Genomic DNA, 122,486 nt, shown 5'->3' on the forward strand with positions numbered 1-122,486 from the left:
GCATGAAAGACTAGCAGGCAGCTAATCCTTTAAAGACTTACGAGCAGCTACTACTTCAGTCCAAGTAAATATTTCAAAATAAAATTAATTAGTGGTGACTAGTGGATTTTTTTCTTCGTTTTAACAGCCCAGGCTGAAGTGGCGATTCCTCCACAGAACTTACGCTTTCAGTGCCGAAACTGCTATTTCACAGGAGCAGAGAGAGTCCTCTCAAAGAAGATTCATCGCAATTTTGTTCCTTACTGTAATTGCAGCAGGACTGGAAAAGCATTATATGAGTCTCATAGGTCTGCGTTACTGTCAGAGAGGCAAGCTCCAAGAGCAGCCTTTGTGCTGCTCCAGAGATGGAGGACAGCGTCATGGCTCAGTATCCAACAGAAGTACAGTGTAGAGGAAGGAAATGTTCGCTTCCTGATTCTCGTCGTAAGTGAGATCTGTCCATGCAGGCCACAAAAAAGACCTACTAATAATTGCCTTACTTCCAATTAAAAGAAGTTTCTTAACACCTTCCTAGACACGGGTGAAGGCACGGAAGGAAAGGCCTTAAGGTAACAAGTACCTAACCAGCAGAAACCAAAGTCTGCCTGAGTCTGGAGAAGCAAAACAGTCAATGAAATAATTTGGAAACAATCATTTCTAATCCACAATTAAGCTTTTTTTCCCCCTTTGACCCTTGGCTCCATCTCAGAACAAAGCTAATTCTCTTGGGAGGGAGGAATCTGTCATGGCCCACTGAACTATCTGAGCTATTTTTAGTGAAATCCAACATTCCTAAAAACCTCAAGCTGCTTGTGTATTAAGGAAGGAGAAAGGAAACGCTGTGAACGTGCACATCCACATTTCACACGGGGAGCGCAGAACACAGCATGCCAGCTGCCTTGCAGCATGAAAGCACAGCTGGGCTGAACGCAGAGCTCTAGGAAAAAGGCAAAGAACATTTCTTTTCACCAGGTAGAGAAGGCAGAAAATGAAGGCAGGATTGCTGACTTCCTTGAGCTGGAAGAGGCAAACCAAAGGTCTCTGCTAGCAGTTGGGAGGCCAGAGAGATCTGAGGGCCAGGCAATTTGCACTTACCTGCTAAACTGATGAGCTGCAGCTCCAGAGTACAGCAACGAGGAGAGTGCCAAGTGGAAAGGCAGGATCAGCCAAGGAGTCCCGGAGGTGCTTTGCAGGTAGAGATCTTGCTGGGAAGAGCAGGATAAACACCCCAAGGGAAGGGCTGGGAGAAAGCTTAAGGAACAGTTTAGGGAGAGGCTGAAGATGCGAGGGATGGTTGTATGAATGGGCTGATGCTTGGGACTTTTAAGGACTAGGCATGAGGGGGAGGAGTACGGAGAGAGCATGGAGAAACTTGTTTAGACCAGGGCGTAAGTGGAGCGTAGCACAAATCTGATTAGAAGGGACAGAACTGTTGTGCCAAGTCATTTCTTCCTGCCCTGCAGGGTTTTTACGTCGTCTTTTACGCTAAGCAAAATCCATATTGCTGTAAGAGTAGCAGTATAGCACTGAGCCTCTCAGTGGCAAATGTTGCTGAATTTGGCTAATTGCAGTTGACAGAAAGAAAGCAAACCCCGACCGCAGGGGCTGGTCTAAGTGTTCCTGCATGATGGGTACCAGAAAAGCACTAGAGATGCTGTTGCAGATTGTGCTGTTTGTTCAAACAAAGCATTTGTTTTATGGCTATATTTATAGCACAGGGGGTCATACCCAGCGTGCTCCAAGTGAGTCATCACATTCTGTCTCCCTCATCACTGCAGATGTTTCACACAACTTCTGCTAAAATATTTTCAGGACTAAGATCAGTAACCTGCTGGCCAGCCCAGCCTCCTTACAACCACCCCGCTCTGCGGACAGTCAAACAGTAAGTACAACATCCAGCCAGGCCTCAAGGATGAGGTTATCAAAAGAGTAAGAGGAAATACAAATCACTGCTGAGAAAAGATGAACAAGGAGTTAGAAACTCAAGTTTCCTCTTGCTGCACAACCACGGGACCAGCGATGGGCCTTGCTCTTCTCACCCATCCCATGAACCTCCCTCAGCACAAGCACATGGAGAACCTCAGAGAGAAGGATCAACAGTGATGCCAAAAAACATATATAGCCCAACTAAAGTTGCTGCCTGGAGTACTTACACCCCCTTTTCCAGGGTCAGACTGCAGGGCCTGCAGCTGCTTCGCTGTAGAGGGAATGATGTCTCTTTATAAGGTTCTTTGTATGGACAGATGCAAAATCATGAGCCTGTAAGGAACACAGCATTGCTGCCTCCACAAACCTTAAAAACAAAGAACTGAGAGACCAGGATAGGGTGATAAGCCCTTCAGGGCTGCGGCTTCATTTGGACCCGAGGCTCACACAGTCTCCAGGCTGGTGAAACTCCTCACCACTGCATCGCATCAAGCAACCTACAGCAGCACAATTTCTGCCTCTTTAAGGGTTTAGTAGAACCATTTGCACAACGCTTTGGATAATTCTGCCCTTTCCTATTGCTCCTTTCCACTGCCGAGTTTATCTCCATCCCTTCTATTTTTGCCATGTGATACAGAAAGCCCCTTTCAGGCAGGCATCCTCCTACAGGATCTCCCTTGTAGACCTTAGAGATGCAGCACTGGATACGACGCTTGCTATAAACCCTTGCTGTCCCCAGCCTTATCCAATGCCTGAGTTGGCAGAGACCATTGCATTGCTTTTAGCAGCATCTTTGCGTGCGAAACCTCTCCTGGAAGCCCACTGAGGTCCCTCAGCCAGTGCGTGGGCAGCAGATTGACTCCTTAGCTCTACACTTGAATGTCACCACTTGGTACAAGTCTGCTGCCTGATTTCCCTTCTCAAGGGAAACTGGCTGTGGGAAGTGTTAGAAAATTAGTTACACGTGGCATCTTTGAGCCAGGAGGCACTGGTGGCCATCTCTCTCTCTGCTGGTGGCATTTGCACCACCAACAGTGGTAACGAGCCTCCTGGAGAGGAGAGGAACAGGCCCCATTCTGCCTTGGGGAGCACAATATGCTATTAACGATGAGCCATTGCAAATGAGGAGCAGAGAAAAAGCCATTTTGGATCTAGCATCAGTTTCCAGGGCTTGTAGTTAATGTCTGAAGCTACCCAAGACTGTCTCCACTGCTACCTTGTTTGTTCCCCACAGTTTATTCACCTAGATGTTTCAAAGAGCTTGTCTACGTAAGGGAAGTTTCCTCTGTTGTGAGGATACTTGGGAACCTTCGTTAGCTTTGCTCACTCCAGACAGTCAAAAAAAAAATCAAGAGATTTACTTAAAATGAGTCTTCACTTCTATGAATAATACATTGGGGGGAATTTCCCTGGGACTGCTGGTAGCTCAGGCCAGAAGACTCTAGAATCACATTTCCAAAAGTCTTTCCAGAAACTTTATGGTATTAAATTAAGTACGTGATCGTATAAATACAGCATACAACAGCAATAGAAGAACATCACTGAGGATACCTGAATCCAAGCACTCAAACTAGAGAAAAGCCAAAAATCTGGGTGCCTGTTCTTTCTCCAGAGCTTCTGTGCATAATACTACCCCATCAAGCTATATAAATGCTGACTATTTTTTTTTCCTCTGAGACAGCTGCCTTGCCCAGTGCCCAGAATGGATGATGCTCAATAAAGGAAATAGCTATTCAGTATTATCCTCATTCATCGGTGTTCAGCCAGTGCCTTATCTGTCATTCAAGCCCTGCTCTAGAACCAGAAACTTCTTCACAGGCGTTTTCCTATTACCCTCACCACTGTAGCGAGCCAGCCAGTCCTCCCCAAACCCACAACACCCATGATTTTACAGAAGGGGAACTGAGGAGCAGAGCCATTAACTGTGGGGTTTGGCAGCAGCATCTGGCACCCGGGGTCAAGGGAAGGATACAGCTACGCAGTCAGGGAGTTCAGGGAAGGCAGCAAAGGAGCCAAGCCAGCCGTGCAAATCACACACGCAGGTCCACAGTGCGGCAGGAGTGGGATGAAAATTAAAAAGATCCTATTGTAATGCATCCGCACAGAGGCACCGAAACAACAGCGCATGGGCAACAGCCCCATTTGGGAGGAAAGCTTCATCCTTATGTAACGTTTTAACAAATAAAAGAGCTGACAGCACCGATTACACTCAGAGCTACACCAGAGCAGCACCACTGCTACGGTATGGACCAGGCTCTGAGAAACAAAATATCTGCAGTGAAATTTTCCAATCTCTTGAAATAAATGTAAACTCATGCTATTTTGCAAGATTAAATTGAACACTTGCTATTAGCTACGCTACAGCTAGACAATTAATAGACATTTGAACATCTAGAGACTCATACTCTGGAGGAAAACCATGCTTAGAATGCAATACATCAACTCAAAGAATGAAGTCGTCTGGATCTACATTTTGCCAGCTGTCAACATAACTTTTTTCTTTCCCAGAAGCGTCTCCTGTTTTCCAAATTAGATATAAAACAGTATCTGTAGAGGAAAATTTCCCTGTGGCCTTCCCCTGTACAGACAGCCCTGAGAGCATTAGGGCAGGGACTGTTCTTATTTATACACTGTGCTGCCTGAGGACTTTGCTTCTGTCAAATAAAAAATAATTAATTGCCTTTCCTCCAGAAATGTCAGCGTGTTCTTCTCCTGTCCCCTACGTTTACTTATCCCTCTTAGTCAACCCAGGCTTCCTAACTTTCTGCATCCTATCAGCCCCACTTGAAAGCATCTTCTCCCCACCCCTTTTCTTTTTCCATCTAAACTTCCCTTCCACTTCCTCTCCCCTTTCCCAAAAACCAACCCAACCCACATTCTTGTCCCTTAATAGAGGCTGATTCATGGTTTTGCGTCAGCAGCCACTCTCCTGGCCAGACCCAGCTTTAATGGACGCATTTCAGCTGCTGCCAAGCAGTACGTGACAACATCTGGGAAGCAGGACTGCCATCGGCCCAGAGGCCAGCAGCGTCAGGAATGTGAGACAGGTGAGGGCCGGCGTGACGCAACAGAGCATGAGAGGACACGCACAGTTGTTGCCCTTCAGAGATGGAAAGGGAGATCCTGAGTTCAATCAGCTATTCCTCAGAGTGCGATACTGGGGCACACGCAAGCCAATTAAGTCAAACAAGGGAAGAGATGTAGGTTAAAAAAAGTGATCTCGGCTCAGGCTTTGGGTTTAATCTAGAACACTGGAGGAGGAAAAAAGGCAATTTTAAGAGTACTTTCAGAACAAGGCATTCATCCAGCACCGTTCCCATCTCAACATCTCCATGGACCTGCTCTGCACTAACAGTGATACCTGTCCCTCTTCCTTTCAAAAACTTCCAGTCCACACGAGGCACACTTGACAATTCTGGAGTATCAGTACCAGCCCGCAAGCCATATTCAAACAGACGCTGCTCCTGTTACATTGCACAACAAAAGGAACTGGATATTTGGACCCCGAAACAAAGCAATTGGAAGTCTGGGGTCTTTGCATATTTAATAAGGACTGCATGCGAGGTTCAAAAAGCCAATCCTGACCTTCTGAAGAAGCACGTTTTCCTGCCGCACCCAGGGCACTCTGGATTGCTGCACTATGGAGGGTAATCCCAGGTCCCCAGCTCTACCCCAAAGCCAGCCAAGGGTCCTGGAGAGCAGATGGAGCTGTTCCAAAGCTGCAGGCTCAGCAAAGCCTAATGCTGATTGGACTGACTACATTAGCAATTGGAAGCAGTAGGCAACAGCAGATTCGGCTAAAGCCTTAATCTGGTTGCCCAGAACAGTTTTTAGAGCACACCGAGATCTGTGAATGTGAAAAAGACAAGCTTAAGATTTGTAGACAGAATATAGTGAAGTTTATTCATATTAAATACATCTGCTTGCATCACTACTTGTCACGTACGTGTTCTCCAGGACACTGAGTTCATTCCCACTTCAGGAGACAGACAGTTTTTACTTTACATAAAGTAGAGCTACCAATCTGTTTTCCCTGAATAATATATCACTGAAGCTAGCAAAACAATACAAACGGGATCCATTCAGTACAAACTACACAGAGATTTTCTTTTTACTGGTCTAGGGAGTTGTGCACAAGAACAAAATTATTCCAAATACACAGACAGACAGCTGGAATTCAAGTGTCTCCAATATACACCAGTCAAAACCAAGTTTTTTGGCATTTAGACACTTGAGTCCCAGTCCAGATTCCAATTCTTCTCCCCATATCCATTCAGTTTGTTTGAAATAATAAGCAAAACCCAAAGACAGTCCTTTTAAAGGATAAACAGATTTTGCCAAAAGTAACAGTGGCGTGGGAAACAGCTTGCTTCTGAAGAATGTGTTTGCTGAGTAAATAAGCTTGGTCGGTCTTACCAGGGAGTTGTGTGGCAAATGCACTATGTGTAAATTATTTCATGCAAGTGCAGTTTACCCCTCATCTGACTTTTGTTACTCCAGACAAGCACAGGACAAGTAGATTGGAAGTATTTCTGATGGACAGAGAGCAAAAGGAGAATTTAACTATGGTGTTTGTCTGCAAAGGCAAACTCAATGATAACCACAATCTCACTGAGGACTAAAATAAACTCTATAAAACAGTTAGAAAAAACAAGTATCTTTGCTGCTGAAACTGGCTCATCTATTTTTGGAAAACTGCTAGAATTGCCTTGGTCAAGAAGAACTTCTTATAAGCACCCAGCATTATGTAACCAAAAGAGGAAAAATAACAATAAATCACATGTTCTTCCCACCTAATGTTGCAATCCTTTTGGTCAATTCTGTGTTCAAGCCCCCACCCCCCCAGCTGAAAAACCTGCAGCGCCTCAAAACCAGGAACTGACATCTTGTGACTGATATACTTCATCTACAATCTCACAGGCCCCCTCTGATATCCAGGGCAGTTACCAGCTCTTACCGCCAACCTAATTATAATGTGATTAAATACATTGTTCAATCATCGAAATCCGGGATATCGTCGTAGGAATAGCCCCGGTAGCCTTTGGAAGCGTAGTATGCAATGCGCAGGTGGTAGAAGCCTGGGAGAAACACAAGGATCCCAATGATGAGCACGGGGATAGCACGGTCCGTTCCCTGCAGAGAAGAGATATGCAAGTGCGCTAAGAAGAGATCTGTATGGGGGGGGGGGAATAGCTTTCCTTTTTCTTAAGTCCTGCCTCAACTATTCATCCCTAAGGCCTGGCTAGCTGACAAAAAATAAAAATTCATCTTAAATCAGAAATACCTTAGTTTTCTTCAGGCTGCGCTCTACGTCCTCTCCCTGGCATCTCCTCCTCGCTACAGGAAACCCCCAACTGAACTTCTCCTTCAGGTAGGAGGGTTGGCTCCTCCTAACGCTTAACCACATTACAAAACTGCCAGCTACAGGCCAAGTGCTGCATGTTTGGCGGGGAGCGAGCTCTCCTATCTGTGCCTGGTCTGCTTCCGATACAGCAAAAATGCTGCCGTTTCCAAAACGATAAGCAGCAGCTGCCAACCGTAAAGCAATTCCATGCAGCACAAGGTAAAAGGAGAAGTGTGCCATAGGGGAAAGTCAACTACGAACAACCGATCCCCTTTCAACAGATCACAAATGCAGGGAGATGAGAAAAGTGGTGCTGTGTCCCATATAGCAGCGGTCTGTTATCTCCTACAGAAGTTACCAGATGATCTTCACTAGAAGAGTGATGATCCCAGCATGAAGTTTTTCCAGGACAGCAAGCTGACCACTGCAGGGATGTAGCATTAAAATGAAACTGTACCCCAAGGAGGACAGAGAAACTCAGCCCTCCCTGGCAGGTCTCCAGTCCAGCTACGAACCTGCTCCAGACCGGCTCACTGAAGACATCAGAGGGCTCTGCTGCCAGAGAAATAGGGCTGTCAGCAAACACCAGCCAGGCAGTGGACGGGATTACTTTCCTGCTTACAGGCCTTTCGCTCTGAATTTCTACGCTGAACACGAGAGTTCACGGCAGGCTTTGAGGAATGGGTAAGCAATGCAAAACTCGTAACAGAAGTGTAATCAAACCACTTACGCCTTTGCTAATGTATCCTGCCAAGAGGAGGGCTCCTATGATAATGAGGAAAGTCCCGATCATGAAGAGCACAATAGCCAGTGCAATTGCCTTGTAGGGGATTTTTGGTGGGCTCTTCTTGAACTGGATGGAAAAAAAAACCCAAATATTAAACAGCTTAACTCAGCAGAGTTCCCCCTCCCACCATGGCAGAGATGCGAATCCCACAGCTAGCAGTGATGACATGGGACAAACTGTCGCGGCAGCTCTGCTGCAGGGCTCTGTAATGGCACTTCTGCAAGGAATCCTGCTCGTGGAGACCCTGCTGTCCGAGCCAGCGTTTACACCCCTTGCTTCCAGATCTGCTCTGATTTTCACCTCCCTCCAAAGAAATGCATCTGACCCTATGGAACACGCAATCTTGTTTCCAGTCAAGCTCTACTGGCTTTCTGGAGGAGAAGGGCTGAAGCGGTGGCTTGCAGCTAGCTTTGTACCTTTCTGAGCTGAGGCTGCTCAGCAGCAGAACAAAAAAGCAGCCTCCCGTGCACATGCAAAGCTATAGCAGCCTTTCCCAGTAGTTCACAGTCAGAGGAGCAGCAAAAAGAGGTTTTCTCCCCCACTTTTTACCTGCAGGTCAATATATCCATCATCAGTGCTGGAGAGCTTGGAATATTTGACTTTGCTACTGGGAATCCCAGCAGTCAGATTTGTACGTGACGGCATCATTACAAGGAAGCCTGGGCATCAGCTAGAACCTGGAAAACAAAGAGAATAGCAAAAAAAACCAATCACAGCAAACTGGATGACAGAGTCTGAGAGGCATGGATCAAGTTACTTAAGAGAAGCAAGAGTGTCAAGCCTGTACTAACCAAAAGGCAACTTTGTTCTTCATAAATTAAATCTTTTCAAACAAAGCTTTGTATTGAAGCCTAAAATACAAAAGCATGAATATAGCTGCAACAGGGTTTGCCAATATTTGAAAGCAAAGTCAAACTGAGGTAGAACTTGTGTTTAAAACCGGATAGAAATTCCAGAACAATATACAATGTGTAAACCAGCTCTCATTTCGCAAGATCACACTTCCAGCAGGGTGATGTCTGAGGTCCAGCTATTCCTAAACAGGGACAGTAGCAAATAAACCCAAACCAGAACTAAACAAAGCAGCTTTTCAACCAGCCGGATATTTTGCAATAGATCCATTTCGCAAAAAAACCCCAAAATAACCAACCCACTAGAAACTAGAATGAAACGGAGCTGTCATTCCCGAGACAGCTCGAGTCATGACTCAGGGGGAGCGTGACAAGGGGATGGAGTGGTTAGTGGATGAGGTAACCAAAAAAAACAGCGAGGAGCTAAAAAGCATAGGTCACTTGTCTGTCTAGCTGTGAGGGAGGCAGCGTTCAGGGCAGAGCTTTATTTAGTTACGCCAGAGCCGTACCCTGCAATTTCACCACGCCATGAAGCCAAACCCTGCGGTTTTGCTGCCAGCAGCGACAGTCCCAGGGCGAGGGGCAGAGCCAGCCGCCTTCTGTGCCTTGGAGCCCTACTTCTCAGGAGCTGAAGCCCAGATCCGGCCTGCCAACACATCCCTGACTCACTGCAGAGCCATTTAACAGGGCCTGACAACTCCTCCCAGCAGGACCTATGCATTGGGTGCCAGCTCACCCGCAGCCTTGAACCTGCACTGCAACCCAGCGCGACGATACCCAGAAGTGAGGCAGAAAATAGGCTTCCCACACTTTCCAACTTCAAGAGCTTTTTTTATTTTCTGAGAAAGTACGGAATAAAGGAAACAAAAGTGCGTATCCCAACTGTTCCAACAGGAAGGGACAAAGATGCTTTTTCCATAACACTATTTGGCATCTAAGGTAATAGCAGCTCCTCAAAATATTTAGTCTCCACTTGAACTGAAATCCTTTGCCTCCCTCTCGCTAATTGCTGGCACGTTCTCCTGCCATCAGGTTTGTTTCTCCCACAGTAAGTTTGACATGTATAAAAAAGTCAACACCCTCTCACCTTAAACCTCCACAGCTGTACCTTTAACTTGAACTTCTTGCTTTTTTTTTTTTGTAGCAAAACCCAAGCACAGACAAAACATTTCTAGCCCTATCGATAATGGAAATACCACCCACCTCCGGAGTGGTAACACTCATCCTCAGCTCTTACACATCCATGTTTTTCAGGTCACAGTACTCAAATACCCCTGAGGCCTCCCACGTGCCCCGGGGGTAGATGTGCAGTAGGGGAAGAAGTCAAAAGCAATCAGCACATCTGAAATGTGTCAGATTTCCTGACTCTGCCCCATTTTACTCTCAAGTACCACGGGACTTCTTACTGACTGTGCCATTGTTTACCAGGCTCGTGGTAAATAATGACCTAGTGGCTTCCTAGGAATTATTTCCAATTTACACTTGCATAAATTGTCCTGCCCTTCCCATTACCTTGCTTACCAACAAGAAAGACGCTACTAAGGACAAATGCAAAAAAAATACTCTCTCAGCCTTCATGTTTAAGGGCCAGGTTCAAGTCCACTAAGCTTCACCCTCCTTGTGCTCTACGTTGCTTCAAGACCAGAAACAAGCTCAGCACTGTGCTCTTTAAGAGGCAAATAAATGGTGAATCAAGCTTGTAATCCAGATTTTCTAATACGATGTGCTACGGTCATGTTTTAAACACAGTCAGAACCCGCACTGCCTGGGGGAAGGCTTCCAGGGTAGAGCGCAGGCTCACAAGGGGAGCTTGCCAGTAAAGGCAAACACGGCACTTCCAGCCAAAATCCTGTTTATCCCCTAAATAAAAACAGTATGTTTTTCTACCGTCTCTGCCCAGGACTAAGGAAGGAAGGGGAGCGTCATTTCTTGCCCTTTCAGGAGCTCATACCTCACACCGAACGTGATAAACGCACCCGACCCCCCCTTCCTCCAGACCCGAAATGGTTTCTCTGCTGCTAAACAGGAAGTTCACAACATGTCTGGGAACTCCCCCAAAAACTGCAGGCTGCGCACCCTGCCTCACGCAGCTTCAAAACATTACTAAAACCACGCAAAGACTGTTACCTACTATTCGCGCTGCTGGTCAAACCCATCTCTCCCGCTGCCGCTTCTCTCCCGCACTGCCCCGGCCGCAGAACAACCCAGGAAGTTTATTCCTGATGACAGTAATTTCCTTCCAGGTTATGGCAGCAGCCTCTCGCTGACTCAGCTCCGCTGGGTTATTTTCAGCCTCACACTCCCCATTAGCAGCTGGAATTACAGTGTCCTTGGGCAGGGTGGCATGGACCATGTCCTGGTCACCCAGGCCCACGTCACGCGAGACCCACCGGAGCTAATCTGTCATTTCAGGGCTGCATTTGTAGATGGTTTATGAAAGCGCCTGTTCATACACATCACTCCTGCACGTACTTTTTTAAAGTTGATTTTCTAAAGGAAGATCTGGACATCATTAAACCGTCAAGACACAGCACAGCCCTCCATTAGGGCTAAGTATGTGACAGACAAGCTACAGCCAGCAAATTATTTCCAGCACCTGGAACAATATTAACACATCAGATGAAACACAGCTGGGGATCTACTTCCTCCAACTGCTCCAAGCAAGGAAACTGCAGGAATTGCCACAGTTCCAGTTCCTGTAAGTTAATAAAATACATGCTGGATTTAGAGCCTGAAAAGCCTGATCTCCTTAAGTTTCAGAGAATTCTCCCTCCGCCTTTCTTCTTTCTGTTCTCCTTGGTAAGAAAGTCTGAATATGTAAAGATACAAACTTCAAAAGGCTTACTCTCTCAAACATGGAGAAACACACAGCATTTACTGAGTCCCCCCAGTTTGGTGTTTTTTTTTTTAAAAAAAAGGCAACATCTTAAGTTTGATTGTTTGGGTATGGCAATAGCAAAGTAAACATTCAGCTTTTTAAGGATTTATCCAGGAAGCAGACAGTACGCAAGCCAAAACACAAGTGCAGAGATACTTATGTTAAAGGATGTTTCTTACAACGTGAGGCTACTCAATTTGGTCATTACAGCTGTAAAAGTAAGCAATTAAACCATTTGGCTTATTTTTGTAATGTGTTTATGAGTAGCACAAATAAGAGCATGGCAATCCCTGCTACAGCAGGAGGTCGCACCAAAAAGAATCTGCTTCAATCACCAGCCCAGCTTTACACGTATCATTGAAAACCAGGATCTTTCCCTATTTCATCATGAATCGTCATTTCTTCGCTGAAGCATGTATTTACTTGCAGTACTTGTGGGTACCACAATGGCAATCCAATCTGAGAAGCATCACATTTGGAGTGAAAGCAGCCTCCTGGTTATCGAAGGTATCCACTGCTACTGTCCCGGGCAATAACTCAGCAATTGCTGAAAAAACTTTAGGGCACCTAAAGATCTTGCTTTCAAGATGTTTTCTTAAAGGTACTAAATTAACCAGCAAGCTAAGGCACTTCAAGAGAATAAACAGGGTATGCTCTGGAGACACGAGACAAAGCTCAACATGGGAGCTGAAAACCATGCAGGGAGCCATCTGCATCACAGCAGAAGAAAACCACAGTCTAAACCATCCCTACTAACAAAGCAGCGCTGCTACCAATGAAGAATCAAGGGCAGGGGCATCAAGAAATCCTGTCCCCCAGCTTTGAGCAGGGACAAGTTCCTATCACAATGGTAGCCCTATCACAATGGTAGCCCTATCACAATGGTAGCCCTATCACAATGGTAGCCCTATCACAATGGTAGCCCTATCACAATGGTAGCCCTATCACAATGGTAGCCCTATCACAATGGTAGCCCTATCACAATGGTAGCCCTATCACAATGGTAGCCCTATCACAATGGTAGCCCTATCACAATGGTAGCCCTATCACAATGGTAGCCCTATCACAATGGTAGCCCTATCACAATGGTAGCCCTATCACAATGGTAGCCCTATCACAATGGTAGCCCTATCACAATGGTAGCCCTATCACAATGGTAGCCCTATCACAATGGTAGCCCTATCACAATGGTAGCCCTATCACAATGGTAGCCCTATCACAATGGTAGCCCTATCACAATGGTAGCCCTATCACAATGGTAGCCCTATCACAATGGTAGCCCTATCACAATGGTAGCCCTATCACAATGGTAGCCCTATCACAATGGTAGCCCTATCACAATGGTAGCCCTATCACAATGGTAGCCCTATCACAATGGTAGCCCTATCACAATGGTAGCCCTATCACAATGGTAGCCCTATCACAATGGTAGCCCTATCACAATGGTAGCCCTATCACAATGGTAGCCCTATCACAATGGTAGCCCTATCACAATGGTAGCCCTATCACAATGGTAGCCCTATCACAATGGTAGCCCTATCACAATGGTAGCCCTATCACAATGGTAGCCCTATCACAATGGTAGCCCTATCACAATGGTAGCCCTATCACAATGGTAGCCCTATCACAATGGTAGCCCTATCACAATGGTAGCCCTATCACAATGGTAGCCCTATCACAATGGTAGCCCTATCACAATGGTAGCCCTATCACAATGGTAGCCCTATCACAATGGTAGCCCTATCACAATGGTAGCCCTATCACAATGGTAGCCCTATCACAATGGTAGCCCTATCACAATGGTAGCCCTATCACAATGGTAGCCCTATCACAATGGTAGCCCTATCACAATGGTAGCCCTATCACAATGGTAGCCCTATCACAATGGTAGCCCTATCACAATGGTAGCCCTATCACAATGGTAGCCCTATCACAATGGTAGCCCTATCACAATGGTAGCCCTATCACAATGGTAGCCCTATCACAATGGTAGCCCTATCACAATGGTAGCCCTATCACAATGGTAGCCCTATCACAATGGTAGCCCTATCACAATGGTAGCCCTATCACAATGGTAGCCCTATCACTCTGACACAGCAGAATTTGTTCCTTAATCAGCACTGCCACCTTGTGAATTTCTTCTGCTAAATCAGTTGGGTTTTCCAGCTGTCCAGTTTTCAGGCAGTTTATGCTCAAGATACTTTTGTATTGCTGACTGGTGGGAAGTACACAGCCCCCTAAAAAAATATCTGCATACCCACAGCACTTAAGAACCTGTAAGTAGTGCTTACCACATAGCACTGATCAAGCCAGCTGAATTGCTTTTCAGTGTTTCTTCATTTGTGACAAAGTGGAGTCACTCAGGTTCCAGACAGAGGGTAAGGATTTATGGCTAGCTGGTAGCAATACAGCAAGCTAAGAAAAAACCACAGTAGCTGCCTGAAACTGTTTTCAAACCCTATTTTTCACGATCAAACCTTCAGGGTGAAACATGCTGTAAATCTTATTTTTATATCTTCATCAACAATATGAAGATGATCACAAATACCCTCAATTAAGGGAGGAATTGCTGGTGGCACAGGTGAGTGCACCACACTTAACAGAAGCATGTAAGGTGTGGGACAAAGGCACCCAATGAATGCAACATGCACAGCCCTGTTGAGGAGTAGCTTAACATCAATAAGCCCGAAAACAGTAGAGCCAAAACCAAGAAGGGTTCACACAGCTCGCCGTCAGACCAAGGAACTTTCAGTCCCTGCTACACCACAGCATGTGTCGACACACTCTCAGACTTCACCGAGAGCCAGTGACAGCCACAGGAACCATCCCTGCTAGAGGCAGCTCTGGCATCAGCCAAAGCAAATGCATGTCAAGCAAAACCTGTTTCACAAACCTTCTCTGCTTAAAGGAAACAGCATGATGGAGCCATGAGTTATTCACACTGTAATCACCCCCCTCCATTTCAACACATCTGAACGATCAAAGCAGAAGCTTGCCTGTTGCAGTTCCTTTGAAAAAGCATCTAGGGTACATCAGCACAGTTTGACAAAGCATTGATTCATCCATCCACATTTAAACAGGATAAAAACCATGAAGTTATATTCTTTATTTCCATTTTCCAAGTTTCAGTTAGAATACCAGCTTAAAATAAACGGATGAAGTAAGGTCAAATAAACTCATGGCATAACTGAACAGCAACCCTAGTCAACTACAGTTCCACAGGTGAAACTCCAGGAAACATCACCTTTACTCAAGTTAAATATTGCACCCCTTCTCTAACACAAGTTGAAAGGAGTAAGATGTTTCACCTTAAAACAGCATCTAAGATTATTGGAAGTACAGGAATAGACTAGAAAAAACAAAAGTTTCCTATTTCCAATGACACCAGTATAGCAAAATAGTGAGTTGAAAAATATTTACAAACATATCTACACAACATGCCTAACAGTGCTCATACGATGCTCCAATGCACTGAAATTGCTAACACCACCGTTTCCTTCTCAAAGCCAGTTGTCCCCTCCGAAGAGCTGACCAGATCCGCCCCTCAGTTCTACTCCAATTAAGAGCCTTCTTGTTGGTCTTCAATCTTTGGAGCCAGGTAGTATTTTAAGTGTCCCATATCAGCAATCTTGTACTCCACAACTGGGAAAGAAAAAAAAGAGCATTCAGAAGGGTTCTTCAGAAAAGCCATTAGAATCATCGAATAGTTTGGGTGGGAAGGGACCTCTGAAGGTCATCTAGTCCAACCCCCCTGCCATGGGCAGGGACATCTTCAACTAGATCAGAACTTGATCATTCAATCGAGAGTTCTTAATGCAGTTCTATGGTGGCAGCATTCTACAAGGGTATTTTCAAGGAGAGCTGCTTGTACTTACCAAGAGGAACATCTGCAGACATGCTGAGTGTTACCGTAGGTGACAGGGGAGTGGCTTTGGTAAAAAAGTTCAAGTACCTCAGAGCAAAGGTCAATTGGACTGGCTCATTCATCTCTATTGTAACCTAGAAAACCATCAGCCAGGTTAGACCTCAATAAATGCGACAAGTTCCCTCAAGTCTCTCAAGTAATTCAGAGACCTCGTGCAAAGGCAGTCAGTGCTACCCCCCGCCCCGTTCTGCTGAGCACTGCTTGCAGGCCCCAGGGTAAGGGCCTAAAGTTGGCAATTGATTTGTTGACTCTAACCTATGAACCAGAGAAATACACGAGCCAATCACCCAGCTTTAGCACCCAGTAGGTCAGAGAATTAATCGTATTAGTAGAAGCCTCAACACTGAGGACACCACAGTGACCACGAATGCTTAACTTACAGCTTCTTCCTCTTTATCCACGTTACTGGTCTGTGACAGCTTGATGTTTCCATTTCCCAGCTCTCCATTAGCTGAAAACTTCACACCATCTTTTGCGCAGGAGATGACAACTGCATCGCCAATGTGGCTGAGATCTCTACAGATGCGGGCAAATTCAGCAGAAGGCATTTTCACTACACAACTATATTCTTGTTCCTGCGAAGGAAGCGTCACAATTAAACTTCTACCAAGAAGCTTGGTGTAGTCACTACACCTGGGTTTGTGTACTCTTTCCAAAGGAAGTTACATTACAAGCTCAAATTAAGTCTGATGGGAACATGGGAAAACACCCATTTCTAAGAGTCTACTCAGTCATTCAAGCCACTACTTACTGGAATCCCAAGCTGCTCCACATCGAGATCCATTAGCTTCATCTCATAATCAGAAACCTTCTCCTGATCTAAAGAAACAAAACATAACAAAACACAACACTTGACCAAGTGTTTCCAAGAAGTTATCATCCTGAATTTAAGTTTTGCCCCCTTCCCCCTCCCCCCAAGTAAAAATACCTCAGTTATGACAATGAGATCCACCTTGTTTAATTAGAGCTAGAAATCTGAAAGCAACCCAAACAGCCTTTTGTAGGCTCTAAGAGGACAGGAACCTGCCAAGGGCACCTGTACGTGGCCTAAAGAAGAGTCTCTCTTACAAAGAAAGCATCAGTCAAGTTGACTAAGCTTACATCTCCAGGCTGTTTCAAGAGTTTAAGTATCAGGTGACCCTTCCCATTTCTTAAGTATTTCTTCTTGCTTCCCCCCATCCTGGCATCTGCTTGGTCTATGGATACTACCAAAAAATATCACAGTAGCAAGTTAGTTCCCAAATACGACACTCACTTGGTGCTTCAAACACTAGGGCCAATGTATCCGCGTTGTCTTCTGCTCGGAGAGTTATGATGTCTTCGTTTCCAGCACATTTCAGTATTTTGGACATGCTAGAGGTGGACAAGAGGTGGGTCACTCACTGCATTACGAGCAGACAGAGCAGGAACACCAGCCCGCCGCCTGCCACAGAGCGCGAAAACAAGGCTAACAAGAAGCAGTCGGCGCCCTCAGAGGCGGCAGACGGCGCTGCGCGGGAGGAGCGGAGCCGGGGCTCGTCCCCCCGCCACGTCCCCCCTCCCAGGGCGGCCGAGCGAGGGCCGGGGCGGCCGGCGAGGGGCCACGACGGGCAGCGCCCGGCGCGCCCCCTCCCCCCCCGCCAGGCTTTCCCGCCACGGCACGGCGCGCCGCGCGCTCGGCAGTGACGTCACCGCCGCCAGGCCCCGCGCGCGCGCCGCGCAAAAACGGCGCGAGGGCTCCGAGGAGAATGGGGGAAGGGCTGCCAAGGGCTCTGAACGGCCCCCGCCCGCCGCCGGAGCCGCTCCCCAGGGACGGCGAGGGCGATGGCGCCTCCTCGCCCCACACCTTCCCCTCACGCACCCCCTTCCCCAGGGCCCGGCGGCCCCCGCTCCCCTCGGCGCCCCGGGCCCGCTCCTCCCACCCCCGTCCCAGCGCCCGGCGAGGCCCCGCCGCCGCCGCCGCCGCCACCTGGAAAGGTTGACGCCCATGGCGATGTTGCGGTCGCAGCGGTAGGTGTCGAAACCCTCGGAGCGCAGCGTGAGCTGCACCAGGGAGACGTGCGAGGAATCCATGCTCTGCAGGCTGATGCCGCCCGAGCCCAGGTCCCAGCAGGCCTCGGTGATGAGGTCCTTGAGGGCCTCCAGCACCCGCTTGAGCACCGAGCCCTGCACCAGCCGCGCCTCGAACATCCTCACAGCGGCGGCGGCGGCAGCAACGCGGAAACGACGCGGGAGCGCGACTGGCCGCCAGCAGCCCCGGCCCGCCAAGCGCCCTTTTATACCCTCCTCCGCCCCGCCCACCGCCGCGCCGCAGCCAATCGCCAGCGGCCCTCCCTTCCCTCAGCGAAAGCCTATCCACGCTCACGGGACAGCCGCCCCCCCCCCCCCCGCTCTCCGGCCAATCCTGGCGCCGCTCCTCCGTTTAATCCTGCCCCCTCGCCCGGCGGGAGCCAATCACCGCCCCCCATGGCGCGAGCCCGCGTTCCGCCTCGCCGTTCGGCGGTGGCCGTGGGGCCTAGCGGGGACGGCGGCTCCGGGAGGCCGCGCTCGGCCCGCTCCCCGGCTGAGGGGGGAAGGCTGCCTGATCCCTGCAGCCCGTCCTCCGCCTGCACCGCAGCGCCGGTGCTACACGCAGGGGCCGTCCGCAGGGGCAGCTCGGCGCGCCTCTCCTCAGACGCCAGTTCCTGACAGGAACTCCAGGCCTGAGTGAAAACCAGCGGCAATCTCCTCTTTAAGACAAGTCTGTCACGATTCTTCCGGCGCCCGTGAACTTCCCGCGCGCGGGGCTTTCCCGATCGCGATGCCTCGCGGCCGCCCTCCCTCCCCCCGGCGGCAGCTGCGCAGTTGCGCTCACCCATCATGGCGCCGGCGGGCGCACATCCGGGTACACCTGGGCGGAGCCAGAGGTGGGCGAACCCCGCCCCCGCGTCCGTCCTGCGCCGCCGATTGGGCGGCGGCGGCGCGCTGCCCTCGCCCGCCCCCTGGTGGCCGTGGACGGGAGGGGGGGGGGACGGGGACGCGCAGCGGCATCGGTGGCGGAGCGGCGGCGGGCGCGGGGCCGGCATGAGCGAGCTGCGGCAGCGGCTCGGCCGGGAGCCCGGCGGGGCCCGGGAGCCCGAAGAGAAGGTGGGGTGCGGGCCGGGTGAGCGGAGGGGGGGGAGGCCGGGGAGCGGGGCCGGCGGCGCTGCGCGGGGAATCGGCGAGGGGGCGCGGGGCCTGCGGCGGGCATGCTGCGCGGCCTGCAGACCGCGGGGGGACCCTCCGCCTCCTCTCGCCGGGGCTGGAGCCGTCGCCGCTGGGACCCCCGTCCTACCCCGCACCGTGCGCGTCTGCCTGTGCTCTTGCAGCGCCTCGGGGGCCCGTCGCTTGGTTTATTTGCCCCCCACCACCCCCCCCGACAGCCCCAAAACCGGCCCCGAACGAGCAGAGCCCGGCCCCGGGGGGAGTTTCTGTCGGTGGCTCGACAACCGGTCCCGGATCCCGCCTTCTGGGTGTAAGCTGGTTTTACGGGGTATCTCAAGTGGGTGTTACAAAACTCCGCAGGTTCCCTTAGGGAGGGCTTCGGTATCTCCTAAGCCATCCCTAAGTAGATACCCTTCCCTACGGTGGGGTGCGTGGTCTCCATCGATAGCTTAATGAGGTTTAACAGTTGCGTTTCTCCAAAGAAGAGCCGTGAAAAGAAAAACCTGACTCTTCCTGTAGCGTCTCATCTGTTCCCAACCCAAGCACAGTTGGATGCGCCGAGCTTGGCTCGCTCCGTGAGTCGTGTTGTCACCCTTGTCGTCTTTACCTCCCCAAAGAGGAAAGGAACAAGGGGAATAAGCAGTCAAGAAGAACTTTGTAAATAATATTTGCAGGGTCACAGAGAGCGAAAACTGGAGGGAAAAGCAGTTCTTCACTGCATTGGTGTTCAACGTGCGTATCTTGCGAGCAACCCCGTACTTGTCCATTTGCCCTTAGTGGCATCATATTGATGTTTCCTCTGTTAATACATGAAGTACGCGATTCAGAGAAGCATGAAATCATCAGGCAAAATTATCTTTTGCAATTTAAATGTCACGTTTAATGCTGTTTTGAATGCCAGTTTAACACCTGCTAGGAGCTGCGCAGTCAGGTTTGAGGAAGCTTTATTGTTGTGATGTGATTGGAGAGGGAACTGGGATGGAAAGCGCTGACAGCGTTGAGAATGGGTTGCCTTGATGTAGATCTGAAGTTTCTGCCTTTTTCGTAGCTTATGTGAAGCCGTGTGACGTCCAGATTTACTGACCTCTATTAAGAGAGCAGTAAGATGGCTCCTATTTCGCTGTTGTTGTTGTGCACAGGGCAAAGCTGTTATCCTCTAGATAAGTACGTTTGTCTCAGTTGGAATTTACTTTGCAGCAGAAAATCTTCAGGGAGTTTTATATTCCAGAACTTTTGTGGGAGTTGGAGGACGTCCCTCAGCAGCCTGGAAGGACTGGCACTGCTTAACCGGTATGCAAACAAACTCCCTTGGCCACGCTGCGATCTTGCTCTAGCTACTTGTGATGCGTTCCTAAAGAAGGTCAGAGGGCCGCTATTTTGAGTGCAATCTTGTTATCTCCGGGCAAGTATGCTTTTTACATATAACGAGCCTTCTGAAGGGCTCCTCGAATAGTACCTTTGAGTCAATGACTTGAAGTGTCCTTACTAGAGAGAGGGAACATTTATGTCGTACCGCTCGTCCTAAAGCAGCTCAAATGAATTGCGAGAGCAAAAAAAAAAAGAAAAAGAAAAGCAAGTGAAGAACAGTGAAGCAGTGAAGAACAGCTCCTCTGAGGTGCTGAACGTGATGTCTCTTAACAATAGAAAGCGGTTACGGGAGGCAGAGAATTTCCCAAAACTGTCAAAATCAAGCCTGGTAGGAGGTTACCTGGTAACAGTAGTCCTGCCACTAGTAAAACCCTACCGCGTCTTGCTTTCCGTGGCAGCAGACCTCAGTGGCAGATTTTTCTCTCCTCCCCCGAGATCAAGCCATTGTGTTTTTAGTGCTCGGGAAGTGCCTGGCAGAGCCTGGGAATAACATCAGTACAAAGCCAACTCAGCAAAGTTGCTCACGCGCGTCCTATTTATCGGTGGTCTTGGCCTGCCCAGTGCGTTGCCTGCAGGTATTGCTGTCGAGAGGGGAGATTCCTGTTTCTGCTTTGTCATTCAGTTAGCCTTGCCAAGAAAAATAATTTAGCAGTGCATATTGTATTCTACAGAAACCTTTGTGTCTTCTGAAAAGAGCTCTCGGCATGTTAAAAGAAACGAGTTGAAATGAGACGTAAACATCAAGGCTGGTTTTAAGATTAGACCTGAAAAGTTGTATTTTGTACTTGTTCCCACTTTGCTGTTTTGATAATGGGAAGAGAGAGGCTGGTTTCACTTTCTGGTCCTCTAACCCTTGCACAGTGTCGCAGCTTTGATGTTTTCCTCCCCACTGGCACAGGGCAACGCTTACAGCTGAAACTGTGCTGCTTCAGTTGAGACCATCGTGCCAGAACATTTTAAAGTTGATTTTTGATAAAACTGTTGTGCAACGCACAATCTTCGTCTCAAAGGGAACAAGGCAACATCTGTTTACTCTGATCAGTGAACTCAGATCAGAGATCCCTCTGATCTCTCCAGCGGTCTGTCCTCACTCCCGACCGCGTCTTGTTATTGTGTACAATAAGGTCAGTATAGCGCAGGGTGATGGAGGGAGGCTGTGGCACATCCACGGCTCCCGACGGATACTCATGCCGTCTTTGACCCCCCCCCATTGCGGGTTGCTCAGTGCTCAGACGAGCTGTTCTGTACGCGAACGGTATCTCCGCTTGCACTTCTGAAGCCGTGTTCTTGCAATGATGCGCTGGGGGTGATTCTTGTGAACGGAGGGATGTTTGGTGCTGAGAAGAGGGAAGTTGTGATGAGACATTTACGTTTCTCTTCCCAGCGGGGAGAAAAACCAAGGATCGACCGATCGTGCTGTCCATCAACCGCATACCACACATTAGGTGGCAAGAAAACCATTTCATCCTCCTGCCTGCTTTAAATGAGCAGTGATGTGTACCAGGGGTAGACTACCCTTGGAGATAAAACCCTTACGTGAAGATGCAGTGTTTCCAAGCAAATCCGTATTTCCTTTCTGAAAGAAAAGAATTCTGCCACTTTTCTTTGTATTGGCCAGGACACATCTGCAGGAATTTGGGACAGAAAATGATTACTGTGCCTGTCAATAGCTCTATTGTTTTCCACCAAAATGTGGTCTGTGTTAGCATGTGTCCCTCCTGGTGATCTGCTTCACTTGAGTTTTCTCTGATTTATGTTTTCCAGGATTATAAAGGACCGTGAAGATTCATAGATTTCTCTTTAGAACAAGTTGTATAATGGTCTGTAGGTTCATGATGATAGCTGTGACTTCAGAAAACTACTGGTTTGGGTTCATCAGGATTACATCTAAACATAGTGGTCCAAGTCCTCCATGGATTAGTCCTCCTTGATTAGTTCAAATAAAGCCAACGGGATTGACTGGTAGAGAAATGTGAACAAGATTGTGGTACCACCTTATAGTCAGCAAATTAAATAGACTGGTATGGTTTTTTCCCGATTAAGTCTTGGAAAAATATGTGTAACTCCAGAGGAATGGAGGGTCAGAAGCCATCGGCCTTGGCGTGATGGAAGCTCTCATTTCGGAGGACAAAAATAGACTTTTCCTGCACTAACCTTCCAATGTGAATAGTGTACCCGTTGCTGCAGAGCTATTTGTTCTCCCTCTTGTTTCTCACAGCTCTTCCAAATAACAACAGATTGAAATGTCTGTGCAGGATCATGCAGACGCAGCTCCAAGCTGGGGCAGCCTCTTTCAGACACCGATTCCAAGAGGCGCTTAGGAGCTTTGCTTTCTTGTTTCTGTACGTGTTTCTCTGTCTCTGCAGGGACAACGAAGTCTGCCGGTTCGGTAAATGCCACGATAGCAGAGGGATGCCAGTTAGATCCAGAACCCGGCACTGAAGCCTATCTCCAAAACATCTCTGTCACGTGTTTCAGAGGGGGAGGCAGGTTCCTTTCTTAGCAGTAGGAAATTCTGGGGGAATGCCAGAACCAGCAACCTATTTTTGTGCTCTTTTGTATACAATAGCTTCTCGACAGGACTCGGAGCCTGATGCATTTACCTTCTTGATTTCCTGGAATAAACAGACCCCGAAGTGGGTGCTGTGTTGGGGGCCAGGCAGAGGATTAGCTTGTACCGAGTGAGTCACATGGATATGCGACTTTGCATGAATCATATTTGCTGACACTGAGATCAGGCTCTTGTATCAGACTGTTGTGCTGCTAAATGCAAACTGTGCATGCCTCCGATCACATCCCACTGGCGAGCTGAGCTTGCTTGTGTTCAAAACAAAGCGGGCGGCTTCAGGAACATGAGATGGCCATGGGAGTTTTCTTAGTTATTTCAGCCGCTATGCACTGAAGCACTATGTTATTTCATCCCATTTATGCTTTTTGGGATGTTATCTGCTTAATGGTCTCCATTTTCAGGCATGCCCTAATTTCTGTGCATGCTTTCAACTGGAATATGTTTTTTTTGGATGGGGAAGGGAGTCCCATGTCAACATAAATGAAACCTGAGCTTCGTTGATTTTTTTTGAGACAACAAATCAAGCAGTCACCACTAGATGCCAGCTTGGTGGGATATCTTGATGGGGGGACTTGAGAACTTGAAGAAACTTCGATTTAATTGCCCTGCAGATAACTTCACAGCCCACGAAGTTCAAGCACTTTCCCCTAGACCAGCAACAGGACACGAGCTACTTTGTGCCCACTTGCAAAAAGCCAGTGCTTTTTTGGGACCTTAGTACAAATCAAGCCTGGACGCTTGTCTGCTTCTTCCTTCTAGTGTTAATGGTCTCCAAACTTCTCTTGTTTCACCCTTCTGAGCTTGTAAACCTCTAAAAGACAATAGCCTATAATTAGGGACTAACGGGACGACTTTTTTGCCTTGATGTCACCTTGGTGGATCTGTCTGAGGTGGGTTTGGCTGTGGCACGGCAGCCGTCAGAGATGGGCAGGTGCTGTGTAGGTAACGCAGTGAAGAAGGGGAGAGGGGAACGGAGCAGACAGTTTTCCCAGACGTGGGAAGTCAAACCACTTTTGAAAAACATTGAGATTTTCATAACTGAGGCCGCTGGGTTTGTATCCATTAGACTAATTATATTGGCCTTGATCCTGCAAATGTGCTCAGAGGTGAGAATAGTGGAGGCTTTAGTACAGTTGGTCCCTGTTGTTCCAGCTGTCAATTTTATTGCCTGAAACAGCAACTATATTTTTCTCTTTAGCAGTGTATTACCATTTTCCGTCACAGCTTTTTGTTAAAATCTGGCAGGAATTCTAAATAAAACAGCGCCTTGCTTCAAGAAAGGTGCACTAATGATGGGATTTCTTGAACTAATTTAATCTACCAGCATTGAATACTTAACTGTATCTCTGTATTGGGCAGAAAATTTTTGGCAGGCAGATAGCTGACTTGTTTCTATGACAACTGAGATCATGTCATGGATACTTGGGCAAAAAAACCGAGCGCTCACAGCTTCTGCTGCGAGAAAGCCATATAAAATGTGACCACAAATTTCTTACCACACGCTTGCAGGAGTTAAGCTGTTTAAAGAAAACTAAGACAACTCATTTCTCCTTGTATCTTTCTTTAGGGTGATAAAATGTTTGTTCACAAATGTTGCTTAGGTCTACTGATTTCAAAAATATGACAAGCAGGTTGGTATCTGGCTTTTTTCCTCCGTCTGCTCTGGTTCATCAGTCAGGAGAAACAGACCTCACAGACTGCGGGTTTTACTTTCTTCTCATCGTGACTTGTGTAGAAATGAATGAGTTGGGATAAAAATGTTGATTTTTATTCCTGCATTACTTATTCCCTTGGTTCTTCAAGAAGCCTTCAATATCGAGATGATAAATTGAAGAAGGAGCACTGGGCTTGCCTGCGGTGCTGGACAGGCAGATTTGCACAAAAAAGAGCCCTTGAATTTAATAACTCCATGTTGGTAACAAAAGCTACTGTATGTGATTGTGTTTTAATAGACTTAATGCTTACCCTGTAAAAGAAATGGAAAAATAAAGCCAGATGCCAAGGTAACTGGCGGGAAAGTTTGCTTTGCTCTTACTGATGGGTTTTGATTGTTTCCTGGCTCTGCATCACGCACGCAGATTTCTAACATCCTGGCACACGTTTGCACTGAGTGCTCTGCCCTCCTTCTGCCTGGGAGGAGAGAGGCAGAGGGAATATCAACGACCGAACTAACAGGAAAAATCGGTGAGGGAGAGGTGTGGTAAGAGAATATGGAATAAGTACAGCTGGAGACAGCTATGTCCCAGTGCAGGAGCACCAGTGGAAAGCGGAGGGATTGCTGAAAGGCGACGGGGCTGCGTTTTCATTTGTCTGGGCAGCATCTGGTTCAGTGAGACTCTGGTGGAAGATTGAAGCTTTTAGGTACCAGCGTCGCGCTGTGTTAGTTGCTACCTCAAAGTCATGGTTGGTTCAGGCGTGATCAGATGTATGTGAGGATCAGCCTGTGGCTAAATAGCTTCGATTTTAGGAAGAACCTAAACAACAACCAAAAAAAGGCAGAAAAAAGGTCCATGGAAGGGTAAAGGAGAGAGTACGGTCCAGTGGCTGGGAAAGGGGACAAGTCACGATTTCTGGGTTAACTTGCTGCAAGTCTGAGTCTCTCCAGGCTTTTGTTTCAAGGGCAGATAGAGGAGAAAACAGCACAAGAGGCATCAGAAACTTGGTGTTTCTTAGGGGAGCAGCAGAATTGGTGACAGAATAGCATCTGTTAGACCCAGCTTCCCTGAAACGCTGTTTGTACTGGCATCGCGGGACACTCTGCAGGCTGTGGCTTAACACAGCCCAAACCTGCCCCTTGCAGTCACAAGCTCTTTGCAGAAGCACTCGCTCTGTAATGAGCTTAAATTTTCACCAGCAATAGCCCTGGGTGAGCATCATTCACTGTCGTCTGTGCCGGTTTGCAGTCTTTGCTTGCTGCTGCAAGCTGCTTTGCAGAAAGCGTTGCTATCTGATGATTATCCTTCGGGGACGGGGATCTGTCTGGCTCGGTTGGAGGACTAGCGAGATAGCGGCGGAGACGTGCGGGAGGGTGTTACCGAGGCAATGCCACAGCTGGATTAAGTAGCCCAGACCAGGGTGCATCACACTCAGGCTTAAACAAGTTATTTAGCACCCCGCTCAGCTGCTTAAACTGGTGATTTGTAGGCTGATGGTTGCAATTTGCATAAAAGGTATAAAAATAGTGTCAATTACTGAGTCCTCTCCATAGCCTATATCTGGCACAATGTCCTATATAATCTCAACATTCCGTTTCAGAGAGAGCTCTAAGTAGGGAGAAGAGCTGATTCCTGACGCTGCTCAGCTGGTTTCAAAATGAAGATGTTAAAATGTATGTTAGCCCTCACTTTGGCGATTTCTTCCATCAGGGAAAATGTTTTCTTCCATCTCCCATCAGGCTTAAACTGAGCAAGCGAGACGTGGCAGGAGTGAGTCCTACATTTAATGTTGAACCCTAACAACATCCCTTTATCTTGACAAACCTCTTGATTGCCTTCTTTGTACTCTCTGGAAATAATGTGGCAATGTTTGTTGGAGCTGTGGGTATTGCGTGTCCGTTGCACAACCTCTCCTATTCCCACTGCTGAAGATGAAGTGGGGAACCGCGGGATGCGTGCGCCGTTGGACTGATCCAGTGAGGCTTTGCTCCTGCTCTTGGACAACAAAACACTTTGCAGCACGAGGTTTGGTTTGGCGTTTGCACTGAAATCGGTGGATCAGGTAACTGGTGATGCGGTTTACATCAATTTAGCTGCAACATCGGTGTCTGGCAAGTAGTGCAAGAAATCATCGGCTGGGCTATGGCAGAGACCGGGACTGCCCATTCCAGCAGCTGTTAGATTAGCTCAGTTGCAACATCAGATTCCTCTGTCTCTTGAGCTATGCAGTTGCTTTCATCCTTCATGTTCTTGGCCAGGAGTGGAAGGGAGGAGGGCATCAGCGCTCTTTCCCTTTCTTTTGGTCTCTGAGCACTTTGCGAAACTTCTGATCCTCTGGGCAAGGAATAATTTTCCTGCTTTGCACTTAGCCTTGCAGCGTTAGTGCTTTGGGGAATAAAATGCAGGGATGCTGGCTTGGATCTGCTTCCTCGTTTCAGTGTCTAGGCCTTTTATCGCATGGCTGGCGAGCCTGGGACTTCCATGAGGTGATGGATACTTGGACTACATTAGGAATCTGCTTGAGGTTTTTGGTTTCAGCCTATACAGATGGTGGTGGTTGCCCTAAGTACCTAGGCACTTCCTTGCCCATTTGATTTGAATCGGTCACATTATTTTTTCTTTTTTAAAAATGTGCAACAAAAGAAGAAAAGTCCCCATTTCCTAAACGTAATCTAGAAGACCAGAAGGAGAAACTGAGTTTGCTCAGGCAGGAGCTGAAGCTTTTCTCTGTTATTTAGATTGCTCACAGGGGAATTCTTCAGAGAATCCTTTTCTTGGAGAAAGCATAGAGAAAGCGTTGCAATGGGAGACATAGACGGTAGCTAAATACAGTGCACTGATTTCCCAAAACCTGCTCAAGGACAGGGCCCCTGACCTGGGCTCTGCTATAGGATGCCAAACTCATGGTCTTCGGGGAGTTTTATCATTTCCAGTCTTTTTGCAGCTGCCTTATGGATTTGATCTTTTGTGTGTTCCCAGCAAAATGGCACTAAATCTCTCTGAAGTCCGAGGGACAAGTGGATTTTACAGGTCACTTAAAAAACAGCTGAAAAGAAAGCCGAGTTGCATTTCTTTGCCAGCTCTCTAAACCCACGTGAGTGCTGGTAGAGGTGTTTAGCTTCGCTTTCCTCTTCCTTCCCAGTCGATGGGAACGGAAAGAAGCGAGCGCGGAGCAAGGCGAGGAAGAGGCGACGCAGGGTGCGACTGCTGCGATGGCCGGTGCTTCGCTCGTCCCTGGAAGTCACCTCTGACAACGCCATTGTATTTTTAGCTGCCTCCACCTTACGGTGTCTAGCTGTCCTTGTCTGTTTTAAGAACCTGGCCTGCAGCCATTGATACATCGCAGCTTGGGGAGCAATTATCTTTTCCTGCCTTAAATGAGGGAGCTACTCAAGCCTTAACTGCTCTAGTGAACTACAAATACCCCTCGATTTGGTTACACCAAACCCGTCCCAGCGGATGCTTGTTTTGGTGGGGGTCCCCTTTCTCCGAGCGTGGGGCAGCGCTGCCTGAGAGCCCAAAGGGATGAAGTCACTTTGTTTGCAGAGCTCTCAGCATTTGTCAGCTTGGCTTCCTCCTTGCTTTTCCTGCAAACATGCTCTCTTTTCCAGGAGTTTTAAAATAGCCCATGGTCTGAGGCCAAATGCCTGGGCTCTGCCTTGCCTGATGCACAAGTGCTCCCCAGGGAGTGGCATTTTCCTTCCTTGCTTCAAGGACTGAGGAGCAGGATGAAGCTCTGCTGCTGAAATGAGGGGCAAAACGTGGAAGTTTGAATTCGTTCTCTATTCAGGAGCTGGACCGGAGGAAAAACTGCTGCTGGGGAGAGGGCATGGGACTACCTGGGAGCCAGGAGGTGGTTTGTAATCCTTTTTCCACCACTGGCCTGTTGAAGAGCCTTCAGTAACCTCCTGCCTCGCCTGTATTTATTTATCCCCTAAATACCGGACTTTGCCCTGAGCTAAGTGCTGGAGCAGTACAAGGGGTGGGGAAGGCACACGTGTTTCTTTCCAGTACATCAGGTTTCTTCTGTGGCCTGAGAGGATGGTTGGGCCTGAGCGATAAGCCATGCTCTTCCTCCTCAGCTATTTGAGGATGGGCTCGGTGTTATTTTTAGTGCCCGCATGTAGAGTCAGCACTTGAAAAGTCTGGAAGCCTTGAACCTGTCCACTTGGAGGCCCTTCTTGCTGTCTAATTTGGGCAGTGTTGCATACTTGGAGATTTGCCTGGGGATTGGGAGACCTTGTAAAAATTCCTGCTAACAAGCCTGTATCCCTTAAGCACTTGCTGCATTTGGAGATACTTATTAGTCGACTGCGAGGAGTCTTTAACTATTCAGGGGGAACAGATCCTTTTCTGTAGCTGCTGCTGAGACTGATGGAGAGTAAACCCCATCACGTATGTCATCTAAAACACTTGATGTTGTTTCTCAAGTGTATAACCCCATGTAATACCCAGAATATTTTCTTCTCCTCTTTCTCTCATTTATGCAGAAGCAGAGTGGCAGTAGGTGTTGCATCCAGTGGGCTGGTCTGAGTGTCTTCAAAGAGTGCCAGCACTGTGTCTAGTAAAGCTCTTTGTGTCTCTTTAACTTGCAGGAGTCGGAGTCTGAGAACAAGCTGGATGGAGAGACAGCATCAGACAGCGAAAGCAAATCCGAATTTGGAGGATCACCTTCCATGCCAACATCGGATGACACTCCAGAGGTCCTGAACAGAGCTCTCTCCAACCTGTCCTCAAGGTAGCACTCACTGAGCATCGTTCCCCTCTGTTGCCAGGGCCCCTGCACCTTCACTGTGGCTTTCCTAGCCCCAGCAGCATGGTGGTGGCTGCTGGAAGCTGAACAAGCAGCTCTCGGAAGCGCTGCGCTCTCCCTCCCTGCATGCAAGCAGGAAGGTGCCTGTTGTGGTTTAACCTCAGTCGGCCACTGAGCACCACGCAGCCGCTCGCTCACTCCCCGCCCCCCGGTGGGATGGGGGAGGGAATCGGAAGAGTAAAGGTGAGAAAAGGCATGGGTTGGGATAAAAACAGTTTAATAATTGAAATAAAATAAAATACTACTACTAATAATAGTAATAATAAGAAGAAGAATATACAAAGCAAGTGATGCACAATGCAATTGCTCACCACCTGCCGACCGATGCCCAGCCAGTCCCCAAGCAGCAGTCCCCACCCCTGGCCAGCTTTCCCCCAGTTTATGTGCTGAGCATGATGTCCCATGGTATGGAATGTCCCTTTGGCCAGTTGGGGTCAGCTGTCCTGGCTGTGCCCCCTCCCAGCTTCTTGTGCCCCTCCAGCCTGCTCAGTCGGTAGAGCATGGGAAGCTGAAAAGCCCTTGACTAGTGTAAGCACTGCTCAGCAACAACTGAAACATTGGTGTGTTATCAACATTATTCTCATACTAAATCCAGAACACAGCACTGTACCAGCTACTAGGAAGGAAACTAACTCTATCCCTGCCGAAAACAGGACAGTGCCCCCGAGGCCACAGGAAACAGAAAATGACGGTGATGCTAGCAGGGAGAGCAGAGTGCGGCGCTTGGGGCTGCTGTGCGTGGGAGAGGACTGGTGGCAGAGCAGTGCTGCCGGAGGGCCGCCTCGCTGCGGGCTTGGTCTTGGCAGGTGAAAAGAGGCCTGGGTGGGGCAGAAGACAGTTGCATTTAGCTTTGACAGCACTCTCAGCAAAGACTTCAACTGCGATGGTTTTTAACCACTAGCGTGACCTACTTCTGCAGGAATGCATGAGAAAAGCATGCTGATAAGGGCAAGATTTAAGAACAAACTGGGAACGTTCTCTACAGACTGCTTTGGGGGAAAAGCATCTTATTCCTATCGTGGGCGAAAGTGTCTCTCCTGGGTGTGCCGTGAGGATGGAAGAGGCTCAAGGCAGGATCTGTTGGAGAGTAGCGAGGGTACAACACGCCAGGGCCCACATCTCCTCTTGAAAAGGAGTGCACAGAGGGGTAATGGTCCCCATTTTATTTGAACTTACTATGCAGCTTGTCCAAGGTGTGGGAAACCTGTAGCAGAACAGGAACAGACGCTCTCCCGTCCCGTTTCAGTGCACTGGGAGATGCTCTGCACCTGGCTAATGCTTTCTGCATTTAGTGAAGTTCATAGCAGGGAAGACTGAGCTGAGCTGAGCTGTAGCCTTGCAGCTGCTGTAACCAGGCCTTCATCAGTGGATCAAGGTCTCTCTGCAGCACTGAAAGGAAACTTCGGGTTTCCAGGGCTCAGTTTCCTTCCTGTGATGTGCAGAGAGCAGAAGTGCTGTCTTGCTTCCTTGCTTTGTTTTGACTTTCTCCAACATCTTTCCTTCTCTATGGCCTAGATGGAAGAATTGGTGGGTAAGAGGCATCCTCACGCTGGCGATGATCACCTTCTTCTTCATCATCATCTACTTGGGACCCATGGTCTTAATGATGATAGTAAGTGCTCCAGAGAGATGCCCTGACGTTCACAGCGATAGGGGGGAAGGTTGCTGGGACCATTGCTGGGGTGGGCAGCTCAGAGCCTCATATTTTAGAGGTCCTTATTCAGCTTGCTGGATTTCTCTCTCCATGGAGGAAACCTGGAAGGAATCTGTGACCGCCTGCCCTGGTGGTCAGCATTTGGTTGCAATTGAAACTAATACAAGAGGTTGTTAGAAACTTCCTGCAGAGGAAAGGGGAGGGAAGAACAACGTGGTGAGCTTCCCATGTTGGATTAAGAGACTCCTGCCAGACTGATAGCGACTGCTAAAGTATCTTTTGCTTTGCACATACATGTTTTTTATCTCCTTGAGGAAAGATGTTCAACCAACATGTGTTACAGCTTCCAGATGTCTTTTTGTGCAGGTGATGTGTGTCCAGATCAAATGCTTCCATGAGATTATCACTATTGGCTATAACGTGTACCACTCGTATGACCTGCCCTGGTTCAGGACGCTCAGCTGGTGAGTAACGGGCCTGCTCCCCTCCCCAGGCTTGCGTGCAGCAGCAACGCTTCATCTCACTGCAGGCAGGCAGCAAGGGGATCATCTGGCTACCTCCAAACCAGACAGAGACCCTGGGATTGCTGTATGTTGACCAGTGTCCTGTGTTAGCAGCTCCTGTAAAGGAAAAGCCCCCACAAATCCTGATAGATCAATATCTTGAAAGAGCCCGTATTGATAAACTTTGTCCTGTTGTTAATGAAGCGCAGAGATTTGAGTCCCATGATCTGTGCAGGGGAGAGCATTGACAGGCGTCACCACTCAGAGAGAGACGTGGTTGCATGGGTGGGATGGGAGTTTTTAGGTGGTTGTGAAACAGGGCTGAACATTGGGACATAAGGGCTGGGGAGAGGGCAGGAGCAATGCTTTCAGGAAGCATAGAGCCTGTGCTTTTAGGATGCATAAGCTCGCAGAGGCCTGTTGAGGAGTGCCACCTAAAGGCAGAAAGTCTTTGTGCATCAGAAGGCCAAAACCAAACCCCAACGGTGTGATCCATCGCAAAGTGGAGCGGAGTGATGCAGCCACTAGTTTAAATGGAGGTGGCATTTCTAAATGGGGGGAAATAAAGTTCTGGCTGTCACTTGAAGAAAGCCTGTTTGCAGTGTACCAGAGCGACGTAAAGACCTTAGGGATCAGTCACTTTCTGTGTTTCTCCAGAAGCCTTTTAGGGTTCCTGCTAATGAGCATCTGCATCCTTCACAGGTACTTCCTGCTCTGCGTAAACTACTTTTTCTATGGTGAGACTGTGACAGATTATTTCTTCACCCTGGTTCAGAGAGAGGAGCCCCTGCGAATTCTCAGCAAATACCACCGCTTCATTTCTTTCACCCTATACTTAACAGGTAGAGACCACATTTTCTGTTGGTTAATCTTGTCTGGGCTGGAGGGAGGAAATCTCCTTGAACTACTCTTTTCCTGAGTATTGTGTCCAATGTGGTATCCAGAGCAAGTTATCTCTGCTCTTCAGTGATGCTGTAACTTGGCTGCGTGGTTAGAGTAGTGGTGGCAAATCTCTTACATGAGGGTCTGTAGAAGAAAACTCCCTAATCTGTACAGGACAGCCAGGCTTGACTGTTCATCTGTCCAAGTGCTACTTGTAGGCAAAGGTATTTTGTGACTTCCAAAGTAGTGCGTCTTCCCACTCCACATTGGTGCTTTACTCAAATAAAGAATCTAAGGAGCTGTGCACCATCATGGAAAAAAAGTATTTCTTAACTGTTGAAGATACATTCCCACCGTTTACTTTTCTTTTGTCTCTCATCAGGTTTCTGCATGTTTGTCTTGAGTCTGGTGAAGAAACACTATCGCCTCCAGTTCTACATGGTAAGGTTAAACACAGGGCCTGGCTGCCCCCAGCTGGAGGCAGAAGAAGGAATACTGTAGGCCGCTTGAAAATGTTGTGTAGAGGAATACATGTCAGTAGATGCTTCTGTGCTGGTTGTGCATTGTAACGCTGCCTGGAAGAAAAGTTACTGTGAGCAGACTGTATTTTTAGGAAGGTGGCTCTGACTGAATTTCCCTGCAAACATGTATTCTCTTGTCTCTGCACTTGTGGATGCTATTAAGAAACTTTCTGCAAGCTGAGAGGATTGCACGAGGCTGTTTGACTCTTGCACTGAGGGTAGATGGCCACCAGGGTTAATCAGCTATGTCCCCCTTTTCCCAAACATCAGTAAGGCATTGCTTGTGTTTTTGACTGTCAATGCAGCTAGTTTTGCTTTCCAATATATTCAGCACACAGGGATATATGGCTTGGATGTCTATCAGTCTTCTGCTCTTCTTATATAGGCAGAAGGCTGAGCGAGATGTATGGGATGGGGTGGGCTAAAGAGCATTTGGTCCAGCAGAAGTCTTCCCAATGAAGGTCACCTCTGGGCTTGAGCTGAAGAACATGCCCATAAATTACGACGGGCAACTGTTCCCTGCTCTTCGTGACTCTTGGTGTTTGTCTTGGTGAAGGTGCATGCTAGGAATGCACATGTGCATGAGCCGTTCTCTGTCTGAGAGGTAGCTAACAGCATCTGATTTCTGCCAGCGATGCGTATGGGCAGGGTCTCTAGGCAGGCTGGACTGCATGCTGTCTTCTCTTCCAGTTTGGATGGACCCATGTGACGTTGCTAATTGTTGTTACCCAGTCGCACCTCATCATTCACAACCTGTTTGAAGGAATGATATGGTGAGTTGCCGTGTGTTCTGAGTTGCTTTGATTTCTGCAGCCTGAAACGAATGACCGTGTTTTCAGTTAAAACTGTTCTTTAAAAAAAACCAAATGGCCAAGGAGAAGGTGCTTCCTGTGAGGGACCAACCTGTTCAGAATACAAAAGCAAAAGATTGAGTGATACCTCAGTGACTTAGGACTTGCTTTGTGTTACTTGAAGCAGTATAGAGAGTTGTTGTAAAGAAGCAGCTGAAAATTGCTGTAGGGTTCAGGGACCTTTCAGGCAGCGTCAGGCCTGTGTAGATGCTTTCTCTTTATACCCACATCTAGCAAATGGATGGGAAGTGCTGCTCAAGTGCTGCTCGGCACTTGATTTGGGGCAATGCTGTCAGCGTAATGGTAAAAGCAGCACTGTGAAAGGAAGGAGCTTGCGACCTGCCACCTTACTCCAGCTGCTGTGCAGAGGGGAAGCCCCTTGGGTGGTCTTCCCAAACCCAGCAGGGCCAGGAACTAATTTTGGCCACTTTAAGATTGCATGTTCCTCTGCGTGCCGCAGCCAGCCCAGAGCGCTTTGGGAGCAGCCTGCTTACAGCTAAAATGCAGCCTCTTTGGAGGGGAGAGGGGGGCAACTGTCTAACAGCATGTCACGTGTGGCAAAAGAAAATGTGCTTAAAGCAGGCCATTCTGGGTACCCTGGGTACCTGCTTTTTAGTCCAGAGCACTAGAGTAATCCCTCAGATTTCCCTAGGAGCTTCGAGTGGTTGCTCCTCGCATTGCATTGGAGGGGGAGACGTTGATGTGATGGCACTGCAAAGCATCCTGTGAAGCAACAGCTCATTTAGTTAAGTCTTGGAGTTGTCTGATCTTGGTACTTTCCAATGGTTTGATTCTTCTCCCATCTAGGTTCATCGTCCCAATTTCTTGTGTGATCTGCAATGACATCATGGCGTACATGTTCGGGTTCTTCTTTGGCCGCACCCCACTCATCAAGGTTTGTAACACTTTGGTGGACAAAACACGCATTTTGGCTTCTTTGGGTCTTAGTCCTGTGTTCCCTCATCTCCACTTTTGTGGGTTTTTGTGGGTCTGAAGCAAGCCTCCAAATTAAACCTGGTGCGCGTCCCAGTCTTTGAGGCTGTGAAGTGAAATGAACCATTTCAGACCGAGATGTTAGTGTCAGGTTCTGACCAAACACTTATTTGTTGGTTGTTGGCACCAGTTTTTATTTGCCTCAGCAATTCACGAGCAAAGAAAGGCTGCATAGGTGTGCAGCGGTGTGCGGAGATGTACAGTTTGTAATTCTCTCTCTCTCTCTTTCTCTGGCAGCTCTCCCCAAAGAAGACCTGGGAGGGTTTCATTGGAGGATTTTTTGCCACCGTTTTGTTTGGATTGCTGGTAAGTGCTTATTTCATTTGTCTTTTCCCTTTGTAGGGTGACAGAGTTTTGTCTAAAAAATGCACTCAAGCTTTAAGCTCTCCCAGCTCTTGTCAGAGACTCCACATGTTCCTTACTGACCAGGATGTGAACTGGTCCATGGCTGTGCTTTGTCCTGCATGCAGATCCTGCAGATGGAGGATGTTTTCAGTCCCTGTTAGACCCTGTGACATGTTCATTACAATAATTGTCTTTGAAACTTTCTCCTGCTGCTGTGGGATGAATGCTGTGCCTCTTTTCAAGGGCTGTGTGGGGAATTCAGTGCTCTTGGAATATTCTTATCTGTTTTTATGATGATCTCTATATCTGGTGGTTTCCTTCCTCTCAGCCAAGTGGTGCAGCCTGTCTCAGCCTGTTTGTACGGGGCTCTGATCACTGCTTGCTGAACAGATGCACTTACTAAATGAAAATGCTTGCTCTGCCTTTAGCCAATTACTGCTTCTCAGGAGAGTAATCTTCTTAATGAAGCTGGGAGTGTGGCTCCCTCCTCGCCGTGTCTCCTTGAGTGGCCTTTTCCCTTGAGACCGGCTCTGCCACATTCCTCAGGAAAATATTAATCCTGCTTTCTCTTGCCGCATCTCTTTTTCTCTCTCCTTGAAGCTGTCCTACGTGATGTCTGGGTACCGGTGCTTCACCTGTCCGGTGGAGTTCAACAACGACACCAACAGCTTCACAGTGGACTGTGAGCCATCTGAGCTGTTCCAGCTACAGGAGTACAACATCCCCTTGGTGCTGCAGTCCGTGGTGGGCTGGGTAGGACTCCCTCTGTTTATTGGATCTTATGTATTGGGATTTGAACACCAAGAAAAGAGATCAGGGCTTTATTTTGATGGTCTTCGAAGGAACATGACAGGGGATGATGGTACATCCAGAAAAAGGGGGAATTTAGTGGTGCTCCATGTTGGTTGAAGGCCCAAAGGAAGTGTCCCAACTCTGGTGGGACATTAACCCACTTGAACACCAACTGGTCTAAAGCCTGGAGAGCACAGAAAGAGGGAAAGCAGTGGACAGTGCTATTCTCGTTGAAAATCATTCTCTGACGTGTTTTTCTTTCTGCAGAAGACAGTCCGGATGTACCCCTTCCAAATCCACAGCATCGCACTGTCTACTTTCGCCTCCCTCATTGGGCCGTTCGGAGGCTTCTTTGCTAGTGGGTTTAAGAGGGCCTTCAAAATCAAGGTGAGGATGGTCAAGGTAATTTACATTTTAGAAAGGAACGACTAAATGGTTGCTACCGCTCTAAACAGTCCCTGTGCGCCAAGGAGTGGCAGGCTGTGAGCTTTGGGAAGGGAGAGAAGGCTTCTTCAGTCACAGATAAAATGCTGGAGCAGGATCTATTTTTTTTGACTGAATGGGGAGAGACGTTAAAATTTCAACTGTGATATTCTAAACCCTGCTTTGGTACAGAATTTGAGGTAGAGGAAGAAAGACCCAGTCAGGAAATTTTGCAATCTGAGGCTTCCCTTGATGTCTTGCAGGCTGGTTTGACATATAAACAGCCTGTGTTCGGTTAAGATGCCTTGAAAGGCAAGACAGCATTGCAAGAGATAAGCATTAGCCTTCCTTGACCTTTGAGTGACAGATCTGAGTTAAGCTTTGATGTCACTGAGGCACTGGTAGTCATCATAAAGGAGAAACTTTTAAAACCAGGGAGAGATGAAACAAAATGTCTTCTTAGTCTGACTTTTGCCTTCTGGGAAGAATTGGAGCAAGGGTATGAGTGTCGTGCAGAGAGGTACATAAGCAAGTACAGGTAATGGGCATTTGAGACTGCTCAGTACAATCCCTTCTGCTTTGCACAGGACTTTGCCAACACAATCCCGGGGCACGGAGGTATCATGGACCGCTTTGACTGTCAGTACCTGATGGCTACCTTTGTTAACGTGTACATCGCAAGCTTTATCAGGTATTTATTGCTTTGCCGTGAAGTTTGGGGGCCCTGTCAAACTCAAGTGACGTACAGGCTTGTAATGAGAGACAGTTGTTATCCCCATTAGATTAACATCTAAAAATACAGGACAAAGAAAGAGAGGAAATGGAGGCTTGAAGAAGGGAAGCGTCTTTTAGCAGGGTCATGCAGAGTGGAAACGCAACCCCCGTTTCCCAACATCTGTTATTCCAGTCCCTCTGAAACTCCTCCGTGTCCCTTCTGCATCCCTGTGAATCTTGAACAGGGTTTCCAGAGTTGAACAAGCAGAAAAAAATCTAAATTTGTACCATTAACAAGCATTCTGTAGCCAAGCATAGAAGAAAGCCTGTAGGTGCATACAAGATGTACTGAAGGAGCTGAGTGGCTGCTTTGATTTTTGAGGGGGAGCATCTGCTGATAAAGGAAGATGCACAACCCTCTTGAAAGAGATTGAGTTTGGGGTGGTTTTTTTGTTTACAGTTCAGCACCCTGTGCCTTTTGAATCCATTTCCACATCTCAAATGGAGTTAAGCTCCCTGGGTAGAACTGGTGAAGGAATGGGCAACATGGCGCTTACTTTAAGCCTATTATTTTGACGAAATTGCACTTGGGTTCTCAGATCATTGAGATTTAGCAGTGCAACTTGTTGATAATGATGCTTTTGTGTTTCAGAGGTCCTAACCCAAGCAAACTGATTCAGCAGTTCTTAACCTTGCGGCCAGACCAGCAGCTCCACATCTTCAACACGCTAAAAGCACACCTTGTTGACAAGGGTATGTTAGGTAGTTTGGAGGACGCATAGACAGCCAGGCGATTGGAACAGGACTGAAAACAGACAAGCCTCCTCGAGGAAATTCCTGGCTTGCCTGATTTAAGACAATAACAAGGCCTCATTTCACTGTAACTTTTCTTCCTTTCTTGGTAAATGTTTGCATTTGTGGTTTTTTTTAAATAATATATTTATATAGCTTTGGTTCAAATGAGCAAATCTTGGGTTTGTAGCTGAAAAGGAGTTAAGGCTTGGAAGGACTGTTGGGTGAAGTAGGAGGGTATGACTGTCCTCGTGGTCTGTTCTTAATCTTCGATGCATGTGGGCAGAGCTGAACTTTTCCTGTGAGCGTGTTTCTGCAGGGAATACACAAAGCGTTGTCCGTACAACCGCCTCTGCGCGTGGGAGCCAGCAGGGAAGGTGAAGCCGTGCGGCTCCCCGGCCGTTGTGCCAGGCTGCGTTCACGATGGCAACTCCGGGGACCATCATTTTCTCCGGTGGTAACTGTGAATGCAATGTTAATTTTCCCAGAAAGCCACGTTTATGCCTGTGTGCAGTCTCCTTGCAGACCGCGCGGTGAGCACAAGGCTCTGGTAATTGGAAGAGGATCTTGTACTAATCCAGCCATATTTCCTCTGCCCAGTCAGGCATGTGCATCTATTTTTCACTTGCTGTTTTTCGCAGTGCCTCTCACATTCCCCCCTTATGGCTGATATTTTGGCAAATAAGATTTTTATAACCAGTTAAACCAGAAGTAGACTAGGGACAAGGAGTCAGGAAACTGGTAGTTGCTTGTGGGAATGTGGGAGGTTCAAATTGCTTCAAAACTGAATCAGGTTTTAAAGAACATCGAAGTTTCATTGAGTAATTCTTGCCAAGTAAGAACAACCCTTTAAATAACTTGGTTCATTTTTGCCCCCATCAAATAACCTTTAAGAAACACTGAACCACACTTTTTCATTTCTCGATGGTTGGAAACCCCGCACTGGGATACTTTAACTAATTTGGAGAGCAGTTTCCAACCTGGGTTTTTTTCTGAAGTTTGCTGGTTGGGGCTCCAGCACCCCGCTGGCGCTCTCAGCTGGATAATTTGTTTTTCTTTCAGGGATCACGTCTATCACCTGTTTGTTACTTGAGTTCTAGATGTCGTGCTGCTGAGTTTCTCACGGTCTATGTTGCATTTCAGTCTGGGTTCATTTACCTGCAGGCTTCTGTCCTGCTTCGCTTACTAAATCTTGTCATAAATAGTTTGTACTTAATAGTTGCAAGTTTTATCTAAGTACTTTCCTTTATTTTGGCATACTTTTTTATTATTTAAAAGTGAGAGCCCGAAAGATTGTAAAACTTTTCTTTTTTTTTTTTTTTTTGTGATCGGATAGTGAAAATCCCCGGTTTACACCTTTATCCCAAACACAAGGTGACTCTGATTTTACTTCTTTCCATAGTTTGTGCGTGGGAGAGAGAAACTACCTTATTTTAACCTGGGGAACGAGTGACAGGGAAAGATAATACAGAAGTACATTGCTATTTTCCAACAGTTGGTGACATAAACCTTCTACACAGACACCCCCCCCCCCCATATGGAGACACGTACACGCTGCAAGCTAGCTAAGCATCGACGGAAAATAAAACACCTGAAAATACTTCGTAGTTCATACTCCATATTCTGATTCTGCCATTGCTTTCGTTTACCCTGAGTGAGCGAGAGAGGGTGTAAATACGTGAACAGATACCAGCCTCTCTCTTAGGTTTCTGTAGGACTCTTTCCGTGTGGTCAGCTCTGCTTCATCTCCCTGAACAGGAACCACGGGGCAGAAGCTTGTGCCCATTGTACTGCAAATACAGGTGTTTGATCGAAAGCACAGGTCGGGGAGAAGAAGGGTCTGTTTCCACAAAGTATTTTCAGCATGGTGCTGGCAAAGTTGCTGGCTTCTGGCAGGAGTCAGGGCTGCTACGACGGAGCCAGTTCAGGGTTGCATTTGGTTAATGCCGGTGGCGTACACAGAGGCTTTCCTGGACTAGTTGTGGAGACTGTTCCCTTCCAGCTTGAATTAGGCAGGGATTTATTTTCTGTCGACTTAGAGGATATTGGTCCAAGCCCCTAATTTGACTATTGGAGGGGAGAATTAAGGTGCTTCCATCTTGCTTTGCCCAGGGAGAATATTTGGTCGGCGTTTCATGACAATTTGGCCGAGTTTAGCTAGGCAAAGCGTGGGCACCTGCAAGGAGTAGCCGGGCTGGGAATAGATGTGGAAGTGACAGGGTTTTGTGTAGTCCCTGGAAAGTAGTTTGCACTGTGGGGTCAGACAAGCTGGTGCTTTTCTAGATTTCTCCCTGCCCGTTGCCAGTATCTGCCAAAATCCCTTGTAGTGCACTGTTGGGTCATCAGAAGAAGCTGTAGTATTGATAAATATTACAAAAGTGTACTGCTCTTTATATTAAGAATTTTTTCATATGGGTCTTTAGTCTCCTGCTCATCTTGCTTTAAGCCTTTTGTACCTCTTTAGTTGTAATTAGTGGGGCAAAAATCGAACGCAAAGCTTTTCTGCGTGCTTTTGATTTGAAGCAGCGTTTGGGCCTTTTTGAAGGGTGTAGTGCTGGATGTGGACGCTGGAGGGCAAAGCAGTTGCATTTAGTGGCTTCCTAGGGCTGGGAGAGAAGCAGCAGCGATAATGCGTGGATGGCTTTCCTGATGAGCTCGCAGCTTTATTCGTGCTTCCTTCCCAGCAGTGCAGTTAAAGGGTGAAGTCCACCCTTTTGAAGTCCAAGCCTGTTTTGATCCTGAAGGGTAAAGCTACATGGAAAGGGTTTAGCATCCTGCACTGAAGTTTAGTAAACTGAATGGGAACAGTGCATCCATTTGAGAAATGGAGGAGGAAGGGAGGGAGATGGCGGTTGTTAAGATTATTTGCAAGCTGCACAGCTGATCTTGCTGAGAAGTACTGGTGAGCGCCGTAGCGTGTCCTCCGTCGGGCTGAGAGCTGTGGCTGGCAAACCCGCTTCGACACTGCTGGTATGAATATACGCGATAGTACTACTCAGCTCTTGGTGACAGCGTGCTGTCTGGGGGAGCGTTCGGTGAGTTTTCCCCATCAGCCCAGCCTGTGAGTGGCTTTAGTTTGCCGTAGATACTCAAGTTAGACTTAGAAAGTTAGAGGAAATGAAAAGCTGACGTTACCAGCTCTGGCTGTCCCTAAAGGAGTTAACTGTGATGCCAAGGGACGTGTAGCAAGACACATTGCACCTCTTTTCCTTGCATTAAGCCTTGCAGGACCTCGGTCACGCTGCAGCTCTCACAGGAATTTAGGTTTGGAGGGAGGCTGACGTAGCTAGCGCTGCTGGAGAGGTCAAACTGCCACCAGGGCTGTCTAGGTGAGGTGATGCGGGGATGCTCACGTGAAGTTTCTCCAGCTGCAGGGCTCGAGCTCAGCATTGCACAATAGTTTTTGTTCACAGCGGGCTCCACGACCGGTGAAATTCCTCCTGCTTGTGCCCAGCAAGAGGGAAATAACACTGAGAGCAGACCAGCAAGGGGGGAGGTACTGTATCAGCCGGCGTGCGTGCTTGGGTCGGAAGGAAGAGAAAAGTAGGACTTGGCCAACGTGAAGCTTAGGAGGGTATTACTGCTGCCTGGCAGGGGACAGGCTGGTGTGGAAACCACCCCTTCATGAACGGTCACTGCTTTTTCAGTTGGAGCGGACAGAGAGGGACGTGAACGTATTTAATGAGCAAAGGGATGGCACGTGGCTAGAAGGCTGCTTTTGCGTAGCGTGAGAAGCTGGCTGTCCTGGTGAGGTGACTCTGAATGTTCGTGACGTTTGTTTGCTGGTGGGTGATTTAGCGATATGGGTCGGACGCTGGTTTGATCCACAGCCTGAGCAGGCACGGCTGGGCTAGGTCTGTGTAGGCAGGCCCTTGGCACGCTCTGATAGGAATTCACTTCTCCAGGTCTGGTTGTAGCCCCAATTAGTTTGCAGATCGGATGCACGGCCAGGCCGTGGGCTGCAGCGCTCAGCGAAACATCAAAACCTAGTTTCTGCGTACAGTGTCGTGTCCTGTGCTGATCAGCATGTATTATTTAGATATTCTTCGGGGCGAGGGGCTCAGAAGTCTGCTGACACTGATCTGAAGGGACAGCCGTTGCCTGGGGTTTATGGTACCCTGTGCAGCTCATGAAGCTGGAAATCCCGTAGCATCAGCTAACACTTGGCACCAGGCTGTGAAATGCCGGTATCTTATATTCCAAGGTTTGTCTCCTGTTCCCAATGCGTGCAGCGAGTTTCCCTGACCATGGTTGCAGTGGGATCCTGGCATCTCTTCCTTCTCCCGCCTCCTCTGATCAGCTTTGTACAAGATGAGGAGGCAAAAGCTGTGTCGAAAGCATCCGTACGGCCCATCCAGACCCTCCTGGGGACAGGCGTTTGCCACAAAAAGCGTCGCGTGAAAGCTCCTGTGGTTCCTGCCCCCTGTAACCAACCCCGGAGTTGCATTTTGTACTACTGTAACCTTTGTGTGCTCCTGTTCTCCAGCCCTGATGCGTTTCTACCATCTGCTTCTTTCTCTGTGCATTGTTCTTTTGATTAATGTTTTAGCTACACATGTAGAGTTGCCTTTCTTTGACCGAATGTCTGAATGTGATATATTGTATATTTTAAAGTATTTACCCTATTTATATACTATATGTTACTGTTAAATAAATATAAGTTCCATTAGCTGCAGTGGAGTTTTATTCAGCGCTGTCGGCAAGTGGGGGAGATGCTGAAAACCTCCTTTCCGTGCTCTGTGAAGCAGATCGGTCTGTTTTAAACCAAGATTCCCCCGTTCCATTCCTTTCCCCGTAGCTCTCCTTCCTCAGGGATCTTCCGAAAGGCAGACCTGGTTGCGGCAAAGCCAACACGTGAAGGCTGCAGATGGGCTGAGCACGCAGGCAGGATTGGCCCATCCGCGTCCTGCACGAGGGACGCAAACGGCTGTGTTTCCAGGGTGGTTTGTGGTGGAAGCGGTGATCAGATCACGCAGGCCCATCTTGATCAAAGATGAGGGAAGTGTTGGCACCGCTGCACCCTGCCGATCCGCTCATTTTGCCCAGAAGATTTCATCGGAATTCCACTTAGCGTAAATTACTGCTTCATTTCAGCCGTTTCTCCTGACTTGCCTGAGGTTAGCAGAGCAGAATCCTTCTGTTGACCCAGCAAAACATACCGGTTTTTGCTCTCGTGTTATTTTGATTGTTTTTGACTTATCAGTTAAGCCAAACCAACCCATCAGCAGCCCTCTTGGCTTCCTGTCACACTGTGTGGGCATTTTCAGACAAACTAATCCTCCGACAACAACAAAACACGATGCCCTCTCTTTCTTTATACCAACCTCGCAAAATTACTCTAAAGCCCCAAATCTCACGTTGCGACACGTTGCCCTTGGAGGAGTTGGCCAGTTAAGCAGAAACTTGCTGAGCAACAACCGCGCAATATTCAGCAGTCCTGTGACGCAATTAGATGCCGTTACCGAGAGGTCTTGAAAGACCCCCTCGGTGTTAAATCTTTTGGAAAACGGGCTATGAAATCTCTCGGCAAGCTGCCGAGCCGGCCGGCAGCAGGGCAGTGTGCGTGCCCGTGCCTTGCAGTGAGTCAGACGCATCATCCGACAGCCTCCGCGGCTGGCCTATCTGCATCGCTGCTTGCATTTCAGCCGTTCAGCTGAAGATCCCTCCTTGTTTCTCCCCACCCTGTGCCCATTCAATTAAATCAAACATCGAAAACTGCAAATTCCCGGCGGGAATCGGGTGCTAGCTGTGCTCCATACCCAGATAGACAGGAAGCCTCAAAGCCTCTGTGCGAGCAGGTCTCATGCAACCCTCTGTCCAGACACATTTTCCATGAGATCCTGATAGAAAAGGGATGTAAAAACAAAACAAGCAACTTTATAGGCTGAGAATTGCCCTTTTTAAGTTCCGCTGGGGCGTTCGGTTCAGGAACAGGCTGCCCGGCTTGATTGCTAAGAAAAAAAAAAAACCACAACCCCAATCTTGTGATGTCCTTTCCCAAACCTGGAGGCAGCCACCAGCTGCCCGATGGGAGCAGGCAGGAGGCAGCCGCAACAGCTCTCTGGGCGCTTGCGAAGGGCTGTTCCGGGGTGCCAGAGAGGGCTGAGCGGCTGCGGTGTAGCCACACGGCGTTGGGCTGAATCGCATCGTTTTAGGCTAAAACACTTGCTGTTTCCTTTCTAGAGGAGGGGAAAGTGCCGCGTGACATCCTGTTCGCACGGGCAGGTGGGGAAAGGCGGCTGTTCACAAGCTGCTGCCAGGCTTTCGTAAAAAAACCAGGTTGAAGAGAGAAAAAGAATCAGAATGCGTGACTCCCTAGAGCTCCTACAGCTTTCTGCAGACATTATTAAGAAGAGGAAAAAAAAAAATGATGCTAAATTCAGGGTTCGTTCAGGGTCCTTTGCTCGGGGTACAGCCGAAACGGAGTTAATTCAGGCAGTTTGGGTCCAAAGCAGGATATTGGGGTTAACCTAGTTCAGGCTTGGGTACGTGCTCCGTTGTGATAGCACCGCTTTCCACGCCATCATGTTCCCTGGGCTTTTGGCAGTGGAATATGTGAGCCGGGGATCTCTGAGCTGGCTCCAGTCACTGCTCAAAGCAACTAATTCATTTTTCAGCTGCGATTAACCCAAATTAGCCCACCGGGGTCCACCCTGGCTGTGCTGCGACCGGGCAGTCAGCGCAGGCTCCAGCTCCTTCCCTGAGAGGCACATCCTCAATTTACGCTTCGGCACAAAAAAAAAAAAAGCCTTTGCAAGCGGCTCGGTGCATCCCAGGCATGACCCTGGGCTGCAGATCAGAACAGGAACCGGTGGCTGTGTCCTCTTTTAGCCGCTTGCACTCTCCACATCGCTGTTTCTGCTTCTGTTCAGGGCAACTTCCCTCTCCGCAGGGCCTGGGCTTTCTCAGTACGGGGGGGGGGGGGGGGGGGGAGGCAACGGGGCTGGAGCCCCCCGTTAGCCCCTTGGGGCACGCTGCCGTGTCTTGCAGCTGCCCTCGCTGGTTTTTTTTGCTCCATTCGGGTGTTTGTGAATGCAACAACCCTTCCCTGCATTTATCCTGTGTCTCGTGAGCTGCGTCTAATTGCATTGCAGTCTGCTTTGTGGATGCACAGCTGTTTCTTTTGAGGGACAAAAGCATTAAATGACATGAAACAGGATATACTCGCTGTTGTGAGCAGGGAAGGGGGCTTTGCTTGATCCGGTGATCCTGGTGGGGTCTGTGCCCACATCCTCTGGCCCTCACTGCTCCGATACCCACAGCCTTTTTTCCAAGCGCAGCCTCATTTCATCCCCATTTTGCTCGTACCGGTTACGAAGCGGGTGTAAAAACCTTAAATCAGCTGTGGGGATTATTCAGCAGTTGCAAGAAAATGCAAAAGACACCCATGTCGTCCGGGCCGTGCACATGGGGATGCATTAGGACATTCAGAGACGCCATCCTGCGGCATTTGGCCGTGGCCACCTGAGCCACAGCCTGCTCTGCCTTGCTCCTGAGCAAAACATTTCCCAAAACTCCATGCGGGGCCGTGTCCTTCAGCGAGCACTTTTCTAGTGCACCAACGGCACCGAGAAGGACACCCACTTCCTCAAATGCAACAAGCAGCGCGCGGAGAGCAACCCCGGGCAGTCACATTCTGGCGGAGGCTGGGGCCGGGCCGCTGCGTCTCCGCATCAGCCAAAGGGGGTAGCAAACGGGAGCAAAAAAAGGCGGCATCACCTCGGCGGCGGTGGGGAAGCAAGACGAGAGCTTTGCAGGAAAGCAGGGCAGGAAAGTACTTTTATGGGGTTGTTCACAGCCGCTCTCAGAGGAGGGAGGAGGAAGTACGTTGGCAAATCAACCCTTGCTGAGCCTTTGCTCTTTGTGGGGGGAATTGCACCCGGGGCGCAGGATCCCCAAGGGACTAGCAGAGCTTCGTTTCAGCCCGTCTCCTAAGCAAGCCCCCCCTTGGAAAAAGAAAAGCCCCTCCTGATCCAAAATGTCCCTCAAGCTGCCACGGAACTGGGATTTCAACCTGAAAATGGATGCTGCAAAAATAGGTACCGTGACTGTTTCTTTATGCCCTTCTGTTTCTTCTTCAGCCTTTCAGGTGCAAGCCAGGTCTGCCGGGGTGCCTGTGGCCAAGCCCAGCTGCGATTTTGGCTACGGCCCAGACCTGAACCCGCTTCTGGCCTCGGTGGGGGGACCTGGCCCCCAGGTACCGCTTTTGAGACAGCAGATGGTTTGCAAATGATTTGCAAGAAGTGATTTGCAAAGTTGTCACCGAGGGATGCTGTGGGAGCACGGCCAGGGCTCTGGCTCTGGGGCTGGAGCAGCAGCTGTCTTGGTAGGGCGGGGAACGGGGGGGGATGTGGCAGCGTGGGGCTGCTGCCCTCCCAGAATCCAGGTTTGGGGGAGATTTAAAGCACATGGGCTCAATCTGCTGGCGCAAGCCTCGCGGGAGGTGAAGTGCAGGCCGACAGATGGCCGGAGCAGCGCAGGCTGGAGGAAGCAATCTCGCTCTTGCTCAGGTTTCTTCGCCCACCCCGACGTCATTGATTTCCTCTCACTGGTGGTAAAGAGCCCTCTGACACCCATGCCGGGCTCTGTGCCATGGGACGGCTTCGCTGGGTGATTTCCCGACTTACCTCCTGCCTCTGCCCGGGCACGGCTCTCCTCCGCCATGGGATCCATCTCCAGCAGGAAAACCACTTCGGAATGCCTTTGGGAAGGAGTGAGGGATCCCTACGGTGGGCTCTGTGGCCAAAATATCACGGCAGAGCCAACGCCTGCTTTTGGGTCAAGCAACCAGGGAGGGGATTAGGGGGCGAGGATGCTGCGGTCAAGGAAGTGGTGCACAAACCCAGCCTTGTGCACGCATTGAGGCAAAGGCCCCCCACGGTCCTGGCACTGGTGCCAAAACATGGTCAAGGCACACGTTGGCAACTTGATTTCTCCCTGCGGCAGAGAGATTTGACCAAGCCGGTCTGTGGTGCTGAGCTCTTCCTCCCCGCACCTTGCGTCAGCTTGCAAGGTCATCCTGGCTGGATTTTTCTTGCAAAGGCAATTTGGACTTCTATATGAAGCTGCTTTCATTGGGGTGGCCAAACCATTCACTTCACACAAGGCCCCACGTGAAGCACCGCTGCTCCCCGGCGGCCACCGCTGTGGCTGGGCTCGGCGATGCACGGCGATGCGCAGGATGAGACCCCGGGTGGTCCAGAAGTTTGCAGGCGGACAGAGGAAGCAGTGCCATCACCTGTGCTCATCAGTTTGCAGGACAGCGGTGGAGAAATCCCCACATAGTTATCATAGATGCATCCTGGATTTCTGCATTGCCCGTTCTTAGGATAATTAATATTTTTTGCCCAGAGGCTGCGGAGAAGTGGGTAAATTCAATCGGTAGCTGAGAAAAAAAGGCCAGGGGACACTGACCCTGCTGGCTGCTGGGAAGCAGAGAGGGTAGAGACGGGGCCCAGGCTTGAACCTGTGTTGTTACCAGGAATTGCTTTTTTTCAAGAAAAATCTGCTTGTGATGAAATTCTGGGTGCTTTTTGCCGGTTGCAGCTGCTGCGAGCCTGTGAGATGAGGGTTGTATGTGTGTGCGCGCGCAGAGACCTGAGCATTGGGGCACAGCTCGGTGCATCGACTCTTCTCATGCTTCGGGGTTTCTGGCTGCGGGGACCAGCCGCTGCCGTCATCAGGGGTGCAGCAGGGATGTGACTTGCTTGTGGAAAGTATTTGCAAATTAGTCACCACTGCCCTCACTGGCTTCTCCCGGCTTCAGGACACTTCCCCCTCCTTATCTCCAGCCATCACCGTGGCACAAGTAGCTTTTGTAAGCCCCAGGACAGCACGCCGGCTCCTGTGTGCTTCCTCACGCTGAGAAAAATGCAAAGCTATTTATTTCAATGAAGGAGAAAATTGCATTTGCAATTTTCATTGCAAAACCTATTGTGGCACTTTTGCTTTTACTCTTTTTTTTATTGCAAGTACCTGACATCCCTCCTGTGGGGCAGGAGCAAAGAGGATGGCAGGGAGGCCTCTTGCCCAAGGCAAGGATTTGGGGCAGGAGCCAGCGTCGATGTGGACACCACGGTGGCACCCAATGCAATTTCTCCTGCAAGTCACACTTTGGCAGGGCTCCTCTTTTCGGGGAGCAGGCAGCAGGACACGGGCACCCTGCTACGGCTGGTCCCCGGGGCTGGAGGAAGAATGAGGGTGTTTTGGAGGAAATATTCAACTTCAGAGGCGGTTACCACAGGAAATGCATTTGCTCTTAATGGCTCTTTCCCGCCCTGTGAGAGTGGCAAGGAGGAGCGGGGCCAAGCGCGGCAAGGATGTGTTGGTGAAGGAGGAGATGATTGGAGGTGCTGGACCACCCTGGTGAGAGCCAGGGAAAAAGCTTTGCCCCAGCCCTGCATAAAATTTTCAGCTGGTCATCGCACGTGAGCTGGGCATCGCTCTGGCCACAAAAGGTAGGAACTTGGAAAAGTGGGAAGGGAAGGAGCCGCAGCCTTGGTAGTTCTGGTTTTGCACATGCAGAAAACTTTCCACTGGGCAAAAATAGCCTCGCTGTCTGCAAAGCCAAGCTCCCCACAGCAGCTCCCTCCCCACGCCTCCGCACAAGCCCTGCGGTGGGGATGGCTGTTGGGGAGTGCTCACTTCGTGGGTAAGAAGGATCCTGCAAACTGTTATTTTGGCCTTAAATGAGCCCAAAGTACAGGGAGAGCTGTCTCGTGCAGAGGGAAAATACATCTGCATGTTCAACACCGGTGCGTACGTATGTGCACGAACGTGGCTAAGCCATCGCTAAGCACAGGCCTCCGGTTGCATCTTGAGTCTGGCGTTTCAGAAGGGCTGATGCTAAAGAAAGGGGACCCAAGTGTACCCCTCTGAATGCACATTCCTTACGCACCTGGGAAAGGCTGCAAAGAGGGAGAGAATAAACCTTATTGCCAGCAAGGACCCGGCAATTTAAGCTCAAGGCTGAGAGCAGGAGGAAACCCCGGGTAGCAGTGCCTGCCGGGTCGCTTCCTTTCCAGGGTGCAGAGCCCTGATGCAGCCGTGATGATCTCAGAGGGAGATTAGTATCTCCAATAAAAGATAGTAAAACATTGCATTTTTCATAAAAGACATGATTTCTCCTTCCAAGACTTGTGCCGCTGGAATATCAGTGCTGCTGGGCTGAGCTGAGCTCTTTGGGGAAGGCTGAACACGGAGCTGATGGATGGAGACGCAGCCCTGATTTCCACCCATTTGGGTGTGAGTATGGACCCTGCGAGCTGCATTGCAACAGCTTCACTTCAGGTTAAGCCCTTGTGGTCATCGGTGCTTGGTACGGAGACCTCACTCTGCAAACATTACTGCTAATTAAACAGAACGAATACCAGCATCTCTGTCTCATCGAGGGGGAGATGAGGTCCTATGATGAGACGGGAGAACACACAGCAAAATTCGGGAAGGCATCAGAGTGCTGGCTCGTGGGAGTGCTGCTTTCTGCAGAACGGGGCTAGTTTGGAGCCAGCCCACTCGGGATTTGCTCTTTGGCAGTGGGCTGTGTGTGGTTTCTGCAGAGCGAAGCGTTCACGGGAGGCAGGCAGCGCCCTGCACCCAGTAGCCTCCATGCTCCCGGTGGCTGCTCCACCCCTGCGGATCATTCCCCAAAAATCCTCACCCCTGAGGAGTCGGCAGCAGCTGCAAGACATCAAGGGACATGATTTATGGAGAGGAGCGATGCTGCTCGTGAGCAGTTTGCTGAGAATCATATTAATATTTATGAGATTTGAGTAATGCAGATGTTTTGGCAAAGAGCAAAGAAGCTGCCCTGAGCCTGAGGTGCAATTTGGAAGCCCCGTTTTGGTTTTTGCATCAGGGTAATCCCCACGACTAGCATTTTTCAGGGGAGCTGGCTGGCAAATCCCTTTCGAAGGTCCTTGCTTACAACCACATCCTCTGCAGGGGGCATCCCACATCAGCATGCATTGAGATACAAGCAGCATCCTCACTTGGCTGATTTTCGGATTCACAATCCTTTTTGATTTTTGGAAGGGGATCTGCAATCCCGTAACAGGTTTGTAGTGGAGAAGTGAGGTCAGAGCGCTCTACCCAAGCCTGGCCCCAAAGGATGAAGGCAAAACGCAACGGGGTTTCTTGCTCCAGGGGATTTCAGAAGGGGAAGCTGCGCACGCTCTTGAACTGCAGCACCCCTGACCTCTGAAGCAACTGCTAACTGCTCGGCACTGAGTGCAAAAGGTTTTGTAGGCTCATGCTCCCTGTGGGTGTCTGTGCAGTGGGACCACCCGCTCAGGCGCGAGATGCCCCCGGTCCCAAACATTACAAGGCAGTGGCCTCGTGAAAATTTTTAATTTTCTACTTTTTTAAGCTTGTCCTTTGCACTCAGGTCCATGCCAGGATTCATCGACACTCGTATCTAATGCAGCTTTTGCAGCTCTCTGCTCCGCTGACCAGCTCGGGGGAAAAGCGGGCAGCTGGGGGCAGAGATACGGCGCCGCCGCAGCTTCCCCCCGTCCCACAGCACTGCACAAGGCCTCCCTCACGGCCCTGGCTTGGCTTGGTGCCCTCTGCCAGCAAACACTGCTGGGCTCAGGGGCCCGAATCCTGCACCACCCTCACGCGCAGGACCCAGCCAGGTGCCATCAGCTCCGTTTTAGCAGGGGAGACATAAGACCTGAGGAAATCACCATGTGCAGAGACCAGTGAAGCTGAATTCCCCTGGCGTCATATAATTCTGCGACCATAAATGCTAACTCTACCCAGGTGGGTTGGCACTGGGGTCCCGCAGTGCCTGGTCCAGAGGCAAAAATCGAAGCGTCCCTTCTGGAAACGATCCCTCCCAAGGCATTTACTATGACAGAAGCATTTAGAGATGCCACAGGACCATGCTGCCGGTCCCTGGCACGGGTCAGTGGCACCAGTGGGATTCGTCTACGCAATGCAAACAGGGGACAGGGGACGCTGCTCTGCCCAGCCAGTAAATCCACGCTGGCACTTTTTCCCCCCCTCGGAGACTTTCCAACCTCATTGTGTGAGAACTGCCCCATCGGAAACACCAGGCAACGCTCTCCCAGAGCAAAACTGCAATTTCCAAAGAGTTTTTTTTCAAGCCAGGCTGGGTCATTCTGCTATCGCTGCTGCAGGCTGTTTGGGGTGGGCATTAAAAAAAACACACACACTCCCATTAAAAAAAAAAAAAAAAAGCTAATGATTTTCTTCTCACTTGCAAGACAATTACTCCCACGCAGGAAGAAGGAAGCACATACTGACAGATACTGCAGCCACTTCCTTTAAAAACTCTAGCCAGTTCGCTCAGCACAGGCAGAGGGGCAGAGAGCTGCTCTTGCTGTTGTAGCTTAAATAGGCCCTGGGGACGTGGGTCTGCTGGCAGCTTGGTCCCCGTGCATCCCCGCCAGCCCACCCCTCTCTTTTCTTGGCAGCCCGCTCCAAGAGCGTGATGAGCGGCGAGCCAGTGGGCGCCCGGCCGGCCTCCCCCAACCCGCTAGAGCGGCCCCTGAAGATTGGCTGGCTGAAAAAGCAGCGCTCCATCGTCAAGAACTGGCAGCAGCGGTACTTCGTGCTTAAGGGCCAGCAGCTTTACTACTACAAGGACGAGGATGATGTCAAACCACAGGTAGGACGAGGCCGCTGGGCTTTGCCAGTCCTCAATCTCCCCCGTTCTTGCAACTTTGCTCGTAGGGAAATGGTTTGGGATGGGTCTGGAGTAGGGTATTAAAGAGGTTTTCTGCCTTTGGGCAGTAATAGAGATGAGATATCCTGATCGGGATCATCTATGCACTTAAATTCTTAAAGTGCCTGCAAGCCCTGGTGGGGGCTTGGTCCCTCTGTGCCCAAGCAACAGGGTGCTGGGGAAAAAAACCCAACAGTTACCAACCAGAAAGTTGCTATCATTCTCCAAGACAACAGAAAGATGCTGGGGAGAAAAAGAGCTCGGCACACCACCATTTTTATGATGGGAGGTGCAGCAATGGGTGCGCAAGATGACGGGAGCTTTGCAAGAGGTTTCAGCCATGCACTTGGCGGGAAAGGCATCTTACAGGATGCTTTTAGGAAAAAAACCAAGCAGGACTTTCAGCATAGGCTGGGTGTGAGGATCTGCCCAAGAGAGACCTCACGGCAGGGCTGTGGGCTGGACAGATGACAGCGAAAGGCAGCTGCTTCCTTAGGACCTCTTCCAGCAAAAAAAGCTGGAAGAAAAGCAAAGCAAGGAAATTAGCGGGTGAAAGGCAGGATTTTTCAATGCTTTGTCCCTGAATATGAGGGAGAGGGCAGCTGGAGGGATAAGGAAAGGAACTCTCTCTCTCCAGCCTCCGGGTTTGTATCCCATCCAGGCCCAGCCCCACCTTTTGCAGAAGGTTCAGTGGTACCTACAGATGCAGTTTGTGTTATTTGGCTGCCGCCCCAGTCCACCCTGCGCGGCCAAAGGAAACCTGCCCTGCTGCCTTTTCCTCTAAGGGAAAAGGCTTGAAATGTGCTGAACGCTCCGGTGCATGTCAGTTCTGATGCTTTTTGAGATCCTCAGGAGAGCACAACGTGCACCCCACCCTTTGCACAAAACAGGAGTGTGATCCCCCACTTGGGCATGATTTAAACGTCTGCACCGATGCCCGATGCCTGCAGCCCTCTGGCAGCATCATCCCACCTTCAGCCCCTCCAGGTTGTAACAAGCCCTCTGTCTCACCCGTACAAACCATTTCTCAGGGTATGCATTGTAGTACACTTGCCAGGAAGAAATCAGGTTGTTTTCCCATTTTATATGGATAACTTTTTAGTTTTTCAACCATTTTCTCCATACCGTAACTGACTTTTTGAATATCCACCATCTTTTCCTTGTTTTGAGAAATTTCAGGGAAAGGTCCTCCCCATTGCCGGAAAAGCCATTCTCTGTACAAATTGTTACTGGTAGCAAAACTAATCTCAAGATAGAAAATGCTGGTAAGAGGAAGACGATCGGTACATCCTCGGGATGAAAGCACAGGGCTGAGCCCGGCGGGATCCAGGTCCTATTTCTGGCTTTGCCCCGTTTCAGGGGTGACTGGGAAGAGCAGTCTCCCTGATTGTAAATGGGATGCAGAAACAGAAAGTGCTGCAAAAAGCTTATTGCTATTCCTGGCGCTTTTGGCAGCTCTCGCCATGACCCCGATGCACCATCCCGAGTCATTCCAAGCCTCTCTGATCCCGTCAATGATTCCGATTGATACAGCTGCAGTTCAGGCTTTTGGAGCGCTGACGGTCCCCACTGCTCGCAGGAGCCCCGTGGCTTTCAGGAGGCTGAAATCGCTGAGAAACTTCATTTCTATGGCGCAGCTTCATTTCCTGCCCCGGGAGGCCTCCGGTGCTGACTCACACGCCTGCTCGGCCCCCACGTGCCTCGGTGGCTCCCCACCCGTCCCCTCCAGCAGGGACCGAGCTGCCCGTGTTTGCCACAACGGTTGGGGAAAGGAAGGTCCAAAACAAATGGCTGTTTTCTCCTTTGCTTTTTTATTTCCCCTCCCTTTTTCTTCTTTTTTTTCTACTCCTCTCCTGCAAACGTTGGGTTTGGTTTTTGGTTTTAAGTGATGCTGTGTTAAAGGAACAGTTTTCCTGCTCTGGTGCAGCAGAAACAGGGTGCTCCGGTGTTTTGCCAAGTCCCTTCTCCTTTGTACTTTCTTCTCCCACTCCCAACAGAGTTTAAAAAAACCATGAGAATGGAGGGAAAAAAAAGGAAAGAGCGAAATAACCAGTTTTCTCATTCTGAGAATCACTTCATCAGAAAAACTGGCATTTAAGAAGTGCCCCTTACTGTTTGAAAAGTCATTTTTAGCATATATATGTGTATATATATAGGCCACCAGCTCCTGCAATCTGTTTGAAAGAAGGACTTCGATCCTCAGTGCTGACACATGGTAGCGTCAGCCTCGCAGCGATGTGACACGGGTATTCACAGCTCCTGCTCTGCTTTGTCCTAGGGTTGCCTGTCTCTCCAGGGAAGCACCATCAAGGAGGTGGCCAGCAACTCAGAGGAAGGAGGGAAATTTATCTTTGAAATCATCCCAGGTGAGGATGCTTCACTCCTCTTCATTGCATGTTTTTGGGCTGGACTGTTCACCCAAAATCATTTGGGCAAGCCATTTTGCCAGCCCTTTTGCTCCCACTTCTTTTCAAGGTCCCCACAGCACTGTGTTGCACATGAAAACTAATGTCTTGCCTTCAATATTCACACGTCAGGGCTGGAGGAAGGCCCTGCGTCAGTGCCCGTGTCCCATGATGAGAAGCCTTGCCAAGCTGCAACGTTAAGCAGTTTCTGTTCCTTTCTTGCAGGCCTTCAGCAAGGGTGAAACGTAAGAGCGCTGCTTCATTTCACAGCTAAATAGACATTAATGGGGCAATTTGGAGCCAAAAGCATTTAGCAAAGAACCAACAAGAATGTGTCTTTTCTCCTCCAATCCTCTCTATAAATGTTGCATAAATGTTTTTTGCAGGGGTCTCCGGAGACCAGAACCGGGCAGGGCAGGACACCTGCGTGCTCATGGCTAATTCCCAGTCTGAGATGGAGGAATGGATTAAATCCATCCGACGAGTGCTGGGGTCTGCGTCCGGAGGTAACGGGGACCAGGGACAGCTCTTGGAGAGGCGATTTCCTACCATCTCGTGCTCTGCAGTACTTTTGTGCAAGGATTTCAAAGCTGGGCTCATAAATCCTTGAAACTGGAAAATGAAGCTGTAATGTGACTGTAACTTGTAATGCCTTAGAAACCTACGCCTAGAGCAGACTCTGCAGTGTTGGGCCTGCTGCAAACATAGGCAGTGTTAAGGAAATGGCAGCCAAGCATGAATGAAGATTTCTGGGCTGGTTTCAACCTCTTTTGCAAGCTTCCTCATTGACCCCAGAAAATGTTCTTGAAAACAACTTGTATTCAGGGACAAAGCATTGAAAAATCCTGCCTTTCACCTGCTAATTTCCTTGCTTTGCTTTGCTTCCAGCTTTTCTTGCTCAGCCCAGCCCTTCTGCCCCTATTTTCTCTGCAGAGCGTGCCCCTGGCCACGCAATCGCCCTCCCCACGCGCAGGCAAGGCTTGCAGCGACAGGATCCTTGCTTCCAACCCCCTCGGGCATGCATTTATGCCATTACAAAATTGTGGTCAGGGAAGTATAAAACATGAATTGATCAGAAAGGAGCACAGCGTAAATTCGCCACCACAGGCGAAGCCCGCAAAGGAAGCAGCAAAGGTCACTCCAGCCACTTTTCCTGTAAGGATGAACTATCCAGACTTTTCCTATAAGGATGAACTCCTATAAGCACGATCCACCCATGAAACAGGGCTGGGAGCCTCTTTAGCTCTCTCCCAAAAGAGCACTAACCTGGATGGTGATCCTGAGCCTCCTTCCCTCTGTGCTTTGCCCTGATTATTTATATAATTTTCTGTAGGGTCCATACCCTTCAGCTCTCTAAGACAAGCAAGATGAAGCTCTGGTCTCCCACAGCTCCTGTGTCAATATAAATCGCAGCAGTTCAGAAGCAAGCAGGCGCTGCCACTTTGAGCTTTTTCACTGTGACCCTGCCATAGGCACAGATAAGTTTCACCTAAATGACGACACAGCTGTTTTTTGTCCGCAACCCTGGTGTTTTCTGCCTCAAAACTGAAACATGCTGTGCCCTGGGGCAGGCAGCATTACTCATCTGAAATTAGGATTGCATGAGCCAGAAATTTTCAGGGCATTGCCCCACCTGGCTCTAATATTTAATAACAACTCCGCATCTGATCCTTGCTTAAACTTAGGAGGCTGCCAGTTTCTTCCAGCTAGATAGAATGACCTTATAGGATAGAAAATGTAAATTTATAGTAGTACAAAGAGCCCTGAGGATAGCAGAGAAACCAGATACTACAGAGCTGCATTTTATGTCAATACACAGGTTAATGGACCCCGAAACTTCACGCTTTAGGGTTTTGGCTGAGGCAACACGTGCTTTTAAAGCAACCCACTGCACGGTGGAGGTCTTGGCAAGAGCCCACCTGGAAGCAGCCCCTTGTGACCCAGCCAGTTGCGAGCTTGTTGCACGCCAAAAAGCAGAGCAGCTGTAAAGTGTGAAGCAACAGCAAAAGCATCTCCAAAATCTTGGAGGGGTTTTGCAGGTCTGGCTGCCCCCCAAGAATGACAGCCACCTGCCGGGTGGGCTGGCATGGGCATCGCATTGGCCCTGGGGAAGTATCCCCAAATTAACAAATCTGCCAGCTTGCAGTTAAATAAGCAATTCATTATCAGCTACCAAAGCAGAGGGTGGTGGTGGGGGGGAAGCTATTTGCCTTTACTATGCACAATGACAGGTTTATATTCATTATTTAAAAGTGTAAGCACGTCATAAATGAAAAACCCCCATGATCAGGCAGGTGCCGACAAGCCTCATGGTTCCAGATGAGAGTGTGTACTTGCATATTCCTGGATCTGGAAGGTACACAGGGATTATTTCAGCCTTCAGAGCACGAGGTGAACACATCGCAGGCACTGCTGGGGCAGAAATATGGTAGAGGACCATAGGACCCTTTGCCATTAATATCCCAGAGCCAGTTCGAGCTGGGATTTGTCTGCCCTTACAATGCCCCAGGCTCCAAGGAGGAAGAGTTGGGATGCAGGCTGCTGCCTTCCCACCTTCGAGCTCTTCTTTTGCTGCGAGTTCAGGAGGAAAAAGCCATTGCTCCGAAGGAAAGGTACCACCCGCTGCAAAATACCGCTCTTTGCACAGGGGAGTTTCTGGAGGGTGAGAGGAGAGGGGAGGGGAAAGAAAAGCAACTAAATCAGTAAGACTTCCAGCCCCAAATCTCTGCAAGGGTGCTTTTCTTGGTGGTCTCCTGTGCTTTCTATATCCTTCAGGTTTGTGTAATGAGCTTGCCTTCTCTCCCTGTGCCCTCGCATCAGCCTTTTTGCTGATCCTGTCTCCCTCTGTATCAGCACCCTGCTCCAAGGCAGGCAAGCAGTGTGGCAAAAAATGAGGCTCACTACTTGGTCTTAATCATTTTGAGAACTGTTAATTATTTGGAGGAGGAACGAGGTTTCATTTTGCTATTATTTCTTTGGAAGAAGTTCTGCTTTCCCCCAGTTTGCAGACTTCTTGTAGCTCCTATGCTATCAGAAAATCAGGCACTGTTACATTTGCATGATGCCCTTTGACAGGTAATGTGCCTTTAGCAAAGCTTTTGGGCTCCTCTAACCTCTCTGTCCTTTCCCTAGCGGTGTTCGGCCAGCGCTTGGCGGAGACCATGGCCTATGAGCAGAAATTCGGGCAGCACCAGGTCCCCATCCTGGTGCAGAAGTGTGCTGAGTTCATCCGGGAGCACGGCATGAGTGAGGAGGGCATCTTCCGCCTCCCCGGCCAGGACAACCTGGTGAAACAGCTCAGGGACGCGTTCGATGCTGGAGAAAGGCCATCATTTGACCGGTAATGCTGGATTCCCCCTCTCCTACTCAACTAGGTCTCATACACCCCAAAATCTGGGGAAAAGCAGCCCCAGAGAGCCCAGCAGTGCCCTGCAGGAAACTTGGAGCCTCCAGAAGGGCTTGGCAAGGAGAGAAGGTTCAGCAGAAACCCCAAATGGAGGCAAAAGCAGAAGCAGAGGGTGCTGAGATGAGATTCATGGAAATAAAGGAAAGCATTTAGGAAAATCCTGGCCCCACGCAGCGATTATCATTTGCAGGAGCAGCCAAGGAAGGAGGCAAAAGGAAGAGCCTACATAGCCCATCAGCTAAGGGTAGAAGTTTAGAGAAAGGAGAGCAAGTAGAGGATCACAAATAAGCTCAGACAACACCCTAATGCACACAGTAGAAGTTATTTCTTTCCCTGCCAGTCCATAGCTATGATATTTTCCTCCTGTTGCTTTTCCCTTCAACGCCATAAAGAGATGAGAGAGATTTTGGCTGCTGCAAGGCTGCGTCCTCCTGACCCCCTTCCTCTGCAGGACTAAGAGGAAATGGCAAACTCCCTAAAGCTGAGGGCGCTACCTGTCCCTGCCTGTAGGTTGCAGAGAGGCTTTGGAGAGAGACATTTGCTACTGCTACCTCCGTCATGCCCTATGCAAAATGAGAGAAGAAAGGTAAACCCCTGGTGCATCCCTTTATAAAGCCCTCCCTTGATGTCTCACAGACCAGCTGCCCCTGCAGATGCCTCATTATCTCTAAAGAGCTTTCGACCTGTCCCCAGCCCCAAGTCAGAGTTTAACCCCTTGCTTTCGGCCCCGGTTGCATAAGGCATTGCCCAGCGTCCCCTGCTCACTCGTGCAGGCTGCTCTGGGGCTTTATCCGACAGTTTGTGCTGGTGAAAGCAATGACCCCTGTGCTGGGATAAAGGAAAAGTGGGTCCTGCCTCTCCGTGGCATCTAAAGTGAGGGTTTTTTGGTTTAATTCCTGCCCTGCCCTGTCTACCATAATGGCGACAAGGAGTGCCCAGGCTGCTGCATGTGTATGAAGGTGCTTGATACCGGCCGTGGTGATGCCCCATCTATGCAGACCCAGGGAGCTGCCCCATGTGGCATCACCTGAGCTCTGAGAGCCACCGGCAAAATCTGGGGTGCGTGTGGGAGGGGAGCACCCAAACCCAGGACCTTCCCTCGACTTCTGTGCAAAACAGTTTGCCTAAGCGGAGTGCAGGGGCCTTGCCTCTGTATTAGCAGGCCTGTCCCTAGCCACAAACCTTTTCCTACTTTACCTATCTTTATGCAGCTTTGTTAGGAAAAACCACAGCACTTTTACCTAAATAATCCCTGTGCTGTGCAAGGTAGAGCCACGGCTGCTCTGGAAGCAGAACCACCCTGGCTGTTGGTTTTGCAGCTGAATATTTCTTGCTTTCTGGGTGCCGGAGTCCTGCTGAGAGCTTTCCTGTTCTAACCTGTATGGGGGTCATAGGAAGGTGAAGCCTTTTTTTTTTCCCCCCGAACCGTGTTTTGCAGCGAGGCATGGCGAGGGAGTTTGGCCCTTTTCCCAGCACCCTGCGATGTTAACCCTGTGCTGCAGGGTTTGGTATGAGCATTGCTGCGGTGATCTCAGGGCGACTGCAACCCCCATGCCCTTCAACCAAAACATTTTCTTAGGGAGGAGGAAGGCAAATAATGGCGTTTCCAGTGACCTGAATGCTGCAAGATGCTGGCTCGACCTTCAGTGCCATCTTCGCAGCCTGTTTGGGTTTGCACAGGCACACTTGTGCGCACAAACACAGCAGGATTGAGTGGGGAGCGTTAGAAAGCTGCTATTGCAGCCCAGGCATCCAGGATGCCTAATGGTGTGTATTTATAGGCCCTACAAAAATACAGCTCTGAAAAAATTCCTCTACGGTTATGTGCGTTTGTTAAAAATAATAGTATTTTAAAAACCCCAACCAATCCTAAAAATAAATGACCTGGGGGATTTTTGCTAGAAGTTTATAACAGTTTAGCGACTTCAAGGTAGGTCAAATTAGAGGCTTACGATCTTGACAGTGTCCTTTTGACATAATGTAAACTATATGGTATGCAAAGCTGCAAACATCTGTCCCGGCAGAACATCTTCAGTAATTGCTGTTAATCTTAAAAACCCCAGGCAAGCTTCGCCAGCTCCGCACAGAGTGGGGAGTGCCTGCCAAACTTGTGAACACCAGACGATATTTGCATGCAAACCCTCATGAGTCAAACGCAGGCTGGGAAGGCTCAGCCCGGGTATGAACACTGGGGACCTGCCAGCCCCACGGTGGGGAAAAATCTCCACCAAGCATTTATTTTCCCACCAGCCGGGGCCGTTCCCTGGCTTGGGGTGCCCTATGGATTTCTCCAGCTTGGTTTGGCCTCCTTGTTTTTCTCTCTCTCTCTCTCCTGCATCTATACCCGGAGCTTAAATACAATCTCATGCTCCCGGAGCAGGGTAGGGTTTGTTCACCAGCTGGGTGCGAGTTTCATGTGAGTGGCTCTTTGCACGTTGCAGGGATACGGATGTGCACACCGTGGCCTCTCTGTTCAAACTGTACCTGCGGGAGCTGCCTGAGCCAGTTGTACCCTGGATGCAGTATGAGGATTTCCTGCTGTGCGGTCAGGCGCTGGACACAGATGAGAGAAAGGTAGAGATGCATTAATTTCTCTCCTTCTGGCCTTAAAATTAGCTGTATTTCAGGGCCAAGGCTTTGTGAGCTTAAGATGCCGCGTGCATATTTAGCTGTGCTTTATAAGCTGTGTAATTACTGAGCTTTGAAATCGGGGGGGGGGGGGGGGGGATTAAAAAGAGAAAATCTCCCAAAGCTAGGGGGGGTTTCCCAACTTGACAACATGGGTTTATCCATTTTAAAGCTTAAATTTCTGGAGCAGATTTAAGAACTGCTCAGCACCTTTTTTCGTTGAGCCCTTGCAGCAAACAGCGAGTATGAAAACCAAGAGAGGAAGGAAACACAACCCCCTGCAGCTTCCATCAGCCTGAGCTGCGAGCAGAGCTGGCCGAGGGCTCTGGGTGAGACCAAGGAAGGAAGTGGGGAATTGGGAGAGGGAGAAGTGCGAAACAGATGGGAACTGTCTTTTCCTAACTATATATTTTGGTGGAAAAGAAGCCCCCCCACTGCAAAAAAACCCACTCACGGATGCTGTTCCTATACACAAAAAAATAAGGCAGATACCCTTGGTAGCATGAGCTCTGTGAACTGCAGTGTTCAGTCCCATATTCCAAGGGCAAATGTTTCTTGTAGGTTGTTTCACTTCAGGATCTTTGGGGTTAAAAATGTCCTAAATGTTTATATACAAGAAACGCAAGGAGATTAGGCATGATCAGGTCTTTCCGAAGAGCTCATCACACAGGTGGTGGGATGGAAGGGACCCTGGTCTTTGCTGCTGTGGCAGCAGCAGTGCCAGGCAATGGGCTGCCTCTTCTTGCCGAGTGCTGTACAAAAACTTGTCCATGTCCATGCTTGGTCTGCCGGAGAAATGTAATTTCCAAGGTGAGCAAATGCCAAGAGGCGAGACCACACAGGGATGGATGGAGTGACCAAGAGCCACTCTTGAGTCCCTATACATCTGTGAATCTTTCTAGAGCTATTTCTTAACTTGCATTTAGGGCCATCAGGAACTCCTGAAGCAACTGTCCTTCCTTCCCAGAGACAGCTACAACCTCCTCAGCTATATCTGCAGGTCAGTGCTCTGCACAAGGTATAAACAGCTCAGATTTGGTGTTGGTGAGGAGAAATATCATCCCAAATGCTGAGGCTGACTCCTCTAGAGAGAGCCCTCTTAAGCCGTGTTTTGGTTTCCCTCGAGGCACCAGATCCTGACTTTTGTAAAGGGAAAATTTCAGCCATGGAGATAAACACCTTGACAATGTCTGAGCATAAATGCCTACCCTAAAACTCACTTATGAATCCCTGAGAACTAAAATCAGATGTAGTTTTTCTAGACAAAGCCTTGTGCAACAAAACTGTCAGGTTTCACCCAGCCTGGGTGATTTTTCTGTGGTTTTTAAATATTAGATGGGGGTTTTCCTTTCCTTTTTGATTTTTTTTTTTTGGGTGAGCAGCTCATCACATGGTGGTTTTTCTACTGAAACCAGTAAGACCCAGCTCCAGTTCGCAGTTTTAAGGCAACTATCTGTTTCTGTCCCTGGGACTTAGAGGAAAAGCTGGATGGATTAATCAGGATTTTATACCAGTGGGTGTGTAAGGCTTTTTGCAGTCTTCCTTCTCTGACTTGAAATATTTGCCCTTGCATTCTGGCAGGTTTCTACACGAAATACAGTTGAACTCTAGTGTCAACAAGATGAGTGTGGATAACCTGGCAACAGTGATTGGCGTGAACCTCATCAGACCCAAGATAGAAGATCCTGCAATTATTATGAGAGGTAAAAGGGACTCCTGGAATAATTGGCATAGGGGCACCTGATGTGCTGAAATCCTCCTTGTCTTCACCCGCATTACTATGTGCATCTCCATTTTGGACACCAGAAGACCAACCAGAAAATGCAAGTGTGGGTGGAAGAAAGCCCATCGCATTGGGTTTGCCGCTGACAGATCTCTAATTTCTTCCAGGCACGCCACAGATCCAGAAAGTCATGACTGTGATGATAAGTGACCATGCAGACCTCTTTCCCCCATCCAAGGATGTGCTGCCCTCCCCACCTGCCCAAAAAAATGACAAGAAGGCCCCCATCCCTCGCAGCTCTGTGGGCTGGGATTCTGCAGAGGACCCTGTGGTGCCCAGGGCGCAGAGCTTGATCCAAAGGCAAATGGTAAGACTAGATCCTCACAGAAATAATAAAACATAAATTTCATAAATGTGTGATTAATTATTATGGGATCTAACAGGTCAGCAAGCCACTGAGAGTGCTTGCTATTAATAGGGTAAAGAGCTGTAACTGTCATTCCTGGAATACCTACATCAGGAAAATGATGTAGATAAATTTTCCAATTTCCTGTGGAAAATCTACTGTTCTGGGAAAAATGAAAACTCCTAAAGTTTTTTAGCTAAAAGGCAGAATAGATGAAATCTTTTCAGTTCATGCTGGTGAAGTGAAAACATTGAGGATTAAAGGCTTTTCTCAGAACGAAAGAATCTCTGCAAAAAGTTCTGTTTAATGGAAAACACAGTGCAAGCCAAAATAATTTTTTATGGAAAACTTGTGGCCATTCCTGTTAGCGTGTTAAAATGTGCCTTTTGTAAATATTGCAGTCCCAGCAGTCTCTGCAACCTGTCTCTGCTCACAAAGCAGGACGAGGCTGTCCTAATGCCACGGCTCTGTTTTACAGAGAGATGACCTGAATTCCAGCAGTGCCCCCGGACCAGCTGCGAGCTCAAGTGCACCCAGAGAAGATAATGGGTCCAAAGATACGCTGGGAATGTGGAAAACGCAGTCAAGGAAAAGAACTCAGACTTTACCTAACAGGAAATCTTCCCTGACAGCTGCTTCTCCGCAGGAGAAAGGCAGCGGTGACAAAAATGACATATTTGCCAGTGACTTTTGGAAAAGCTCCCCCAGGAGCAGCATGCGCTCCGTGGTCCCCGACGGACATAAGAGAACATTGTCTCATGATCTTTTTAAGCTGCTTGACCTTCACCGGGCTTCGACCTACGATAACGTTCCTACCTCCCAGGCAGAAAGTGGGGAAGGCAACGGCTCCAGCCCCAGCCCTTCAAGCAGCAGCTCTGATAAGGAATTTCTACGCTGCCCCAGTCCCAGCCGTCAGCCAAAGGAAACAGCCAGTCCCACCAGCAGCCCTGCCGAGGTCTCCAAGCCTGATCAGGAGAGCAGGGAGTTCCTGCAAAACATGATCCTGAAGCTGGAAAAAGAAATGGAGGTACAGAAAAATGATTACGAGGAACAAATTAAAAGGTAACGCGCTGCACAGTGCTGCTTTCTGGAGAGTATGTAGTCTTCAGCTCATGTTATTACAACACCAGTACTGCACAGATTTATTCACCAGTGATACTATACAGTATATTATAGTAATGACTAATGATAAAATATAGTATTATAGTAGGCTATCTAAAAGTCAATGCTCGTGTGCTGTACTCTCATGACATAGTTGCTAATGTTATATTACTACAACATTAATACTCTATAGTTCTTATTACATCATTGTATGGCACTATAATGTTTCTGCAGTAATTACACTGTCATAATTCTTGTTATTACTACAATATTGTACTATTATACTATCCAGAATTCAGTAGTAGCTTTATTACATTATTAGTTGTATCCATCAGTGTTACTATAGCTTCACATATTGTTATCATATTATTATATTTCACATGTATTGTTTTATTGCATCGTGTTATGTGGCCATTGAGGGTCAGGGGATCAGGACAGAACCTCTGGCTTATTTTATTGCTTAATGACACAGAGGGCAGACTCCTTAGGAGCCAAACGGCACTCTTCCGATCCAATCCTTTCATGCTCCGTTTCTCTTTGCAGTCTCGAGAAGGAAAACTATGAAGTCTGGGCCAAAGTGGTGAGGCTGAATCAGGACATTGAGAGGGAGAAGAAGAAGTCTGAGGAACTGGAGCTGAAGTTGATGAACGTGGAGCGCTTACGGGAAGACATGGAGAAGAAAAACAAGATGCTTGAGGAGGAGATAAAAAACTTAACTAAATCCACAAGCAAAACTGATGCCAAAACCAACTAGGAGAAGGCACCAAGCTGTGCACAGACGTAAAATGGAGCTGCATGAATCCACAGGAATTGCCAAGCAGGTTCAGAGCCAGGGACTTGTATCGTCTGGTGTTCTGCTACTGACCGCAGGCTGGTTCGGAGGAAGGAGCCCAGAAGTTAGAGGCTGGTTTATGCTCTGAAACAGGAAATTTCAAAAAAATTCTTTAGCTTTTTTGGTGTGTTTTTTTCAACTCCTCTTTCAGCTGCTCAAGTTACCTGTAGAACAGGCCAATACTTCTTGCTGCTCAGTCAGAATATCTTGCACTCAGGAGTTCAGGTTAAGGACACATTATGCCTTTACAACAATAAACCAGCAAGCATCCCTCCTGCCAGCCGGCTGGCTCCTTGTTGGAGACACCCACAGTGCTTCTGAGTGGAACAAAAATCTGGGATCCGGGGAGACAGAAAAGCCCTGAGGTCTGGGGTGGCACAGCCCGTCACGCAGTGTGCCTGGATGGTGGGCTGCAAATGCTGTCAGCACCACGGTTGAGATGTTCACATTAACACACACAGTTGATTATTGCTCTTATAGAGCAAGAGAAGCCCAGACAGCCCGTCAGGTCCACTGAGAAGAGGTCTCATACAGCATCACTCGCCGTGCTGTGCCAAACCCATCGATATCAAGGCTCCAGGTATAAAATCACAATATCATAAAAACTGCTTTAGTTAAGAGGCTGTTCAGTTATTTTAAATCACTGTTCCTTATAGCCATGTGTATATAAATCCAGCACAGCCGCTGACGAGGCTTTGGAGAGCACTTTCACACATCCATACACAGAGCTCTTTGTGCAGAGGGAGTCCATCAGCAACTTTACCCAGTACAGAAAATGGGGCTTCTGCATTTTTCCTCATGGACAGTTTTCAAAGAATAACAGATTTGGACTTATTTACCACCTCCACTTTTGTTTTTCATCATTTCATCAGCATAGAACACGATTTCCTCAGCCACCTCAGTGGAAACCTGGATTTGCACCCCAACAATGATGCTGGGTCTCTCCCTGTCACTTGCTGCCATCAGCGTAAAGACTAACTGGACCCGAAGGTCTCATGGTGCCAGTGTGGCTATTTGTAAACTTGTCTGCTTGTTTTCTCACTGCCTGCTAGCAAGTTGCCCTTCCAGCAGTACCACGACGCTGCTGAAGCTTTTGGTGTCGGAAAGAAAATAACAGGACTCTGCAAGAAAACCTTTCACTCCTCATTTATATTAAGGAAGGGGAACAGCAACACACAGCCTCAGCCCAGCCTAGAGCCTTCATGGGAACAGAAAAGGGAAAAACACAGAGATCTGTAGGAGTTTTGAAGCAAGATGTCTAGGACCAAACACGTGGCTCTGTGCCAAGCACGGTGAAGTTAATGCAACAACACTGGATTACTGCTACTGAGGACTTGGCTTTGGTGGTGCAAAAGTTCAGCTCAAGACAGGCTGCAGACCTGCTTGGCAGAACCTGCAAAGAAAAACGAACTGGTGAGAGAAAGGGACACAGAGGAAACTATGGGGGAAGAAAAGGGAGATGGGAGCAGGAAAATGTTATCAGAGAATAAAAGTCAATATTGGGTATACAGCACTCGCTGCTATCAGCCTTGCTGGGGGGGCTTGCCTAGCCCTAAAACTGAGTCTAGACTCCTTAGTCTCAAACTTAGATTCAGCCTGGTGTATTGAATCCACCTTTGCTCAGCTGTGGGCATAAAGTACAAGTAAAGGAAAGGTTTGTGAAAGTTGAGCTGCATTTAAGAATCCGACCCATAAATAGCTCATTCGACCTATAGGCTCTGACTCCAGGTGGTTTTTCTTTCCATAGAATCCCCAGAGACTACACAGCTCCTCACTGTCCTGCCCACAAACCTTCACACCAGGGAATTAATTTTTTCTGGAGGCCTGCATGGGGTTACTGTATGGGGCTACTGCAAAAGCACAGCGCCTTCCAGAGGTCCCACAGCCAAGGTCTTCTGCTCTTGCAATGATCAAATCTGATTAAAATGTTTCAAATCTGAAACTTGGTAATTTGAAATCTCAGCAAGGATCACGGCACCTCTTTGCATTGGACCAGCGGGCCTGGACCTGCTGGTGCAGAGCTTCGCAGCCCACAGCCTTGCAGAGGGATGGGCATCACAGAGAAGAGCCCCAAGGAGGGCAGCGTGGCCTCCACCAGGCTTAGCCACCTTCAAAGAGGAGCTACCCAAACCTCACCTTCCCCATCACCTGCATGTCCCACACGCTACCGCATCCTGAGACGACACATTTCTTGTCTCCTGAAGTCTCTTTCAAGCACCACTAACACCATTGGTGCTGCAAGTCAAAGTTCCCACCATGCACCTATGGGACGCACATCTTCCCAACACTCAGATCAAGAGGTTTCCAAAGTGCCTGTGAGATGCATTTTGCCTGCCATCATTTCAGAGCAACTGTTCCCATTCATGATTCTTTTCTGTGATTTCAGATGACCTTGACAGAGCTGCTTCCGTGTTTATTTAATTTTTTACCTTTACAAGAAACTCATTACTAATCTGGGCATGAGGCTCAGGAGTCATTTAGGGAGGAACTTCTCCATCAGGTCTAGAAGAAACGTTGTGAACATCTGGGCTGGAAATGCCACACGCTCCTTTCTGGAAAGATCAAAAGTGTGAAGAGGCAAATAATTCCTTCACAGCCCACAGTAGACTGTAATGACGTGAAAAGGCTTGGCTGAGGCTCAGAAGTCTCCACGATTAGGACAAGTGCACGTTAGTTTAGTATAAACTGTGCATTCCTCCACTTCCGCTGCAGATAGGCAAAACAACCTCTATCAAACCATGACTGTTTCTGAAGATCAGAGTAACTTCTTTGAAGATGTTCTGCCCATTAAACTTTGGAGTGTTTATAGTGGTCATATTTAAAAGATGGACTTTCCAATAGAGGTCAGGTGGGCTGGAAATTCCTAAGTGCATGGGGGGAGCGAGCAGCCTCAGGGAGCAACATGGGCATTGTATGAGCTGGTATTGCTGTTGGGTGCTGTAAGATAAGGAGGGTTTTCCTTTTTTAAAAAGTGAGCTTTTTCCAGAGACAGAAAAGCATGGATCTGCCCATGCCAGACCTGTGGAAACTTTGCATCCTTTTCAACCCCAAGGGTATATCCTCTCGGCTCAGCCACGCAAAGCCCAGAGCCACACCTGAGTACTGGCAATGCCCAAATCCTACTCTGGATTTAATGCACTTTCAGATCTTCTGTTGGAGACACCAGAACATAAGATCCCCAAAAACTGACTGATGCAAGACCTACATTTCCTTCCTCCCTCTCTTTTTGCAGCCAAGCCGTGAAGCTTTTTGGGGAAGGAGTAGCAGAGAAAGTCTATCCTGTTCCTGAAGCAGGGGTTGCTGTTCCTCTGTGCTGCAAGGGGCATTATAAACTCATGGAGGGTTGTTTGATGGCTGCTTTTCAGCTCAGCAGGCTTTAAGCATTGATTCTGGATAACTTAGAACGTGTGAAAATACTACTATCATATAAAAGTACAACAGACTGTCTATCACAGAGAATAAAGAAAAAACCCTGTAGAAAGATCCTTTTCAACCCTGTCCTGGGCACTGTAGGCTTGGAAACTGCCAAAAAGGCAGTTTTTCACGCCCCTTAGCCCTCACACTGCACAGCCAGAGGACACGAGCATCCCCTTCAAGGTGGTGGGAGACTCTGTAGGATAAACCACAAAAGATACTGAGGATTTTCCTCTCCCTTTAAATGTGATATGGCTTTCCAAATTAGAGCAATTAAAACCACAGATCTGAATGCATCTAAAACTGTTAAATCATGCATTATGGGGTGAAAGTATGATATCTTTTAGGATATAATTTTAGCCCTGCACTCACTGTCTAGCATTCTTTGCATTAGAGCAAAAAAATCTGTTTCGCTGTTCTCAGGTATTTACTGCATTCATTTAGGAATTCACTTCATTGCATCCAAGTGTTTGGTAGGCGTGAGAGGCAAGAACATAAAATTATCCTTCCCTCATTATTCTCTTTGGATCCCGAGCCAGTCACGCTTATGCTGACTTATCCCCTCGTATTTTATCAAAGCTGCATTTTTGGCATGATAGTAACTTTCCTTTTTTAGCTTGGCTACTGCATAAAATAGCAAGTTGTTGTGGGAGGCGAGGTGGACGTGCGGGAAAAGCGTCCAGCCATTATTTAGGATGGCTTACAGAAACGAAAGAAAAGCAGTGAGAACATGTTGTTCCCCCCAGGAATGACAGAGTAATGCAGTCCGTCCTCCCTTTACATGGGAGCTGAAAGATACCTCCAAAACAGGCTGCTTTTAAGAAGAAAAGACTGCCAAATTGAGACTTCTTGTATGAATAATTGTTCACCAAGGTGGGGAGGAAAAAAAGTCCCGAGACTTTCAGCCAAACCCTCCCTAGAAGCAGTCCCACTGTCCCGCTTTCTCTGTGTTTTCCTGCCACCTTGCTGCAGCACAGGGATGCTACGAAGCCAGACCGTCAAACTGGCCTGGAGGAAAAATAACCTGGCAAAAAGGGAGCATCCTGATAAAGTGAGGGCCAACGTGGGGGCAGGAGGAAGCAGCCAGGGTAGCAGGGACCGGAGTTGTCTGAATAAGTACTCCTTTGGAGAAAATGCTCATCTATTCTAGCGCAAAAAATCTGCAAGTTTAGGAATTCTGAGTTATTCAAGCAGTTAAATGCCCTGAGCGCTTGCATGGTGAATACTGCACAGAGGCTCCAGCTGGGACAGCTTCTTCCTTGGATAATTCACATTGCCAACAGCTCACCGCACGCGTGGTCTCCACCAAGAATAGTTTACCCTTCCAGCTGTTTTCCTTTACAAGAGTTTTGTCAGTAGGTAATTCCCATAAACAGAAGTGCTCAGCAATTAATTGGGAACTTGGTTTCTTAAGAAATACGGCTTTTAACTTCAGCCAAATACAGCAACCAGGAGAGTGATATGAATTTGGGTGCAATTTTCCTAAGTGTAAGGCTGTGGGGCTGAGCAGAGAGACCTTAGCGGTGCTGCCACTGCAAGACTCCAGGGTGTGCTCAACCTTTAGCAAACATCAGAGAATTTCCCAAGCTGAAAAATCCAACAAGCAGAGAGCTCAGCGAGAAGGAAACATCCTGTTTACCCCTTGAGTCCATCATGTAAGGAAGCTTCACAAAAAGCCATTCACTTTTCACGCATAGCCCTGTACCCCCTGTACTCCCGTGCCCAGCCAACCCTGGTGAGCCCTGTGTGGCAGAGGGAAACGACGCTCCCAGCGCCGTCAGCGGCCACTGGTGTGGCTTGTGAAAATTTGCTTTATCACGCGTAAAAACACGATGTGGTATTTCGGCCCTCTTAACACAATGTACCGATAACAGGAACTGGGAACAGGGGAATGTTCCTTTAATCTCATCAGCCGGCCAAAATGCTGTTTGATGCATCCAGGGAGCTATTTCCAAATGAGTGCATTTTAAAACCAGCCAGCGAGGCAGGGGCCAGGCTTTGACCTCTTATTAAAGAAATGAGGGTGAGTATCAGCTTGGCATCTGCTTTCTGAGCACGTGAGAGGTAAATTTTTCCTTTCCCCAGCAGCGTTGCCTTGTTTCTTTCCTCGGCTCCCCGATAAGGGCCAGCACAGGCTGCCATCCAGCCGGAGAGGCTCCCCTTGCGCTCTGTGTGCTCTGGATGAGGTCTACACTTGATCTCTAGGGCCAGTGCAGGTTTTGAGTCTTTTCAGTGACACCTTTACCCTGTGTGTCCCTTCCTGGGGCTCAGAGGATGGATTTTCTAATGCTGCCAAGTGTTTCCTTTGCATGCATCCACCTTTCTAATGCTGCCAAAAATCCAGTGGTCATTTTAAGTGCTGAACTCTATGGAAATGCCAATCCAAAAGGTCAGCCAAGCACCCCAAGGACAGTTGTTCCCAACACAACAGCTACAGGCAGCGCCGAGGAGCGAAAGGTCAAATGTCCACTGGAAACCGGAGTGTTTTCACATCCTGGGAAGGGATGTTTCCACTGGGGGAGCGGGAACATCCTGCTCCCTTGCTACCTTCCTCCTACCCAGTGTAAAGGAGGCTGTATAAAGAAGTCTGAAATGGGGATAAATCACATTTACAGTTTGCGGAAGACCTGGGATACAGGTTTAGAAACTCATTAGCTCCACGAGACTGGATCTTTCCCCTAGCTGGCAGTGGAAGGGCATTGGCTTAGGGTCAAGGATAGCACAAGAAGTTATGGAAAAGCAACAGCAGATTAAATTGCTGTCATCCACTCTGACCCGCTTCTGCTCACTCAAATATAAAGCCTCACTGATAATGGCAAGCAGGATGGCTTTTAAAAATAAAATTGTAGGAGAGTCTTTCTTCCATTTTGTAAGGCTGCTCAGAAATCACATGCAGGAACACTAGCTGGGGTGAAGCACCCTGGCATCCCATCACAACGTGGAGATGGAGCTTTAATGTGGTTTGCATCTATAGTGGCTTTTTAGGACACTGGTGTAGGGCTCGGATGGTTAGACTGCTTTTTGCTTGACCTGCCCCATGTCTTAGCTCCCCATCCTCTTTTAGCTTCAATACCAGCAAGCAAGGAGCCCATTGCCCATGAAGGTGAGCCTGCACAAGTGCAAGCCTTGCAGTGCCTTGGCCAGTCAAGGCAAAGGAGTTTACAGCAGAGTGCTCAGCATTCACCATTCAAGCCAAACTAATTAGGTCTTCTGTCCCGATGAAAGTCAAGCCATCGAGGTCACAGATTTTTGCTCTCCAAAACTCAACACAAAAGTAATGATGCCTTTGAAAATGTTTGCAGAGCACATATGAAGCAGAGCCAGACAAAGACTTGGGAGTCCTGAATCCCAATCTACACTATAAATATTTGCAATAATAAGTAGATCGCCGAGCTTGCCAGATAACCCTTCCTTTTATTAACTTTAGGCTAGAGGTTTTAGGCCAGAAGTGTTGACAACATTGGTGTCAGTGGTGAAGACACTGGTTTCTTCTCTGAGAAGAATGATGCAAGAATGAGAGAATGATGCAAAAGCGGGATGGTTATTGAGAGAAGAACAGTGGATATAGAGGTGCAATTCATTTGGTCACAGAGATACCGTTGTTTCCCAGTGGCTACCCAGTCCCCTGAAAGCTGCTGTGTTCCCGTGTGCGTGCCGGCTGCAGCGTGCAGCAGGGTCTGGCTTAGCCAACAGCTCTATCTTAAGTTACTCCTTTCTCTTGCAGTAAGTGCAGGGGTTAATGCAACTCTGGGGAGCTCACTGAGGCCCTTGTCTAAATTGTTTGCCTGTCCTGGAGCTCATTAGTATTGCATGCAGTGCCCTGAACAGTGTCACGGAGGAACGCGTGTGGCAGCCCCCGTCAGGAAGGACGCATGCCCCACGAAGCATGGCCTGCTCCCCCTGCCATTAGCTCGCTGCTCAGGGAACGTTGCTTATCTCTAATGCACTAATTAGGGTGGACAGAGGAAGCACAAGACATGCAATCAATATTATTGGGCCAAATTTGCAGCTGGTGTAAGTTGTCGATTGGCAGAGGAGTGCAAAAAAATGAGAAACAATGTGAGCTAGAGAAATCCCAAGGGAAAAGGAGTGAGTTCAGCAAGGAAAGCAGCTGTGGTTGAGTTTATCCCTGCTTTTCCTGCAAGAATGACTTCAAAATTGGTACAAAGCTATAGGTGAAATTTTGGATAGCAGGTTGTATTTGCATGATGTCACGTTATTTTGTGTCTATCTCAGCAGCAACCAACTAATGTAAGCCAAAATCAAATCACGCAAACTGTTTCAACACTTGGATCAGCCCGTTAGTCTCCTAACTGTGCGGGTCTCAGTTTCCCGGGGATCCCCACTCTCATTTTAACCCATGGGGGAATTCAGGTTGGGATTTCATAGTGCAGATCTGGTGAAGAGCAAGCACAGTAAGCAATAACTTGTGAACAGTTATGCCAGCTACCAGTACTTGTCGAAATGGTAAAAGGGCTCATTTTTCCTACAATAAGATATTAGTTCGGCTTACAGTTCAGCTGGCTTATGTTTCAGGCTGTGGGCTTCTCTGTATCAGTATCTTGAGCTGGGCATCTAAAATCTGGTAATGATAAAAGCAACTAGAGCATGGGCAGTACTGTAGGATAACGGGTTTTGCTTTCCCACTCTCCCAAAGCTTTGCATTTCGACTTTGCCTGATTAGCCAGCGGTGACAGCTCAGGAAATGGATTCCACCAAATCTCACAACAACTGATCTAAAATGCTCTAATCTCTGGAAAGATAAGGAGTTGCTACAGCAAAGCCAACATAAACCTGAGAGCTATGGAAGGTTGGACTGTTGTTTAGCCACTGTTGCTAGTTAGCTACTGTACTTGATTTCAGAGACCACCCTGTATTTAAACCTTCTCACTTAACTCGACACATATCTTTTCAACACCATCTGAAGCTCACATCCTGGATAGCCTCAACTGCACGGAGCTGAAGGACATTGTTTGGGGAGCTCCAGTGCTGCAATGAGCATCCCCTCATCCCAAAGTCGCTGCAGATAGGACAGGCAGCAGCTTCTGCGAAATATAGTTGTGCTAATATTGAATTAATGGTACTGCAGCTGCCCATTTAAAATAAAATACAGCATATTGTCTTTGTTGGCCATATCTTGGGCCATCACAGACAAATGTAATATTTGGAGCTAGGAAAAAACCCCCACCCTCTTTTCGGGAAGCATTGCTCTATGTCACAGAAATCCATTCCTCTCATATCATTTCCTTTATTGCAGCCGTGTTGATTGCTTTTATCCCTCATATTTCCTTTGTTTACATAAAAAATGCAATCAAAGGTCCCGCTAAGCCCTTGAAATGCCGAGCAGGAGGTTGATCAATTTGTGTTGTGAACAGAATCACACTGGGCACGTATCCAACAGCGTAAAACAAGTAAGCAAACTTCCTACTTCCAACGTAAGCTCATTTGCCCTGAGCTGGATATATTGCAGTATATATGTTAGCAACACTCTTCTATATTTTCTGGTGTAATCCACTCTAAAAAGTAACTCAGTTTGCTGGAATAATGTGGCCATGTCCTAACGAGTTTTGCCAGCAATGCTGGGTGGTGAGATGGGGTTGGAAGCAGAAACTTTCACAGCTAGTTGCTAGCTCAAATTCTGCTCTTACTGACATCTGGAGTGACTTGAGAGGCAGTAGAGTAAATTGGCATTTATTAGCATGCATCTGAAAGCAAACGCGCTCAGTTGCTGCAGGAGATGTTACCAAGACCTCAGCAGGGAGAGCTGGACCCCCGTCCACTATTCATCTTCTTGACAAGGGTATCAAAAGGTGGACTTTTCCCTCCACTTTTATCTGGGAAAAGAAGCAGTAATTCTAACGGCTGCTCCTTCTACTGCTTTCAACAGCCTTGCATTTCCCCAGCAAGCTGCTCCTCTGTGAGAGGGGCAGGCACGCTACGTGCCTCGAGTCCCGCTCCCCAGGGAACGGCTCGCAGAGACGTGGCCTGACAAAAAGCCTATCTTGCCTGAGCGAAAGCGGATGGAGAGTGCTAGAGGGATGAAGGAGAGCAAGGCAGGGACGAAGGTGTGAAGGAGAGTGAGACAAGATGCCTAGCAGCCAGATTTGTTCCCAAAATGCGCCCAGGGTTCTGAGGTCATTCGAAAGCCTGCCCCTGTAGTGGGATGTGCAAATGAGATGATAACTCTGATAAACCTGCCCGCCCTTTTGAAATTACTGGCTTTATGGTTTATAGAAAGAGAGTTTGGTTATGGTTTTTTAATGGATGTCTCTATTTCAGTGAGCTTGTAATGCAAAACTTAGCTTTTTCTTCTTACCGAGAAGATGATTTTTAAAGCAGCTCATTTGCACAGCAGTAGGTTTGACAGTCTGTTTTCATTAGGAAATGTCCAGGGATGCTAGGCCATAAACTCAGGTCCTCTTTGGGTTACAGCTGTGCCAACTAAATGTGTGACCAGGCCTGGCTGCTTTTCATTGCCAGCTAAACTGGCTTAATAACAGGTTGTCACAAACCCGCCTCATTTTGTCTGGAGGACATTCAGGATAGACACATTTGGGGTGGCTTTCATCCGTTCTCATTTAGGCATCTAAAGTCTAGAAACTCAAGTGTGTATGTGTTGTCCCTTTGCTTGCAGGTAAGAGAAAGGGGTATCACCCCGCACTGGCTCTCCTTATCCAGTGTCAGTGCCAGAGACAGCTTGGGTGATTTCTATGCCATGTCAAGGCTTAGCCTCAAATGTGTCCCTTTTCACAGCCAGGGAAATAGCACCATTACCCTGTGTGGGTCAATACAGGAGAAAAAACACATTATTTCTCCCTTAGACTTCAAAGCAGGAGTTTAGGGTAAGACATGGGTCACGTTTTGCGGCTGGTTTCTGCTTTCTGCAACACAGGCACCTCCCTGACCCCTCTTCACTCCTGATGTTGCCTGTGCTAGAAATACACAGCTCTGGCCAAAATGCCTAGTCCCAGCACTAATATTCAACAATAATACACTCCATATAATAAACCTCTTCTTCCAAGGGGTGCTGATAAGAATTTCCATTTTTAGTTGAGGGCAAATGAACCATTCAGCCTTTATTTGTTGCTGTTGCAATTGAAGAAGGAGCAGAAGCTAATTTTTTAACTTTTCCTGTAAATAGTGCATTAATGAAGACAGATGGGTCAGCAGTATAAACAAAAACTCTATCTCAAGCTAGTTTTGTTCTGGCTTTGTTTCCCAATATAGTAAGCAAACCACCACCACCCCGGTTCCCATCCTATTAACAGTGTTTGCACTCCAAATGTTTAACTGGGTTATAAGGAAGTTTAAATTAACACTGGGCTGTAGTTTTTCAAATTCTTGAAGATGTTCAAGTGCCAGGAAATCTTCCTCTCTTTTTTTTTTCCGGCTAAAAAAATTATAGATTTTGCTGGGGTTTGCCTCAGTGTGTTTCACAGAAAATACTTAACTGAACCTCTCCCATTGTGCTGTAGGTAAGCCAAGCACCAAACTGCTCGTGGCTGTTAAAAACAGCAGGATCCTTTGATATTTCTAGGCTGCTGGAGATTCTGGCCTGCTTCGCTCTCTGAACAGTGTAAGAAGGGCAGTGCAGTAGTTGGAGCTTGGGAGAAGAAGATGGGCATAGGTTTTGGCTGCTGCTTCGGGAGATGTTTTTTCCTAAGTGACCTCAGTTTTGGGGAGGGCGATCCTCATGCCTTTAGCTCCAGAGCTGCTGCTCACCTGACAGGGCCCACTGGCTTTGGAAAGAGGTATGTCTCCACAATATTCAGGAATATTTTTTTTTCCTGGAGACTGACATTTGGGCACCTCTTAAATGGGAGCAGCACGAGCCAGCACCAGGCTGCTGTCATCCAGCAAACAGGCACTGCTAGGGAGAGGGGGTGCCCTGCTTTCCCGCCAGAACAGCGTGGGGCTCTGCCCCTTCTGCCCAGGCTCCCCAGACCACCCCAAACAGCCAACCTGTGCAGAGCAAGGGGGCTGGCAGGGCCGGGGCAGCGGTGGCAGAAAAAGCCATGCTGAGCTGTCAAGCTTTAGCGCTTAAAAAGCCGGGAATCTGTACCTTCAATCAGCTACGCAGGGCACCGCAGGGTGAGCCTGGACTCCAGGGATCACACCGAAGAAAGGGAGAATGCAAGAAAGCTTTGGGGGGAAATCTATTTGAGGAATTTTAGTCCACAGAGAACTAAGAGATACGGATCATTTAAAGGAGCCTCAAACTTCCAAGTGCTTCGTGAAATCTGGCATTGGTGCCGAGTGTTTGCACAGGAGACACAGCTGTCATGATTTCTTCAAAGGCCAAGAAATGAGTAAGATATCTTGAAGTTCATGCTCTTCTGGAGGCATTGTGTGTGTTGATTTAAGAGCAGCAATACAAGACCAAAGCTCTTCCCTCAACTCCCTCGCTGATATGTTATCCAGGCTCTTCCTCTCTTGGTATCATTTGTTTCTGCTCCCACCCCTTTGCCTGTCCTGTCTATTTAGACTGCAAGCACTGCCTGGCATTTTACACAGCGTCCAGCGAAAAAGGGGCTTCACATCTGCTTACGCTTTCTTATACGTATTCAGTTAGGAACAGATGAAAGCAAAAATCCAAATGATATTGATGATTTTGGTGAGAAAGGGTTGCTGCCTCCTTTAGTTGCATGCAATAATTCAGAGATGGATGGATGGGAGGATAGAAAGATAGATACATACTGAAGACATATTTTTCCAAACCTTTCTAAAATTGGTTTGCGCTTTTAAGATTTAAGTCAAGCATCTGCTAGCATGTTGATATAAAATAGATCAGAAATGGAAGCAAAGTCAATGCACACTACTATTTAATGTGAAAAATAAATTCTTTTAGAAACAGAAGAAGTCACAGCAGTAATGTGGATGGATGGATGGATGGATGGAAGGAAGGAAGGAAGGAAGGAAGGAAGGGAGGGAGGGAGGGAGGGAGGGAGGGAGGGAGTAAAGAAACAAAGAAAATAAAAACATGCAGTGGAATATTTTTTCAGGGACTTCTTGCTGACATTACCAGCACTTACATCTTGGTAGCACTGGCTCATCATGCACTCACCATATTATTTGTGGGTGTCGTATCTATATGGACAGGTGTATTTAAAGCCAAGCACTTCTGAGTTTGCAGAAACAACCTTAATTTGCTACTTAGGGAAAGCTCTCTATAAAATAACTGCCCCCATATTTTTGGGGGCTATTTTGCCTGATCTCTGCCATCTAACTGCATGAACAGCCAGCAAATGTCTTTGCATAATTATATTCAAAGGTAAGATAAAAGTAATGCAAAGTTTTGCTCATAAAGCAGGCATGCAATCCTAACAGACATACATTAATAAATGAAATACCATTCTCAATAGTTCTAATCTCAGGTTATGAACAGCATAGGTGCAGCTGAAGGACTCAAGAGATGCTCAGTTTTCTCCCAAAATAGCACAATAGGATACGTCTCATGCTTTATGGTTTTTCACCACAAACTCTGGCTGAAATCCTCTTCAATCAGCAGTACAGTCCTTGTTTCCTTATAAAGAAAAGTTATTAATATCAAAAGACTGGCTGGCCCCTAATTCTAAAAAGCTATCATTGATATTTTTACTGATTTTGTAAAAATTCACACATGTGGGTTTACAAACTGATAAAATTACACGCCTACCCACATTTGTATCATACTGTAACACACTGTATACTACTTACTCTACAACAAATCTCTGGCAATAAGAGAGTGCGAAGGCAGCCACTCTGCTTTGCTATGTGGTCACTTGAAAATTTACAGTGATTATGGGCAATTAGGGTGGGTTATTTATTATTTTTAAGGCACAGGCCCTCCTACATGCTGTTCAGAAATGTTGGTACTGTTTAGTAAAGGACAGTGGTGCAAAAAGCACGCTGGTCAGATCACTGCCACGGGAACAGTCGCAGAAAAGAGATGATAAAAGCAAATGTCGGATTATCTCCCCAACGCTGGATTATCACTCCTAACAAGGTGAATGGTTTGTCTTGGCAAATGGCTTCATAAGAATTGTGGATAGTTTTGAAAGGATCTGTACGGTCACACTTCAACCGTTGGCTGCTGCAGTTCATGTCAGCAGAGCAAAATATCACACCTCTTACAAATTCTTTTAACGTGCTATTAACCACAGACTAAGATTGCAGTGTAGCTCAGGGGAAAGGTCTGTGAGCAGTGTCAGTCACTCGCAGGGTGAGATCTGTAGCAGGCGTAAAGCAATATAGCCCCATGCATTGCACAGCCCACTATCTAGAAACACACAGCACGAGTGGAGACGGCGTAACTCTACAATAAACTACATGGCTGACCACTTAAAGCAATGATACCCCTGCAAGAGTAGTTATACATTGGACAAGGCCATGCGTGCTCCAGAATGCTATTTAAATCACTGCAGTGAGTGAACAGTTCTGTAAGCAAGGGAGATAACCGTTGTATACGGTATTTACAAATATCTAGGGGAGAAAAAACATCAGCAACCCCAATCTCCGTGCAGCACAACTCAACAGAGAGGTTCCACGTAAAATAGGATCGGTACAAGGTTTTATCCAAGGTTTATCCACTATCTAGAAACACACAGCACGAGTGGAGACGGCGTAACTCTACAATAAACTACATGGCTGACCACTTAAAGCAATGATACCCCTGCAAGAGTAGTTATACATTGGACAAGGCCATGCGTGCTCCAGAATGCTATTTAAATCACTGCAGTGAGTGAACAGTTCTGTAAGCAAGGGAGATAACCGTTGTATACGGTATTTACAAATATCTAGGGGAGAAAAAACATCAGCAACCCCAATCTCCGTGCAGCACAACTCAACAGAGAGGTTCCACGTAAAATAGGATCGGTACAAGGTTTTATCCAAGTGGGATTACACACAAGCACAAAAATAAAACATTCTGTATTCTACATTATATTACAAAGGCAGGCAGGCAGTCAATAAATAGGTCAATAAATTATGGGAAGCACAGACGAGTATGTGTGAAAATAGGTGAAACTGGTTTTAGTTGGTGCATGATAAAGTCTTTTGTGTTCATTCCCATGAAGTGTTAGAGTGATTCTTTCAAAGACCTTTATCACTTCCAGGGACGATAACTTTCCCTTAAAAGTGTAAAACAGATGCAGGGACAGTACAGTAGGCTCTGGTACAGGCTAAAAGAGTCAACGTCACTTACACTTTCCCAAGAATCTGACAAATTTGCAGCTTAGTATAAATAAAGTGACGGGTCTATTGTTTCTCAGCTCCGACACCTTCTTATCACCACGATTTGTTGCAGAAGAGTGGCAGAAACATGGCATGTGACTCCATCGTATATAGTTTAAGTGGGGGGGGGGGCCAATATCTTTATGGATTGACAACTTCAGCACATACATAAAGGAAAGATCCTCTCTATCTAGCTGGCACAAAGGGGTTTCCTTTTCTGTCTAGCTCTATGCAGACTAAATGCAATACTACTTGGCCATTTGAATTGGATTACGTAACTGTATTGTATGTAATTTACTGGACTGGGTAGGGGGACTAGTTTTTTAGCTGGTATAAACTGGTACAATTTCAAGGATTCAGGAAATTTACTGCACTTATTTCTGCCACCTAAGGCTCTGGCCTTTGAGAGACAACACATGGCTAACGCAACAAAGCCAGCGCTGCTTTGCACAGGGTGCTTTTGTAATAAACATGCACAGGGGGAATTTCTTGCCATTGCACGTCAGAGCACTGCACTAGCCTGGCATTGCTCCTGGGCCCATTGCTTTACTAAGAAAGACAGGAAAGGGAATGGTTCCCTTCCGCTCCAGATGCCAAATCATCCCTGCCAGTTACCTTTAACTGAGACAGGGAAAGATTAAAGAAAGGATTAAGAAAAAAGGCAAAAAGTTTAACACCTTGTTGTGCCTTAGTGATTTAGGAGCTTGAGAATTATCGGGACTTAAGATGTACAGAGATAAATTTAAAAAAAAAAAATCTGAGCATGTAAAGATCTTTATAAAGATTTTACACAAAACTAAACAATCTAGGTGTGTATTGCCCATAGTTCACCTATCTTTAATAGCTCTGGAAATCCCTATAGATGTTAATCAACATTTATAAAGTACAAAAATATGTCTTTATTTCTGTGACTTTGAATGTGCCCCTTTGGCACAAAGAGCCCTCCCAAACAATCCAGTGATCTGCTCTATGCCCTGACAGGAAGAGAGACTCGGTCATAATTTGGACAGCGAAGAACAGCAAGAAGCAAGCAATGGAACAAAATATACATTCCCTACGGTCGTACGACTTGCCCATTCCCCATGACAGGAAACATACAATTATCTGTACATGCCTCATTAAATAACCTTATTAAATAGGAAATCCGAAATGTACAAATTTACAGACTGAATCATTAAATACTTCCCCTGTGCACTCCCCTGTGCATGCGTTCCCTGCTACTATCTGCAGCCACACTCTGATACCACCATGCCTTCGTATTTGAACTTGTAGGTGACCACCCCTGCATCTAAGTAGAGAATAGAGATGGGATCGAGTTTGGTGGGCACGCAGCAGGCCTTGGAGGCTTTCTGGGGATTCTTCAGGTGAACCAAAGTCTGGACAATGGCATGTTTCGTTGGCGTGACGTGCTCTGTTAAGGGGTAGGCGCACACTCCGTGGCACTCGTAAGCTTCATATCCTGCAGGGGCGATGATCCAGGAATCCCAGCCAATCTCCTTGAAATCTATGTAGAGTGGAGTCTTTTTACAGTAGTTGCCTTTTGCGTTCCTCCGGATTCGGGCAGTAGAGTCGTAAATGATGTTGGAGCGCATCTGGAGCAGTGCCTCCTCACCAGGCTGGCCATGGAAATTGCCAACCTCCAGTTTCTCCAAGTCCAGGAGCTGCTCATGGTCTATCATTTCGTTCAGCTCTTGCTTCTCCTCTTTTTTGTCATTGCTTTGGTCATCAGAGAACACAATCAACAGGGGCACATGCTTAGCCTCAGAGTTGATGTCAATATCGAGTTTCCCCTCTCCGTTCTGCTCCTCCCCTTCCCTGCTCTCAATATGAACTTCCAGCCGGTGCGTGGTCAGCCCTGCCCTTCTCCAACGCCTGATGGCTTCGGTAACCTCGAAGCTCTCCCACTCACTGCTCGTGCCATAGATCTGCCTGGATGCCAGTGCCACTGTCTTTCTCTCTTCTCCTACCCCCATATGGTCATTTTCCAGCACTTCAAAAATGGTGACCTTCCGGTCAAGCCCATCGTAGAGCATTTGGTCCCGCTCCACCAACGTGTAGAGCCTCAGCTCTGCCATGGTGATTTCTTCATGGTGAGGGATGGAAACATTGAACAGAAGAGGGTATTTCCGAATTCCTGTAACACCAATAGGGTGGGAAGCCAAGTCTGGAAACAACAAAGATCAAATATTTTAGAAGAGTCAATACATCCAACAACACATGCACCGAAGTTCATCTGACATGTTTTGCATTGCTTGGTTTCAGTCGAAGAGTTCCAGGAGAATGTTTTTTCATCATTTCCCAAAACCGTACTTGGAAAAAAGGCTGACTTTATTTTAGATGTCTAAGGACAGCAAGATCCCAGACATGCTAAAGACCATAAACCTGGATTTATAGATTCTCCTTCTATCCCCGTACCTTCCAGGGACGTCGTCACCTGGAAGGATTAGATATTAAAAATGTGTTGCCTAATACTGAAATACAAATCACTTCTAGGTTGCTGCACAGCAACTATTTAATGAACAAGGAAAAACATTCATTGGTGTAGGAGAGGAAGGGAAGAAGGATATGGCACTAGAGTGAACATGCGACGGGCAACATATAAGCTGCATATGCAAGAACAGCAGGCTGTGTCTGCTTAGCGTTTCTGTGCTAGCAAGTATTCCCTTCTGCTGAAACATCCCTCAGAAACTGAAAGGGCCAAGCACTAAGGGAAAAAAAGTTGCTTCGGAAGATATAAAGACTCCTGGTTAGAGGAAGAGCAGGCGGTGAACTTTCAGTGAGAACCGCCAGTCAACAGAAATCCTGCCAGACTCAATGGGCTTCAAGTGAGCAGTCAAACAGCTGTACTCAGCCAGGCACTTTTGGCAGCTTTAGTTAATAAAACAAATAAGAAGTACATAATATCTGCTTGTCAGTCAGGCTGTCTGTCCTATCTGCATTGTTTGTTTATACATAGGCAATATGCATTCCTTCACACAATGTAGGAATCTTAGCTAATGATTGTGTATTTGTTGCTGAATTACTGTGCTGTCTACTTGCAACTCAGAAGACATATTAGGACATAGAGACTATGGGTAACATTTCTGCAAAGGCAAACTACTTGCGACCTGATACTAACTTCATCTCTGACTTCTCCAATTTTGATATGTTTGTAGAAAAATGACACTGATAAAGCTGCAAGTATTGGCCATGCTCCATCAGTGCGCTTAAGCAAGCAGTTAACTTAAGCACGTGACTTGTCCTACTTAGTTTCAGTTTTGAGGCACCTGCCTTTTTCTTTTTTCCATTTTGCACTTTCATCTGTTCATAAATAAAAAGAATGAGGGGTGATTCTGCTTGCAACTCCCTACCTGCCAATGGATAAAGTGGGAGCGAATATGTTCTGCACAGTGCCAGGGTAGGAGCAGACCGTGAGCTGATAGACAATGCTATTCAAGCTTAGCTATAATCTCCATACTGGAAGTAATCTTTGGGATTTCCTAGACTTTGATATGCTAAAGCAAGTCTGCAGTGATTACACATAATGACAGGTGGAGAAATGCCACCTGACCATATAGAAGAGGGGCACAAGTAATTCACCAGGAGGCAGGGGAAGGCCACACCATGTGTAAGAAACCAGGTGAGCTTCTTAGCATGAGAAGTGTTCATTTCTAGGTCAGGATGTGACTCTGCTCTTTAGCTAGAAAGTCCATAGGGTGAAATATCTCCTACTGTTACCAGTACACCCCTAGGAGGGTCAGGAAGGGAGATCTAGAGTCCATAGGAAAAGAAAAATTTCCCTTAAGACATTTATTCAAGTTTTAAGAACTGATTACAGTCCCATTTACAATGTAGACATTACGGTCCACGCGTTAAAACAGAGCTACTTCCAGCCATGCAGCATGTTATATTTCTATAATGTTTTTATAACAAATTTAATAAAGGATTTGATGGATAATAATGAAACTACCATTACTGCCAGTTTTCAGTAGGCAGGTGAATAAAAAAATTCCATGGTATGATCTGTCTCTACTGTCCTGATCATTGCAAGTAATTAATTTCTCTATCAAAAGAGGTCTTTAGGATGAAATGGATGGTTCTTAGTTATGCAGACTTAAAACACATAACAAACATTAATTGCATAATCCCTCTAACTGCATGCGTTTATGAAGCTGTCTTAACATCAGCAGTCTCACTTCGCATCTTGCTGTTTCAAACTGGAAGAGGCGAGAGAAATACTGAAATGACAGAAAGTTAAGCCAAGTTTACTCTATCGGGTGCAGAACTTCTGCAGTGATGAAATAGGCATCAAACGTCACGGTTACAGAAAGGCACAGAACTGCGAACTGCTACGTGTATGACTGGCAAAAGGTCAGTCTGTACCATTTGCAATGCTGCAAACCTGAAAGAATTTCAGTTTTGCCAGTGGAACGATTTCAGATTTACGTCACTAAACCACACTGTATTTTATTCTTTAGCATACTGTACTTGGCAATTTTTATCCCATTTATTTTTTCTGAATAGTGCAAAATGAGAAAAGAAGAACACGCATTCCTGCATGTGTCTTCATTTATGCTGATGACCAGTGACAGGCATGGCTGTTCAGATGAATAACTCTTCACCAGTGGGTGTAACTGGTTTGCCACCAACCCTTCAATAAATTTCTCCACACTGGAGAAAAGAATACGTAAAGAAGATTTAAACCACAATGTAGTGCCTCTTCAAACCAGAAACACGTTGCTGGTAAAGAGTGCCCGGTCCTGGCAGAAGGACAGAGCAGAACAGAGCTTTTGGATTCTCTCTTTGCATCTTACTGTGTTGCAAAACTGAAATAAATTGCACATAGCCTCTCCTTACAGTTCCTCATTTTGAAATTGCAAATGTTAGAAAAAAGCACTAATAACTTCTATACTTCATTAATTAGACTAACAAAGGATGAGAGAAGCCCCACGGCAGTTTGAATAGTTACATGTACCCCTGAGTAGTTAAAATGAATCAAAATACTTGTACTTGCCAAGTGGGGTAATCGGTATTTGGAAATCATTAGTTGAAAAACGTTTTTAACATAAAACCTAATGGCTATTGCCAAACTACTGAATGTTAGCACTGAAACATTATCTTGTCCTTGTTGAAATGAGAGGAAATGCTGAAGCAGAAACCTATAGGGAAACTACCTACGGTCACAATGAGGCTTCTTCAGCTTTTTTTTTTCTTTTTAAATAGGAAATATTCTAGTCCTCCGAAGTAGAACCTAAGGGTTATCCAAAATTCTGCTTCACATATTTCTATGTATTTGCTGGAGTATGCTCAGATGCCAAAGGAAGAAAATGTTACAAATCCCATGAGAATCAATAGTGAGAGGATATTAACAGAAAGCCATATTTGGTTAAGCTCATAATAGGAAAATATTGCACCTTTGAACAGCGTGTAAAAACATTTTGTGCCTTAATTTCAAATATTACGTAAGGTATCCATTTGAAAAACCAACCAGGTAATTGCAAATGATGTGCATCATTATGGGGATAACAAAAATGATGCACCTAAATTATAGTTGGTGCCGCCCAAACATTAAAGAAACATCTTCCCCCAAAACCTTACAGTCTCAAATGCAAAGGACAAGGGATCTATCTCGCAAGAGGTGGGATCTGGGTAACCCTTCTACATGCAGTGTTAGCTGCCTATTTCCAATGTCATCCTCACTGAAAGGCCTTTTTTCCCCTAGTGCGGTTCCTGCTCCGTGCCTGGTAAATACATTTCACGCCGACTATAAAGACACTCATTTCTATTTACTTCTCCTAGAGATGCACATATCTTACCTTCATTTTTGAAGCTCCTAATAATATTTGCAGATGGCATAGATGTCCTATCAGTGGCAAACCTGTTGTACAGCTCTAGCATGTACTCTGGTGGATCCACCTTGGCCGTTTCATGCAGAGGAATGTCAGAGAGGTTCAATGTCTTCAAAAACTCATTTTTCATATTCTGAAGCAGCGTGTTGAAATCAACACCATCCTGCTCGGAGAGAATCTCATCAAAAAGAGGCACGTCTTCCTCCAAGGAAGAGTGCTCCAAGCTCAGGATGGGGCTGCAAGCGGCAAGGTGAACCAAGAGACAGAGGACAGCCCACAGCTGAAGGACTACAGAATCCATGACTTTGCTCGAGCCTCCAACCGCACTCAACAAGCTCTAGCTCTCGTGTGGGCTAAGTGGCGGTTTTATCCCCTGGGTTGTACGCGGCTTGTGTCACAGAGAGATGACAAGTTTGGAAGCTCTTGTCTTGAAACTTGTGATCCGTCCTGTCTGTCTCCCCCTTCCCCCTCCCCAAAACCAGGTCTCGGTAATTGGATATGGCTTGCTCTCTTCTATGGTCGCCTTGCCTCTCTTATCTTGTGTAGTGTAAGCTGTTCACCAGATTTGTTGCTATCTCGCAATCCCCTTTCCCTTAATGAGCGTTTTGTAAACATTCTGCGCTAGGACACTCGGAGATAGGACAAGTTTCTCCTCAGAGAGGAACTGCCCTTTCTTTCTGCCTCCTGGTAGCTGACTTCCTTTGCCGTGCGTGAACAACTTTCATCCCCGCAGATTTCAAGCTAACATGTAAATTCTACAGAGCCTCTATCCAAACCTATCAATTTCACATCAAGGGCAAACAATAGCTCCCTTAAGGTAACAACTCTGCCTTTTTCAAAACTGTTTTAGAGCTAAGTCTTTACATTATACTTACAAAGGAACTTCTTTGGGAAAAGGTCCATTCTTCTGTGCTTGTACAGCGCACAGCATGGGAGAAGAGCTCTAGTACTACCACAATACTGGAGTCACAAGGCCCTGAATGCAGAGGAGCAGATGAGCTCAAGGTGAGTGAGGAGAATTTCTCACATTGCAACTATAAAGCTGTGCTTTGCAAGGGCTCCGCTGGAAAGAGCACTTTGAAGAGAGATCGAATGCGAGCCAGAGAGCGTGGCCTGTAAAGCTGGGCCTCAATTTTTTTTATGCAGGCACCATACACCTGCATTGGCACCACACAGTTTATGATAAAGGACTTTTTTTTTTTTTTTTTCCAGTGCTTATTTTCACTATAAACCACTCTTTCCTGACCAACCTTAACACTGGTTGAAGGCTAGCACTCAGTGCTGCATGCCATATAAATGCTCAGAGACAGAGAGGACTGGAATATTTGCAAATGGTACAGAAAATCTTTCCTTCCTTCTTTATCTTATATATGTGACTTGGCAGGTTACACTTATTCTTGATTTAGTCACAGCACTGCCAAAGAGGCTGTCTAAAAATTACTGAAAACACACAAAGGCCAACAGACTACTCTGACTTCACCTTCGCATCAATTCAAATAACTCAGAGGCACAATGTGGGGAATATGGAAATGATTTTGCCAAAAAGATGTGCTAAAATTATTTAGTGGCCCTTCTTGCTTTAGTGTGCAAATTTCAACAAAATGTGAGCATTGTGCATGCAAAAAGTGGTCTAGTTCTTATATAACATTGTCCACTCAAATCTCCTTGTTCTTCACAGACTTTTTCAAAGTGCCCTTGTTTTGGCAACAGGGCCAGAGCTGAGCTCCTGTGCCCGGGTGGTACAGCACTCAAGATAAAGAGGCATTTCTTCTCATGCTGCACAGTTTCTCCTTGCAAGCACTAAGAACTTTACCCAAAGACTAAACCACCACTGATCTGCTGAGTTTTCTGGACTCTACTTTTCCATTATGGCTAAGCACATCCATTAATTTGTTACCCCATCTCTGCAACTTTCTTCTTTCTTCACTAGCCCAAATCTATCACTGGCACAAATGGCCACAACTCCAGCTAACTTAATTAGAACACTACTCAAGCCATACCTTGGCTTTAAATTCATCCTCTATTTTTTTCATAAATATCAGTATCTTTGTGAAAATCATGTGCAGTATTGATGTCGTGGAGCCAGACCTCAGCATGGCCTTTTAACCTCATTTTATTCAACTTTTCTTCTTCTAAACACGGGGGACTTGACAATAAAAGCAAAGTGCATTATCAAGGTCCTTGTTATTGCCACATTACATTAGCAGTAGATATTTGAACTTAGGAAGATTAATTTAGATCTCATTGTGGAGTTCATGGTTATCTGTGCAAGTTTATCTATAAATCCTGTGCAGCCTTGTCTGAATATTGTGGCTTTCCAGAGCTAAGCACAGAAAACTTAGGGAAATTTTGGAGCCGAGTTCAGGTCACTTTTGTTGATTAACTTGAAAAGAAAAGCACTATCTTCTTTTTGTTGGTGGTTCATCACCTGACTATGCCGAACTAAGGTCCTTACTGCCATAGGAAGCGAGATTAACATTAAAACCCATGAGAACAGACTTAGCCTTAACTCTTTCATGCAGCACAATACTGGCTACTGTAAAGGAAGATCTTCAGGATGGCTTGTCACAGCCAGCTGTGCAGGTAGTAGATTTGTCATGACAGCAATAGTACCTACAGAAGTGGATTCTTTTTTTTTATGCTTAATTTCAGAAATGTACTGATTTCATATATATAAATGTACACATTGTTAAATGAAAGAGACAAGCACATTGTAGAGATACTGATAGCTGGTTTTCCTTATCAGACAAGTACGAATAATGGCTTGACTGCACAGGCAGCAGCACACAGGTATGCCTTGCAGAGCTTATAAGCACCAGGATCTACGGTATTACATGGCTCCTTCCTGAGGGTCTGGGGTTTTCTATGAGATTTAGAGCTGAAGGTTTTGAATTTAAAATGAATTTTTTAGCATTTGTATAGTTCTGAGGTGTTTAGCTGAATCTCCTCTCCCGCTACGGACGCATTGGCTATTTTGAGGACTGCACCTGGCCCTTAATCACACATTTGAGTGAAATTCTTCTCTCTGTTACTGTTGATCCAGATGAACAATTCTAGAACCAGAGGAGTTTTTCTAGGTTCACTCCACTTTCCTATGAATTAAAACTTAGCCTGCTGTGCAACTCTGGTTCGCTGGGTGACAAAACTGAACAGCATTACTTCAACTGCTCCAGCAGTGACATAAGCAGAGCTGACGCTGCCTTGGAGCAGAGGCTGGGCCTAGTGAACTCTCTAAGCCCTGCTAAGTCCAGACATATTTTCTATGAATCTGTAATTTCACACCCTGCAGATATAAATACGTAAAGTAAAAAGTAGTGTGCGCGCAGCGATCTGACAAATTTCCTAACCCACAAATATGTCATCTTGATTCAGTGGCTCATTAGGAACACAATTACTGCTCAGACATTCCAACTGTCTTTGCATTTCCGCTCTCGCTTTGATAACTCCTTGAACAATAGCGTACTGAAGGGCAGTGCAGCCTGCTGTGTTATATACAAACCAGCTTTTGCTGAGTTTCCTAGCTTAGTCAATTTAGACCCTGCTGGGGATTTGCCAGATGAGGAATACCCACAGAGTACATCTGATATAAAAGCAGCTTCCTGTTTCCTTAGGTTGCAGGCTGATGAATTTAACACATGCATATATTTTTTTGCTGAATTAAATTATTTAACAGAAGGGCTTTATTTCATGTCACGGAAATGAAGAGGTTTGTCCTTTTTTTCACATGCACTGCAATTTACATGCACAATAAGTACCCTAGAAAGGAAATTGCTCTCAAAAAATCTATGCTAAATAGATTAACTGAGGTAGCTCAAGAGGGAACATTAATAAGCATCACTGTTTAGTTATTATTAAATCTGTAGCATAAACAATGACCCCATTTCATTAACAATAAATGGTGCATCAGGCAGGCAGAGCTATAGAAAGGTCTCTGGGCCCTCACTCCTAAGAAGTTTGTGTTTGTTTCCCCAGTTAATTTGCAGTTGTACATAGGAAAACATGGCTAATGAAAACCTAAGCCTCTGCACTGAACCTGGAAGCGTTAGGGAACAATATTCAGCACATATACAGCACTGTTTAGTTAAAGTTTCGCCCTTCCTGTCGGAGCTGGCTTCTGGTGGAGGTGGCACTATGGGTTGGACACTCCATTCTTATGCCATGGTAAAAACTGGAGGGGAAAATCAGCCCAGAGAGCAAAGAGAGGCCTTTCCTACTCACAGCGCTAAGCAGATTGGGCATGAACACGAGTGCAGTTGACACAGCGGAAGCCAAGGCTATGCAGCAACTCCTGGGAACAGCTCACTTGTCGAAAGGGTCAGTCCTGAAGATTGTGGGGCTCCAAAATAGACTCTAATCTCAGGCACCCCACAACTTCCTCCAAGCTGATGCCTCCACGGCTTCTTCTGTCAAGAGGCAGCAGAAGAGCATGGGTTTGAGTAGGAATGTGTGAAGCAAGCTCAGTGCTGAAAGGCTAGAAAGTGAAGCGGGGCTTTACGAAGTGTCAAGGTCGACGATATACAAGATCGAAAGGGTGTGATGCTCCTCTGGGTAAGAGGAAGTGGGGAAAAAGAATGTGAAGTGTTTTTTAAGCATCCTCACCCTTCCTTAGTCTGATTTTCAGAACAGAGGAACACCTGCTTTCGCTAGCACACTCAGAGCAGAGTGGGATGTGAAACCTTTCCCAGGAGAAGGTGATTAATGTTTGCTTATGTGTCCTGGGCTTTCTGGACATGAATAGTTCCTCTGTGAATAAAAAGAAAGTTTGCCAGTTAGTTATAATGTCACATGTAATTTGTCCACGTGCAAACTCAGGTGGATTTTGGTTCAGTAGTCCATACCATAACAAATTTAAGATTTTAAAATTGGATTGTTATTACATATTAGTCTTTTTTTAAAACATGAAAAGAAATGTTTCCTTTTTTCCATTTTTTCTTTCCTTTTTCTCTGATTGTTTTTAATGGATTCTGTTGACTCCTCAGAAAACACCACCAAGCAAATCCAAAGAGATTAAGGTTTCAGTAGAGGAAAGCAGAATTATTCTTGATTTAAATACAGAAGCATTACTGAAAAGCAGATATTCCTTAGAGCTCCTTTTTTTTAAAAAAAAAAAAAAATATTTGAAGAGATATATTTGATGAAAAAAATATTCAGTTAAATAAATAATCTGTTGGAGGGGGAGAGGATATTAAAATTTTGCCTGTCCTGCTTATATATGAATATAAATTTCACAGGTGAAACTGTGGCTGGAATGCGGACGTTAAGAGCATTTCATTTCAGATTTCACAAGGGAAGGACTCCCATCCACTACGGGCTTTTGGAGATGTTTCCTATAGATCTTAAAACTGCAATTCCAAATCCCCATATTTAGGGCAGGTGAGATAGGAAACGTAACAAGCATCAAACATTTCCAGTATCCTATGATCTCAAAGAGCTTTACAATTTTCATTTAAGTTTTATGCTTATTTGTCAGCAGCACAGACGCTTGCATGTGCAATAGATAAGAAACAAATCCTGCCCCCCAAGAATGTACACTGTATGTTAAGAGACACACAGGGTAGCAAAGGAAAGCATCCCTGTTTCACAGAAGAAAATTTATCAAACGATTTGCCCAAGGTAGCAGAGGACATCGATAGCAGAGCCAGCAATCATGCCTCAAATTTCCAGAACTCAAAATGCAATGGCCTGCTTCACAAGAAATTATCCTATCCCATCCTGCTCCTGCAAAGGATTTGCATTATAGCACCAGGGAACCTTTGTTTCTGTGCTAAAACCTTAGAGAAAAAAATGTCAAGCCTGAGAGTCTTTTCTATATGATGCAGAGAGCCATCATTCTCAGCCACACAACTGCTTTTGCCCGTAAGTAACAGAGCATTAATAAAGAAGAAAAGGGTGTGTTTTAATGGAAGAACAGGAGAGCCTTTGGTGACGTTAATCAGCCCGCAATAACACTGAGATCACTCTGGAAAAAACCCCACATATTTTTCCACTGCACAGTGTAAGGAGGTATAAGACACATCTCTACCACAGCACTTGGATCAAATCTCAACGTTCAGACTGAATCGACAGCAAGACATCTTGTCGATAAATTTTTAAAATTCATACTCGGCAAACCTGAAATCCTTTTCAAAAGCTGTGTAAGTGCAGGGATTTCAGTTCAAGGCTGCTCTCTAATCAGGACGCCACAGACGTATGTGCCATTTCAGGGAAGTAGGAGAGTCATGCAACTCTAGCAACCATCACAGCATGTGATTTGAAGTTTTCCAAAATACAGGGATGAAATTATTAAGAAAATGCCCCACAATGGTCTCTGTCAGGAGATAGCTGTGGCATGAGGTAACTGTTGGATGTGATATGGGAGATAAAGAAGAGTGTGACACTGACAGTGTGATGAGCTTGCAATGGAATAACTAAAATTAGTTTCCATTCCTGCATCTGCCTAAGTCCTTATTCCTGTATGCCTCGGTTCATGGCTGCTCTGGATTTCCTTTCCATAAATGGGCTGTTCCCAGCAGCTCTCTATTCTGATTTCAGATATCACTGGAAAATGAAAAGATAGTATTTAATGAAAGAGTGGGGAGAGAGAAGTGTAGCAATGCATTACAACGATCATGACTGAGAAAAAGAAAAGAAAACAGGGAGAAGAAGGAAAGTCTGTGCAGCTACAAGGGCAGGGAACTACTTAAAGTGTATAACACAACCTCCTTCTGACCCAGAGACGACACTGAAATGCGCATCAATAGCTTTATATGGGAAGCCAGCGGCACCTCTTCTTCGTCAGCTATTTCAAGGCAAGTGAAAAGGGTGGGGGACATACTAACAAGCAGGGCACCCAAACTACCTGCACTACTACTGGCAATTCCCTTTCCCCTCTCCTTTTTTCCTGCTGAGGTGGCAAAAGCTCCAGGCTCTAGGGAGGGAGTCCATCAGTGTCCATTTGCACTAATGCAACCTGGTCTCAGCTGTGGGTCATTGGCCATGCGGCAGTACAGATAAATAACGATAAGCTGAGATTTTCAAGCCAGCGTAAAGCCTGAGCAACTGAAACAGAAAGAAAAGAGCTGGAAATAGCTGGACATTGCCTTCCTGTCAGTGTCCTGTCAGTCACGTGCAGCAAATTCACTGCAAGCTCATGGCCTCATTGTTACTGTGAGTCCTAGCTCCCTGCATGCTCATTCCCCAAGCAGTTATTTGGAAGAGCTGCCATTTTCTAGTGTGATTGGGTTGGCTTCGTATTTAATCGGGAAATTTCTAGCACGCACTCAAGTACATAGCTCAGTCCTGCAGTCAGAGAAGGATACACAGAAAATTCTTAGAGCCTTACATGAGAAAGGCAAAGCAGGCCCTTGCTTTTGCATCTGCTTCTGTACATTCCAGCATTTAACCTGTCTTTTTTCTTGCTAGGCCTCAAAATGAACTAACACAGGCAATCAAAATGCTTACATTTAGCACAAGTATTTCCAGGAGCAGTAAGCTAAATATTTGCTTATATCATTTATGGGATGGGAGATGTCTCAAGAAATCTATTGATTTGTCTCCACTCCCATTATCTCGGTATATGCCTCCATGAAGATGGAGGCCCTAACTAATATTAAAAGGTCATTTAAAAATCGGTACCCTTAAAGGTCACACAATTATTAATTCAGTCTGACAATTCAAACCTGGTGAGACATGGTCAAAAATAAATCACTTACTATTTGAGATCTTCACGCAGAAAGTGATTGTGCTGCAGTGCTAATGAACAGCAGAGTAGGCACACTGTTTAATACCAGGAGTTTTGACTCTGCAGGCTTCTTATCATACTTGCTTCACAGAACAGTTTAACAGAAAAAGGTCAAGAGAAAGTTTTAATTCTACATTTTTGAAATTCCTTCTCTCATCATCTAGTTATTTTATGGAGCTTTGGCATTCATGTGGGTGTTAAAACCGCGGGCAACTCTCTGAGCAGCTTCAGTGACACGGACAAAAGCAAGACTCCTGAACAAAACTTTACCGAAATCTCCAAAATTGTTCCCCAAAATTGTTCCTCTTTCTTTGTCAGCTACGTCCAAGTGGGCTGTTTGAGGAATACCATTCTTTTCCTTAATGAGAACTCCATTTAAATACTCCCACAGCCCTAAAAGAACAAAGTTCTTGGGAACAATTACTAAATGTATCTTGCCCTTGCTTTTTAGAACTATGGATTCTTAATCTTTAACAATGGGCTGGAAGAAAACAGGCTCTGTTCACCAGAAATTATTTTGTTGAAAATTTTGATTAATAGCTTGAAATTATTTAATTGACAACTTGAGTATTAAGCAGAGACGGAATATTTTCTGGCAGTGTTAGTCGATGTCTCAGCATGAGATGGTAATTACAAAGCAAACAGCTTGTAATCGTATCAACAAAACATGAGGAAAAATTAGACAAGCATGTCTAATATTTGCTCTGTTTATGTTAGGGTTGGGATCAAAAAGGGAAAGCAAGTTGTACATAACAGTAGAAGAGATTGATTCATTAAAAAATACTGTTTAAGTACAGCCTTAAAAATTCAAAGATTAAAATGTATTACATTTCCGTTTCTGTAACTTGATGATTGGAATTATACTGACGCAGCCTCCCTCATTTATGTTTACCATGCAACTGAATATCAAATTTTGTCTTTTCTATCTTTTTTTTAAGGGAAACTGTATAGAACTTCTCATTAATTTTAGCTTCAATTGCAGCAAAAATTCCAAATATGGCCTGGATCTCTTAGTTTGGCTTCTGCAACTTTATTGTTTAGGATGTTCAGAATACTTATGTATTGGCTAGCATTACCAAGGAATTTGATCAAATGCTGTTAATAGCTCATTTCACAAGGCAACTGCTGAATTCTCCTCACTTGAAAAAGTCTTACGTATATCCAAGATCAACAAACTGAAGGACTAATTACTCTCCAAATTTAACTTGCACATAAAAACTTGACTTTATCTTGGCAGCTTTAAAAAAGAAAAATCACAACGGGCAGGAAAAATGAGTCCATAGGTAATAGCTCTATGTAAATATCTTTACAGCCGGGAAACTTACCTCACTGCTACACAGATTGTTTTCTGATTAGCTGTCACATCAGTTTGAGAACATTTTAGTGGTAGCATACACATACAGAGACTACTCTCTCTCAGGTACTATTTATACTGTATTAACACTTGTGAGGCTCAGGATCATGAAAATACATTTTAATTGGAGAATTTTTAATCAATCTCCCACTTTTTAGACTCTAGTACTGCTAGCTCTATCATTCTTGTTGTGTTGTAGTCATTTCCTTCACAACTGTTTAACACCTGTAAGTTATGCATAAACAAACACTCCCCTATCTGAAGGATCCCACTCCTCTGGTAGTTCCCCACTTTTAATTAGCAAGACCCCCATGTTAAGGATTGTAGCTTGGGGGAGTCTCTAACGTGCTTTAAATCATGCTGCACATCTCCCAGTTTTTCTCAGAGCGGCTTGGCAGATAGGAGTGTCTTGTGAAGCGCGGATGGCGGCTTATCTCATTGAGAGCATGGAACAAGCCCCTTGCAGTCCCTGGTGTTAAAGGGCTCGACTTATCTGGAATGAGTGGCAGAGTGCCCTGGCTCAGCTCTCAGTATATTGCACCCAGGGACATTGCTTAATGTGCTGCTGTCAAACACCTCCCAGTGTGCTCAGGGCAAATTTCTGAATCAGGGAGCTTCTTTAGGTGAAAACAGCTTCTGCTTCCTATCACAGGGGATGGAAAAGGTTATTGGCTAGCACTGCTGGCTCAAGCTTTAACGTCCTTATATCTCAATTTAAACATATTTTTAAATGCTTAACAATCCTTATGTGACCATCTGTGCAATGGTGCTAGCAGGAGAAAGGGGAAACTCCCTAGCAGCTGGCATTGTGACTATCATGGTATGTATGGGAAGGGTGGATGTACTGTGTCCTACCTGGGAACTGCCAGGCAGGATTTAGAGCCTGCAAACAGATAAAGGCCTGAGCTACCTTTATAGTCTGGGCTGTCCTGGAAGCTAGCTGAATTACAAGAACCTCCTCAGAAAAACTCATTCTACTGCTTTACCCCTCTACCCTCCTTTATATCCCCACATCAGCTCTCATCCTAGTACCAGCAATTTCAAAGTGATTTTTTAAGGATGCTTTCTCCACTCTGAGCATAGCCACAAAAGGGTCTCCTTTATGCTACATCTGCTTTTCTATCCAACAAGAAATGGCTGCAGCAACTTGAGGACCCCATTCAATAGGTCTGAATCACCTTCCTCTCTTTATACACACCCTCTGAAAATTAAATAAAGTGGGAACTGCCAAGTCACATGAGTCTGGCTGCCTCTTACTGAGCTGAGAGAAAGAGCAAAGAAAAGAACTTGCAAAAGAGGAAGAGATGCTAAAACCAGCAGAGGATGTGGCCGTGATGAGTGTTAAGAACAACAGGACCTGCCTGCAAGGAACAGAGACCTGGCTACAAAACTCCAGCCAGACTGCCAGCCCCTTTCTCCCCTGGTCCCCCCCCAAAAGAAACCCCAAACCAAACAACAAGCCAAGAGCACATAATTCCTCTGTGGGTTATTCATGTCTGAGGGAGGAGCCCAGCTAAGCAGGATTGTGCAGGGGCAGAGACAGATGAGGCTGGTTAGATTTCACTTGGTGGCAACAGGGTTGTGATAAGGAGAGGGAGATAAGAATGCAGGAGTGTTGGGGCTTCCCCCCTCACCTGAATGTGTGATTGGCATTTGTCAGATTTATCTTTCATCCGTTGCTGCATCCCTTTTCTGAAAGAGAAAAGATTTCACTCATTCATAGTAGTAGATCTCGTGAATCTTTGCTACTTTTGTTTCTAGAACACTTCGAAATCTTTGATTAATAAACCTCGTGCAAATGCAATGCCTCAATAGATAATGGAATATATATATATTAAGGAGAAAAAAATGACAAATATTAAGGGATAGAAAAAGAGTTCAGTTAGTCACCAAATAGGGCATAATTACACGTGAAAACAAATATCCCACTGGTTTGGAAATCTGAAAGAATTCTAATCCTCTGCATCCTAACTCCCCTTTTACTTCCTGGGGAACAGGTCTCAGGTTGACAGGGATTCATTTTATTTTATTTTTGAGTTATGGTTTGCTCCTAATCAGTGTTTTTACTAGCGTAATGACAGCAAGATCTCACTTAACAACCCTGGATTCAGATTGCAATAAGAAAAACATAACTGTTGAGGTTACTGTAACAATTTGCCATCTAGTGGTCAATCAAAATCACACTCAGTTCTTAGCTCAAGTAGAAAGCAAACATGTACCATCAGGATTGGATTATATGCCTTGGAAAGTCTGGTATGGCTCACTGGCCAAGAATTTACTTATTTTAAACAAGTAACTGTGCAAAACCCAGCTCACCTCCTCTCTGGACAATAATTTAAAATCTGAGTATTTAAGAGTAGGCACCTTGATTCAAACTGAGCATGTACTTTCCCTTTACTGGGATGCATCCTCTTTTCTTCTTGCACATGGATCTTGCCATGTTGTTTAGTGCTCGACCACAGCAATTTGCTCCTGAGTGGTTAGTGGTTATAGACACACACTCAAGAGGCAAGTTTTTGTCTTCTAAAAATTAAGAGATGATTTTTTTTTCCTCACGACTATGCATCGTTAGTAGAAAAAGGGTGGGAAGACCTAGCAAATGAGGACACTCATTTACATCTTTGGCTTGCCAGCCCAGACTGCACCATTTTTGTTTCAAATAGTGGGCTTGATTCTCCAGTCTGACTTCATTTTTCTCCGCTAGTGGAAATTCTGTCCTATAATGGAAAATTTGCTAATGTTAATAGCTGTCCCTTTTCATTACTTGATACAAACTGGAAAACTTGTTTTCACATATCAGACAAGATATATGAAAATCTGCCACTCCTCCTAATTTAAGCAGTCTCCTTCATTTAAATGGTATTGCTCACCAGGGTAAGAGTTTCTGGGTTAATCTCTGATTTTAAAATGATCACAAGTGGCAAAGGTGTCATACCTTGACCTTGGTAAATAGTCTTGTACACTGGGAAATTTAGGGAGGTGGTGGTGGGAGGTTCTCAGTGGAATGGGTTCAGTGGATTAATCTTGGATTAATGTGCAGCACAGGTGACTAGATAAATTGGTGTCCTTGGCAGCGAGGGACCACAGGGGCTTCCTGCCCACTGATATGTATAAGGATCAAGAAAGGTTAATTGCAGCAGAGTTGGAGATGTGGCTGGAATGTGTGCTAATTCTGCCCTCCCCAAATGCTTGACATATTTTAGCTGCCTGTCAGTGTGCATCCAATAATACCGTTGCTTGGATTCCAGGCGTGCCTTTAAACACCTTTCAGGCTTTTTAAAAAAGCTGGCAACAAATAATCAGCATTATTCTGATATCCCAGCCTAGGATAAATATTGTTTTAACTTACAAGAGCTGCCAATGCACATGCATACAGATACTCACTCAGGCACACCCAGACACACTCCCAATGTGCTCTCTTCCACATAAACCAAATTCCCCACCTTTTATAGAACAAGCATAGCTGAGAAGCTAGCTAAACTTCCAAAACATGCATATTACTTTGATGGAGAGAAGCTCTTGGAAAGATCAGGTAACTTTCAAGATAGTAAGAGTCACATCCTGATACTCTCTTCCTCTCTAGACTCTTTCTGCCAATGTGTCTTTAGGATCTAAGCTTGTGCACTGGCTCCTTTCTTCATTTTTATGATAGATCTGGGTTCCAGTCCTCGTAGGACTGGAACCACAGCCCTGCCCCTCTCCTGGTGCAGATATACCAGTTGCCTGTGCTATTTTCAAGGTGTTAATCTTACGCTTAAGGCTAATAAGCCACATGGACAATCCACTCTGCACATTAACCATAGGCAGTTGTTATTAGGATAAGCACTCTGTTTTGTTGACTGTGAACATAACTCTCTCCCATTGTTTCTGAGAATGGCTGCTGGCTGCTCTCCACTTAGGAGATGGCTGCAATCCTCTGTGGGTCCCTCCCGTGGAAATCAGTGGGAATATTCCATCCATTCTGGTGGGAAAATCTCATGGATCACAATGTAAAAAGATCCTTACCAATAGACGACCCATAAAGCTACTGATACCTGACAAGCTCTATGACAGCAGATGCCTCATATTATATAGAACACATCTAAGTTAAGTCGTAAGTAAAAGGAAAGCTATATATTTCCTTCAGATCGTGAACATTCAGTCCAGACCCTTTGCTGACAGGCTGTGGATTTAAAGATTGAAAACATTTTCAGACTACAGTTATTTAAGACAACAGAGGGATCATATCTTCAGGGACACTTTACCTGTTGTTGCTGTTTTTTACTTCCTTGGTCTTTCCCTGTAGTGCAGTAATAACATCCATCACCATGCAAGATAAGAAAAACAGATTAATTATAGTCTAAGACATGTATGTAAAACATATGGATAACCATGGCACAGTCAGCAAAGAAGGAAATAGCAGGAAATAGCACTGGCCAACTACAGTATCAAATAGACAAAATACCAAAATTCTTTCTCCTGCATAGGTCCTTTTCTCTGCTTTTGTTCAGAGCTGGGTGTACATTCCTGTTTGTCCCGTAGTTAGTTACTAAATTAAGAAGTTGTTTCTTTTGCTCTGCAGCCATTTCTAGCATGATCTTTGAAATCAGTGATATGTTGGTGATACCAACAGGCCTAGGCTCAAGGTCTGTAAATTCAGAGCTGTAACATGCCCATCCATGTGCTCATGTGAAAACAGACCATCCTCTGAAAAACAGGGGGAAGGAGAAGGTGGGCATATGGATTATGTGGTATATGATTCTTCCTGTGCTTCCTTTTCTCTTTGTTGTGAGCTGCACCCCAAAAGGCACAGCAACGTCACAACAGATTTGCCTCCAGGGTGCTCCATCCAGAACAGTTTCCTCTCAGCTGTACACCCTGGCATTGGAGGTGCTGCAGGAGTAGATGGATAGCTGACGCATTATTTATTAAACAATAAACACAGCAGTCAAAATGCAAATATATTGCTAACAGGTCAGACTGATAAAATGAGCTTGTGAACAAAAAGAAAAGCTAGAAACAATCCTTCCGTGTTTGAGTACATGAAGGGCAGAAATGCTACCTCCCTAGCTCAAACAAAATTAAATGGCAGGTAATAAGGTATTGAGGCTTGTTTCAGAGTTCTTTGCAGAACTATTTACTCTAGTATCGAGTGCAAATCTACCGAGCTTGTAACAATGCCTTCAAAATTAGTAGGCGGTAAACACTAAAAGCTTATTGGTAAGCTTTTAGATGTATATGCAATACTTTCTAAACAAAAAATGTAAGACCTCAAATATGCTTATAATTTAAATGAAATTCAAACCACAGAAAGATTTTTTTAAGCCATCAACGAAGACTGAAAAGATGGATTGAGTTCCTGCCTTGGTCACAGACAATTTCCATGATTGCAGTCAAACCATACAGAGTAGATTGTGCTTCAGTTTCCCATTGGTAGTACCAAGGCAGCAATGCATCCCTTATTTTGTCCATTCAGATAGTCCTCATGATCTGTAAGCAACTATGCAAGAGGAGAATAGGACTCTCTTCAGATGAGTAACGCCCTTTATCCCTGGGTCAATGGAAGAGTTTAGCCCTGCATCTTTTATAACCATGCATAACCACTCTGTTGTTTTATTCAGATCTCACTCATGTCTCAGAACACTGTTCCATTAATAAATTAATGTAGTACGCAGAGGGTTGCTTTAAAGTAACTAATTCTGATTAAACTAGTAGCAACAGGATGAGAGTCTCAAAGGGCCATTATTAGACTGCACACACAGTAAAGGTTCAGATTCATCTATACTGCAGTTAGACAGAAAACCAGATTGCATTGACTAATTATTTTAAATAACTTTGAATTAAATAATAAATCTTAGAATAATAAGACTCAGCTTTGTTCATACATCTAGTCTGCCTCTCTGGAAGCTCTACCAGTTTGTTCCGTTGGGATCTACTTCTACTTCAATCTCTGGTCTTCAAACTTTCACTGGATAGTCGATGTCAGGTCAGCATCCCTAAAGAAATAATCCAAAGATATATAAAACCTGAGATAATTAAGGCAGTTATTTTCTAGATTTTTAAGAGCTTGGCTGACTCGGGGTGGGGCTTGTCATGACTTCCATACCCTCTAACAGAAGAATACACAAGGCAAGGGTTGAAACATGACAGTTGTCACTTGGAAACTAGATTAGGGCTTCCGACTGAGTTTTGAAGGTCTTGAAACGACAGCCTCTCTGGATACTGCAACCACAAAAGCTTTGAAAGTCACAACCCACATGAGTACTCTTGCCCAGCAGTGCTCTCAAAGAGTGCTTTGAGGTGTTTCACATCCCCCGTGCATCAGCCAAGAACATCACAACTGCAACTCCTAGTTTCACTTCCCATCAGTGAGCTCCACTTCAAAATACAGCTAAACAGGCTATCCTGTATCTTGCAGACACACACAAGTGTTCCTGGATTCAATTACCAAAGTTTGACTCTCCAGAAACATTCTTTGGATCACCAAGAACCTGCAGCCTGTTGTGAAAACAATTAATCTAAAAGAACAGTTTCACCACATGATAAAATGCTCTTTTAATAAATAGCAGATGGTTTGACCAGGAGTCTGATTTGAAAATAACAAATTGCAGAGCTGGGGCCAGTTTCCTGAACTCCAAAGGAATGCCTTGCCCTCCGGCAGCCATTCAAGGCTCCAACAAACAGTAAACATTTAGTCTTCAGCCCCAAAATATGCACTCCTTCCAAGCACTGATGGAAAGGATGTGCAAATTCAACCATTCACTGAGATCTACCAGAAGAGCAGGCAGGCAGCACCAGTGCTGCCTCATCTTGTATTTTAATCAGCTCCTGACACAAACCACTCTCCACCATATGCGGGGCACTCAGCAAGTGGTCACAGCTCTTTTTACACTGGCATTGTGTGAAAGGATAACTTTATTCTGGGTTACAAACTTTTTAGGACTGGGACAGTCTTCTCTATCCAGGTTTGAAAAACGCCCAGAACAAAAAGCTCTCTGACCCATCGCACCTATTCAAATTGCTACAAATTTTCACTGGCCTTGCAGAATTCAAGCTTCTTTGCAAGTGTTGGTAACATAGATCTGCTCCCTCCATTATCTATCCATTCATCTGTTTTCTCCCTCCCTCCAGCAATCATACATAAGGTGAGTCAGCACCTGAAGAGACTGGGTGCTGATGCCAAAGGGAAGTTCTCTACTGGAAAAAACTATTCTGTTACTGGAGGCTGGGCATTGGTCAGGGTGGTGGTGAGCAATTGCCTCATGCATCACTTGCTTCGTATATTCTTCTGTTATTATTATTATTATTTTATTTCAATTATTAAACTGTTCTTATCCCAACCCATGAGTTTTCTCACTTTTACTCTTCTGATTCTCTCACCCATCCCACCGGGGCGGGGGGAGTGAGCAAGCAGCTGTGTGGTGCTCAGTTGCTGGCTGAGGTTAAACCACAACAGAATGCACCAGAGGGAAATGTATCTCTTCTGTAGAAAAACTAGCAAGGCCCACTTTATTTCCATTCTGCTTTTGGATGAAGAAAAAAGACAAAGCATTTTAATTACTGCATTATCTTTATTTGTATATCCTAGGTTTGTTGCACTCAAAGCTTTGGATAGGCAAGTTGAGTCTAACCCAGTTTTGTTCCAGTTGGAGAACATGGCTGCCATGACAAAAGCATGCAAAGAGACAAGCCGTTCCCATGCAGCAGAATTGTCAAGATCCAGCCTAATTGACTTTTTCACAGATTTTAATGGGCAAAATGCCTGGAATTCCTGCATTGGTACAGCCATGAACATTCAGTAGTGCTAAAAGAAAACAGAAAATGAAGATATTATCAGTGACAAGATCCCTGTATGCAGCAAGGAAAAGTCTGTTAAATACACAGACTTCAAATCCCCAATTATGGTCCTATTGGAGGCTCCTGTTGGTCTCAGTGGATACTGTGTAAAACTTTCATGGTGTAACTCAAAGGGAGGAAATGTCTGTATGGCTTTAAATTGCCTTTGTGCTCCTCCTTTCCCATAACCCACATACAGCAGGTAGCAATGCTGGCATACAGTAGTTGCCTTGTGGGACCATTGTATCATTGGGGCATAAGTTGGGTACAGCTGCTACACAGTGACTTCCTCTGACACCAGGCAAACCACTTTGGAACAGCTGTTCCAGATATTTAGATGCCTAACGATGAAAAACAGTGCTTTACCAGATTTTTCCAAAGCATCCCAGAGTCTTAACCATCCAATCCTGCTAGGTAGTTTACTCCTCCTCTCTAGAACAGGGCAATATGTTCCTGCCTCAAAGGTACCACATGGACTTAGGTTTAAAGGATAGAAAGGTGCTTATGCACTATAACAGAAGCATAATGTTCTGATCTTGCAACTTACGTTGAGTCTTTACAAGCTGGTAGAGAGGCAGGCCTGCGCAGAGTTGTTCAATGGGTCTACCATAGAAAAGCCAGTCTTTGAAATTCCCAAACATGGAATGGCCAGATTGAAACTGTACCCACACATTATTTGGAGAGTATACTTTCTTCATAGTCTAAGAAGAAAATGTTCGACATCATCAGTAATGTAGCTTTGGTTTCGTTCTACTAGGACACCCTTTGGAAAAAAATCCCAAAATCTAAAGTCACCTTCCTTTGCCTCACACAAAGCATTAGCTAAAACAGCTACATGCTTTTAAAGAATATTTATCAATATTATCAATCTATTCAGAAACAAAGTTCACTAGATGCTAGTTCTGTCAACATAGCAAAATTGAGCTGTAGTACTATCATAGTAAGTTATGTTAATTGGCAGCAAGTTTTGCTGTAAATGCGCTACTGTTAGGCTGTCATAAAACGGGCCGGAACTCAAGTTCATCTCCAGGCAATACTTCCAGTCACCTTCATGAAACCTTTGCCTGAATAAGAAAGTCAAAGTCTGGTCAAAGTAAATAGATTTCTAAATTCTGTTCTGCAAACAAAGTTATTTCAAGTTATGTCAAGCTCAAAATATCAGCATGACAATAAAAAAAGGAAAAGCCTGTCTGAACACATATTGCAAGCACCCCGAAATAGTCAAATTACACTACTTCCAAGGACAGAGGATCTTACAGTGCTAGTCACAATGACAATCCACTATAAAACTGCAGGGTGGGCCATGATTGCTCACTATCTTAAAATAATGTTCTATATGATATTCCCTTGAAGTTCTATGTTGTCAGATGTGCTTCATCATCTTAATGCAGTAAAAGGCATTCCTAAGAACAGCTGTTCTTAAAGGCAGAATGGACACACCACACACCATCACACCACACAACTCTCATACAGTAGCCTTTCTTGTATACAATACGGGTTTCACTACAATGTCACCTTTCTCTCAAAAGCCAGGCGTCCAATTTCGTGCAGCTCTGGGATGTCGTCCTTATTTATTTTCATGATAAAGCAGGCTTTTTGTGAAAGTAGCCTTGTTGCAATATACCCCTGTGGTTAAAAAAATTATAGTTAATTAAGTAATTAATTAATTAAAAATGGCTACCACTAATATTAGTTGATTCTCTCTAATCTTTAGGACAATCTAGAAGAAACACGAAGTGGCTACACAGGCTACTACTGTGGAATGACTCTGCATTTACATTGTCACCTTTGGGGAATGCAAGCAGCCTGCCCACACTAATGCCTGTCCGTAAGACTGGAAGTATCTTTTCCGACAGGCTTCTGCTGCACTTGCTATACATGAGTGATGGCAGCCCATTCTCAACTCCGACCTCATTGAGGTCTGAGACATCATTCTCACTTTCAGGAACTGCCACCACAGGTTTCATTACAAGTCTTTTAAACTGCACCATCATATGGGTGAAACAAAACGATGGCCTAAGAGGAGGAAAGATGATGGGTGTCTTCAAAGAAACAGTGTTTCAGGACAACTTATAGTGAGAATACACTAAAATAATTTCTGAGTTTAAAAACTTCCTCAGAGATTAAGTCTAGGCAAATTCTTAGATTTACTTACACGCGAGTAGTCAAAAATAGTATCAGAGGAGTACACGCCAGAACGGACATGGACTTCAACAATGTGCTTCTCATTGTGGATAGTCATAGTTGCAGTGACATAGTCATTGGCAGGTTCCTCCAGGACAAAGGTCTTTGGTAAAAAACACAAAATCATTGTTCATCATCTGGCTTGCACCTTTAAAAGGTGCAATATAAACAAACGCTTTCTCTCAAACAAGTACAATTGCTTTATGTAAATACTAAACCCCTTAACAACCCTCTAGCAGTCTCAGGAGGCCCTTGAGGTGGAGATTAATTATGCAAGAGTGCGCCAGGGTGAGAAAGGAGGGGACAGCCCCTCACTGCAGGCTAAGGAAAAACAACATGAGGCATCCCAGTCATTACACGTGGCAGCAGGGACTGGCAGGAGACTGCAACAGTCTCCAAATTTTAGCTTGAGCTAAGGGGACCTATGCCCCCCAAATGTCTTGTTACTATGCACCTGCACAGAACCACCTCTTTGGCTTATATGATTGTCACCTTTGGCAAATGCTATTTTTCTCTACACTTGGCAATAAGCACATTGTTAGTTTCTTCTGTGCTTTTTTTCCTATTATATTTGCCCCCTACCCAGGGATCCAACACATTTTAAATGAGTACATGCACTAGAAGGCTTATCAGTCTACTTACGTCCAATGCAGAAGTCTGAGTCCAAAAGACGCCCAGCAAAACGAGAACTGCACCCTGTAAAAAGAATAAGCATTCTCACTCAACAGAAACACCAGGCAGTGCCATCAAAAAACCCAGTTCATGAATTGAGGGAAGTAGCTGTAGCATCAGTTTGAAAAATTACCCACTTAACACGTGTATTAGTTGAAAACAATTATAATTCTTCATTGTAAAATTCTTGCTATCAGGCTTTTTTGCCTGTAGTTGAAAAAGCAGAATAACCGTTACATTTTTTGTATTTTTCAAAAGTTCCTCCTTGATGCCATGTTACTTCTTGATTTGCCTCTACAACTGTAATTGTTAAATCATAATTGTTAAATCATAACTAAACCCCCCCTCTGAATTGTAATCAAGTTCTGCACTCTTTGCTCAAATGACGCTTCCACTGACTCCAAGGGGATTACTGTACACCCAAGAAATGCAAGTTTCCCACTGAACAACCCAAAGAAACAATACACAGATTAGTCCCAGTACTGTACCACTTACTTGAACATCATCTTCTCTATCATTTTGTTATTAAAAATAAGGAACTTTTTATAAGTTCAACAAAAATGGATATACTCACAAATCCGTTCATTTTTCTGTCAGATAAGTACAAGAGGCTGCAGAAAGTAAGAATGCAGGAAAATCCCAGAGACCTTCAACTTTTATATCTTGCTGGAGGTGTGGGAAACACTTGACAGAACTTTTCTTCATGACTCGAACAAGTCCATATCTACATACCACACTGCAGTAAGCCTCATATCTGAATTTTGGGTTGGCACAGATAACCTGACCCTGATATGTTAAAAGCACTCAGTAAGTCAGCTTTTGTAAAATTAATCACTCTACAAATAGCTATTATTTACTGGTAACTTTAGAGGAGTTCCCACTCTTGCTGATTCCATTTTTTAAATATTTAATAGGCTATTGTCCAGAATTAAATGACATCAGGAATAACTCTGCTATTTATTCATACAAACTGCATTTTGTCTTCTGAACTATAATCCCTAACAGCCTTATAGTCTGCAGACAAATCCTGGAAAGAAATACCTATGTCATGGTGGTCTACATGCCAGCCACTGAACAGACCAATTCTTCAGCCATTTCTTCCATCTAATATATACATGAACTCTTAACAAGAAGTGCTGCTCATTTTTTATCAGTTACCATGATGTATAGAACACATGCATTGAAATTAGTGACATAATTAGGAATAACAACTGTGCTTCACAAGACAATCCGGGTAACTTCTAGCCTCCTCAGCACACAAAGGAATGACATGAAGCTTCAGAGGATGTCTGGTTCATACAAGGTCGCAAAGCAAAAGGAGCAGGATGGGGATTCCTCCTTTAAAGCTACCACTGTTTTCTCTATTTTATGAAAATGTCAATGACTGAATGACATTGCCATGAGAAGTATTCTCCTATGAATATGACCTCACCTAGACTCCTCATCTGTGACTCCACGTCAGCCAGTGCCAGAATGTTGACGAATCACACTCTACTTTCTACTAGAAAGTCATAATTGAGGCCTATTCCCCTCTAATAAAACAAGAGCTCAACCTAATAGCCAACACATTTCTGTAATCTCAGTCATCAGAAAAAAGGTGAAAGAGATTGTATGGAAATGTCTCTTAGCAAACAGGCCTCAATGAAAAAAAAAAAAAAAAAAGGAAATTGCACGCATTTGCTTTATTCCACCTAGATAACATTTCCCATGTGGATTTAAGTGTAATGACGCTGTGCTGCTAAGCAATACATCAGAATACATATAAACAGATACCAAATTGTGACAAGCATGGTTAGATTAGATTGATTAGATTAGTGTTACCCTCCTCTTGCAAACTGGCTCTGTCCCTTCTTCTCAAAGGATTCTTTGTTTCTAAGATTACAGATATGTCAGAAATACTCAGAGTAGACTTCAGCAGTCAAATAAGACTTCCATAGCAGGAATCTAACAGGGTTCAGGCACCACAAGCTAAAACAAAAAGCTTTAGTAAGTTTTAAATGCTTTTAAACTAAAGATTAAACTAACTTTCCATTAGTCATTATGTCTTCATATACCCATTTCTTTTGAAAAACACCCAAGAAGCATGAGCTGCAGCTTTCTTAAGCGTCAATATGCTTAGGCACAGGTAAGAGCAGAGCCACATGTGGAATCGACAGTTATTTAGTGAAGGAGAATTATAACAATGGCCACAATCTCATGATTTTTCACCTTACATTGGATTGACTGAATTTTGCTGATCCGATCAGACAAGACCAAAAATTAAAGATTAATTTCTAAAAAGCATTTGACTAATTAACATTATTGCAAGAGAGAACATACTCCCAGTTGTCTCAGGCAAAGCCTAGATATACTTCCAATAGGAAAGCCTTGCCTTTTGGAGGCTTTTTCCCCCACAGTTAATCACACATCTCCCAGTAATACACCTGAAACTAGCATGCATGCACTCAGCGGCAAGACTATCCATGACTACGCCAGAGTCCTCTAAGCACCCTTCTATACTAAGTAACTGAAGTAAAGAGCTGCATAAGAAGGGCTATAACCTGCTCTAATTTCACTTTCACCAGTCCTCAGGCAGAGTGAGGTTTAGCTTAGGAAGCTGTGATTCAGAACCCCTTAGTGAACATGAAATTTCACAATGATGCCCACATTCTCAAAGTGGTCTTCTTGCTTTCGATACTTTTAATCTAAGTGAAGGCTCTCAAACTTTTCCCCAAACAAAATCACTTTTTCCTCAACTGTTACACTTGCAGTCAGATTGGTCATATCAGGGAAGCCAGCAGAAAATGGAATTTGAGCAATGTTCAGAACAAGTAATATGTTGTTACAACACAGCAATGTTTATTGTCGCAGGAAACAATTTCTCTGTTATTTTCATAAGGCCAAATATTTTCAAATACATTGTAATTTACCCTGATGAAACATGATTAAGCTACAGAATTACCCTTAATCTACATAAGTAAAATTGCCAGAAGAATTTGACCCATTATTTGGCACTGTCATCCACCAAAAATCATTTAACAAAAGAACCTTGAACATCAAATGAAAAGAATAATTGTACAATTTCAGTTCAAGTCTGATTACCAAACAGGAATTTTAACACATAAGGGAGATGGATTCAGTCAAGTTAAAGTGATATTATACTATCATAATAAACTCCCCTAGTGATTCATGGGGTTCTTTTCACCTACTTTTCATAAATATTTACTTTATCAGGGAGTGAGCATGTAGTGGGAGAAAAGTAAAGAATGAAGCAACACCTCAAAAAAGTCAACAAAATTCTCTATGCTTCCATTTGCATTCAGCTGGGCATGCCACGCACCAGATAAAGACAGGGTGACAGTGTAGAAAAAAAAAAAAAAAAATCTGTGTGGCACAAGGACAGGTCAAGGATAATTAATCGCATTCAGTAGTTAAAATAAAACAACCTTCAAGGATGAATCCAGAAATAGTTTTAGCAGTTTTATTCTTGCTAGACAGTAAGGCTTAAAAAAACCACGTGAAAATGTTGTGTGTGCACAAAATGAAAGACTAATTGGAGAATAGGGTTAAAACTAGAATGGCTCTTAGCCTTGGGAGTTTGCTGCACAGTGGTACAAGAATTTAGTACAGAAACAGAATGCCTTGAGCAGAGCTTTAAAAATGAGACAGACAAGCTTGTACTGGAAAAAGAACAGTGTCTTATACAGTAAAAGCACCCCTCCCTGCCTTTTTTCCTGGCTTCTACTATTGTAATTAGTTTTGTAAGCTATTCTTAATGTCAAATGCTCTAGCTGTGTGTGTTTGCCATACAAACTACTCAAATAATCAGAAGTTGATGGAAGATTTGGAGATTCAGGCTTCCAAGTGTGACACATTATTGTAATGGCCAAATTGGCTATGGTTGTTGGAAGAAATGGACAAAACTGCTTTCCAACTCTCAGCTAACGACACCACAGGGATTAGCATTATAGAGTTCAGTTTCTCAATGCCTTTCTTGAGAACTAGTCAATTAATTAAGTTTCCAGAGACTATGAGAGGATTTCGTGACATACAAAATAAGACTTTTATGTGTATTTTGGATCTTGGAGGCTAAGGACATACCTGTCTCCATCTGGCATCCACAAATCAGTCCAATTAGAACTGTAAATCTTTTCCCTTAGTAATTTATTACTTTCATTCACCATATTTTACACCTTGTGCAAATTGCAAAGTGCGTGCAAAATAGATGAAGAACAGAGCTCTCTGCTCACAGTGCTGGCAGACTGCTACACCTCCTCTGCACTCACGTAGTCCAAGCAAGACATCAGTTTGTAGCAGAATGACGATGTGTGACCCTGACTGGTGTAAATGAGAATTGGGCCTCACCTTCTCAACTCAAGTAAGATTCCCTGGCTTTTCCGATAACAGCTGCAACAATGATCCTCAGCAATTTATGACAGTGAAGAACTTTGTTCAGAGACATTAGTTAATAATGTCAGTTAACTCAGTTAACACTGAGTCCCCATCATGCCATTCTGGCAACAAAAAGGAAACTTAAGTGCACAAACCCGTACTGAACTACAGTAAAGTGCACAATTAGTATACAGAGGGACTGACAGAGCTGCTATTAAATAAGAAGCACTTCTGGAGTAGGTAAACGAGCACCTCTGAAAGTGCTTCTTCTGTAACAGGTACAGCTAAGAAACAAATCCGAATTATCTGAGGAGATATATATATATATATCTTAGTTTATTAAACAGCAGTGGACAATAGTCCTGGGCAAAGAGACTCGGACATTTGTACTGGCCAATTAAAAAACCTAAACATTTTGCAAAGTTTCTGCAACAAACAAGGCAAATAAGCTCTTATGCTGTGGCTCTGTGTATAATTATCAAATTCAGAGAAATATTAAAATCTACTTTCTAAATAATAGTTGACATAAAATGCCCGTTGTCACTGCTCCTCCCTTACTCATTTTTTGTTATCTCTAGTTATGGTCCCTTTCTAGAATTAGCCCTTAGTCCATAATCAGGTACTACTTTCATGAAGAGGCTCTGTGAAGATACAGAGGCCGTGCCTGAAGGCTGGAAAGCAGATCCTAACTGAACAAGCTCAGAAAGGAAGGTTAACAAAAGAACTCGGTAATTTCTATGATTTAGAACCAACCTCATGATTTCCAGGGACTGACTTAACATTTTTAACATAGCAAGATTACCACCTCCATTGATTTAAGAGATGGTATCAGCTATGGATAAAATATCTGGCCGAGTCCTTTGCCACGTAGGCACAAAGCATCACTACAAATTTTATTAGGCATCTATTCTCTGGTTCTGATTTTTTTTTTTCCATTTAAAAGTTACTATAAAATACATTGAACTTGCCATGACAATTTTTCTTTCATCTTCCTGTATGTAATGAATTCAATCAGTCTGGTATCAAAGCCTCCTCTTATCAGAGCACTTCCCCAGGAAGCCCGTCACAATTCTGTGAACGCAGGGCAGGTGCCAATAAGGTAAACCCATTTTAAGATTTAAGTTTGGGATATTACTGTATAAAAAGTAAGAGTACACATCAATTACCAGCAGATCTTGCCTCGCCTACCAGCAAAATAAAGTTCACTGTAAGTATATGTATCACTTTCTCATAAAACTGTTAAGGCTGGACAGTTTTAAAATTATGTTGAGTCTTTCTTGGCACCTAGTGAACTATTACTGATTTATGCAGGGATTACAGAGTAAAAATGCCAAATGGGACTGCATGGGTGAAATTTCACTTTTGGCAGTGACTTCACTCCATATGCCTACTCAAACGTGAAAGAGAAAAGTGCTCTGTTAGAAGGGCAAGACGCACACATAAAACGTTGACGGGGCAATATTCTCTCATTCACAACTCAGATGCAAGTCAGTCTCAGCAAGTTATATAAAGTTATGGCACAGCTGTCTGATGAGAGTGTAGGAGAAGAACCACGAGACATGAAAGCTTCCAAGTGCATGACTGTGAAGCAGGGGTATTTACAGCAGCCTGAAATTGTTGCAGGATAAATTCCAAAATGTTAGTGCTAAATACTCTGAGTCACACTTGGATATTTCTCATAAAAATCCTCCTTTGAAGTAGATGAAATTGTGACTGATTCAATATTAGAGGGATTGTCTCCAAGAGAACAATTGTTCACAATAATTATTATTACAAAAGAATTTATCATCATAACAATATTAAATCTAAAAAAAAAATCAGCAGTTTTGACCCGAGAGAAATCTGAGCAACAACAAGCATGTGAGTCACTGAAACTATATTATTTTATAAAGCAGTAACAAAGTGTTTAACATTAGATTCTTCTGAACAAAAATTATTGTGCCTACCCTTAAACCATAAGCCCTGTATTCAGAGGCATGAGATCTACTATGAGGATGCTCAAGTCCCATTTCTGCTGTGTTCCAAGTAGAGCTGTACTGTGCACCCATATTCCAACTCTTCACAATAGGTACATATGCACATGGATGTCGCATGGATCTGCTCCATGTCTGAAATCAAAAGCTCAGGGTGAAAAGTTCACTCTTTTAAACAAAATATTTCAGACCACCTTTTTCCAAGGAGTTTACTGAACTGGGGCTGGACATATTTTAAAACCCACTGTGTTTAATCTTCTTACCTGCGCAAAGTATACTGCTGAGGTTAAGAGTAATTTATATGAATTGATGATCTGATATCAGCTCATTAACAAAAAATTCTTCTGCATATTTAAATACTCTTCAGCTAGACCCTACCTCAGAAAAGCGCTGAGCATGTACACGAAGTTAAACAGGAAGTCAAAATTATTTTAAGACAGCAAATAACTTGATGCAAGATAAGGAGTCACAACATTAGTGTTGTGAGTTTCAAATGTTCATTTCAGATTGTGATTGCTTCTCTTCTTGGAGTTTTCCTGGCTCCAGCTCTTGCTAACAGGGTAAGCAAAGAGCTACATGCAATTATACACTGCTGCCATAAGAACTAGCGGCTATAGCCTCTGAAAAAAATATGTTTCTGAAAATAAAGCTGTATTTTAAAGTCTGATACTTAGCAGGAAACTGCATTTTTTTATATCAAAGAAAATATTTCAGTGCTTGATATATCAAGGGAAAAAGGCAGTTGCTAGATATGAAATCAACAAAGTCTGTCTTGAGATTAGCACGAACACTGTTAAAATAATTGTGTGGAGAGACACAAATATTACCACAAAGGATCTGACCACAAAATACAGTGAAATACTGTAAATAACTGCCTGCAAGTTCCTGCTGGGGAAAAAACAATAAGGAATTATTCTACTTTTCCTAGAAATTTTTCTTGCAAGTTGGACTCTGAACATCCAGTTTAGTGTTAACTTTAAAGGAAATTCTCCAGTGTTTAAATGAAACAACGTCATCTTTTCCACCTGGTCTAATAGGCATGGGGGGGAATAGAGCAGGAATGTTAAAGCATGTCTGTCTTCATAAGGTGGATGCATCAGACACATGAAAACCAGGGCTAGATAAAGCCTGCATGTAAGGTTTGGCACAACAGTACTAATGGCTTCCCAGCATCCCCTCTAAGGCCAGAAATTATCTCCCCTTTAATCTGATCTCTAAGAGCAATAATTTTCCAAAGCATGGTTACTAGAGCTATTGCTTTATTGATTGAAAGACTACTGGGAATCTACAAACCTAAATCCTTATCTCCTTTAATATCTTAAAAAATCAGAAAGGCAAGAAAAACTTTAAGGGGCACCACAGTGAAAACTCACACCACTCTTCCACTGACACCGGGGTCAACACTGGCTCAAAGGAGGGCTCTGAGGCCTGGAAATCTGTCTAGGATGTCAAGATTAAGTGGCTGCCACTATGGCTCCAAAAAAAAAAAAAAAGAAAATAACCAAAAGGTTTTTGAAAAACACCTAAGCTTCAACAAAACTCAACAAGATTTTAGAGGAGATGCTTAAAAGTGTTCTAACTTAGCCATTTTATTGTATCTGCTGTACTGTATGCTGCACTGATGTTTTCAGCAGTGAATTCCTTCTCCTTACACAGTATAGTGTATCATACACGTGGCACTACCGCAGAAGGCAATCTACATTACCTTTTACCAAAGTCCCTTGTCAGCCTCCATGACACATTTACCTAGACAATATAATTGAAAAAAATCAATATTTTCCTTCCCTATGATTATTTGTACTGTATAAAGCTTTTTTTTTTAACGAGTCCTTCTCTCTGGCAATCCACTTATCTTTCACTGCACATTGTTTGCAACAAAAAGCTTTATTTATTTTAATAGGGCTACATTGCAACTAAGGCATTTTCAAAAAACACCTGCATCATTGCCAAAATGGACAAGAGGTTTTTACTTGATAAATGGTTTCCTGCACCACCTCAAGGACACAAGGTAGGGTGATGAATGAAAGTGGTGAGAAATCAATTGCCTGCAAAAAGTACTCGCTCCCTACCCACAAAGAGGAAAAAAGGCTCCAAGAACTGAAGACAAGTTTCTCCACAGGGCTGAGTCACTCTAAAAGTCTAGTCTTTCTAAAGTTGCCTTGCACTTGACTAACCCCTTCTCCTTTATCAAAGATGTGCGTACAGATTCTGAATGCCATTTTTGGTTTTTCTAAATGCTGTTTCCTGGGTTTGTTTCTTTGATGCTTAGGGACCTAGTCCTCACCAACTTCCACCCAGAGAGAATTGCTTCATTATCTCAAGAAACAGACGCCGAAGCTTGCGCCCATACAGAAAACGCATTTAAGCTCTCTGCAGAGGAATTCCCTCTTCCTTGCTTACCCAGCTGCTGGTGAGTATACTAGTAACAGTGTTTTGTATACCAAAATAAAGATTAACAAGATTACGAATAAGGATGAAAAAGATTTAAGTGAAGATGAGCAAGTAAATTATTGAAGTCGTGTGGTTTTCTATGACTTTTTATAAATCAGTGAATGCGTACATAAGGAAAAAAAAAGCAGGTCTGTCACTCTTCTGCATACAACTTGAAGACCAGGCTTTTTCAGGAAGGTTTTGGGCTCTAGCTGTTGACACAAGTCTGAATTTTTTAGGTAATTTCATGCATATATAATACCTAGCTACCACTGGTCCTGCCACAGCACGGTTTTGAGATTCAAAACCCAATTTGCAGCTTAGATTTGTCTAAAAAGAGTGCACTAACAGTTGCTTGTAGTATAAGTTTAGAAAGATGCAGCTCAATTTTTAAATGGCATTTCCTGGTACTTTTCCAACATTATGTTGGAAGAATTTCAGCTACATTGTTCTCTTATGTTCAGTCCAAACCTAATCAGTTTTTCCTTTTCTTTCAGGATCAAACTTCTTAAAGCAAGATGTTTCATGTCTGAAAGTTAATCTTAATTGAACCGCCTGTCTATTGCTGTGATTAACTATTCCTGACAAAGTTTTGGGGAAGAAAATTCGTAGAACTGTGTACCCACAAACAAGATTTTTCTCCTTGATAATCTTCTCTTGATCACATTTTCAACCATTTATCTGTCTCTTCTTCTGCTCTGTGTGGAGGCAGTAAAATTTATCATCAACCGACATTGGTCTGTGCTGTGTACAATTTCCCAGTGAGATTTCACATGCTGCCTTAAGCAATTATTCATCACTACTAAAAGCAAATGGTTCTATATATACCACATAACCATATCTAAGATAATACGGTCTGAAGTCCAGATTTATAGAAATAAGCGTATCAGTTATTTTTATTTTAACTTCTTATTAACATATTAAGTATTATGTTTTGTTTTAAAAATAAGCATTGCAATGCAATATGGCCAATTACAAATATACAGATGCACTATTACTCTGATCAACCCAGAAATCAAGCTGCAAGTAACAGAATTAGTAAGTGTATTAAATGCAGTTTGGAGTTGAATACAGATGTTACTTAACAATGTTTGATAAATGTTTAACATAGGAAGCAAAAAAGCATACCCTAGCCAATTAAAAGTGCAGTTGAAAACTTGAAAGAATCAAATTATAGCTAGGCCAAAACTAAGGCAAAATGGCTGGGACCAGTTTCTTCATCTAAAACAATCACTTCAGTAACTCAGTCTGTCTGGAAAATACCAGATCTTCACCTTCCCTCCTCGCTCAGAGGCCCTTTTGTTGGAGTTTGAAAGGAGTTACTCCAAGAGACACTTTACCCATTCAGGAACAGTCAAGAGTTACTCTAAATAAATGATGCAGCAGCCTGTTCTGTTCAGGAAAATGTTTTTGGGGTCTTGAATAGTTAACTGATACTAAAACCAAAGCAAAACTGCACCCAAAAATATTTTAGCACCTCCAAAGAAAAGCAACCATATGGTTGCAGTATTTAAACAAAGTTCCTGTCCGACTTCCCTGGGAGTTTCTGGAGAGAATCTCTTCGCCTTCTCCAACTTAACACTGCATTCTCCCTGAGATAAAACAGGCACAGCCCTCTTCACTTACCCAACTGCATGTCACTGGGAAATGTCTTCCTGGGGGCCTTCGAGCCCTTGAAGACTATGGGCCAGACTCTGTAACAGATGATGACTTGAAGTCCCCCGAGGCAGCAGGGATCTGACCTGAGCAGGGCCTGTGGCACAGCACAACATCACACAGCCCCAGCTGTCACAGCCCCACATGCAAAGAGGGCAGCAGCCTTGCAGGGAAATAGGGATACCCCTCTACCGGGCTCAAACCGGAGAGTCCATAGTCCCCTTGGCAGGGAATACCAGGGCACGGATGCTTCCGGCAAGGGACAACGCCTGCTCCAATACCATCTTGTTTAAGGCAAAAATTTCAACTAGAGGGCAGAAAATGTTTGCAACAAGGTCCAGCTTCTCGCAAAACTACTTAACTTCATGCACATAGATTCCCATTTTTACTACAATATTACACATTGTGACATTTAATACATTTCCAAGCTTTTTTTAATTCCATGAAAAGCTTAAATTAACGATGTGCCTACAGTAGCAATTAAAACTTTACAGAATACAGGGAACTACTACTGAAGCAATGAAGCAAAATATTTGCTTCTTCCAGACCCTAGGAATTTAATTGCAATTTTACATTCTGGCAGGTTTCTTGCTCTAATTGGGATGTCATCACATTTCACAATGTTCATTATTCAAATTTAAATTGATTCAGGTTTAAACTGATCAGGAAGAGAACAAGACTCAAAGAGATTGCTAAGCAGTGACATGACAGCAAAGATTCCAGTGAACCTGAAGAGACATCAATACTATGACTCTCAAAATGTCCATATAAGTACAGAAATAGATATTCTTAACAGCACAGAAAATTAGAGTTGCTTACCTTGCAAGAAAACATCCTTCTCAACAAGGATGAGGCCTGAGCTTTATCACTAAACACAACTTCCATGATCTACAGCAATCACTTCAGTAACTCGGGCTGTCTGGAAGATACCAGATCTTCACCTTCCCTAATTTAATTAAAATTGTAATTTAAATTCTGAGGGCCACCCATCAGCATGACACATAAGTATTACAAACTCATAGGATTTTATCCTAAATCCTACTGCTGTTTTTCTTTTATCCCACAGGAGGCAGCATATGAAGATTCAACTGCATTTACATTTAAAAACACCTGAAAAACTGTATTGACAGAAAAAAGTTCAAAAGTGTGACTTGAGTATAATTAAAAAGCCATAATATAATCTAATAAATGTATTTTAATAGCCTCATGTATTTGAGGACAAATTAAGGATGCTGAGAGAACCCGATTTGTGAGGGATTTTTTTTTTTTTTTTTTTAAACACAAAAATAGTCTCATTTGAGACACCACCAGCAGGTCTAACAACAGTTTTTCGGGGGGAAAAAAATACTTAAACGGCTGTAAATTAATAAAGCTGGAATGACATAAAGGTGCCAGGGCTGGTCCTGCCAAGGTCACCCAGGCACAGCAGCCCCAGCCCCCGCCGCCGCCTCAGCAGGGTTTTCCCGCCGTTTTTCCCGACCGTTGTGCTTCTCCCCGTCACGCGCCCAGTGGCGCCTCAGAGCCCTGCCGCCCGACGCCGCCTCCGGTCTGCCCGACGCCGCCTCCGGTCTGCCCTTCTCCATCCCCCCGCCGCAGTTCTCCCGCACCTCAGCAAAAGGAAGCTCTTTTGTTCCTTCAGCAAAAGGTTAATTCCTGTCGGGCTGCCTAGGGAGTTTTCTCCACGTTTCTCTTCGGTTTTTTTGACTCTCCCCAGCGGCGCCACAAGCAGGCGACGGTGAGTGCGGTCTGCCCTCAGAGCCCGCGCACAAACCTACGTTTTTTCACACAAATCCGTACAAGCGCTGCTGCTTGTAAAGAACCAAGAATATCACCACCATTTAGCATAACAGTACGTACCAAAAATGTCCCTTTGGACTTGCAGACTGGGCTCAGTGAAACTGAGACCAGATTTAATTTAGTATTGCACTTGCAGGACTGTTAGAAGTGATTTTTATATATTAAAAAACCCTCTTTTTTTTATTAATGCGCTGGAGTCCAGTTGAAAAGTAATTCTGGAATCTTTACAGTGATTCCCTGCCACAGACTCGAGTTGCCTACAAAATGAAACTGAGCAACTTGACACAAAACCCAAGTATTCAAAAACCTCCCTAACTGAATGATCACCTCTTTCAATAAGCATTTACATCACCACAGAAAATAAGCTGAGGCAAGGTGAAAAAAATTGCCACAATAACAAAGAGACATCCACAGACTTGCACATATATGTAATATTTCACCTTGAACTGCCTATTTATTGTAAGACAATTTTCAGTGGCAATGTTGTATTTGGGCTATATATTTTGGTGGGCCCTATGGTTACATACAGTACATTTTGGAAGATACAAAGGCTTTTACTTATTTTGTCTACTGCAAGGCTTTTTTTTTTTTAAACCTTAGGCTATCTCTGGTCTTAAGTTTGACATGAACTTTCAGAAGTAATTAGTACATGTCAGAAGTTACTATAAAACATACTTAATTTTTCACTGCAAATGGATTCTTACCTGATTATCATCAAACTCTGGCAGGTCAAAATTTGCAGAAGTACAATCCCCATATTTATGAAGTAGTTACAGCAGGAAATAATTTTCATTGACATGCAGACAGGGATACAAATTACAAAACAAAATTATTTCAACACTTAACCATTCCACACCTAATTCTGAAAATGTATATGAGGTGGATAGTTCACATCATTCATTCTACCTGCACTAACATTAGCTCTGCAGTCAAGATGAAATTTACTGTGAGCATGCATGATTTTTTTCCCCCTTATAAAAGAAAACTTCGATTCAAAACCGTTCCCTTCATCTCTCAGAAGTGCCTATGTCTGCCTATAGCAAAAAGGTATTCTCTGGGGAGATTTTTCTCCTCCAGAGTGAGCAACTCGGGCCCTATTAACCTAATCAGATGAAGAAGTAAGGATTTTTTAAAGGTTTAATTATGTGTTACTCAATCTACAGAAAGCCTAATCCATGTCCATTTTTGTTAACACTGTTGCAAAACTGGAGCAATGCACTAATGGATCAACCACTTTCTTGTAATGCCTAAGCAGAAGAAATTTAAATTAATTCTCCTCATTCTTGTAAAATACCTGTATATGATGGTACAGGTCTCAGATGCAACTTCAGATTCAGCTCTTAAAAAAGCAACCTACTATGTGTTTAGTTTGCATTATTCTAGGGTAGAGCAAGGATGACTCACTTAGGTGACTATTGGATCCTTTTTTGCTTTCATACTGGAATTACAAGGAATACACTTAAACACCAGATTAGGAAAAAGGCACTAGGATTTTCATGACCAGATTTGTCAGCCAGACCTGCAGTTACACTTCTGGTTTTGATTTTCATTTCAGATTGTGACTACCATCCTTCTTGGACTCTTGCTGACTCCAGTCCCTGCTGATGAGTGTAGTGAGCAAGTTACACATACATTGCTGCTGTTTCTGTATTCCCTGCTTCTTGAGTTTATCTTGCTTCTTTCCCCATCCCTTTGGAGGAAAGGAATCTAAAACTTCTTTCACACATAAAACTCTAAAACCACCAGATGACAATTGTAAGATACAGAAATTATTTATTGAATCTATTAAAAGAATTCTTACGGCTACTACAAAATGCCACAGCCTTAATTCTTTGTCATTTTGAAAATACTGTGGTCACTAAAGGCGTTCCCTGCGGGCAAGCATAATATATTCTATTATAGCAGTGATTTTCTAAAGCTTTGCGGAGATAACTAACTTGAAAGGCTAAAAGTGTTGTTTAATTTTGTTTTCTAGTTTCAGAATACAGAAGCAAGCAAGCAAATCACTGTTGCTGGAGGCTACCAAATTCTGACCATCAATAGGGAAGAGCATGTGGCAACTATCGAGGAAAAGAGCACCCGTGGGTCATGGAAAACCATTTGGAGCTACGATACAGTGAGTGGCAGAGAGCATGCTTTTTCAGAAAATGTACAAGGAGACTAGCTCCTATAAAGCTGACCAAAATACAGGACTTTTCTTTATTCTTAACATTTTGAGTCCAAGTTTTGGGGTAAAAAAACTATCTGCATTTATTACTTTTTTAATACAGACTTTATTCCAATCTTAATTATTGAAAAACTGGATTCCTAGTTGCCAATAACTTTATTTTACAGGGCCTTATTGCAAGCAAAGTGCTGCCAGAGAGAACTTGCTTCATTTCCTTAATGAACAAAAAGGAGATGCCTAGTTTTGATGCACTTGCCAGACTGGCTGAAGAGAACAGGGTAAGATTAAAATACTTGTAAAGTTGTACAGTAATGCAAAGTAAACTGATGTCAGAGACATTGCTATTTTCAAAAGCTTTTAAACCAACAGTTACTTTAAAAGCCATTTAGAGCACACCATTGATTATGAAGTCGTATCAATATCAATGACATTTTACATTAACATAATTTGAAACCTTTGAAAAGTTAGAATACCCTGTTTCAGATGCTTGCAGTGGAGGGTTTTCATGGTTTTTTGATGTTGTATATCACTTAGATTATTTTTATAATTTTTAAAAGATTATTTAGATTGACTTTTTTAATACTGTTTTATGTTTAGAGATTTTAGATTTTTGGCATGGTACTCTTCATAATCTCACATTCTTTGCAGGCTAAAAAAAATCTGCCTAAAAAAGGCAGCTCTAGTTGAGGAAGAACAAATAATCCAGTAATGAGGAAAAAAGTTTAAATAAGATTTCAAGCTTTCAAAACTTTTTCAAAAGAACTAAGCACCATATTAGCATGAGTTCAGCCCACAGAATTAGCACAGACATTTTAAAAATTACCTCAGCATTCAGCATACTAACCTTTTGTAGACACTGGCTTCTCTTGAGGTCTGAGAACTGAGTCCTTATAAAAATCCTGGCTTTAAAGGGCAAGAAGGCATGGTGGGGAAGAAAAAGGGGGGAGTTACTTAAGTACAGGCTTGAGCAAAAACATTCATCTGTAGCTATAGTCCCAGGCTTGCTTGTGCTAAGGTGCATCTCTGTGCCCCCTGAAGCTTATCTCAACTCCTTGCTTACCAGCAAGAAGGAAACATATTGGAGTAGGCTTTCAGGAACTCTTTGATAAAATTCCACCATAATTTTGAAAGCCTATGTCAATCCCAGTCATCCCTGCTAAGTGTGTCTTTACCCTGGAGTTCATCAAGCTGTTTAACTGTGCTTTTTCTTTCTTGAGAGGATGAGATTTTCACAAGTGGCAGGATTGTTTTTCTGAACATTAATGTGGCTTGGGAATTTGCCATGGGGATGGTTTTTCAAAAGAAAAAGAGTAGGTGCCTCATTCCCCACCCCCCCCAGCTACATTTTCTCTGAGGAAGTTTAGGTTTGCAGGTTGCTAAGAAACAGTTTATATTAGGAAACCTTTGATGGCATTAATTATTTTTGGATAGCAATATCTAAAAATAGTTCTGAGTCATTTCAATATGAAATTGCACTTTTCATTTCGGAACATTGCTTTGCAGATGCTATTGTCCAGACCTCAATTTTCCTTTAGGGCGTAAGAGAGCATCTCTATATTCAACAGCCTTTCCTCCATATTAATTGTATGAGCCAGAACAGGAGTCCTGTGGCTGTCGCTGAATAATGAGAGACACAACCCAGCAGGAAGCCTAGGTCATAAGAGCAAATACAGGCATTAAGACACTTTGTCCAGACAGCAAAGCACTCAAGTAGGAAAATATATTTGAAATTCATTTGAAACAAAGCACTCTGGAGCAGTTCAGAAAAAACTGTCCCACTAAAACACAGAGTTCTCAAAGAGGTCATAAACACTACTTGCAAATAATTTTAGTGTAAATGTATCTGCCAAGTGTTGCTACTGCCCTCTTTGGTTCCTGTTTTAGAAGACTGAATGAATAGACTTCTCCTTCCATGCTTCCAAGTTACAACCTGAGTACCTCTAGGGTGAGAGATTAGTGACTGAGGAAATACTTTTGTAGGAGTGTTAAAATGCTGACTGCACTACTCTTTTCCTGTTCAGCTGTTAACTGAGTTTCCAGTTCTCTTTAGCCTCCCTCCACCTTGACTCCCTTAGAAATATCTGCCATAGGAGCTGTCTTCAATGCTTGCTAATGGTCCCATAGTCACACAGTGGATTAAAAGACTGTACTAAATACAGTTTTGAGTAAAACACCAAGCACTGAGTCACCATTCCAGAAATAGGAATACGCATAGCATTAAATGGATCAAGGCACTGATCTTGATGAATGATGTTATTTGATGTTTGGAACCTGAAAGGTCAAGGACAACCTGCAAAGGAGATCACATTCGTAATCAAGAGACCTGTCCATGACCTCAGGTCTTACGGATCAGACATCTTCGCTATGTGCGGAGGACTCTCAGTCTACATGGCTTATGAAGTTTACCGTGAGTGCAAGCAAATGAATTATGTCTGTAACTAACCAGGCTCTTTTTTTCCTTGGGGAATAATACACAAATGCTGCTGTTCCAACTAGAGATGGACACAAATCAAGAACCTCAGGAGTTGCAGAAAGGGTTCAGTATCTCTGCAGATCAGGATTGGAACAGTGTTGAGTCACAACCTCCATAAATGATCTGATGCAAACCCTTACTACTCCTTTTAGTAAAGTTTAAGGTGGCTTAAGTTTTGGCCCAGAAATTTGCAGATTGACCTCATCTGTAACGCCAAGGTAAAGAAAAAGGGTAGTCTCAAGAACCACTATCCTTCAGTTCAGAGATTGCTGATAAGTTTACCGAGGAATCCCACCAAACACTTATGTTTCACAATACTAAGCCAAGTTGCTTCATTCCCTGTAGGTTTTTCAGAGGTGGAATGATCACATTACCTAGGAGTTTAATGACCTACACTTCATAGGATTCTCCAATAATGTCAAAGCCTGACAAGGCCTATTAACTAGCATTAACATAACCATATAATGCACAGTAATAACAGTATAGAGTATAATAGTGCCCCACTGTACTGGAAAACCAAAAGAATATTAAATTGCATGTCTTTATGATCATTCATTTCCGAGTTAAAAATCCAGTTGTGTTTGGTGACTACAGAAGAATCTTTGACTCATACACGTGAAATATTTCTATTGCAGCAATTATTAAAAACATAGCTCACTCAGAGCAATAAAAATACACTGTTGTAGAATGCCAGCTATTGCTATGGAGACTAGTATAGATCAACTGTCTCACTGTGGGTGCCATAATCATATTTTGATCACTTGCAATAGAATTTCTTGTATTGTGGGGAAAGAAAGAAATTCTTTAAATGTATATAAAGGAACTAAAAGTTTTACTCAGAGGAGTTAATCCTGAAGCACCGGCAAAGTACTCTGAGCCTTACTGCAAGCTGATTGTCTGCAAACCTTGTCACAAGAAAGATGCTCTACAGATCAGGCATAGGATGTTGCATTCTGACATAGCAGCATTTCCACCTACTCGCTGCTTGCTTTGATATTGATGGCTCAATTTGATTAAAAACGCGCGTGCACTATGCCAGGTATTAAAGGCTGCCAATGAAGGCACAGATCGCTTAACACCATCTTAGGTATTACCTCATGGTATTTTTTTTCTTTTCTTGTTTTTAAAGGACCCCAAAATATATACAATCCAGTATCACGCAGTAGACTTGATGTCCTGCAAGTTTGGGACCTTAACTACTGTCATGGCAATAACAAGACCTGAAAATCTTACCTTTCTTCAACCAAGTACGGATGCTTGATAGCTACTGCACAAAGCCAACCCCGATGCTGTTCTTCCCTGGCATCTCCTCTTTCGAGAGTTTCGTTCTTGATGATTCAGATGCTGAAACAGATAAATTGGTGACCGTATCTTTCAATTAAAGACCTTTAGCATTGATTAACTCTGGCTAGTTTTCTCATTATATACCCTTTACCATCTATGAACACATCCAGAAAAATATTTTGATTGCATCTCTTCAAATGCTCTTTTAAAAGCCTGCTCTTA

General features: G+C 45.2%; 7 protein-coding genes across 8 annotated transcripts; 3 read left to right on the forward strand and 4 right to left on the reverse strand.

The window, feature by feature from the left end:
- Window positions 1-5,781: 5,781 nt before the first annotated feature.
- TMEM230 (transmembrane protein 230) lies at window positions 5,782-11,115 on the reverse strand. 2 transcript variants are annotated; one of them, XM_076358896.1, is made up of 4 exons: window positions 11,015-11,115; window positions 8,586-8,713; window positions 7,980-8,102; window positions 5,782-7,038 (listed from the first exon to the last, which is right to left on the reverse strand). In XM_076358896.1, the coding sequence occupies exons 2-4, from the start codon at window positions 8,682-8,684 to the stop codon at window positions 6,898-6,900; spliced, it is 363 nt and encodes a 120-aa protein (XP_076215011.1). In that variant the 5' UTR covers window positions 8,685-8,713; window positions 11,015-11,115; the 3' UTR covers window positions 5,782-6,897. The 2 variants fall into 2 exon arrangements, with proteins under 2 accessions (XP_076215011.1, XP_076215010.1); XM_076358895.1 differs by having other exon boundaries at window positions 11,019-11,111.
- A 3,741-nt stretch (window positions 11,116-14,856) lies between these two features.
- Window positions 14,857-17,913, reverse strand: PCNA (proliferating cell nuclear antigen). Its single transcript, XM_076358887.1, has 6 exons — window positions 17,639-17,913; window positions 16,946-17,043; window positions 16,442-16,509; window positions 16,071-16,265; window positions 15,641-15,764; window positions 14,857-15,407 (listed from the first exon to the last, which is right to left on the reverse strand). The coding sequence occupies exons 1-6, from the start codon at window positions 17,857-17,859 to the stop codon at window positions 15,325-15,327; spliced, it is 789 nt and encodes a 262-aa protein (XP_076215002.1). The 5' UTR covers window positions 17,860-17,913; the 3' UTR covers window positions 14,857-15,324.
- Window positions 17,914-18,711: 798 nt separating this feature from the next.
- Window positions 18,712-42,396, forward strand: CDS2 (CDP-diacylglycerol synthase 2). The gene is made up of 13 exons (XM_076359067.1): window positions 18,712-18,795; window positions 29,040-29,182; window positions 30,773-30,869; window positions 31,278-31,375; window positions 32,117-32,256; window positions 32,679-32,737; window positions 33,508-33,590; window positions 34,476-34,563; window positions 34,899-34,967; window positions 35,607-35,759; window positions 36,066-36,185; window positions 36,809-36,912; window positions 37,588-42,396. Exons 1-13 carry the CDS (start codon window positions 18,733-18,735, stop codon window positions 37,715-37,717), a joined length of 1,347 nt encoding a protein of 448 aa, XP_076215182.1. The 5' UTR covers window positions 18,712-18,732; the 3' UTR covers window positions 37,718-42,396.
- Window positions 42,397-45,558: 3,162 nt separating this feature from the next.
- Window positions 45,559-67,731, forward strand: ARHGAP25 (Rho GTPase activating protein 25). Its single transcript, XM_076358959.1, has 11 exons — window positions 45,559-45,766; window positions 51,164-51,357; window positions 53,693-53,780; window positions 54,206-54,325; window positions 56,952-57,159; window positions 59,667-59,799; window positions 60,780-60,853; window positions 61,435-61,556; window positions 61,744-61,943; window positions 62,461-63,044; window positions 63,627-67,731. Exons 1-11 carry the CDS (start codon window positions 45,706-45,708, stop codon window positions 63,835-63,837), a joined length of 1,995 nt encoding a protein of 664 aa, XP_076215074.1. The 5' UTR covers window positions 45,559-45,705; the 3' UTR covers window positions 63,838-67,731.
- A 12,017-nt stretch (window positions 67,732-79,748) lies between these two features.
- On the reverse strand, window positions 79,749-84,683 carry BMP10 (bone morphogenetic protein 10). Its single transcript, XM_076358889.1, has 2 exons — window positions 84,336-84,683; window positions 79,749-80,704 (listed from the first exon to the last, which is right to left on the reverse strand). Exons 1-2 carry the CDS (start codon window positions 84,667-84,669, stop codon window positions 79,761-79,763), a joined length of 1,278 nt encoding a protein of 425 aa, XP_076215004.1. The 5' UTR covers window positions 84,670-84,683; the 3' UTR covers window positions 79,749-79,760.
- A 16,424-nt stretch (window positions 84,684-101,107) lies between these two features.
- GKN2 (gastrokine 2) lies at window positions 101,108-122,286 on the reverse strand. Its single transcript, XM_076358969.1, is given in 7 exon segments — window positions 101,108-101,225; window positions 101,805-101,958; window positions 102,773-102,883; window positions 103,413-103,544; window positions 104,084-104,137; window positions 119,352-119,410; window positions 122,214-122,286. Coding segments are annotated over 7 exon segments (663 nt in total). The 3' UTR covers window positions 101,108-101,145.
- GKN1 (gastrokine 1) lies at window positions 104,674-113,534 on the forward strand. The gene is given in 7 exon segments (XM_076359034.1): window positions 104,674-104,733; window positions 111,788-111,911; window positions 112,356-112,465; window positions 112,727-112,841; window positions 112,844-112,867; window positions 113,385-113,434; window positions 113,436-113,534. Coding segments are annotated over 7 exon segments (582 nt in total).
- Window positions 122,287-122,486: the final 200 nt, after the last annotated feature.

The sequence above is a fragment of the Aptenodytes patagonicus genome, chromosome 24 (genome assembly GCF_965638725.1).
Source record: "Aptenodytes patagonicus chromosome 24, bAptPat1.pri.cur, whole genome shotgun sequence".
Classification (NCBI taxonomy): Eukaryota; Metazoa; Chordata; class Aves; order Sphenisciformes; family Spheniscidae; genus Aptenodytes; species Aptenodytes patagonicus.

What these genes read in the sequence shown, in the direction of transcription:
- TMEM230 (XM_076358896.1), bottom strand. Translation starts at nt 8,684, where the DNA reads ATGATGCCGTCACGTACAAATCTGACTGCTGGGATTCCCAGTAGCAAA. An exon ending in ATGGATATATTGACCTGCAG is followed by an intron (nt 8,103 to 8,585) that starts GTAAAAAGTGGG and finishes TTTTCCATCCAG; the next exon opens with TTCAAGAAGAGCCCACCAAA. An exon ending in CAGGATACATTAGCAAAGGC is followed by an intron (nt 7,039 to 7,979) that starts GTAAGTGGTTTG and finishes TCTTCTCTGCAG; the next exon opens with GGAACGGACCGTGCTATCCC.
- PCNA (XM_076358887.1), bottom strand. Translation starts at nt 17,859, where the DNA reads ATGTTCGAGGCGCGGCTGGTGCAGGGCTCGGTGCTCAAGCGGGTGCTG. An exon ending in TGGATAAAGAGGAAGAAGCT is followed by an intron (nt 15,765 to 16,070) that starts GTAAGTTAAGCA and finishes ATGGTTTTCTAG; the next exon opens with GTTACAATAGAGATGAATGA. An exon ending in GTCTGCAGATGTTCCTCTTG is followed by an intron (nt 15,408 to 15,640) that starts GTAAGTACAAGC and finishes TTTCTTTCCCAG; the next exon opens with TTGTGGAGTACAAGATTGCT.
- CDS2 (XM_076359067.1), top strand. Translation starts at nt 18,733, where the DNA reads ATGAGCGAGCTGCGGCAGCGGCTCGGCCGGGAGCCCGGCGGGGCCCGG. An exon ending in CCATGGTCTTAATGATGATA is followed by an intron (nt 30,870 to 31,277) that starts GTAAGTGCTCCA and finishes CTTTTTGTGCAG; the next exon opens with GTGATGTGTGTCCAGATCAA. An exon ending in GCCGCACCCCACTCATCAAG is followed by an intron (nt 34,564 to 34,898) that starts GTTTGTAACACT and finishes TTTCTCTGGCAG; the next exon opens with CTCTCCCCAAAGAAGACCTG.
- ARHGAP25 (XM_076358959.1), top strand. Translation starts at nt 45,706, where the DNA reads ATGTCCCTCAAGCTGCCACGGAACTGGGATTTCAACCTGAAAATGGAT. An exon ending in AGGATGATGTCAAACCACAG is followed by an intron (nt 51,358 to 53,692) that starts GTAGGACGAGGC and finishes GCTTTGTCCTAG; the next exon opens with GGTTGCCTGTCTCTCCAGGG. An exon ending in CTCCTCAGCTATATCTGCAG is followed by an intron (nt 60,854 to 61,434) that starts GTCAGTGCTCTG and finishes GCATTCTGGCAG; the next exon opens with GTTTCTACACGAAATACAGT.
- BMP10 (XM_076358889.1), bottom strand. Translation starts at nt 84,669, where the DNA reads ATGGATTCTGTAGTCCTTCAGCTGTGGGCTGTCCTCTGTCTCTTGGTT. An exon ending in TAGGAGCTTCAAAAATGAAG is followed by an intron (nt 80,705 to 84,335) that starts GTAAGATATGTG and finishes TGTTGTTTCCAG; the next exon opens with ACTTGGCTTCCCACCCTATT.